The sequence below is a fragment of the Alternaria hordeiaustralica genome (genome assembly GCF_023758085.1).
Source record: "Alternaria hordeiaustralica strain BMP 2776 chromosome Unknown scaffold_24, whole genome shotgun sequence".
Classification (NCBI taxonomy): Eukaryota; Fungi; Ascomycota; class Dothideomycetes; order Pleosporales; family Pleosporaceae; genus Alternaria; species Alternaria hordeiaustralica.
In genome coordinates, this window is record NW_026056796.1 from 396,185 (window position 1) to 514,880 (window position 118,696).

A 118,696-nucleotide genomic window follows, 5' to 3' on the forward strand; every position below is an offset into this window, starting at 1 on the left:
GCCTTTTAACTATACTATTTAGTATCTTCTTAACTATAGAATTATCTATAGCTATATTACGTAGTGTTAGCTTATAAAGTCTTCTACTTCTATAGTTTCTCTATAGTTATCTAAGATTTTATAATATTACTACCTAAGTTAACTAATATATACGCGATAAATTATATTACTACTAGGTAGATATAATATACGTAAGGTTATACCTAGGTATTCTCTTATATAATCTTAGAATAGAGTATAAGGTTTTTTAAATACTATTCTATAGTAGTGTATTAGTTAGCTCTAGTATACCTAGTTACTAAGTTAGCGTTTAGCTCTAGTTAGTAAAACTTTAGTAAAGCTCTAGCACTAAGTTAAGTTAGCGTTTAAGATTAGAAAGCTCTAGTATTAGAAATATAGAGTTCTAAAAGTATAAGTTTAAATTACACTATCTACTATATACTAAAAAAATAGATTTTTTTAATTACTTTATTACTAATTATAAGTATAAAGTAAAGTACTAATTATTACTTAAAATATAGAATTATAATAGAATAGTAATATACTCTAATAAGTAAAAGCTTAAAACTCTAAATAAATAAAAAAAATAAAAAAATAAAAAAAAATAATACTATCTTAAAGAAAAGATTAAGATAGTATACTAAATAGAGTATTTTAGACCTACTTCTACTTTTTCTTACTATTTCTATACTAGAAAGTATAGTTTTCTTTAAGGTAGAAAATCTTAAAGAAGATAGAATCTTATAATTATTTATTAGTAATAGTATAGGTTAAATATAGCTAAAAATTAATAGATCTAGACTAACTTTATATATATAGATACTACTACTAATAAGAATTACCTAAAGCTTCTAACTCTATAATAGGCTACTATAATACGCAAATCTTTATAGTAATTAAACGCTTTTCTTATAACTAGTAAAATTATCTAGAAAGATATAAATAATATTAATAAATAGTAGTAGTAATCTACTAACTATAGTTTTTATAAATAATTTAGTTTTACTTATAGATAACTATTCTAATAGCTACCTAACTTTATAATATAAGCTTCTAGTATTCTTTTATAGTAGCTTCTATAGGCTATAAGTATTATTAATATCTAGGCTTATAACTAGTAGTAGATATTTATTATTTAATATTAAATTATCTACCTATACTTATATAATACTACGTAATCTTAAGTAGCTATACTCTAGTAATAGTATTTATTATATAGCTTTACTCTTATACTTACTAATTAGTAAGATAGTAGAAGAAAACTAGGTATAAGGCTTATAAAGATTAGTAGTAACCTACTATAAGCTACTTCTATACGCTAAGAACTAATTAGTTTCTATTTAGAAACTATATAGCTAGTCTAGATTAGTACGTAGTAGTATAGGTATCTAAGGTAAATAGAGAAAAACTACTTATATATATAAACTTATTACTATCTCTATAAGTACTTTATAAAATAAGTATATTTCTATAAAGCTTATTTTTAAGGTAGCACTAGATATAATACTATATTTATTTATAGACTAAACTCTTACTATATTCTAAAGACTTATATAAGTATAAGTAGTAAGTTTAAAAAGTATTAATACTACCTTAGAACTACCTAAATAAAAGTACTAAATCTATACTATAGTATATTAAATATAGAACTTAATAATTACATTAGTTACTATATCTTAGATTTAGAATATAACTTACCTACTTTAGTTAATTTTTCTATATACTATAACTATTTAACTAGAGTAGGTATTTCTTCTAATATATTATATACTATAGAACATTCTCTAAAACTTAGTCTTCTAAGTACTATTAAGTTACTATGCTTTTATAGAAAATTTTAGTTAGAGACTATAAAGTAAGATAAATTACAAAGTTAGAATAATTAGTAGCTTGTTAATCTCTATAGTTTAGGTAAGAGCTCTATCTTTGTATCTAAAGTTAGCTGCTAAACAGCACACAGACCTACCTATAAATACGCTAGTTTAGATTTGTTAATTCTATAGGCGACATGCGTCTCTGTGTAATAGGGAGAAGTTCCTTCACATTTAATTTTACGAACGCGAGATACTATTTTCCTCTCCTTCGCCCTGCCAAGATGATGACACGCTGCACTCCCCTGATTCAGTCCGCCGAATCGAAGGCGGCGGTGAGCCCCAGACCCCGTCGCACGCAAAGCCGCACAACCCACAATGACCAAACTTGAACTCGAGCAACTGCACTGGGACGTTCGGCAACGCGCGGATCATCAGGAAAGAAGCGTGTTAATGGCGGGTGTTGTTACACTGGAGCCCACGGTGCTCGGAGGGCAGTATGTCCCATACGGACTTTCAACAGCGACAGCGCAGTGGTCGAAAATATCCACTTCGTTCTCGCGTCTAAGCAGTCTCAAGATCTGTTGATCCTAAAGCAGGAACGTAGTCACCCTAAGACGATGCAATGCGAGGCTGGCAGATACAGGCTTCCATGACTCATGTTGACAAGAAGTAGAATGGGTGACTACATAACTGCTGTGTTGAACAGAGACGCTCTCATAAAATTAGCCAGAGGTCCTCCATGCCACATGGATACGTGGTCTCTAAGCTCTTTTACATTTCACCACGCCCTTCGAAAGATCTCCGATACAATACTTAGCGTCGCCTGAGAGCTAAGCAGTGAGCTTCACTGCTCTCTTCTTCTTCGGCGATCCATTCCCGGCGTCGCATGAGTTCCTGTTCGTGTGGCCAGGATTGCAATACCAATGCCAGTTGTCATCCTCATAATTGATCGTTCCGTAATCGTCCCAGAATCCGCCAAGCTGGTTGGTATGTTGGTACGGAAGCTGATCGCAGTGACCACCAGCAATGATTGCAGTGCCACCTACGGTGTTGCTGGCTTTGGAGAGGGCTTCTGCTTCAGTATTGCCCTTACCGACTTGGCAATACGGGGAACTAAATATCGCAGTGCCGACAGCTGAGCCGTAATCCATGTTTACGGCAGCTAGCCAGAGGGCTTGGGTACCAGTCGTGGCGTAGATGGCTAGGAGGAGTGATTTGACCATGTTGGGTATGCTAGGATAGGTATCAGTACATATTGATCCCAGGCTGTCCTTTTGACTCACTTGAACAAGGCACTCGGATATGCGACAGCGATGGAGGGTAGTGGAACAACCGTATCGAATGTTGAGGACTTTGATAAGCTTGGGGACAGAGACTTAGTGGGCTTATATATGCTTTTGCATCGCCTTCTAACAGTTGTCTTACAGATATACGAGATCCCGGCAAAGGACCGATTGCATCCTGCTTCTTACGCCTCGCGTCTGATGATGCTCCATCGTAATGTTTGGTCCGATCAACTGCTCAAGCACCAGAGCAGCTCTTGTTCTCTGCCACATCAATGGGCGTCAAGCGGCCCGGTGTCACTGCCTGCATACGTTGCCTGTACACAGCCTCGTGCTGAGTTCGTTGACCGCCACTATTATACTATGACATCGCACTGTTATACCATGGCCCAAAGCGTGCAACTTAGACATGACGCGTCAGTCATGAGCCTAAGTACGTCCGTGCAGCTGTCATGGACTGGCCTGTCAGATATTAGAGCAGCTTATCCGACTGTATCCCTAAAATAGGCTGATATGATAACATTGCCTCTTGCACGACCATGACTGCCCCGGTTTTGCGGACGCTGATGTCGCAGCGGTCTTTCATCATCATGTCATTATGTGAACAAGTGGAAGCACGTAGCTTTCTTAATTCCATTGCAATTCGACCTTCTCACTTCGATTGAATTCATGAAAGTGCCATAGACGACAGCCGCTAAAGAGATGAAGAGTTTTATCTGTCACCGCCCTCGTATTTTCAATATTCACTATACACTGATACTTGCTTGAAAGGGCAGCACACTGTGTCGGTCCGGCGTACTCATATCTAGTTCATAGATCTAATGAACCCTAAGGGTTACCGCTTTTCATGTCACACCGATCATCTGCGCTAGATCCAAGAGGCGAGTTTGGTTTTGATCACCTCAGACTTTCAGGCAGATAATGCGTTCGTGTGTATTCGCATGTTTCTACCAAGAAACATTAGAGGCTTCTGATGCTAAGCTTTTCGGTGTCCTTCGCAGATATTCATGAGCTCAGCGACATCTCCATAGCATGCAGCCGTCTTTCTTCGCACGTAGATTGTGGCTGTAGTAGCAAGCTCCTCATGTTTCATCAGGAATGAAGTCACCCAATCGAAGTTGCTCGTATTCTCGAACTCGGGTCTTGTTGATCACGATCTCGGAGCGTCCGACTACTAACGTCCGGTTCGGCCCGATTTGGACAAGTGAAGGTTTGATCTACTGCAAGAAGCCGCGTGAGGCACGCTTCAACCCACAATTTTGCAGCCATGCCTCGGCACATGTGTATACGTAATGTGTTGGCAAGAAAATTATGGAAGATCGTTTATTCCTTGTGGTGATCTAACAGAAGGTTGAACCATGTACGGCATGCACTTCTAGCGCATGAATTCGGTGTCGGGGCTTCAAATAGCCCCGGCTAGGCCCAGGAAGGAAAACAGATGCGTCTCGATTGTTTGATCGTCATTGCCGCTGTATGTTTGGATGCCACTGTAGGCAAATACACAGGACGCCTAGTCTAACATCCGTTCTATCGATTTCCCGCTAGCACGGACTCTTCATTCCGTTATGAATCGAGTTAGGCTGCAGTTGCAGGACTACTATGCAGTGACCTCCGATGTTCAAGCTTCAGCTTAAGCCTCGTGTAGCTTAGTGCACCTCATATGCTCAGTTAGTGCCTACATCGATCGAGCACCAGGAGAAGGTACAGAGTATCGAGGTCACTGCGGGAATAGTCACGTCGACGTCTGCGTTGTATAAAGACAGGCTGGAGCGCTGCAGACAGAATCATCAACATTCACAAGCTTCAACAAACAGTTCCAAGCGAATCCAACATGCCATCACCTGCTTATCCCATCGCTCTTGCGGCTCTCATTGGGTCCGCGCTCGCAGACATCCACAATGTCAATCTTCCCTCGAACTTCTTCGATGGTCCACAGAGCGGTATTGGATCATGGTACCGTGCCTCTGCCGGCCAAGACTCGACAAACGGCAAGAGTTGGTGTGCGTACACGTACTATAACAGCGATCCTGTCTTTGCTGTGGTAGGTAACAACCCTTTTCAAGATCTCTGGAATTGTCACTAACGAGAACGATGCTCAGTCCCTAAAAGCGATGGGCGGCAAGACCTACAATTCGGACCCAGCGGGTTGGAAGGCAGCAACGCAAAAGTACTGTGGTCTCGAGGCGACTGTTAAGGATCCCAAAACTGGCAAGCAAATGCTTATGTACATTGGCGACGCATTTGATGATAAATATGTCCTTGTAAGTAATCTCCTCGAGTACTATTTCGCAAGATCACTTAGTAACACGGTTCATCAGTCGCCGGGGTCTATCGACATCATGATCGACGCCTTCTCGAACATCCACGGGAACCCCAACGGTAACAAGAACGACGTCATCAAGGGTGTGGAGTGGCAGCTTACAGGACGCGTCAACACGAAGTATGCTGCGGATGGCGCCGTATGGCCAACAAAAGCTGGAGCAGCACCAACGACTCCTGCTCCTACAAAGATGCAGACTTCTGCTTCACCAAAACCGTCTGCCTCTCCACCTGGTGGTGGCGAAGGTGCGAAGTGCAGTGACTCGACGAACTGTAATTCTGGCATGACATGCTTAGCACCTGATGGTGTCTGCAGCACAGCCGCTTGTAATTGGGGGTTAGATCCTCCTTCCTTTGGCTTTTGAGACTTACTAACCAAAATTTTCAGATGTACCGGATGGACCTGTAGTGCTTCGTCGCCGTGCCAGAAACCAAACACGTGTGTAAACGGCGCCTGCGCAGCTCCGACCACCGGCGCCGTAGGTGCGAAATGCAGTAATACGACAGATTGCAACTCTGGCTTGACATGTTTGAGCCCCGATGGCGTTTGCAGCAGCGCGCAGTGCAACTGGGGGTGAGCGATCTTTACGTGTGCGACGAGTCGTGGAAAACTACCGTACCGCGCAGGGGGGGTTTCAGGAAGCAATTCTATGCTAATATTGGGCTGTAAAAGCTGTCAGGGGTATTTTGGTGAACGTTGACATCGCTCTAACAGCATTTAGCAGGTAAGATCCTTCGTGTTTTAACTAATTTTGCACCTAAAAAAGCCTATTATTCTAAACATAATCTTGTTAGCAATGTAGAGGCTAAAATACATTAAGTTCCTAAGTGATATTAACAAGATAAGTGCTATTAGAGGCTAGCATAAGGCGTAGGTAGCGCTGTAGCTAGTGTAGTAAATAGTCTAGTCTTAGTAGACCTCGGATAAGTCTCTACATTCTAACGCTTAACACTAAAGGCCTATACGCATCTCTATTGTGTGCAGCGCGAAGACAATAGGTTAGAAGCTGCCTATTTAACGCCTGTACACTTCTTTACTACATATTACCTATGCTGTTATCGCGGCGCAGCTAGAAATCTAGAGGCTAATAGTAGAGATTATCTTAGAGGTAAAATTATCTTAATATTAGCCTAAAATTAGCTTAAGAGACGTTAGAGGTATAATTTATATTATATACGTTATAGTAATAGATAAGCTTTATTTTTTTAGTTACATTTTAAATAACTTAAGATAATACAGGTGCTAAAATTATGTTATTTAGGTAATAGAATGCCTTCTTAAAACCTCTCTCGGCTCGTACAATAACTTAGATCTATAGATACACTAGATAGATCTATAATACCTTAACGCTATATTAGAAGCCGAACACTTACGTAAGTAGTAGCTACACTGCAGCTTAAACAATACTTATAACGTAATCTAGCCTACCTAGATAAACTTTATATAATTAGAGCTGCTATATAAAGGTACTCTATATAAATAGATATAGTTCTTTTAGAATATTATAGAGATAGAAAGACATAGTAGAGTTAAAATAGTAGTACGTCTAGCTATTATTTGCAGGTTGCTATTCTATTAAGAGATATATTAAGAATATACAAATACTTAGATATATATAGAATACTACTACTATATCTTATTTATAATAATATATATAGACACTTACTATATCTTAAGTATTATAATATAAATATATATTAAATTTACCTTAAAAAAGTCTTAACTTTAGAATATCTAAATAAAGAAGGTTAAAGATATAGGTCTATCTATATAACTAATTAGGTGTAGTAAGCTTTAGAAACTAAGAATAGAGAGACCTACTTATAGTCTATTTACAAAAGAATTTTTATAAAACGTACTATTTATCTAAAGTATACTTATATAGCTCTCTAGTGCCTAGAGATATTTTTCTATATAGCTATAGAAATAAGATAGTTTATCTTATATATATTTTAATACACCTTAGTTATAATAACCTAAATTAATTAACTATGCGTTTCTTCTTTCTTACGTATATATATTATATACGCTCTAAACGCTTTATCTATAATATAAATATTTATATATTTTATTATTTATTATCTATCTAATATTTTATATCTTCTTTAGTATTATTATTTAAGTAGCTTATACATTTATTTATAGTAGTACTTCTATATTATATAAAGTAAGTATAGTATTTATTTTATTAAAGTATTTTTTATTACTACTAAGATAGTTCTAATATATAAGTAGCTACTCTTTATAAGTAAGCTAGTATACTAAGTATTTTATCTAAGTTAATAGTTTATATACTATTATCTACTTATTTTAGATAAAAGTTTAAACTATTAGTATAAAGTCTAAAATATTAGTATAACTTATAAAGAATATAGTAGTATTACTTACTTAATAAAGTATTTAAGTAGTAGCTATATATTCTTAAGCTATATAACTCTTTAGTATATATACTTATATAAAGAAAATACTAAAAAGCTTATAAAATTACTAAAAGCTTAAGAGCTTATTTTCTAGTTAGAAAGGCTATAATAATAATATTAGAAAGAATAAAAGTAGTAATAATAATAATAGAGTTATTTAGATTTTATATAAAAGTAATAATAAACTAAAGTAGAAAGTATACTATATTATATATAAAAGAGAAAGAAGTATTATAAAGATAAAGCTTTTATACTCTCTTTTAACTTATATAGTATATATAAAAATCTTAAACTCTAGTTCTATTCTATCTTATTTTATAGTACTATAATAACTTATTAATAATAAGCTACTTATAACTTTTATAATATATATAAAATATATAATAACTAAATCTATCTATTAAATATAAAAGAGATGTTAGAAACCTATACTCTAGATAGTTAGACAACGTTATATAACTTAACCTAGCGTAAGTATAAGTAGATCTAGAAAATTATTACCTAGAAAGTAATAATTTATCTATTCTTACTAGATAATATACTATTACTTTGCTATCTCTTGTATTCTATATTAATTAGTAGTTACTTGTCTAATATTTAAATTATTTATCTTATAATATATCTATATTATATAATATCTACTTACAATACTTATAGTAATAGTTATATACTAATAAATATTAATAATAATATAAAACTATCTAACGTAGTAGTATTAGCTATAAGTTTATTAGTACTAACTTTTATTAAGAAGAAAATGTATAAGCTAATACCTTCTATGTCTAAGATAGATAATAACGTTAGTAATAGCCTAATTCTACTACTATTACTATAGAATTATATTTTTACTTCTAATAAAACTTAGAATATTCTAGAAGAGGCTATTCTAGACTAGAAGCTATAACGCCTTTACACTTAGAGAACTCTTTAACTAAAGCGTATTAAGCTAGCTAAGTTATAGAACTTTTATACTAAAGTTACTATAGATAATCTAACTACTTTTAAGAAGAATATAAAAGCGCTATCTATAACTTACTTAAAGAATACTCTCTTTATTAGAGGTTTTTTAAAATTTAAACTTCTATAGTTATTTTTAAAGACTAACTAAGCGTAATATAATTACTAAAAGTAAGATTATAAGTTATACTTTCTTTATATACTATAAAGCTTTATAATAAAGATATAAAGAGTAGATTTTAGTACTATATATATCTCTAAGCTATTAAAGACTTTATAGTATACTTATTAGATATTAAAGAAGTACTAAAACTCTACCTAAACACTATTATAAGTAGACTTTAAGTATATTATATTAAACTTACTTAGTTCTTTATAAGAGTGTAAATAATACACTTATAATTACCTTAAGCGTACTATATAGTATAGTAATTAGAATTCTATAAACTTTTTAGATTATATAAGACTATTATAGAAAGAACTTAGATTAGACTAAATACTAGATATATAAGTACTAAAGTATACTATAGCCTTATAGAATAATATTAAAAAGAGCTTACTTTTACTTTTTATAGACTAATATTCTACACTTCTATAAGTAAAAGAATATACTAACTTTATTTTCTAATAAAAGTTTTATATTATAGAAAATAAGCTATAACTACTTAAGAAGAATAAGCCTTAATTTACTTAAGATTAATCTAATATTTAGAGTACTAGTAGACTTCTAAAAAACGCTAAGCGCGCTAAATTAGCTTAGAATAAGTTAAAGAGAAGTAGTTTAAGTAATAATAATATATCTAAAAAGTAAATTATATACTATAAATATAGTAAAGTTAGTTATTATAAGAATAAATATTTAAAGGCTAATAAGTCTAATACTATAGATAAGTCTACTAATAAGTCTAAGTTAGAAAAAGACTAGAGGTAGAAGAATTAATCTTTTATCTTACTACCTATATCTCTCTAAATAAGAAGAATAAGAATATAAAAACACTACGTAAGGCTTTATAGTCTACTCTATTCTAACTCTTAATAGTAAAGTTTACTCTTAAGATATTTAAGCTTAAAAAGGTAATAATTAATAGTAGTTTATAACTAAACCTTATCTCTACTATATTAGTAAAGAAGTAAGAATTAGTTATTAATTCTTTATCTAACTTTCTTATAAAAGAGGTTAATAGTAGAAAGCTTACTATCTATAAAATAACTAAAGTAAATATTACTATTACTAATTTATAGAGCTATATAAAGACGTAGTATATTCTATTTATAGTATCTAACTTAAATAGGTACACTATATATTTAGAATTACTATAGATTAATTACTATAACTTTAAGTTAAACTACGCTTTATAGCGTATACTCTTTAGAGGTAATAAAACTAAAGAGATTAGCTCTTTTTAAAAGATTATAGTAGAAGATATCTAATTATTTAAAAAGAGTATATATAATTCTAGTATAGACGTATATACCTATCTAGTAGGCGTAGTAGGTTAGAATAACCTATTCTTAGCTTAAATAAGTAATATACCTTTACTATATATAGAGTTTATTAATATTTATTCTAAGAAGAACTTAGTAATTATTACTAAGTATAGCCTATAAGACCTAGCTCTAAACTTAAAACCTAGAATAAATCTACTATATATACTATTATAAAATCTTTCTTAAACTAAGTTAAAGCTTTTTAGAAAGTATCTAGAAGAGTATATAGTATAAAAGTAGATAAGACGCTTAAAGTTACTAGCTAGCGTACTTATTCTCTTTATTAAGAAGAAGAATAGCTCTATAAGACTATATATTAACTATTATAGCTTAAATAAGATTATAATTAAGAATAGATACTTACTATCTCTAATTATAGAGTCTTTAGACTACTTAGCGTAAGCTAAGTACTATACTAAGCTAAATATATAAAAGGCTTACTATAGAATTTATATCTAGAAAGAAGATAAGTAGAAAACTATATTTTATATCTAATATAGTTATTTTAAGTACACTATAATACCTTTTAGCCTTATAAATATACCTACTTAGTTTTAGACTTATATTAACTAGACTTTTATTAGTCTAATTAATATATTATATATTATCTATCTAGATAATATTCTTATCTTCTTAAATACTCTTAAAGAATATAAAGTATATATTAAGAAAGTCTTATAAAGACTACGTAAGGCTAAGCTTTATTTAAAGCTTAGTAAGTATAAGTAGTATATCTAATATACTAAGTACCTTAGTTATATTATTATATCTAATAGAATTAAAATTAACTAAGACTATATTAAGACTATCTAGAATTAGTTTAAGGTACGTATAGTTTATAATATTTAGATATTTATTAGCTTTATAAACTACTATTACTAATTTATTACTAGTTTTTCTAAATTAGCTCTACTATTAACTATTTTAACCTAGAAAAGTCTAGGTATAGCTAGAGGTAGCTACGCTATATAGAGAGAGAAGAGCTAGTTTCTAGATATTAGTAAAGCTACTAGAAAGGCTTTCTATAAGCTTAAGAACTCTTTCTTAAAGAAACTAATCTTAGCTTACTTTAAAAGAGATTACAAGATAAAGGTTAAAGTTAATATATCTAGAAGTATAATATTAGATATTCTAAGCTAATATATTATAGAATTACCTAAGCTAGATAACTAGTACCTAGTTAACTTCTATTTACGTAAGCTTATTATAGTAGAGTATAATTATAATATATATAACTAAGAACTATTAGCTATTATTAAAAGTTTAGAATATTAGTAATATTATTTTAAGAGTATCTATTTTAAGATCTTTACTAATTATATAAACCTTAAGTAGTTTATAGAAACTAAGGCTTTTAACTATTATTAAGTTTAGTCTTATCTAGTACTTATATAATATAATTTTAACTTAATTTATTATTTTAAAAGTACTAATCTAGTAGATAGTCTATTACGCTACTCTAATTATATAGCTAAGTTATAGAAGCTAGCCTAGAAGTATAATAAAGCCTTTATACAGCCTATAAGAGATATTATTCTTAATAAAAGTAAGAAGGCCTTCTTAGCTATAGCTGCGCTAATAAGGTCTAGTTCTAGATTAGAACTACTAAATAAATTAAGTAAAGCGCTTAATAAGTTTAAGTAAGTTAATTAAACTAAACTAAGAGAGTAAAAGTTTATAGAAGATTAGAATACTTCTAATAAGGCTAGTAAATTCTTCTTAGAAGAATTAGACTTAGATATAGAATAGATAGATTTATTAAAATCTATTATAGATTATAGTTACCTTTAAAAGCTTACTAATATAAAAAGTAAGTTAAAGGTACTTACAAAGTACTATAATAACTTACTAGTAGAATATTTTAGAGTAAAATATATATTAGAAAAGCTCTAATATTAATATACCTAGAAGAGTATAAGAAAGAATATTACTAAGTATTACTATAATTACTTAGCCTACTATAAGGCAACGCTAGCTTACTATAAACTATATAGTTTACTAAAATCTTTACTTTCTCTAGATTAACTCTAGAAGAAAGCTACTATAGATTTTATTATAAAGCTTCTCTCTAGTACTATATAAGGCTAAGTCTATAACGTAATACTAGTTATTATATATAAACTTACTAAGATAGCCTATTATATTTTAGTAAGAGATAATTAGAATAGCTTAGATCTTATCTAGACTTAGATACGTAAGGTTATCTACTTATATAGTATTCTAAAGTAGATTATCTTAGATAGAAGTCTACTAATAAACGTAAAGTATTAAAATACCTTTTAATACTATTTAAACTCTAAAAGAGTTCTTACGTTTATATTCTATCTCTAGATAGATAGTTAAACTAAGTAGTAAAACTAAATACTAGAATAGTACCTATAGTATTACTATACACTAGAATAAAATAACTAGGCTCTATAGATGTTTATTAGAGAATTTGCGTATAATAATAGTATTTACGTAACTACTAGTATAACTCTCTTTTAAGCCTATTATAGTATAGACTTAAAAGAGGTAAACTAGCCTAGTATAGTCTAGAGTAATAGAGAAAGCTCTATAAAGCTCTCTACTACTATAAAAGTACTTAGCTTATAAGCTAAGTGTAAAAAAAGAATTATTATAGCTAATATCTATTAGAAAGTATATACTAATAAGAAGAGAATACTTCTTCTATTTAAAGTAGAGAATTAAGTTTTAATCTCTAATTAGTATATACGTTCTACTAGACTAAATAAGAAGCTAGATTAGAAGTATATAGGCTCTAGGCGTATAATAGCCTAGATTAGCTTATCTACATTTAAGATTAATATATCTAAACTAAAAGTAGTCTATCTAGTCTTTTATATATTACTTCTAGAACTATATAAGCTAACTAAATAACTATTATATCTACTAATATAAAGTATTAATACTATATATAGATTTAGTAATAACGTATATAATATTAACTAAATCTTAGATTAAAGGCGTAATAAAAATAATTAGTAGAAGTATCTTATTAAATAGTAAGGCTACTCTAATAAGAAGAACTCTTAGAAACTAAAACTAGAGATTAGCGTAGAGGCGCTATAGAAGTTTTAGAATAATAAGAGTATATAGCTTTAATATTAGTCTAAAAAGAAAAAACCTAAGTAAAGCTATAGATAGCTTTTTAAAAAAAAAAGAAATAAGTTAAGATAATACTTAGAGAACAAAACTAAGTATACCTTTACTAGTTTTTTTCTAATTTAGATTTTTTAATATAGTATTTAATAGTACTATAGCCTAATAGCCTACTTTAGCTATTCTTATAATAATTATATACTACTTATTATAGATTATTATAACCTATTTTATATTATAAAGCTTTACTTCTATTAGTTTTCTATAGATCTTAGACTTTAAGATAAAATATTATATTTCTATAAGTTACTTAGAAGATAGATTTTATAAGACTTTAGTAATTCTTACTAAGCTAGGTATACGCTAAAGAATAAGCTATTAAAGTTTATTATAGGTTAGAATAATCTAAGATAAGCTAAGAGTTCTAAATATTATACTTAAAGGCTACTTTTCTACTAGATTTACTACTAAATACTTAAACTAGTACCTAATACTCTAAAATTAAGCTATATACTACTATAATAACCTAGAATAGTCTATTATAGAGTATTCTACCTATTCTTAGTATTATTATAGATTATATTAGCTACCTTAATTTTCTTAGTAAAGATACTTTTCTAACCTTAGATAGTATTAACTTTACTATTCTTAAGAGTATAGATTTTAGTAGCTTTATCTAATATAATTTTCTTAAGCTAAACTTTCTTAAAATTAATAACTATATACTATTATAAGTTAGAATAGCCTATAATAGCCTAGTATAGAGAAAACTTATCTTTTTAGAACTATTCTCTATTATATTATTAAAGGTACGCTTTTACTTAGCTACGCAAACTTAATTAAAGGCTAAAACTAACTTTTTAGAGTAACTAGAAGTAAAGAGGTAAACTAAAGACATAGTAGACTAATAATAATAAGTTTTACTATTATAAAGAAAGAGCTTTTCTATATAAAGTTAATATTATCTATTATAAGTTAGAATAGTCTATAATAGCTTAGAATAGCTACTTACTTTTTAATAATCTTCTTAAAGGTTATAGCTATCTTTAAAAGTTTATTAGTAAAGCTTTAAATTTCTTAAGTAGTATAATTATAAATAGATTTAATTTACTAAGCTAGAGCTAGAACTTTAGTGCTATTAGTATTAGTAGAAGATATAATCTAGACGCTTTAATTATTAACTTAATAGAGTAAGTTATAGTTATAGATAGTAATAGTATCTTAATTAATCTTTATAAAAGATTACTAATAGTATAATTAAAGTAACTATTATCTAATTTAACTTAAGAGAACTATATAATAGGTTAGTATAAGTTATAATAGCCTATTATAAAGTATTATAACTTACTATATAGTAATTCTAGTTAAGAATCTAGTATCTAAGGTACTTAGACTAATAGTAGATCTTACTATTTATAACGTAGAACTAACTACTTAGAAGACTAATATACTTAGCGTGTTCTAAAGTTTTCTTTTTATTAAGTAGGTAGATAAAGAAATAGCTAACTTTTCTAAAGTACTTAACGCTGCTAGTAAAAAAGAATATAATATAGCAATAATAAGAGTTTATAGCCTACTTACTATATTTTATAAAGATATTTAAAATATTAGTAGAGTCTATAGTAGGCTATTCTAGGCTATAATAGTCTTAGATAGATCTTCTAGAGGCTAGATAAGGTAGAGTTATTAAGAGTAAGCGTAAACGTAAGTAGAATAAATAGTATAATATAGATAGTTATCTACTAGTATTATATTAGCTTAGTTATATTTTAGTAACTTATAATACTCTATAATAGTCTAGAATAGGCTATTATAGGCTATCTAGGCTACTAGTAGAAAATATTAAAATTAAAAGTACTTATCTAATTATTATTAGTTAGTGTAGAAGTAATAGTTAAGAAATTTAAAAGATCTTAATATAATACTACTAAGACGCTAGCTACTAGTATAGATAGTAGTATTTACTATAATATTTTATTATTACCTATTTTAGTAGTAAGTAAGAAAATTACTAAGTAAAGGTAAAAGTAAGTCTAAAAAATAACTTCTTTATAATATAGCGTATTTTATATCTACTAACGTACGCCTTAATTACTAAATAATAATAATCTATAAAATAGCCTATTTTAGCCTAGAATAACTTATTCTACTTAACTCTAGAGAATTAGAGCTAAGAAAAGAGATATTATTAGAAACTTATACTCTAGATAGTTAGACAACGTTATATAATCTAACCTAGCGTAAGTATAAGTAGATCTAGAGAATTATTACCTAGAAAGTAATAATTTGTCTATTCTTACTAGATAATATACTATTACTTTACTATCTCTTATATTCTATATTAATTAGTAGTTACTTATCTAATAAGAGATATAAAAGAAGTTCTTTCTTATACTTACACTTACTAGCTTAGCTACTATAATAGTTATAGAGAGTAAATATAACTACCTTAATCTTATAGATATATACTAGAACGTAAGTATTTCTATATAGTCTAGTTACCTAGACTATAGTATTTATAACTTTAATACTACTTTCTATTTATTAATTACTAATATTATTAAAAGAAAGTGTTACTATAGCTTTATACTATAAGAAACTAGTATATCTACTAAGATAAATATATATAGTATAGAATTAAAGTATAAATAGAACTATAAGTTATCTTAATTATTCTATCTACTAGATATCTACGTTTGTAAAGCTTAGTGTAAGAGACTAATTTTAGTGTAATAGATATAAATGTTACGTTTCTAGAGTAAACGCTTATTATAGATAATAATAATTTTTAGATTTATAGACTATTAAATAAGATAGAGATAACTTATAGAAGTAATAGTATAAGTAGTATAACTAAGAGTAATAGTAAGGTAGATATTAGCTATTATTATATTAAATCTAGATTAAGAATCTATAGTAGATATAGATACGCTAATAGCTATATATCTATAAAATATAATAATAAGAAAATAGGTACTACTTAGGTATAGACTAAATAACCTAAGTTAGTAAAAAAAGTATTATTTCTATAGAAGTAGTTTTTTATTATAGAGTATAAAAGATTTAATATAGACTAACCTTTAAGTAACTATATAGAATTCTTATCGCAGAACGCACCTTTAGATACTTCTTAAGAGCATAGCACGTAATTATACTAGTATAGATTAAGATAAGCTTTTAGAAGCTTTGCTACTTAAGAGAGCTTTCTAAGTAAGCTTATAATACAATAATTTATCTTCTATTTATTTCTATACTTCTAAATGTAATAGTTATAAGCCTAGCGCTTTAAGAAAATAATACAGTTTTATATTTATATACTTAAAACGTAAGGCGTTTAATAGAGTATAGTAATACTAATTCTATTACTAATTTTTACACTTCTATAAAAGCACTACTCTATTACTTATAATAAGTAACTCTATAATAATCTCTATAAAAGCTTTTACGCTTACTAACTTAGCGTATTAGCTTAAGTAGTTTACTTAGTTTAAATTCTATACTCTAAGCAGAGAAATTTAGGCTAATATTAACTCTAACACTAAAATAGCTACTTCTATCTAGATAAGCATTCTAACTACTCTAGAGCTAGTAGTAATTATATAGAATACTTTAGTTAATAAGCTCTACGCTAATAAGTATAACTTATTTATTATAAAGTATAAAGTATAAGTAATAGAATAGTAGTTAAAGAGCACTTGTATTAGGTATCTTTAGAACTAGGTTAATTAGACTATTAGCCTAAAGCTTCTAGCTTCTACTATACTCTCTATCTCTATAGAGAAAGAGGCTATATTATAAGTACTTATTAAATACCTTAAGTCTGCGCTTTCTCTAGAGAAGAACTACACTAAGAATCTTATACGCTTATAGTATAGAGCATACCTCTAGAAAGTATAATAAGAACGTGTTAACGCTAAGCGCTAGTAATAGAAATACCTCTATATTCTAGCCTAAGCTAAAGCGTATAAACTTACTAAAGTTAATAATACGCTTACTATCTAGAACTATTTAGAAGTAATTAGCGTTAAACTTACTCTAGAATAGAAGTACTCTATACAGTAGAACTTTATTAAAGCTCTTACTATTAGTAGAACTTAGGTTACTCTTAAATAAGTATTAAAGATTTTTACTACGCTAATCTAAGAGTATACTACTTACTCTACTAGTAGAGGTAGTATATTTACTATTATAGAAGCACTATAATAAGCTTCTAATAATAATAACTTATTCTAAAAGTCTAAGAAGAATTACCTATATAGATAGTACTATAAGTAGTCTACTACTATATATAAGCGTTTAGAAACAGCGCTTATAAGTAAACCTCTAAAGCTTTCTAATAAAGCTAAAGCTAAGATTACTACTAAGCTTAGAGACTTAAAGTATAATAGCCTATAAAGAGCTCTTAATAAGAAGAGATAGACTACTTTATAGTAAGTATAGATTAAGAGCCTAAACTCTATCTACCTAGAGTTAATTTAGATAATGCTTATTAACTCTACTCTTATTATAAGTTAGCTAAGTATTAGTAGTATATACTCTACTATAGATTTTAACATCTACCTACTTTTTATAAGCACTATCTTAGATAATAGAGTAGTAGTATATCTTATTAATAATATATTTCTACTTAAGCTAAAGACCTTTATAAAAGTATATAAATTCCGCACTATAGAAGTAGAAAGCTTCTTCTTCTAAGTACTTAGATATAGTATACAAAGAATTAGAAACGCTTTAACTAGAAAAAGAGAACTATATATAGAAGATCTTATTCTAATAAGCGTAGCGCTTATAGAAGGTTTCTATATTAATATTATCTTAGAAGCAGCTCTTAATAAAGCTAGACTATAGTACCTAGAGTTAGACTTAACGCTTTGTATAGAAACGCTTACTAATAACTTTATACTAGTAAAGCTTAAGAGAAAGTATAAGCTTACGTTTATTAAATATAATTCTTTAAAGTTTTACCTAACTATAATAAGTGTAACTAATAACTAGCGCTTATAATAATTCTAGAGAAGCTTTTCTTAGTCTAATTTAGAGAAGCTTTAGTATGTAAGAGTAGGCTACCTAGATCTAGAAGCGCTCTAAACTCTTATTAAGAATACGCGTAATATACGTATTAAGAGAATAAGCTAAAGTAAGTGTAAGTATTACGCTATTACTTATGTAAGGTAGCGTATCTCTAGGTAACTACGTAAGAAAGCTCTAAGACCTTATTAGAGAATTTTATAGAATCTTTTTAACTTTTCTACTAGTTATAATAAAGAGCTCTAGATTATAGTACTTAAAGATAATTATAGTAGAAAGATCTATTAATATACTCTCTAAGCTAAGACGCTTATAGAGATTATAAAAGTCTTTTATAACTTTATAAGCTTTCTTATAGCTTAGTATAAGCTTAATATCTACGTTATTATCTAAGATAATAATATTATAATGCTACCTTAGAGAGGCAAGTTACGCTTTAAGATATAGGCTAAAGAGCAGAGCATTATTATAGAGCGCACTTTTATCTATACCTATAAACTAAATAGAGAAGTAGAAAGAGTAAGTTAGAAGATAATTACTAAGTTTATTAAGATAAGAGTTAGTATAAATCTTTTTAAAAAGCTCTAGCTAGATATTATAGAAGTAGCAACCTAGCTATATAATATAAGCTTATTATATACTTATAATCTTTTAGCACCTAATACTATACTTAACGCATAGTGTATAGAGTATAGTAAGAAGGTCTATGCTATTATAGCTAACCTTTACCTAGATTAGAGCACTATCTACGCCTATAGCTATAGAGCTTATCTACTTAATAGAGAGTAAGTAGCTAGATAAGATAAGCGTAACTTTAAAGTTATACTAAGAAGCTATATTAGATACCTAGTAAAATATAAAGTGTCTAATATTTATAGAATATAAGTTCTAAAGCTTAATTAAATAATTATAATAAGAAATATAAGCTTTAATAAAGAGCTTTTCTATAAAAGCAGCGCTAAAGGTAGCTAGAAGTACTTAGTAGAAGAGCTTACGCATATTATTAATCTTCTATATAAGAATAAGCTATATAACGTAGAAGAAGTGTATAAAGATATCTTTAACTAGCTCTGCGCTGTAGTAGGTAAAATATAAGACTAGTACGCTTTTAAAAACTCTATCTAAAAGCTAAGAGATAGTGTATTATAGCTTACTATTAAATAGGCTAGCTAGTTTAATTAATAAGTAGTATATAATATATCTTCTATATAGGTAGAAAGCTTAGCTAGCTAACTACTAGAAATCTATACAAACTCTTAAGAGTATACTAGTCTATTTACTCTAGAGTAAATACTAGAGCCTAGAGCGTACTAGACTATAAGAACTAGTTAGAAGTATAATAGTAACGTCTAGAAAGTACACTAAACTAGAGAAGAGCGCTTACTAGTACTAAGTAATAAATAGCTTTCTAATATAGAGAGCTTTTATTAAAATAAAGTATATAGTACTTATTAGAATAGAGTGCCTTTAAGTACACTATATTTCTACGTATACTCTACGTTTAGAACTTCTCTAGAATAAGGTAAAATAGAACTACTACTTACTTCTAGACTAATACGCTAAAGGCGTAATTATAGAGAACTAACATAATTAAGCTCTAGAATTAAAAAGTAATGTAAAGGCCTAGAAGTAGAAGAACTAGAAGTTTATGCGCTGTATAATCTATAAAATAGTATATAAGATAATAACCTTCTAAATAGTCTTCTCTAATACTTATATAGAGTAGAAGAAGACTAAAAAGAGCTTATAATAGTCTACTTAATAATAGTAGCTATAATCTTAAGTAATATACTTCTATAGAAGTATAAGCTATCTAAACGCGTATACTATAATTAACTACTACAGCTTCTAAAGAAGTATAAGAATCTTAGTAATTATCTATATAGTAAGCTCTTCTATAAAGCCTATAAGAAAGAAATTAATATACTTTATAGAGTAGGTATCTAGAAGAAAATTAAGCGCTTCTTAGTATAAGAGCGCCTACTTCTACTAAAGTAGGTATTTATATATAAGGTTAATTAGAATAGCTACTTTATTAAGTATAAAGCTTACGTAGTAGTAAAAGAAGATCTATAAGTAATTAATTCTATATACTCTATGTATGTAGTAACACTTACTTTACGCTCTTTTAAAATAGTAATAGTAATAGTAGCTAAGTTTAACCTAAAGATTCTCTAGTTTAATATTATAAAAGCATTTCTTTATACCTACTAAGAGCACTAGCTAGTTATAGTATATAATATGCTAAATAGCTTTAAAAAGTCTAGTAAGTATATAAAGCTTAAGCGTGCTCTCTATAGACTAAAGAACTCTCTACTACTCTAGTATAAAGAGCTCTTACGTATAGTAAAGAAAGTAGATCTTATTACTTCTAAAGAAGAGCTCTATCTCTTCTTTAATAAATAAAGAAAAATCTTTCTACTCTTCTACGTTAATAATATACTACTTATATATTACTACACTACTTATTAAGAAGCTTTATAAGTTGCTAATATAATAAAAGCAGCATATAATCTAAAAGAGAAAGGCCTAGTTAAATAGTTCTTAGAAGTAAGAGTATTGCGTAATTACGCTACTTATACTATAACGCTTATATATAATAAGTACTTAGATAAGCTTACTAAGAAGTTTAACTTAGAAAGTACTTCTTTAAGCTCTACTATACTACTTCTAAGCTAAGAGCTTATAAAGTTAATAGGTAAAGTAGATAAGAAAGTAGTTAAAGACTACTAAGAGCGTGTTAGATTACTACTCTATATAGCTATTATACTATAGTCTAATATAGCATACGCTGCCTTAAAGCTTTTACACTTTCTTATAAACCTAAGTAAAGAGTATATTAAAGTAGTTAACTAAGTAATTATATACTTATATAAGACTTACTATTAGGCTATCTACTATAAAGCGCACTTTAGAGCAAAGCTTATAATTTATAGCAACGCTTCTTTTATAGATAATCTAAAGACTAGGCGCTCTTTATAGAGCTACTTTATTATACTTTTTAGAGGTACTATTATTTAGAAAGTAGTATAATAAGTAACTATAATAACTTTAACTATAGAAGTAGAGCTTCTTACTTTTAAGTATATTAGTAAAGAAGTAATAGCTCTTAAGAGGCTATTTTAGAAGCTTATACTTACCTTAGAAGTAGCGTAGATAATTTTCTATAATAACTAGTAGACTATACGCTTAGTAGTTAGCGCTAATAAGTGTATAACAACACGCTTTAGATATATTAATATTTAAAATATATAGCTAAGATAAGAGTATACTAAAAGGTCTTTTAGAGTTAAGTACCTAGAGACTAAGAGTATGCTAGCTAATAGACTTACTAAAAATCTATTAGTTTAGTAATTTACCTACTTTAAGAAGTAGTTAAATATAAAGAATATTAAATTATTAGTAGTATTACAAAGCTTATAAGGTATAAAAGAGTTTTTAGCTACTCTTTTTAGAGAGTAGTAGAAAGTATATTTTAAGCGTAGCTCTTCTTATAAGCTTATAGAAAACTACTTATTAGAAAAGGCTTTTATTAAAGTATACGCTTTAAAGAGCGTAGTAAGATAAAAAAGTATATACCTAGAACTATAATTAGAGTAACGCTTTTTTAGTTATCTAAGCGTAAAGTTAGAGAAGCACTACTAGTTATTAGTAGTATTCTTATAAGCTTAAAGATACTTAAACTCTAAGGTAAAAAACTAAGAAAGTATAACTTTCTCTATAGACGTAAATACGTAACTAAGTTTAGTAGTAATACTCTTATAGGTAACTATAATAGTATTATTAGTAATAGTCTTAGAAGATACTCTTCTATTGCTATTATTAGAGAGCGCTATACTATTATCTATAGTCTTATTATAGTTAACCTACTTAACTACTAGATAAAGTTCTATAAAGCTTATTAGTACTAAGAAGTTAGAGTACTAGAATAAAACTTACTAGAAGAGCACTACTTAGAAGTAGAAGTATTATTAGTCTTATTATTAAGGTTAGATTAAGACTACTTAATACTAGAAGTATTCTTAGACTTATTAGCGTTATACTCTACTTTTAAAGTGTTAAAGCTTTACTTCTTACTACGCCTCTAGATTATATAGCTATACTTAAGGCACTACTTAAAAGTAGTGTTATAGTTATAAATAAGCTTATAAAAGTAAAAGTTCTTAATATTAAGTAGATAACTAGTCTTTAAGTTCTACTCTATAGTGTAAAACTAATTAACTATACACTTAGTAACTTTCTCTATATACTTAGATCTAAAAAAGAGTTAGTAAAGCTTCTTAAGCTTAAAAAAAAGTATACATATACGTTATTATATCTATAATTACTAATAGTACTAGTAAGATAGTGCTTAGACTTCTTACTTTTATTAATACTTACGTAGTTTTTATAGAGAGAGTTAGTAGCCTTTCTAGTACTTATAGACTAGAAGTATTAAAGGCATACTATCTTGTAAAGCTTACTAGTAGTAATAAAAATAGGCTTTTTAGAGCTACGCTTGCGTATAGACTTAGTTACTAAAGCTCTATTATCTTTATTATTAGAATCTTTATTAAGCGTATGCTTTTTGCTATTATACTTCTTATTATTATACTTATTAGAAGAATTAGTAATGTTTAAACTATTAGACTAGATAAAGAGCTCTAGATTAAAGAGAGAGCTTTTTATACTACTTATAATAATAAAAGAACGCCTTTTCTTAGAAGTAAGGCTAGAGAAAGGTAAAGCGTTATAAACTATACTACTCTCTTAAGAAATAAAGAGCTTACTTAAGGCTTTAGTAGAAAGCTTAGAAGCGTTAGAAGAGATAGTAATAGAATTCTTAGAAGTAGAGCTCTTAGAACTAAAAGAACCTAAAAAGAGAATATTAGAATAAGTATTACTAGTAGCTAAAGAACTAGAAACTATAATAGTAACTTTAGTAGAATACTTATAAGAATTACTAGAAAGCTTCTAAGAGAGCGCAGTAACGTTAGAATTATAGTTAGTATACTCTTTCTAGACAGCCTTACTAGTCTACTTATTATAGTACTTTTCTATTACGCTAATAAAATTAGTAGACTACTACGCTTAGTAAATTACTTTCTCTAGAACTATCTCTTAACAGAGCTTAATAGCCTTTAGAAGTAGAATCTTAAGATATTTTTACTTAGTACGCTGCTTATTAATAAAGCGCTTATTTTTAGACTTAATACGCTTAGTTTTAGCGTTAGCCTTAGCTTTAGAATTCTTATTACTACGCTCTAAGTTACGCTTAACCTACTTATTACACTTACAACGTAAACGCTACTTATTTTCTATAGCTTAACTAGTAATATAATACTTATAAGTAATTTACTTATAACGCTCTTACTTTACCTTATTCTTAGCTTTAAGATTATAAGCGTACTACTTATTAGCGTACTTCTAGACAGCACGCTTATTATAATATAAAATATTATTAGCCTACTTTTAAGTAACTATATTACTATACTTAGTAAATAGATTAGACTTCTTAAAAGCGTAAGTTAGAGTAGTAAATAGGTTGTAAGTAGAAGCAAAAGTACTTATAGAACTAGAGCTCTACTTCTTACTAGAAGAACTATACTTAGAAGAGCTTCTAGAAATACTATAGAGCTTATTTAAGCGCTTATAATTATTTACCTTAAAGAAAGTAGCTAAGTACTTAAAGAAGTTAGAGGTGTTAGAGCTTAATAGCTTAGCCTTTAACGCGCTTATATAACTAAAACTTAAAAAAGTTACCTTAGAGGCGCTTATAAAGCTAGAACTAGACTACTTATTCTTAGAAGAGTAGCTATTCTTATACTTATACTTATTTCTCTTTAATATAATACTAAAGAGCTTAGAGATAGATATAAAGAGGTATACTTAGTTTAATTAGTATAATAGAGTATACTACTAGAGTTAGTAAGCGTACTAATAAAAATTAAAGATACTTACTCTTATTTTAGATAAGAGGTAGAGAGCGTTTAGCTAATTAAATAATTTTAGTAATATTATAATTAGCGCGCATACGCTAAGTAAGCTCTTAGCGCTGCGTACGCTCTAATAAGTACATAATTAGCGTTCTTAGCTATAATAAGAGAGCTTATTATAACTATATAGCCTACTCTTATAGGCTACTTAGAGAGTATATTATAGAACGCACTTCTAGATACTTCTTAAGAGCATAGTACGTAATTATACTAGTATAGATTAAGATAAGCTCTTAGAAGCTTTACTACTTAAGAGAGCTTTCTAAGTAAGCTTATAATATAATAATTTATCTTCTATTTATTCTTATACTTCTAGACGCAATAATTCTACTATATTTTAAAATTAGTGTAGGTTCTATACCTCTATTCTTATCTTTCTTTTCTCTTCTTACTATAACACTCTCTACTCTATTTTTACCTCTTCTATCTTCTCTACTATCTTTCTACTACCTTACTACGTGCTATAAAGCTCTCTACGCTCTTTTCTATAATATTAATATCTATTATCTATCTCTAAGTTTATTAGATTTATAACTTTTACTATTAAATTCTATTAAATATAGTTTATATATCTATAAATTTTAGTACTAGTCTTATAGCTTAAGCTAACTCTAGAAGCTTACTTAATAGCTTAAGCTAACTTTAACTAATATAAGATAATAGACTATATATAATCTATACTTAATTAGATATTATATTAGAGTTTACTAACTAAGAAGAAAAATCTAGAAAGTATAATCTTATAATAGAGTTAGCTAGTAGAGAAGATAGATATACGTAATTAGTGTATTTACTATATATTACTAATAGTCTAGAGTTAGACTAAGATAAGAATGTAGCTTAAGAAGTATATAATAAACGTAATTATATAAGAATTTTAGTAGTTATAGAGCTACTTACTTAGTAGCTTAGCGCTATTTAACTAGCTATCTAAACTAGCGCTATAATAGTACTTCTCTCTTTAGATAGAGCTCTAATAATATAATTAATAATACTAATATATAATAGCTTTAAAATAGTAAATTTAGTAAGTAAATTTTTTTTTTATATTTAATCTAGTTTAACTTTAAAAGTTTTAACTTTACTTTAGCTATATTAAAGTAGTTATTACTTACTTTACTATTAAGCTTACTTATAGCTTATATAGTACTTAAAATAATACTAATACTTTTTAGTATATATAGGTAATAGCCCCGCACTAAAACCGCGCTAGCTCTTCCCGCAGACTCTGCATATCTCGCGCAAACCTATTCATCACCCGCACTTTTACGACGTTACATCAAAATCTAAGCACGCATTTGCATCTAGACAGCATGGCGTTTAGATTTACGCCCTTCATTTAATCTACTTGCCCATATGCAGCTTCTGCCACGCGTGCCCCGAGTTCGGTGGCATCGCCATGGGTCAAGCCCCTTTCCTACACCCACACGATGCCCGGCGTTGAGGCCACACTACCGGGGGTAAGCACTTGTTACACGCCCGTCACATCTTTGGCACCATGACAAGAACACCCTGGGCTCTGGACTACTACAGGCTGTTATCATTTTCCACATTGGCCTGCAGCCGAATGGTTCCTTCACGGCGGCATGCTGTATGTGGGTATGAGCCATGTATGCTCTTTAGAGTACCTGTACTTTCATGTCGGGCTGTGTCAAATCACTGGCTGATACACGCCTTGATGATCGGGAACTCGGCTGACATTGGACTGCAGATGATGCATGTGGCAAACGAATGATATTGTGCGCTATCATCAATCCGAAAACTGAAGCGAAATAGTGGTAATAGTACTACCACGCTAGGGCGAAACGTCTGAACCCGTTGAGTCCTCCATGAAGGTCTCCACATTGCTCTCCCAGACAGTGGATCCGATCTGCTCCACGACCTCGATCAGCTCTTCCACCTTCTGGATGCCAGTTCCCCTGCTGACAACTGGTCGCAAGAACGCGCCACGGGTATCTCCGCCAGCGTAATCCACCATGAACCCCCGATGCACGAGCTGCGCCGCTATTTGCTTCGTAACTTCCTCATTGCGACCAGCATCCTCGCTCAACCGTCCTCCTTCTGCATAGTAGAAGCACACTTGGCAGCAAGGTGGCGGGTTTGGGCTAATCAAAACGAGATTTGGATGATCTTCCACGAGCCTTGCAAGATATGCAGCGGTACTGAAGACTGCGTCAACCTGCTTGGCATAGCCCTCGTAGCCATGATACATCCAACTCAGGTACATCTTCAATGCATCGCCACGACGTCCGCACTGCATGGTGAGATCAGCCAAGTCAAACACTTCCTCCGAGCTATCAGCACTGTGGAAAAGATAGCTCGCGGGTAATGTGTTGCTGGTGTGGAATTGACGTATATCCGCGCTGAGCACGAAGGAACAAGTTGCGGGTACGCCCATCATCTTGTGTGGATTGATGGTGATGGAGTTGGCCAGATGACTTCCGTCAAGTTTGTACTTGTGCTTTGCACTGAAAACAGCGGGCCCACCCAGAGAGGCATCAACATGGAGCCACATGCCGAAGTCCTTGCAGATAGCATGGAGTGGGCGAAGATTGTCGTAAGCGCCGAAAACGGTTGTTCCGGCAGTGGCGTTCAAGAAGAAGGGTGTGAATCCTTCAGAGATGGCATTCTCAATACAGGACCGAAGCGCCGCCGGATCCATGCTACGAGTCGTTGGATCGGCAGGGACCGCAAACACCGACGACATGCCGAGACCAAGCATCAACCCAGCCTTTTCGATGCTGTAATGACCATTGGCTGAAGTGAAAGCGGCCAGTCGAAGCCCACCAGCACTGTTGCCCAGCTGCTTCGTCTCGGGGAACAGAGTATGACGTGCTACTAGCATAGCAGTTGCATTGGAGCCTGATCCTCCTGAGGTGGTTACGCCGCCTGCGAAAGCCCCATTCAGTCCGAACAGGTTCGCGAGAGCGCGTGCGGTGAACTTCTCAATGACGGCTAGTGCAGGCGACACCTGAAAGGTGTGGACCTGGGTGTTGAGAGAGGCCAACACTAGTTCAGCTGCTAGACCTGGTGCGTCGGTGGAGCCGTAGAGCTTGCTCATGAAACCTGCATCCCAGGTGTTCACAGAGTAGCGAAGGACTTTCTCGACTTCCTCCAAGAAGCCCTCCTCAAGAAGCCCAGCAGTGGGAAAGCTCAATGCCATAAGCCTTTGCAGCTCCCTCGGGTCATGCTGCTCGACCAATGCCTTGCGCAACCCCTTCTTGTTCACTCCGTTGGAGTGACCATTCGGAAGGTCATTGGGAGACTTGTGGTTGTCTGCTGAGTGGATGAAAGGGATGATCAGATCTTGGACTTGGCCCAGCAACTACAAATGTCAGTGAAATCTCCCCTACACAGGTGCAGATCGGCATCCTAACCTTCTCGACCTCTTCAGAACGCGAGGTCAAAATATGGGCATCTGCGGTAGGGTCGGTGACGTGGGTAATGGCAGGACTCATGATGAAGTATTGCTGTGTCGAGCTTTTGAGTCGCCGAAGGTTGAAGAGACCTCCCTTTTAAGTCTTTTCGAAAACATTCCCCGGCTACTATGAAGCTCCTCTCGATGCATAGAACGGACATGATCGTCAGCACAATGCGGTAGGTGCTGATGATACTCCTCGCCTATGCAAAGATGGCGTTCAATCAGTTGAACGTACGCTACGCTTCACTGTCAAGCGATCTGACAGCTCGGAACTAACCATCCCGGTGAGACTGCGGTTCACGGTCGAAAGTAGTTGTGCGACGGTGATCGTACTTGCATGTGGCTAGGAGAAGCGTGATCATTGGTAACATGCACATTGCTCTCGAAACGCATCTTCCTGAAAGCCAAGCTATGGCGTCTGTGCAAGCTTCATGCGGTGCGGCCCGGGGTCAGCGGAAGCCGTGCAGAGATGTCGCAAGCACGTCAAGCAAGCTAAGCAGTTTGTGTTTCGCATGCCTTTGCCCTGATCAAGCTAGTATTTGACCAGAAGAAGAATGGTCGCGAAATGGCTGGCCAAGCCAGCTTGCTCGTTGCTGTTTCTAACTTCGCCCCGCATGCTGCATGTCAGAACTTTCCAAGGATTACGCGACCGACACAAAGGAACTCTAGACTCGTGGCCAGAAGTTCATGTAACACAGTAAGGCCCACCACTAGCGTCGCGTCCTTGTCTTACTTCCCTTCTCGCCATATGCAACTACATTGGTACCAGATGGGGTATCGTCGACTGTCTGCGCGCCAGGCTAGGTTGCAGCAATCAGACCAGTCATCTGGGACGAAGCTCCGGTCCGAACCTCCATTGCATGAGCAGGTACTACGACAACGCATGTAGTACAACGCGATGTCTCAGCCACCACTATCAACAGTCTGCTTTCGCGTACGCGTACGTCCACCAACGCTTGTCAGAGCCCCATTGTTGAGCCTGATCGATATTTCGCGAGAAGCGCACATCTCCATCGTTCAGAGTTACGACAGAACTCCAGAAGCTTACATTGAGTCAAGCGCTCAAAGTCAGTCTGATATGGGAAACCTCGGATCATTCATCGTCGTTTACGCTTGCCTTGGAAGCCTCTAAATGGCATTCATCGAAGCCTCGGTTCGCGCTTTAGGCCGCACCTGCATATCTCATGGCGGGTTGACGCTTCAGCATATGCATGGCCTAATTCGATTTACAGCATGACCACCTCACGGAGGTCGCTCCTAGATTGGACCCGAGAAACATTTAGGCTAGACCAGCGGGTGGTCTTTGTGCAAAACCTTCCGCATGGGACGCCTAAAGCTAAGGTAGCAGTCATTTCATCTCGCATAATGCTAACAACAAGACAGTACTCTTGAGTACCAAGGTATTCCATGCGGCAGCTACGGAGCCATCGCTCAGAACGGATAATGATCAGAGTCAACCAAGACGCGTCACTACCACCATGGATCACGAGCAAATGAGGACCGTTTGCATTGTGGTAGTGAAAGAATGTATAGGTCAGTCTACTAAATTCAAAAGAACCAGGGTAACTGCATGCCCGGGCTTGATTCATCTCCACAATCTAGACCGAAGAGGCATACCTCAGCGATCTTTCTACGAGCTTCAATGCGCACTCTCAATTCCCGATGTCTTCCTGGCCACCCTGGAAAAGCTTGACGAGCTCACGCAGCTGCTGCATGGGCATATGGCACAGCCAATCACCATCAATATGCCCCTTGAGCATATTGACGCACAACGCCCGGTATCGGTCATGAACGACATTCTCAGGCACCGTCTGGCCAACACCCGTACGCGGCGTGGTCAGAACCTTTTCTCGGCCATGCATGAGCCGGAAGTTGTCCCAGACGTACAGGTCTCCCGGCTTCAACACAATCTTGAGTTGGTGGCTTGGACGCCTCATGATCTCCTCAAACTTCTGATGCGCGAGCCGATGGGCTTTGTAGTCGGCATACGGGCTGCACAGGTAGCCAGTCAAGTTCGGATGCCAGCGCACGCGCTTCACGCGATCTGGATAGCCTGGGTGCATGGTGACAGCCGTGTCAGTGGTGGCTTGATACAGCGGCTCGCCGTAGAATTTGGACACACGCCCGAACGCTACGGGAGCGTTGCATAGGTGGCGATAAGACTCTGGGTCCTCGCTGCGCAGCGTCTCGAGCGCTTGAAGGGACGAGATCCACGTGTTCTCACTGGTACCTTCGAGGCCGTAGAATCCCTGGACTTGGATGGGGTTGTCGTAGAAGGCATGGTCAGTGTGCGGCAGAAGAATTTGGGTGGTGTCGTAATTGGGTAGTCCAATCTTGCGATTGGCATCGCCGGAGTGGCTCGATACGTTGAAAGTCTGATCGGCACCGCGAATTGGGTGGACGAAGACAGCACCAAAAAGACGTTTGAGGACTTGGGTGTTGATGTTTTTCTTGTGGCTGTGCTCTTCTTCCATGTTCGGAGCGGGAAGATCCACGATCTTCACAATACCGGGCGCGGAGGAGCCCAGAATTCGGTCGATGATGGAAAGAATGGTTTCCTCAAGATCCTTGGGCTCGAGCTCTCCAGCGAACAGTTTCGAGTAGGATACCTCTGGGATATGCAGACTGTCAACTGTCCAACCTTTGACTTCGGCTTGGGCTGGCGAAGCGGTAAGGTCGTCGGCTGGAGCAGCTACCAGAGGCGCCATGACACGAAGCCAAGGAAGCGGGATCTGAGTATTGACTCCATCCTTCCAGCTGATGTCAAGCGTTTCCTTGAGACCATAGCTTGAAGTGCGAACCTTCTCGACTTGGGCGAGTTGGAGCGGCTGCTGGCACATTGCTGTCTCGGCATTCCGGGCTGCACCGTTGTCGAAACGAGCATCACGGAGCCACTGAGAGTGGAAGGTGAAGCTCCCATCTGGAAAGTCGATAGTGACTTTGTTGCCATTGGTGCATTTCTTACACATGGTGGCCCTCGTGACAGAGGACTCCAATGTGTCGATTGAACCCATGGTTGGAGGAAGTGAATGATGGGTGATGGTTAGATCAAAATTATGTTATGATTGAAGACTGAAGTCGGTGAAGCTTCTTGATCATGGATGGAGAAGCACATCTGATGGACTCCTGTTTAAATGAGTTCAATGGCGCAGTATGGAATCACTGATCAACCTCCCCACTGATTGAAAGTAGTGGCCTAATCTAGCGATGATAGCGATGCAGGTGAGATTCTCCGCACTTGTCGTGAGGTTTGACGCCAGAGACGCTTGTGTAACGTGAACCCACCGGTTGTGGTGAAACCTTGGAAGACGGAACGCCAAAATGTCGACCTAGTACCGCCATAAGCACTTGAATCCGGGCCTTGCATGTCAGCATTACGGCTGGCTTGCATTGCACCAAATATCTCAAAGGACTATAGCTGCTGCATGAGCGACTCGGCCGCCCCGTAGAATCTGGTGTAACCGCCGAGTCAACCAAACAGTGGCCAACGTGCACCTCGTGATGCTGGCGTGCTTGCCAGGATTAGCATAAATTAATTGATCTCGCATACAGGAAGATGAACCATGGTCGGGCGTATCCGCAGTAATCTAGCGTGCGGCTGCCGCATGCATCTTTCGTACATCCATGGATTCGTTCCCCATGGGGACGTCGGTTGGGAGAAGGTACGTAGCGCCTTTCGGTGGCATCGAGCATGATGAGCAGATCGGTTACACGATTATCGACTCCTCATCAGCACTCGACGCGTATGCATCTCCTTTGGTTTGACATGGCACCGGGTGATACTGTGGATCGTCGATACCATGCATCATCAGCGTCTCGCGCAATCATCACCCAAACTGCCTCATCATGCCTACATGCTATTGGAAGCATGAGATTGAGGCGCTTCCACCCTTTATTTCGGTAACACATGCATGCCGAATTCGCACTGCCTAGCTCTAGCATACGTCGAGACTGCTTCACTGGTGCAGAATGACGTGGAAGTGAGACACATGAGCTTCATACGGCTTGCAACGATCCGGTTTGGAATACGCTGGCGCAGATTGTACTGGTATTGACTTACTATTGACGTCACCGTCATGTCTGAGCTTTCATATAACATGAATGATCCATAGGAAAACATAAGGTGTATCTGTGTATCAGAAACAAGCTTTGACGTACTTCATTCAATCTCCACTTCTACACTCCATTCACATCTCCAATCAACATGGCCAACACTCAAGTTCTGACCTCATCGGCTGAGCCAACAGCTCAGGGCGTCATCAAAACATGGGCAAACAAGCCTGATCCTGGCCTCATCAAGACCATCGACTTCAGTGACTTCTTGTCGGGAGACGAGAAGCGTGTGAAGTTCTGCCTCAGCGAGCTTCATGAGGCCTGTGTTGAGCATGGGTTCTTCCAGATCATCAACCACCCGGTATCTCTCGAGACTCAGAAGGCCATTTTGAAGGCTTCTGCCGACTTCTTCGCACTTCCACGAGAGGAGAAGGGTAAAGTAGCCGCCACAAGTAGCTCTTAAGATATCTTGCTAACTTATTACTAGTATGTAGCCTTCTTGCTATGCTTTGCTAACGCAGTTCTAAGACATCTTATTATTCGTGCTAACAGCTTGATAGGCAAAGCTAGATCAGCGCCAGAACGATCACAACCGGGGCTACCAGACTCTTCTTTCGCAAAAGTACAAGGAAGAAGATACGGCGCCAGATCTCAAGGAGGGCTACTACGTTGGTCCTGAGCTATCTTGGGACCACCCGCAAGTTGTGGCTGGGAAGTTCGCCCACGGGCCGAACTACTGGCCCGAAAGCCTGGGACAAGGTTTCCAGGATGTCTGCATGGACTACCTTGAGCAACTCAACTTCCTCAGTGTTGAAGTGCTGCGAGCTGTCTCCATGTCGGTAGACGGCAATGTCGAAGAGACCAATGAGTTCATCAAGCACTTCACTGAAGGGCCCATCACCTACTTCAAGATGAACCATTACCCGAAGCCACCCCGGATGGACGACATCGGCCAGAAGGGCCACGGCGAGCACAAAGACTTCGGCTTTGTCACTCTCCTCCTGCAAGACGGCAACCCCGGTCTCGAAGTCTGGGACGCGCCGTCTGAGTCCTGGATCGACGTGCCGCCTACGGAAGGCGCCTTTGTTGTCAACCTTGGCAATCTGCTCGAACGCTGGACCAACCGCAAGTACCTTTCGAACGTACATCGGGTACTCAACTTCTCTGGTACTGACCGCCACTCTATTGCGCACTTGTACCACGTAAGTTCAACTACCAAGATTCAGGAAGTGAGGCAGCCGCTAACGATTCGTAGGGCAACCCTGACTACATGATTGAGGCTAAGAAGTCGTGCTACGACCCCGCCGTAGGTCCAGAATTTGGGCCCATCAGGATTGAGGACTTCGTCAGGGGTAAGTACGATGAAGTGTACGCAAGAGCGGGTGTCATTCCAACGGATCATAAGGCGCATTAGGCGGAGAAGTGTTCAGTGGCTGAGCGGGTCGTTTCCTTGTCTTTCTTTGTTTACTCTCACTCGCTAAGATTGCTTCGGCCCACCAGGAAGTCATGTTTTCCTTGGCTTTTCTTTGCATGTAGACGGCAAAGGTAGCATACCAATAAACATGTGTTTACGTCAAAGAAGTTGTCTTATCACACCACATCATGCACTATCAAGCCCTCTGCCATTAAATCCGTATCATCAATAAACACGTATGTCGGGATACATCTAGAACTAGTTGTGGGGTGAAATTGGACCTTGAAAGCTACATCAGCTTGGGCAGCGAGTAAACCCCGACTGTTTCCATTGTGTATACTCCAAAACGAGAACCACTTTTAGTTTATGACGCTACTGGCCTCAAACTTGGGTCGAAGAATGTGGGGATGAACGCCCGGGTACGGACAGAAACCGGTGATTGCATGCTAAACCTGTATGTCCTGCCATGTCTTTTTGACGCCCCTGACGCCTATCTGTAAGACAATCTGTTTCCCCGCATGACGAACTTCGCAATTAGCCTGCAGCTCATCGAGGATTCTGGTTCGATCGACTGCAGGACATGTAAGCTTCCAACTTTCACTCAATGTATCAGACCCATGCTGATCGCTTGGTGTGACCCCTACACGTACCCATGTATCACGACCTGCATAGCTTGGCTCATCATGAACGGCCGAGTATCTCGTAATGGAGACTTCGACGGTTTCGGCTGCAATTCCGTCAGCCGAGCGTGCGTTTAGGCGGTCCGTTATTGGTCTTGTGCATTTGTATGCGTACACCGCGGCATGGAGGTTCGTATCACCACAGCTTGTAGTGTCAGCTCTAGCATCGATCGCAGCCGATGCCTGCGATCTCCGTGAAGGTAAAGCATCATATCAGTGCGCTGAGTAGTTGGTATGATGTCACGTCGAGGGGATTCTTGACGTGCAACATCCTGGACATCGCTCATCTTCAGTAGGATCGAGGTTTTCGTAACGGCGATCTTGATGAACGAACTTTGCATGCTAATGTGTGTGCCAATGTTCACTCAATAGCATTTTTATGATGTCATTGACCAGAGCATCCGTGCTATGAGATTGTCACCCTCAATGACACTCCTGGACGACGTATAAGAAAGCGAAACAGCATCTTATCAATCTCTTCCTACGGCTTGAGTATCTTCAAAGAGTCTTAAGTATCATCCACGATGCCGTCTTTACTTCCCCTCCTCATCACCCCAGTCACGCAAAAGGTCGCACCGATTGAGAGTCTTTTGACAAGTCTTTTGCCGAAAGTGGCCAGTGGCCCACCACCACTGTTCGAGCCGACCACCCCGGCAAAAGACGGGCCGGAGTGCATTCAGGACTGTTCATCATGTGACATCACATACCCGGAGAAGTTCAAGATCAATGAGACCGAGAATTTGTACGGTACTGTCATGCCTTGGGAGAGACATCTCCTCGTTGCGACTGGCAAAGCCAATTGGATCAGCAATTTCATGAGTGAGGAAGGCAGCATCGGAGAAGCCATAGCCAAGACACATGGACATATGGTCGAGAAGGTAAAATAAACCCCTCCACATCAAAAGCGATGATGCCTAACAAGAGCCTCTAGAAGTTCATGCTTTCCGCATCCAACATCCCCGTACCGGACTACAGCGTCAACAAGAATCCCGACGACGAACCAATCTCTTCTGTCCTCCTTCTCCCAGCTTTCGTCATCGTTGATTGCGTCACACCATCCCGGACACCAGATCTCATATCACACCTCGTCAACCGCAGCCCATGCAATACCTCGTCATTGCTTCCGCTCAACTCGCTTAGCGTGCCGTCAGAATCCGGACTGAAGATACGCTCATGCCCACACGACTACCTCATCTTACTGTGCAGTCACCGGACCCGCGATGCCCGGTGCGGTCAATCTGCACCACTCCTGAAGAAAGAATTCGAACGCCATCTCCGGCAACGAGATTTGTATCGCGACTCGCTTGACGAGAGACCCGGGGGTGTGGGTGTTCACTTCGTCAGTCATTTTGGTGGGCACAAGTTTGCCGCAAATGTCATTGTGTATCGTCGGACACCGTTGCCATTTCATGGAGCAAAGGAGAGTACGGATGGCGCTGCATCACTTCCACTGAGAGAAGCAAAGCAGTGTATATGGTTGGCGAGAGTTCGGCCTGAAGATTGCGAGAACATCGTTCGGTACACCATTCTGCAAGGAAAAGTTGTCAAGCCTGATCGGCAGTTGCGTGGTGGGTTCGACAGGGAGCGTTGCGTTACGAGCTGGTGATGATTTGGGTTTCTTAGTATCGCGATTTGTCAATCATTGCAAGCGCCTTTCACCCATAGTTCTAGTAATGAATGATATGATATCGTAATACTGTTGTAGTCACCCATGTTTGAATGCCTTGTACTTTGACTCACCACCAATCTCCTTGGGCATGCATCGCATCCGCCAGCTTGACAAACCCGGCAATATTGCTTCCCACAAAAAGGCTGGGTAAGTCTTCCGCGCGCATATCCGTGTAGTTTTTGGCGGCTTCAATACCGCTGTGAAAGCATGATTCGACAATGCGATACAGTTCAGCCTCGACCTGTGCGGCCGGCCAAGCGATGCGCTGGCTGTTTTGCACCATTTCGAGCCCTGACACTGCCGAGCCGCCAATGTTGGCACCCTTACCTATGGATTGGATCAGCGAGTTGATGAGACTTAGAGTGGTGTTGCCAAAGTACCTGGAGCAAACCACACACGTCCGTTCGGATTATCTGCCCTGCGCGATTCGAAGAGTTGGATAGCGTCTTGTGCGCAGCCCATGTTGCTGCCTTCGGCGATGAAGCGACAGCCAGCAGATATCAGTGCTTCTGCTTCGTCTTTGGACATTTCGTTCTGCGTGGCGGAGGGTAACGCAATATCGACTTCCTTCACATGCTTCCAGGGTCTTTCGCCTTCGAGATGCTCGAACCTTTGACCCTGCTCCATTGCCATGATGTCAGAAAGTGGAAGGCGTTTCTTCTTGATAGAGGCGATGAGGGCGATGTCGTCTTTTGTGAAGCCTTCCACAGAGATAGCTTTGAGCGTCCCCTTACTGTCGGACAGAGTAAGGACGACAGCACCCGCATCAATGGCTTTGATAGCGGCATACTGTGCGACATTTCCAGAGCCTGAAATCGCGACCTTCTTGCCACGCGTAGACTCAGCGCCATCGGAAGCGTATTCGATCATCAAAGAGACGTACTGTGATTGTACTGTTAGCGAGTAAATCAGGCCTTTTCGGTGCTTGACGTACATGAACCAGCCCAAAGCCAGTTGCCTCAAGCTTCATCAGACTTCCACCAAACGCATCTCCTTTGTTTGTGATGCAACCTTCCCACCTCGTAGTCGCCGCCTTGAATGCGCCAAACATCCATCCCACTTCGCGCCGTGTACAGCCAACATCACCAGCAGGCACGTCCGTATCAGCTCCAATGTACTTGCTCAGTTCGCGCATGAAAGACACGCAAAAGCGACGAATCTCGTGATCAGATTTGCCTTTGGGGTCAAAGTCTGACCCTCCCTTTGCACCACCAAGATTCACTATTGCGATGGTCAGAAAGATCTGGACATTGACTGACTGGAGATGTAAGACTTACAGCCTGTCAAAGCATTTTTTAGGGTTTGCTCGAGCGAGAGAAACTTCAGCACCGAGAGGTTGACGGACGGATGAAACCTCAGTCCGCCTTTGTACGGCCCCAGTGCTGAGTTGAATTGTACACGATAGCCGCGGTTGACTTGCACGCAGTTCCTGTCATCCTCCCAGATCACACGAAATTGAATGACGCGTTCGGGAACAGCAAAGACTTTAAGAGCATCTCTGTACTCTGGATGCTGTTTAAGCACCGTGGAGCCATCGAGCGATGACGCAAGGTCTGAGATGCGCGTTAGCAAGTTACGCACATCGACGATGGATATGAAGGTTCAGTACGCACCATTGTAGGCTTGATCAAACTCCGGTTCGAAGGAAGCCATGTTGCAGATACCGAAGACAGGATGGATGGAAGGCTAAAAGCGAGGGTTGCGCACTCAATTATGTACAATGAGCCGGCGACCTACGCGTATTTGTATACTCAAAACGTTTGTTCAGAACGAGCATAGCGCGCTATTACGCTATCGACCATGGCTGTCTGCAACATGCAACAGTGAATGCTGACTGCAGCATGTTGTACCATGCGAATCAGCGCTGTCCAGTAGGCACATGGGCGTTGCATCCCTCGGGTCCAGATGTTGGCAGGGATGTGTTGGCATCTTCATCATTAGCGAGGTCATCACCCAGTCGGCGTGTATGTTGATAAGAGAGATCATTAAAGGCGTCTAGGAGGGAAAAGGGCATGAGGAGTTGTGGCTGTTGAGCACGACCCCACTCTGCAGTGGCTAATGCCGAGGTATCCCAATCGGGTTAGCGTCTGTTGTCATCCCCTTTGTCGCCCTGGCCCCGATCCCCAAGTGTCATCGCTCACCACCGTACCATAAACGTACGTAGCAACAACGCATCTCGACTTTAATCGTTCCGAGTCTGACTTAATATTCCTCACAAGAAGATGCCGCAAGACCCTGAGCCAAGTTGGGTTGACTGTCTCGATCATGGAGACGCAATCGTCATAGCTTCGACCTGGCATGCTCTTCCCACAGCGGACGGAACGAATCTTCGAGTGGGCTATCGCGCATCTCAACCCTTCCTTTTGCCGTCTTGAATAACCGCGGTAGCCCGGTCTTCTCGAAAGGTACTCCATCTCGCACCATAGCAGCCAGACCCTTACTCGACAACAGTATCTGCGGCATTCCGTGACCATTGAACCCCGCGATGATGAATTGTCCTGGTTTATTTGGAACTGGACTAATGTGCGGCATGAAGTCTGCACTATAGCCCATGACTGTTCAATGCGTTAGTTGCGCATGGGCAGGAGACTACGATACTTGCTTCCAGTCCACACCTTCTTTGTCTGCGCTTGCGTATCCTCCCATCCGCGGAAGTGGCGCTGCATGTACCCGTCGAAGTAGGTCGTTGCTTCATCAACAAGCTCGTCATCGCGCACGGTGTCGAACCAGCGCTCAGGCTTGTGCCAGAACCGCTGCCTTGCGCCTCCAACGATGATGCTTCCGTCTGCTCGGGGAATGAGATAGTCGTAATTTCGGCCGTCGAAACGAAGGGCGTAAGTGTTGTTGAGATGTGGTGCGTGTTGCTTCAATGCGCTGTCGATATGGCTGCAGACGCCGCGGATCGGAGTTATGCTTCGCGTGTATTCGGGCAGAACTTGGCTCGCGTAGCCGTTGGTGGCGTGGATGACCTTTGTGGCTTTGATAGTGCCGCGCGATGTTTCTATTATCCATCTTCCTGCCTCGTCCGTCGTGTCGGATACAGACGTCACTGGTGTATTTGCTTGAACATTGAGCTTATGGTCTTGCTCGAGTAGCTTCGCTAGCAATTGATGCACCATCTTTCGTGGCCACAAGTGCGCTGCAGTAAAGCTGACAGCCAGCTGAGCGCCCTTGACTCCCGATACCTTCGGAAGAACAATTAGCCTTACGATTCATACGTCTTTATGAAAGACAAGCGTGCTCACCCTCTCTGCATCTTCTTTAGAGACACAAGCTACGTCTCTTAGTTCGACAATATTATCCCTCCTTAGCATCTCCCACGCCGCCTCCGTCTGCCTGGCATGATCGGCATCCAGATACACATCGATCGCTCTCGTAAGATGTAAGTCACAGTCCAACTTCTCAGCCTCAACAAGCTCTTTGACTGCGTACACATTCGCCGCTTCAAAATTTGTAACTTCCGCTGCAGCGCTCGCACCATCCATGGATACATATTTCGAGACGTTGAAGTAAAGGTCTGGCTTTACGTGCCCGCCATTGCGACCAGTGGCACCAAAACAAATCTTGCGAGCATCTAGAATGAGGACAGATTGCTTCGGGGACGACGAGGATGATGTGAGAATATTATAAGCTGTCGCCTAGTAGATTGCAATCAGCACATATGCGTTCGGAAATCAACTCGTGATGTAGACGTACAACCCCGGCAAATCCCGCACCGATGATTACAATGTCTGCCTCAGTGGAAAGGTCATCCGTACTCAGTAGGTCATCAAGAGGATTGGATACAGAAGTCCAGAATGAGTGTACGGGATCTGCTACCGGTGTGCGGTCGCTCTTCATGTTGCGATATCGATGTGTGCTGCATAAACGTACTTGTACCGGATCGCAGAAGACTGCCTATCAAAACCAAGGCCACAAATATTTTGCCCAAACGACGGTCTGACATGGTTACAAGAAGATAACAGAGCGTTTCCGACAACGGTACACGGGTATGCACATGATGAGGCACGGAGATGGCCGCGGCGCAAAGCGCGCTGGTGGTTCCCCCACTTCCTGAACATCTCAACGGCTGGAGTTCTCCAGGGTGCTTAGCGAGTTCTGCTCCATGATTCATTCTTATCGATGATAGAGTGGGGGATGCACTCGATAACGAGGACGGAGAACATTTGCCGAAACGTAGATCGGCAAGGGTGATTACTCGCTTGACTGAGGAGGTCATGCATATATCATCCCATCAAGTACACGAAGATGTTTAGCGGCGTTCTGAGCAATCCTTCTGCACGACGTTGACTTGGCATGACTGTTCAGCACTCTGAGTTTCTGCAGCTGACCAGATCGCGCGAGATGTTCTGACATCGCTATGTTTCGAAACGCAAACGGCTTAATTTGAGTCGGCATCAGATGCAGCTATGATACCACGAGCCATCTCGGGAAAGGAGTCCGCAGTCACATCCATCTCGCCGAAGAGATTGTCGCAACGAATCTTCTCCCATATCGTGCAATACGCAGCCTTGAATCTGTTGAATGGTTAATGGAGCTGCGCAGGTAGACGGGTAGTGCCAACTCACCCGTGAATCTTAGCAGCCGCAACATCCCAGTTATGCGCAGCTGCAAACCATTTCTCATCACTGCCCAGCTTCTCCATCATCATTTGGTACACTTTTGGATCCGGTTTACCAATCTTGGCCGTGTCGCATGAGATGAAGTTCTCCTTGGGCATATGGATACCATTGTGCGTGAAGTAGCCTCCAACACGCTCAACATCCCCAGCCGTCAACGCCCACACCGTGAAGCCAGCATCCCGGAGCAATTGGAAACACTCCGCGACACCAGGCCGCGCTTCAAGCTTCTTGTACTGCTCTAGGATGTATTGCAAATCCTTGTCGCTAGCGAAAGTTTGGGGTTCCTCGATGCCGGACATGTATAGCATTCGGTAAAAGAGGCTGCTGAAGACGTCGCGGAAAGCCATGTAGCGACCATTCATGCTGAGATAAGTGTACTCTCTTTCGGTGACTTCAATCCAGAGGTAGCCAAATAGTCGTGGCTTGATGCCTTCAGCACGCATCTTGTCGCCTAAGCAGTGCTCCAGAGCATCGAATATGGCATCATAGGAGACGCAGGTGCCGACAATATCGAACACTACATGTTTGCTGGATTTAGACATGACGGAAGTATTGTGTCTCGAGGAATCGGCTTTCCGTCGCGGTTTATGAGGCCTTGGAGTAGGTGGTGGTAGAGGGTGACAGCAGACCGTGCTTGTTGGTCAAGTTCGCATTCTTCGGATGGCTATGAAGAAGTACAGTATGTCATGGTAATTTCGGGGACAGAGTCGAGCGAATTGTCGGGTATGATAAGCGCTGCTCCACTTGCATCTTGGCCAGGTAGGGGCCTTGTCTTGGCGAACTCCGCATGATCATGATGCCAGCATTGCTTTGGGACACGCCCACTCACAATCCTGTTGGGTTTTACTAAGCTGATAGAGATAGATAGGAAGCGGGGTCATGGTTTCGCAACAGTGGCGGTCTGATTACGTCGTGAGTAGGATTGCGATAACATCGAGCTGTCAACGGGTGCCATACAGATAGATGGCGGGAAGGTTGCAGCCGTTCGACGTAGCACTAATGTATATGCTGTGAATCTGCTGTTTCTGTCAGTTGCCTGGCTTCACTATTCTCGTGTTGTTCCTCGGGCGCCCTGTCCCCCCTGCAAGCCTCAACGATCGAAGATCATGACTTCCAAAGATGGTGAAGCACCGGATCTGGCACAACGAGTTGCCTCTGATCCAAGCGATGAGAAAACCCCGAAAATACAATATGGAGAGGCCGAAGATGCGGCAATCATAGCAGCACTGCAAGGCTATGTGCCAGATACTGTGGAAGAAAAACGCTTGGTCCGAAAGATTGACTTCATCTTGCTACCAATCCTTTGGTGGATGTACATACTTGCCCATCTCGACAGGAGCAACATTGCCAACGCCAACGCGGCGGGCATGAGTGAGGAACTTGGCCTGTCGGATAATCGTACGTTTGCCAATACAGACCACACAATAGTGTCCGAGGTGAGGTAGCTGACGGTGTGTAGAATACGCAATGCTCGTATCTCTCTTCTTTGTGGCCTACGTTATCTTCGAGGTTCCTTCGAACATGATCCTCATGAAGGTAAAACCGTCGATCTATTTGTGTAAGCGTACCCAGTCAGCCGAACGATGCTGAGTCAATACTCATAAATGTCGGTTTAGCCACGATTGTGTGGGTCTGGGGATGCGTAGTCCTCGGAATGTCGCAGACAAAGAGCGCAACAGGACTCCTCATTGGACGTTTCTTTCTGGGCGCAATCGAGGCCGGACTGTATCCAGGCGCGTTATTCATCCTGACCTGCTGGTACACGAAGAAAGAAGTTGGTGAGTACCTAGCCAGCCTCTTCGGAATCTGACATGTGGCTAACGTAATCCTCCAGGCAAGCGCTTTTGCATCTTCTACACCTCCGGCTGCGTATCTCCAGCGCTGGGTGGTATCATGGCAGGTGCCATAATTTCCAGCCTGGACGGTGCTCGTGGTATTCCGGGCTGGCGATGGCTGCTCATAATCGAGAGCATCATTACCATTGCTTGTGGCTTTGGGCGTAAGTAATCTACATATGCCGAAGGTGCGAACACTGCTAATATGTCCCGTCCCACTTGCCAGTGTATTTCATCCTTCCCAATTGGCCAATTGAATCCAAGATGCTTTCTCCGGAGCAACGCCTTCTTGCTCACGTCCGTATCCTTCGCGATCGAGATCAGTCCTGGCACATCGATGAGGCAGCTCTCACCCCATTCCAAGCATTCCTTGCAGTGATCAGAGATGGACGGACATATCTCTTTATGGTCATCTACACCTCGAACTGCCTGGCCTTGACCGTTTCATATTTCATTCCGACCATGCTTCGAGGAATGGGATATACGAGCACCAGTGCCCAATGGATGACGGTACCCATCTGGAGTTGTGGTGCCGTGTTTCAGCTGTTCTGGTAAGTAAACCCTTGTAAAGGCACGGCAAGAGACATCCACTAATCGTACACCGATTGTTAGGTCCTGGACTTCTGACAAGACCGAAGACCGAAGATGGCACAACGCTGGTCTTCTCGCTTTCGCCGGAGTTGCTACTTTAGTAGCTCTTCTTGTCAGCAATAGCGCAGTCAAATATGCCATGCTATGCCTGCAGACTGGTGCGATGTACACAACGGTTCCTCTGATTCTCAACTGGACAAGCGAGGTCATGTCCCAACCAGCACGCAAGCGATCGATAGCCATCGCGCTGGTCAACTCCTTTGGTCACACGAGTTTCATATATGGCAGCTTTCTGTGGCCCAGCGCTGAGGGACCACGCAACTTGAAGGGATTTGCCGTATCGACTGCCGTTCTATGGCTTGGCGTGTTGATCGCTGCATTGATGCCAGTGGTTGCGAACTATTTGCCGAAGCCGCGATCTGATGGGGTGTTGCGCGGACATGAGGTCCACCTTGCTGACAACGACTCGGAGCAACTCAAGAAACGGGATGAATAATCTGGGACGGACCGAAAGGCAGACGGGAAGATGCGTTCGATGGGAAAATGAAGCGAGGTCTGGTAGCGAAGATGGGAAGGAGAGATTCGAGGACCGGGGTCAGTGACGTCAAATGGTCTATGCTTATCATAAGCTTGCGGAACGCGTGTCGGAACGCCCGAAACGGTAAAGCGTGCCCTGTTCTCTCGCTCTCGCGTGCCCAGCCTTCCGACCTTCCTAGTCAGCTCAACAACGACCGTGAGCGCCATGTCAAAGCTCGTCTCCAGATTCCACACATACAGTTGTCTCCAAGTCATCGAAGCCTCCTGCCGATCTCCTGTTCATGCGCATCGCGGATATACGCCCTGGTAAGCGCCCGTGGACGCGCCGAACGGGCAGCGTGATCCCTACAGCACAGAACGTTCGCCTGCACGACGTACAACAGTACTGATGAAACCGTCTTACTCCAACGTCCCTATTTGCTCCTAGACGTCATGTGGTAGCGCAACGCAAAATTGTTGCCCAAGGCAAACAAACCTGATTGTGCGTTCGTCGCTTCAATATTGGCTTTCACCAACAGTCCCCATGTGCACAATTTTAGACTTCTCTAACAGAAATAGAACTCTCTTGGGAAATTGACCAACCCTGCACCGTATAGTTTACATGACCACAACTTTAATAACCCCACGATGTCATTAACGACGCCCTTCGATACCGTCAACGCTGAAGCACTCGCTTCTTGAAGCAGCAGCATGAGCTTCGTATTGTGCGCCACTTCGGTCGAATAATTATGGGCCCACATTGGGCACAAATGCTATCTTTCATGTGAAATGAGTGCTCGTGGATGGGCGCCTCCAACTTCGCCAGGTCCTACACACCCTCGAGGTTCGGCGAGGTCAGTACGATGTCTACGCGTCGGAGTCAGCGATCACCACGACATGCGCCCTTTGCGAACATGAGTAATTCTAACTACGCTGACTTCGCAACTCGTTCTCCACCGCGTTATCGGGCATTAATCAACCTGAGGTCATCAACGGCATACCCTACGCTCTTGGGGTATAACGGCGCTCTGCTGCCCAGCTTTCCAGTAGCCTTATTGGTGCTTTAACTCTCACGTTGTTGGCTACGCTTCAGAACACGGGCGCTTGTTCAATAGCAAAAGCCTTTGGGAGATCGATCAACACCTAACTAGGTACCCAAGGCGAACATACAACAGTGCTTCGGTACTTCATCGCGACACGTCGGGCCTTCTGTGTGCTCTCCACATGATTGACATTGCCACTTGCCTCGGCTGCGAACATTCCTTTTTCTCAACTGCTGTCCATCACCATAGGGCTGTGCGAGCTGCGGAGGAACCATCAGGTCATCGTACGCAGTTCGCAAAACGCAGAAGTTACCAGGGCTGCCTCAAGATTTCGGTCACCTGGTAGTATACTTCCATCAGCCAGTAGACTTCTAGTGCACAGTTACTCTCCGCGTCTTTGTGACATCAACTACCGAAACCCTTTTTTGTATAAGGTTTGAGATAGGTCCGAACCTTGAGGCTCCAGGGTCTGCGGGGATCAGGGTCCTTCGGGTACCGGGCTGGTAGGATTGACTTCGATCGCACATGGCTCCCAGTCGAGGCAAAAGGTAATGTGAGTAACGGCGATACAGGTTCGATTCTCAGAGAAAAGTATATAATGCCGTCCCGTGCTTATCCATCTGTACTTCATTGTCTGAAGACCATTCTTTGCCTTCTTCATCATGTTGAACGAAACTATTCACGACCTGCTGGTCACTGACAAGCCCAGCCTTGTTCAAGGCGCAATGTCAAATGCCTACGTGCTTCGCTGGAAGCTCGTCGGGGCCATTGTGGTCCTCATGGCTGTTACCCAGATCACCAAAATGATCTACCGGGCCCACATCGACCCTCTGCGGGCCATACCCGGACCTTGGATCAGTTCAGCAACATCAGCCTGGATCCGCTGGCAACGTTGGCATGGCAGACTGTCCTTTGAGGCAGACAAGCTCATGACAAAGTACGGACCCATCGTCAGGATCGCACCGAATCTCGTCATTCTCAACGACTCCGAGTCAGTGGAGAAGATCTTCGTCAGGAAAGATCTCGACACTTCGCCAAAATCTATTCGAGCCCTTCGTGTCGGCGGCCATGACTGGACTGTCACGTACCCTCAACATCCCATCGCGCGGCAAAGACGTCACCCCGTCATGATTGCTACTACGACAAAGAACATGAAGTTCTGGCACGATACCTTCGTGACCAACATCGAAGCCATGGTCCGTGATCTCGGAAAGACAGAGGGTCAAAAGTCGGAAGACATTGTCTACCACCTCCGCATCTGCACCCTCAAGAACTCGCAAGTCGTTATGGGCGGTACAGGTGTCGACCTCGAGTCCAGCGAATTCCCACACGTTGTCGGCGAGTACAACTTTCTCGTCGTTTGGCGTCTGTGTCTCCCAGAATGGCTATTCGCATGGCTCCAGTACAGCCCGTTCGCCCATGCGCGCTTCCGCGTACGATCCAGTGACAAGCTCTTTGACCTAGGCGCAGCGCTGTGCAAGCAGGCCAAGGAAATGGCCGAGGACTCAACCGCCAACGTCTTCAAGCTCTTCACTGACCCAGACGCAAAGTACCCCCTCGAAGATTCATGGACGGACCCGGAAATCGGCGCGGAAATGGCAGGCCAGGTACTCGCTGCTACTGAGACGACCTCATCAGCCCTCGCATTCATCTACTACGAGCTAGCAAAGAACCCAAGTCTTCAAGAAGAACTGTACGAGGAGGTTGCCGCCCACGAGGGTTACGAAGAGCTTGACTCGTTGAAGCTCCTTTGTGCATGCGTTAACGAAGGTCTGCGTTTCCGCCCACCAGTCGCTCTAACAGGTTCCCGCCTCGTACCAGAGGGTGGCATCAATGTCCTCGGCTACCACCTCCCCGCCGGCACGGTCGTCACCACACAGTCCCTCAGCATGTCTCGCCAGCGTCCCGACCTCTTCCCCGACTTCGATACCTACAACCCGCGACGCTGGCTCGTCGAGGATGAATACAGTGCTGAGCGAAAGAAGCATCTTGTTCCTTTTGGTGTAGGAGCGAGACGCTGTCCAGGAGGCAACATGGCGACGTACCAGATGCGAGTCATCTTGGCGGCTACATTCAGGGCGTTCAAGGTTGAACTTGCGCCGGAGACAACGCCAGAGGCGATGGCGCCTTTTGAGGCGAATGGATACAGGAGCAGGCACGATCGATGTGACCTGATCTTCAAGCCCAGGACCGCGTGATGTTAGGTGTTGAGGCTTTCAATACTCTATTTTCTTTTCTCTTGTCTCCTCTAGTACTTATGTCACTCCCTTGGGCAAAGCGTGCCGAGTGTATGGATGACTTTGATGAATTGGAACATATCTCATCATCTCCAATGAGCAGGATGTTCGTCTCTCATTCAAATTGCTACAGGATATACCCAAGTAGTGCTTCTGCAAGCACAGGAAGTTTGTAGAATAACGTCAAAATCAAGCGTCGCGTTACTCACATTATGGCATGACCAGATTCGCGATCCGATCCGTACAAACAATGCGTGCATCAGGTATATGATCGAAGAGATACCAGCCCCCAGCGAGGAGGAGCATTGCCGTGGTGGCTGGCGACAAGAAGATGCCTGCTAACACCGGAACAGGTAGGTGCGAGCGATGACGCGTATCCAATGACGTCATTACGTGTCTCCCGAAACACCACCACGCCAAGGTACGCACAAAGCTTCACGATGACCAGCCAAAGTCAAGACATGTCACAAACCAGGAACCTCTCTCTTGTCCTACGCTGTAACAAAGCGCACACGGCGCATGTAGGAGTACGTGGTCACATTCCAGCATCGCGGGCGATCCACAACGCGGGGACAAAGAGCTGTATGTTGCGGGGCTTCCGATAGGGCCTCGACTCGCATCTTGAAGCAGGCTTCCCATTACTCTCGGAGCAATCAGATCACTTTACAAACTCACAGATCACTCATCCAATGTCATTCGCATGGACGACTACGTCGACACCTCGGCCGCAGCCGCAGCTGCCTTTGTACCTGTCATGCCATCCGGGTCCTTATCAGCGCAAACGCCACAGCCGTACTCCCATCGCGCATCATCGTGCGTGTGATCTGCGTATGCGTTGTTTCAGACGCACCATATGCGGCACGCGGAGCTTAACGAAAGCTTGATAAAAGCTTGGAAAGCTTGGTCGCATGCTTGTAGGCCCATGATCGCGGCTGCGACAATCCGGCCGGTGTGACCGCCTGTTCCTGGTCGAGCGCTGGTGATTGGAGCGTTTGCAGTTGGGCAGGTAGGTTTGCTTCTTTGGAGGTGGGCGTGATGCATGCGTTGGTTGGAAGGCACGAAGGTATTTATGCTGCCGAGTCGTCGTTGCTTCGAGGGAAGTAATTCTTTCTCAACTTTATCTATCTTGTTGCATCAGTGTTGTAACAAGAGTCTCGTCACCAACGTCCACAATATCATCAAATTCGATAACCCAACATCATCATGGCATCTCTACAACGCCTTGCGATCCAGCGTAGCCCAGCCTACAAGCCCGCTGGAGTCAAGAGCTACGTCTACGCCATGACAAAGTGTCCGTCACCTATTCCCTACATGTTTCTCCTTCACGACTCAACTGACACGCGTAGATGGCTTCCACCCTACAAAACCCGGCCCATACTTCCAAGCCAAGGTCATGTCGCAGCAAGGCAAGTTCGGCCGAATCGGCGGCCGCATGCGATCACGCTACGTTCTCAAGAAGCGCAACGAAGCATCGGCACCAGGTGGTGCGCAAAGCAAAGTCGCAGCCCCAAGCGACGGCACTCCAACTGAAGGTGAAGTACCGGCCGAAGACATCCAGAACGACTCTTTGTATCTCTGCGAAGTCGGCGTTGGAACACCCGAACAGAAGATCTACCTCGATTTCGATACTGGATCTTCGGATCTTTGGGTATGTTGTGTTCGTTGACGAGTTGATCACATTACTAAGATATACAGGTCTGGTCCACCGAACTTCCCAAGAACATCCTCAGTTCAGCAGATGCGTCGAAGCAGCAGGTCGCTTTCGACCCCTCAAAGTCAAGCACATTCAAGAAACTCGACGGCGAGACATGGAAGATCTCGTACGGAGACTCTTCTTCCGCAAGCGGTGACGTCGGTACTGATGTCGTAAACCTGGGTGGTCTCAAAGTTGAAAACCAAGCTGTAGAGCTCGCAAAGGAGCTTTCCCAGCAATTTGCCGAAGGCAATGGAAGTGGACTCCTTGGTCTGGCCTTCAGTTCCATCAACACTGTTTCCCCAACCCCGCAGAAGACGCCCGTCGACAATATCATCGCACAGAAGAGCGCTAAGGAGCAGCTTTTCACCGCGTACCTTGGTAGCTGGCGCGACACGAACGAGGCTGATAAAGGAGAAGTAAGTATCTCATACCCTATGCTCTCACTCAGTTCTAACACAACCCCAGAGTTTCTACACCTTCGGTTTCATCGACCAAGACGTCATGACCGCCTCCGGTGCGTCCGAGCCCAACTATGCCGATGTCGATAACAGCCAAGGTTTCTGGCAGATCAAATCCACATCCGCCACCATCAACGGACAAACTGTCTCCCGCTCCAACAACACCTCCATCATGGACACCGGCACCACCCTCTGCCTCGTCTCCGACGCCCTCGTCGACGCCGTCTACAAAGCCATCCCAGGCGCCAAATACGACCAGAGCAACCAGGGTTATGTCTTCCCCACGTCCACCTCCGCGGACGACTTGCCTGATATCAAGCTCGCCATTGGAGATACCCTGGTGACATTCCAGAAAGAGGACTTGGGCTTCGCTGATGCTGGAAACGGTATGGTGTATGGAAGTATCCAGAGTAGGGGGTCTATGGATATGGATATTTATGGTGATGCTGTGCTGAAGGCTATGTATGCTGTAAGTTGTCAGGTTTCATCTGAGTTTTGATTGTGGGATTGTGACTAATGTGGTATTCTAGATTTTCGATATGAACAATGGGAGCCCGAGGTTTGGGTGGGTGCAGAGGAAGGAGAAGACTCAGAACACGGATGCGCCGCCTTCGTAGGGGACTGCGAGGTGCGCTTTTCGGAGAAGATGAGCTCGGATCCCTGGCTCGCGATGAGCAGGTCGTTACCTAGTGCATGATGTAGCAAATAGCTTCACGGTATAGCATGAATGCTTCTATAACCAATGAACATACGCTGCTCATCTTCTGTCTCTTACGTCACACGTTGACCTATCATAATGACTACAACATAGTCCACGAAGGTCCTTTATAGTGCAACAAAGTACGCTTCCATATACATCAGATTCCAATTCTGGGAAAGAGAAGCGCCAACTTTTGTCTCGCAGTAGAAGAGGTTCCAATGGACACTGAACACACTACCCTCATGTTCTCATCCCAGCTACACAGTCACGCACCAGACGGTACCAGACTACATCATACACCCATTCGACTTACTAGAATGCAAATCCGAAACATCCAAGCGTATCCTCCTTCCCTCAACCGTGAGGTAGCTCTCAACCAGCCACTCGTACCAAACCTTGCGATCATCCGTCTGCCTCCAGAAACTGACTTCGACCTCTGAGTTGGCGGGTAACTGCATGGGAGTCTGCGTATCAAATTAGCCACCATCCTTATTTCCTATAATCAGTGAATAACATACCTTGAGTGGGAACAAGATGGGAAACCAAGAAATCATGTCCTTGCTCTTCGCCTCCATAGTGACTGGATTCGTGCTCAACTCCACCGGTCCTTCTGATCCACTGTACAGAACGGTTTCGAAGTATGCGCCGAGACCGTGGCATACACCTGGTTCCTGGATAGGGAAGGCGATACGGCAGTAGCGCAGGTTATGTTCATTTGCGCCGTCGCCGCCGCTGAAGCCACCACCGCCACCTATCGCCGAACCGCCTTTCCTGAGCGAAGACTGTGCTAGAACGGAGGGAGGAAGGGGATGAGTAAAATCCCAGGCTGTTTCAACCTTGGGTGTGAGAGGGGCCTCGAGGTTGAAATGCTGCATCCTAGTGCCGTTGCTGAGTTGTTTGGATGCGACGGTTTCTTCGGACGAGGTGGAGAGGTAGTCGAATTGCGTTAGCATGACGACCCACGGGATATCGAAAGCGTTGGGATCGACGCTGGTACTTCTAGTATACAGGTCGGACCAGAGCTTTGGCGTGGAGATGGGGGTGAAGTGCGCGGTGTAGCTGGAAGGTATCGATATGCCATGGGTAGGGTTCAGGACGTGTTGCACACCATCGAGACACTCGGGCGATAGCTCGTTGTCGGCAAAAGAGCCAAGAAGCTCGCTGACGAGTATGTCTACTTTGCCGAATGTGCCGTCGGCGAGGGTTGGACCTTTCCAGGCGCGCATGTCGGTCTTAACGACTGTGACGCGTCCGCCCCAGGTTTCGATGTTGTGACGTTGAAGCAGTACGTATGCGTTGGGGTTTTTCTCGATGGCGTAGACTTGTACGGGTACACCGGAGCTTGCGCTGGCATTTAGCGCACGCGTCACAAGCGGACCTCGACCGGATCCTACGACTGCAATAACGACAGCACCGTTGCTAGAACTGGTCGATTTGCTCTCGGCATGCCAGTCTTTCAGCGCCTGAGCGATGGCGCGCTCGTACCACGCGTACTTGATTGGATCCTTTTCGAACACCTCGTATGTAATAGATTCAAGGTTGTCCGTCAGGGGTTGCAGTGGACTCTGGAGATAGTCCTGGAATCCACCACCGAACCGTTCAATCTGGCTCTTAGGAGGCTGATTGCGCTGCAAGTATCGCATGTAGCTCAAGTGAGGTGTTGGGTCGTTGTTGCTACTGCTCTTCTTAGGCAACTTCTTTGCGATCTCGGCTGCTTCAGCTGGGGTTGGTGCGACTGTTCCCGATGATCCTGGACTCGGTGCATCTTCTACAGTACGAGGGGATAGATGACCCGTGGAGTATGACATTATCATATCCGGGTCATCAATACCTGGTAGTTGGCCAACATCCGAGATGAGTAGCCAAGGCCCGCGCTGCAGGCGCATGCAACGGAAGATGAAAACCTGGTGTGCTTTGGACAGGACGTAAGATTGACGAGCGTTGACTAGAAAAGAGGAAGCGTGCAAGTTGAGAAGTCGTACAGGCTCAGAGAACCAACGTGACTGGACAGCCAAGGATGGCAGGCGACGCGGCATATCGAGCATGACTGCTAACCTGTTATGGTACTTGCAAATCGATCGAATGGTGTTCCACGCATCCCATGAGCTCCAAGAATCGACGTTCTTCGACTGGCTACTGGCCTCGAACTCAGGTCTTGCGAATCGCGCTAGGTCTCCCATGTCGTCCTTGCTGGAGTCTGACTGCGTTCCATCCATGGGTAGTTGGACATGCAGCTGGATGTAAGATCCAGTGACAAGCGCCTCCTTAACAGAACGAGCATACTGAGATACGCCGGTCTGGCCGTGAGCGAGTCTTGGTCCAGGGATGACCAGATTCGTAACGCCACAGAAAGCTGCATAGGCAACCTCAAGGTGAAAGACTTGGCGCGACAAATGGGAGATGATCGGGTCTGGCGAAGACAAATCGATCCACGAGCTGGTGAATGCTACCAGTTGACTAATGATCTCATTCGGGCTAAGTGGTGTATCGAAATTGTCCAAGGCAGGTATCAAGGGCAGCGGTTGGGATTGCGACTCAGCGAGGGCTTGGGTGTAGGAGTTGAGCAGACTCAAGACGCGGTTCTGGAAGTGGTCGTTGGTGATGGTGCTAGTGAGCATATCATACTGGAGGTCGTCAGTAGAGTTCCTGCTAGTCTTGGAGGTACTTACTCCGAGATCTTGGGCATGCTGCACCAACTCGGGCGCGACGTCCAGGGTACGCTTCGACTCATGTTGGCCAATATAGAATACGGGCGCATGTTCGCCCATGCCTTCTGAGTAGTCCATAACAGTATCGGGGTTAGTCAGGCCAAGATGAGAAAAAGTGTTAGTGGAAGAAAAGTTGGTGAATGTTGCGGACTACCGCGGGGTCAGCAAAGTCGCGGATGCAATGCTGCGGCGCGCGACCAGGGATGCGGAGCGGGATCACAGCGGCAGGGGCGTGAATTAGAGAGAAGGAGCCACCAGGGGTGGAGAAGGTATATTTACTACATGGCGGCGTGTGGATATTGCTGTGGTGCCTTGCAGCCTGTCGTCGATTGCGCCAAGCGCGAGCAGTCGCGGTAAGTGGAGCTAAGGGCCCGTCGCATAACTTTTTCTGGGACGGCGAGTGCAGGCGACACCGACACGCGCAAACGCCCCAGCACCACAATGACTGCCATGACGAAGCGCGAATACGGCGACGACGACAGTGCCCGCGTCAAGCGCGTCAAGACCGAGTCCAACGGAGAGGGCAAGATGGACGCGGCGGCGAATCCCTACCTGGCGCACTGGAACGACGACAAGCCCGTCAAGAGCGAGTACAGCGGCAGCGGCACCGGCCTCCAGGGCTTCAAGAAGCATGCGACGACGACGGCGCAGGCCAACGCCGCCGAAGACGGCCCCAACAACGCCTTCACCGGCCGCCCGCTCTCGAGCAAGTACATGAGCATCCTCAAGAAGAGGCGAGACCTGCCCGTCCACCAGCAGCGCGACGAGTTCCTCAAGCTGTACCAGGAGTCGCAGATCCTCGTCTTCGTCGGTGAGACGGGTTCCGGAAAGACGACGCAGATCCCGCAGTTCGTCCTTTTTGACGACCTGCCCCAGCAGAATGCCAAGATGGTCGCCTGCACCCAGCCGCGCCGTGTCGCTGCCATGTCCGTCGCCCAGCGTGTGGCCGAGGAAATGGACGTCGAGCTGGGCGAGGAGGTCGGATACAGCATCCGTTTCGAGGACAAGACGGGGCCCAACACCATCCTCAAGTACATGACGGACGGAATGTTGCTGCGCGAGGCCATGAACGACCACAACCTCACGCGCTACAGCACCATCATCCTCGACGAGGCTCACGAGAGAACCCTGGCTACCGATATCCTCATGGGTCTGCTGAAGGAGGTCGTCCTGAGGCGGCCGGACCTCAAGCTCATCATCATGAGTGCTACGCTCGATGCGACCAAGTTCCAGAAGTACTTCCACAACGCGCCCCTGCTCGCCGTACCTGGACGAACCCACCCCGTCGAGGTCTTCTACACGCCTGCCCCCGAGCGAGACTACGTCGAAGCCGCCCTGCGCACCGTCCTCCAGATCCACGCCACCGAGCCCGAAGGCGATATTCTGCTGTTCTTGACTGGTGAGGAGGAGATTGAGGATGCGTGCAGGAAGATAAACCTCGAGGCCCAGGACCTTTCTCGTGAAGGTGGTGCTGGACCATTGGTCGTATACCCGCTGTACGGAACTTTGCCGCCTGCACAGCAGCAGAAGATCTTCAACCCTGCGCCTCCGCCCGCAACACACGGCGGCCGCCCCGGACGCAAGTGCATCGTTTCTACCAACATTGCTGAGACATCTCTCACTATTGACGGTATCGTCTACGTCGTGGACCCCGGTTTCAGCAAGCAAAAAGTCTACAACCCCCGTATCCGTGTCGAATCCCTCCTCGTTTCGCCCATCTCCAAGGCCTCAGCACAACAGCGAGCTGGTCGTGCCGGACGTACGCGTCCCGGTAAATGCTTCCGCCTGTACACCGAGCAAGCCTTTAAGAAGGAGCTCATCGAGCAGACCTACCCTGAAATTCTCAGGTCAAATTTGGCTAGCACCGTTCTTGAGTTGAAGAAGCTTGGAGTCGACGATCTGGTACACTTCGATCTGATGGACCCGCCTGCGCCTGAGACCCTGATGCGTGCGTTGGAGGAGCTCAACTACCTGGCATGTCTTGATGACGAGGGTGAGCTGACCACACTCGGAGGACTCGCCTCGCAGTTCCCTCTGGATCCCGCATTGGCAGTCATGCTCATCACATCGCCCGAGTTCTACTGCTCAAACGAGATCCTATCGCTTACTGCGCTCCTCTCTGTACCCCAAATCTTCGTCCGTCCAGCCAACAACCGAAAGCGCGCAGACGAGATGAAGGAGCTGTTCGCACACCCCAAGGGCGACCAGCTTACCATGCTCAACGTCTACCATGCATTCAAGAGCGAGGAGGCGCAAGCAAACCCGAAGCAGTGGTGCCACGACCATTTCCTCTCTTACCGAGCGCTTCAGCAAGCTGACAACGTCCGTCTTCAACTCAAGCGCATAATGGAGCGCGAGGAACTTGAACTTATGTCAACGCCGTTTGAGAACAAGAAGTACTACGAGAACATTCAGCGTGCGCTTGTTGCCGGTTTCTTTATGCAAGTTGCCAAGCGCGATGGTAACGGCAAGAGCTACATCACCGTCAAGGACGAGCAGAATGTTCTCTTGCACCCAAGCACTGTTCTTGCAGAGGACAGTGAATGGGTCATCTACAACGAGTTCGTCTTGACAACCAAGAACTACATCCGAACAGTGACATCTGTGAAGCCGGAGTGGCTTATGGTGAGTGCATCCTTTCTTGCTTTGATAAACGTTTTACTAACCTCTGCCAGGATATCTCACCGAACTACTACGATTTGTCACAGTTTAAGAAGGGTGAGATCAAGACCGCCTTGCAGCGAGTGGTTACCAAGCTCCAGCGAAAGGAAGTGGAGAAGGGAGGACGGAGATGATTGACTCCGGGTGCACTGTGAAAGCGAATGTAAAACAGAATTCGAGGGCGAGCTGAACATTGGCAGCATCATAAACGTCCTATAGACGGCGCTTGTATCTGGTGTTATGCCGCTTGGCGTTAGGCTTGCTTGTGCATCGGATGACATGATTGAAGATAAGGACGCCGCTATGAGCGTCATTCTAATTGAATCCTTATGCATCTTCATCTTTCACCCTGACTTGCGGTATTGGCTAACCGCATACACGCTAGCGTTGACCCCCACATGTCGGTATCTGCGCATGCCGACATCTCCAACTTTTTCTCAGCTCACATTTCCGCGACAACGCGATCGCAAACCACATTACGCGACGGAACAGGCTTGGTCTCTCTTGGAAATGGCCCCAGTACAAAGTGAAGACGCGTCTTTGTTTCACATCGAGCGCATATCGCAATACGTCTGCATCCCACCCTCGTGTCTCGCGGATCCCTTCTCAGCAGTATGCGCAACAGTACTATCACCACTACTCCTCACGTACTTCCCACCTGCGAAAGGCGTAGTACTCGCATACGAAGATGTAGACCTGCAAAGTACACCACCCGCCGGACCGGATCCGAAGTCCAAGAACAGATCACAGTCACAACAACGAAGCGAATCCAGTTCCAACGACAATGCGCCCGCTGAGCCACTGCTACTCAGGCACGTCGATGAATACGCAGCGCCGTTCCTTTGGGTGACCGCCTCTTTCATCGTATGGCGCCCAGCCCGAAATGCATACCTCACCGCGCACATCACCGACCAAGCGAAGACGCATCTCACACTTACACACCTCAACACCTTCCCCGTAAGCATACTCAAGGAATGTCTACCCTCAGACTGGTCGTGGCATTCGGAAGAATCCGGTCAAACGAAGCAGGGATACGATGGCAAATTGTCGGACGAGGGAGGCTGGTGGGAGAACGGCGACGGTGAAAAGGTGGAGGGAGAGCTGCGAGTGAGGATACGAGACGTTGAGGGCAGAATGGATGGAAAAGGAAAGGGCAAGGGTTTCTTGCGCATTGACGGAGCGCTGGTGTCTGAAGAGGAGATCAAAGCCGCACAACAGAAGGCTGGTAAAGGGAAGAGGAAAGCGACTACGAGTGCGATGAAGGCACTGCCACAGAAGCAGGCGGAGGGAGAAGTCATGGAGATCGACTCGGACTAGGTCGTGGGTAAAGGGCACTGCACGGGTCTATTTGGTCGCAAAATTCGCGAGATGCGCAACATCCTTGGATATCATTCGCATCAAAACGGCGTTAAGGCGTTTAAAACAAAGCAAGATGCAATCTCCAGCATCTACGATACCACACATAAATATAACAACCTTCATCAAAACGCTCCACTTCCCGTCCCTCGTGAGCACAGACCAATCAGACAACGCACACCTCCGTCTCCCGCCGCAGCAAACCGCGGCACGCATCCCCCATCAAACCCATCCCACCACTACCTTCCCACCTTCCCACCTCCCTCCCCAACCCCCCAATCCAACCACCCACACTCTTTCACCCCACCCACCCACTCACCATATTATGTCTTCATCCAAGAAATCCTCGTCCTCATCCTCCCGCAAATCACGCAGCCACGACCCCATCTACGAATCTGGATATAGCAGCAGCAGCAGCAGATCTTACGGCACGACGTATAGCAGCATGTCGCCTTTCTGGACGATTGGCACGCTGCTGGGGGCGAGCAGTGTGGCGTTGGGTGCGTTTGGGGCGCATGGGTTGAAGACGCGGATTAGGGATCCGGGGGCGTTGGCGAGTTGGGGGACTGCGGCGAATTATCAGGTATGTGTGACTTCTCTGCTACCACTGCCTCTATTCGGATAAGGATGTATGCTGACTACAGAAATAACAGCTCGTTCACTCCGTCGTCCTAACCATGACATCCGTTGTCGCGCCGCAAAACAAAATCGCCATGGCCCTCTTCACCGCCGGCATGACCATGTTCTCTGGAAGCATATACCTGCTTGTGCTGGATGCGAAGAAGTACAAGCAACTAGGGCCTGTCACGCCAATTGGCGGCGCTTGCCTTATTGCTGGTTGGCTGGCGCTGGCCGCGAGGGGAAAGATGGTCAGACTACCTAGGAGCGCGTGATGGGTGAAGACATAGGATTGATGGACCGGGAAATGGACAGTTGTACAGTCGAACACCGCCTGCAGGTCTGGCATATCATGGGATGCATGAGATACTTGGTTATGAGCATGATGAATGACAACAAATTGCTATTGGCAAATTCTACAACCGAGTCAATTCCTCCACCGTGCAACAAACTCTTCCCAAACACATCCTGAGATGAAAATAGCTACACCGGTCCTTACGCGCCACCGCGCCCACTCGCGGATGACTAGTTTCCGATCAAGATCTTTGGCTCCCATGACTCGAGACGAGCCGCACCCCACATTCGCAAGCCTAGAACCTCATCTTCAACGTCCATCCCAACCAGCTGTGTGCTGGCGTCCCGCTCAAACACGTCCTTTCACGTGTCGCATATCCAAAACTCTGGTTCGGGACCAAATGACCGTTATGGCCCCCAAACATGTCCCATTATGACACGCTCCGGCACTTACCCCCCACTTAGACATGTAGCGTGTGCCGCAGGAAGCGGCTGCATGGAATAGCGGCTTTCTACCTTGTAAGAGAAGAGAACCCTGGAACTAGGGTAAAAGCAATGTCTTTCCATGCGAAAGTATCGTCTCTTTCCTCACATTGTTACGCAGCATGGATTCAACGAGTATTGAGACACCATCAACAACGTGGCTGCCATCAACGCGCCATATCCTGGGTCTCGCGGGCCTCTGGCTAGTATTTAAAGTGCTAGAAGCTATCTACAACATCTCGCCGCTCCACCCGCTGAGTTCAATCCCTGGACCAAGACTGGCGGCTGCGACGTACTGGCCGGAATTCTACCACGATGTTGTCAAATTCGGTTGTTATACGAAGGAGATCAGCAAAATGCATAGGGTTTATGGTGAGCTCATCACTAGCTATCTTATACCAGCCCGCAAGCTAATCAATGACATCTCAACCAGGACCCATCGTGCGAATTAATCCCAACGAAGTCCACTGCGACGACATCCGCTTCGCAGATGAGATATACGCAACCGGTAGCCGAAAACGTGACAAGCCAAAGCACCAAGTCAACGGATCTTCGTAAGTCACTAATTCCACACATACATGCCAGCCATGCAATCCCCCTAACCATTCCCAGTATCTCATTATCCGGCTTCGGCACCATCGACCACGACCTCCACCGCCTCCGGCGCGTCCCCCTAGCAAAATTCTTCTCCCGAGCCATGATCACACGACTCGAACCCGAAATCCACAGCCTAGTCCAACAGCTCTGCGACAAACTACTGCGGCAATCCGGCAGTGACAACGAACCCTTCGACATCGCCATGGCATACAGCTGCTTCACTTCCGACGCCATTTCCAGCTACAGTTTCGGCGAAAGCTTTGGGTTTCTCGACCAAGAAGGGTGGTACCCGAATTTCCGAGAGCCCACAGCCGCAGTCCTTAGACCTGTTTTCGTGTTTCGATTTTTTCCTTGGACGAGTAAGAGTGCGGCGCTTGCGACGACTTTTATCGATTATCTGCCCAAAGACATCGCGTTGATGGTAAAGACTTTGCAGGTTGATTTGCCGAATAGAGTGCTTAAGGCGAAGGCGGATCTTGACGCGGGGATCACGTACGACCGACCGACGATCTTTGCTTCACTTTTGCAGTCCGATCTTGGTGCCGGGGATAAGGGCGTGGTGCGCTTAGTCCACGAGGCACAAGCTGTATTGGGTGCTGGCACAGAGACCACAAGCTGGGCTCTGGCCGTGATGACATACCACCTCCTAACCAACCCCCAAATCCTGGCTAAGCTTACCCAAGAACTGCAAACCGTTGTAGAAGACCCGCTAAACCTCCCTGGATGGACCGTCCTAGAAACACTACCATATCTCGGCGCTGTCATTCAAGAAGGACTGAGACTATCCTACGGCGTGTCTAGCCGTACAGCCCGTATCCCGACGGAGGAAACGCTGCTGTACCGTGGCGAATGGAATAAGAAGCCTGTTGAATACGTTCTTCCTAAGGGCTATGCGATCGGCATGTCGTCGTACGTTACACATCACGATGAACGCGCTTTCCCTGACTCTTATGCTTTTGTGCCGGAGCGGTGGTTGGATGAGAGTAATCAGAGGAGGAAAGAGCCGGAGCGTAGTATACTTTCTTGGTCGAAAGGGAGTCGCTCTTGCTTGGGGAAGAAGTAAGTGGATTGTGTTTATTTTGAGTTGGAGATGGATGGCTAACATTGATCTTGTAGTTTGGCTTTGTGCGAGCTCAATCTGTGTCTCGCTGCGACGGTGCTGCGTGTGATACCGAAGATGCGATTGTTTGATACGACGGAAGAGGATGTGGTATATGATCATGACATGTTTGTGCCGATGACGAAGGATCATAAAGGTGTCAGGGTTACAATCGAATAGTGTGATAAAGTGTCACTCTACAATTTGAATGAGTTAAAACGGTCGACGCATGCGGCGAAAGTCCCTGTTCTTTGTTCATCATCAGATTCCGGATATCGCTTTTGATTTGTGGTATCTCATACTGAAAATAATCCTTTGCGCCATATATGCGTTCTCCTCTTCTTTTTTCCACACAAAACACGCGCTCTGACTCTCTCCGATGCCCTCTACAAATACTCCTTCTTCCTTCCCGTCCTAGTGTACTGGTTGAGATGCCACTCAACATCCCCCTCCTTATTATCCAGCGTCCCCGCCCTGATCTCAAACAACCTCATGCTCATCCTGGGCCCCACCTCCGCCAGCTCCACAGACTGGTACCCCGTTTTGACAAAAACATGGTGCCGGACCTCAATCGTGTCCTCGATATTCTTGAACGTGACGACGCGGTTGCCAACTTTGGCGGTGGCTTCGCGGGGCGGGAAGAGGTGTTTTAGGATTTGGACGCAGCGTTCTCCTAGTTTGGTAGAGAAGCCTTCGAAGATTAGGTGCGGGTAGGATTCGGAGACTGTGCCGCGAGAGGCGTTGGGGATGTCGGCGCGGAGGACGACGTTGCTGGATTGGGTGAGTAGGTGTGGAACGAAGGGGTAGGATATGGCTTACTGTAATGAGAAGCTAGCGGTTGGGCCATGGGGGAAATGCGATACTGTCAAGGCGGTGGGTGTTCCTCTGTGCTCGTGAAGAAGGACAATGTCGCTTAGGCCGCCTGACTTTGCGCTCTCGACGAGGTTTGGCAGGACCATGTTTCCGCGGTTCAATCGTATCGACGTGGGTAGCAGTAATCTGATTTCCTTGGCGAATGTCCCCAATCTACTTGATGGATCTATACCAGCATCAGCATATCGCTCTGTCTTCCCAACTGTGTTAGGTTTATGTACCTCTCGAAGTTGTGACCAATATCCTGGGATCTACCACACCCGACAGCTGCGCATATTCGTCGTCGAGTCCTAGCTCCTCCTCTGCGGTTCTATCCGCTCTGCTCTCATCGTACTTGAAATCCTGTCGTAGGTTCTGGTCGTTGGCGACATCCTTGGATAATGGCTTGCCGCTGGCGAGCGAAGCTTTCAGCGCTGCTCTTTTCGAAGCGAGTTCGGCGTCGCGGAGGGTAAGCGCGCGGCGGTAAAGGTAGTCGCGACGTTCTCGGGCTTGTTTGCGGATCATGTTGGCGGTGTGTGGTGTGAATCGAAAGGGTTACTTGGGGCGCATGTAGGAAGTTGTAAAGTTCGCGACCGAGCGACGAAAAGAAAAGCGGGTCGCAAAGTTTATCGATAAGATCACGCCAATACGAATACCTCGGACTCCCGATTTCACTGAACAGAAATCATCAAGATATACAATATCATCAGTAGCGCGTACCTCGAACACATGGCTCAATTATGTACAAGAATTTTAACTCTCATGTCGCCTCCTCCCGGTCCGGACCCACGATTCCGCTCTCCATCTTAATAAACCTCAAGCAGTCCACGGGTACTACCTAGGTAGACATATTCTGGCCAAAGAGATAGATACTCATAGACCCAATGTCGAAATCAAACATCCACTTCGGATCTCACGCAATCATCCACCACAAAGCCCGGGGTCAAATCGCTAAGGCTACGTCCACTACAGCAGGTGTGGTCAGCAAGCTGCAGCATCAAGCCCGTTCCTGGACCACACGTACCGTTGGAAGATCCACATACCATTAATCATCGAATTTGATCAGCTTAGGCTCTGAAGCTCTGCCCTCTCCGCCTAGTCAGAGACTCAATTTCCGACTCCACATCCCAGCACTCGTAAAACGCAGCCCAGTCACCCACAAAGTCTCCGTCTACGGGGCCATAGTATTTGCCGATGGGATACCCAACGCCGCGGGTTGATTCGCTGTAGAAATTGCACGTGCTGCCTGAGTCTACGTGGTAGCTGACAGGCTGGATGTAGTAGCCGTCTGCTCTGTCCTGAGTGATGACGCGGACGTTGTTTTGGCCGGTGGTGTCGAGCATGTAGGTTTTGCCGTTACAGTCGGTAACGTGGGCGACGGGGCTGAGGGAAGTTTAGTCTGCAAGGTTGAGGTTGAGCTGAGCTGAGGTTTGGGACTTACGGAAGGGCTTCAGCAGCGATAGCGATGGAAGAGGTGAGCACGGAAGCGAAGATGAATAGGGTGGAGAACATCGTGGGGAACTGCATGGTAGACGTGTGGTTCTTGGGTCTTCACTGCAGAAGAAGTATGCAGGTGGTGAATGTAAAGAGGTTTATAACCAGATGCGTCAGGAAGACGATTGCCGTTGTACTACTACTACAGCGTTGCACAAAGTTCTCGACCGTGATAGCGCCTTCCCAACACGACCCCGTTACCGTGGAACGCGAGATAAAGCAAACAAAAAAAAACAAAGAAAGCATCTTAGCGTGCTCTGGAAGCTACAACGCGTCCTCCAAGTAGCTAGTTCGCTGCATGGACTGTATGTATTCGGCAAGCTTGAGAAGTTCCCAGCGCTACATACCCCAACACATATAGCATGCGCGCGCTAGCTTTCAGCCCTTCAGCCTTGAGTGAGGGGTCCAGGCGAGCAGCTGTAGTAGTTGGGCGCTTTCTTCCAACGCCGCTCTTCCTTCGTCAGAAGTCCGCTGCAGCGCGAGAACTGGTCGATGTGTTCGTCTCCGCCGTTGTTGCATGTACCCGAGTCGACAGCGCTAAAGAGGAATCAGTAAGTACCCATTCTTTGCTCACATCGCTGAATAACTCACTAGTACAAGTAACAGTCGCAGTTGAAGGCCTTGAATCCGGTAATCTCCTTGTAGTCTTTGACGGGAATACAGCCACCCCATTCAAGACGCTGGTGTACTTTGTTACCAATCCAGGTCTCGGCGCAGATATCTCCTTGAGCGTGACATTCGTCACGTGCGGCGAAGACGCTTGGTGCTTGTGGAGACCAAGGGGCGGCAAGAGTGAGTGAGAGGAAGCCGAATAGGCTGAGGAAAGAGTAAAAGTGATACATGTTGTCGAGGCTGTCAGGTGTTGGTTGTCAGGAAGTAGTGAGTTGTGTCAGCAGGAGCAAGAGTCGATCCGCGACTTCTTATATCAACATCCGGGAATGCGCCAAGCCGGCGTGTGAATCACTCGAGGAATGCGCGAACGTACCCGGTGAAGGCCCGGGCCGCGCCTCCCACGCCGTGGGTCCAAAATGTGCGGGGAACTACAGATTCTCTCTTGTGAAGGGTTGATCAACGCTCGCGTAGATGCGTGTATATTGCCAGTGCATCAATTAATGCACATGTGTGGCGTATCTGGGGGCCGACTCACCTCTTCGAACGTCAGCTCCAACCACTTCAGACCCCACTCGTATCGGGGTCTTTGAGAATACCGTGCCGCGACGATGGATGTTCGCCGGCGCCTGAATGGAGCGTGAATGGGTTCGCAGTCTGTTCTCTTGTTGCGCGTGCGGATGACAACACGATGAAGGTGCCAGGCTGCCGCATTACGAGTTGATTGTAAGCGATCCAGGCTGATGTATCAGTCACGCGAATACATGGAGCCAGAGACAATGACGAAAGAGATGTTTTGTTTTGCTGGGTGAAACATGATTTGGCCTACCAACGCCGTAAACATACATTATCGCTAAGAAGCCACCACTAATGTCAGCACTGACATGCTGATACGATCCCCAAAGATGTGACGAGGGCCATTGACTCTGACCATGTCCGAGTCTGCTATGATGCAATTAACCCAAGGTCGCACACTTGTACCATTTGGGGTTGGGATCCTCGAAGCAGGGTTCTTCACCAGGCTCTCCAGTCGGTCCCTCATACATCGGTGGATCGGTAGCTCCTTTGCAGTCTTCCTCGCTCCTACGAGGTAGTTGTCAGCCACTGTTATCGTCCTGCAGATACACGAGTCCAAACAGTATGTAGTTGCCAGATAGTATTATGGTCTCACGTACGCAGCGTGTCGAACGATACGTATCTCTCAAAGTGTGTTGTACTTACAAGTGAAATGAGCATTCACAGCCCCCAAACAAGCTATAGGCATACGCGTCTTGGTATCCTGGAATTGTGTCGTTGTAGTAGATCGCTGTACACTCGGCTTGGGCTGGAGGGTATGCGGAGATACCGGCATACGCGCTGCTGTTCCGAATGGTAAGAACGTAACCGCAGTTGTATGGCTCGCCGTAGAGTTCTGGAGTGGTCGCTAAAGGAGCTGAAAGTGTTATAGGCAAGCTAGTGAGCAAGCTTGTGAGGAAGGTGGCAAGATACATCTTGGCTTTTGGTGAGTTTCGCTTGGAAGAAGACAATGTATAGAGTTGTTGTTGTTTTGAAGGCGGTTTGATGTGTAGAGTGACAAAGGCTTGAAAGATAAGTGTAAAAGGACTTGAAGATATTTTTGATGTTTGTGTCGGATGTGCTTGCGTTTACTGATGCCTGTAGTAAGAGGATGTGAAGCAGGTCTAAATACCACATGTGAATCGCGATGAGCTCATCTCACCATCTTCGCCAGTGGTAACCGAGCTGTCAAAATGCAAGATCCCGTCATCAGCATGGCTTTGGTACTCCCTCTCTTGCCTATCACGGACGTTGAGCGTCGCACACATATACCGATTCCATGTCACCTTCGCCTTCTTGACGAATGCGCCCACGATGGTGCCCTATCAAGCACGGTAAACACGATCAGGAGCCATATGCGCAATATGTCGGTCAAGCCGAGTTGACGTGTTCGGAAGTAGGAGCAGCCTGACCGCCGAACCGCGCCTCTACGGTGCGACGCTGGAATGTATTCGAGACAGTAGTAGCAGTAGTATGGCGCAATATCTGTGTCGATAACATAGCTTTGGTGTGCTTGGCGCAGTTTGCTACTTCATCTCTGCGAAAGCGCGATCACCGATTGGATATCGGCAGCGGTGAGTATAGCTAGAGGTGTTACTGCAACGGTATGACGAAAGAAAACGACGAGAAGTAGCGCTTGATGCAGTCGTACCAATCCTCTATACGGATGTATTACGAACAAGTTTAGCAGCATCAGTACCGATACAGCTGGAAACGAAAAGCAGTATGTTACAGTGTATGCCGTGTTCTAAATATCCAGGATATGGCGTCGAGAAGAGTGGACATGTGCCATCGCGCATGAACCATGAGCTCGTCGCCAGCAGGTAACATCCCGAGATAGTCCTGTATTTTATCATCTTTGTGGTAACTCGCGCCGATCGATGTCAATAATGCAAGATAGTGCATACCTGTACGGCGGTACAGGCCACGAATGGAGAGCTTGTTTGTATCAGGCTTCGGACGACAACTTGATGCCGAGGAGATCGATGTGGCGTGACGCGCGGATTTGACGGCATAGTAGAGGTGGTCAGGAGACGTGGAAGGAAGACGCATCAATGTTGGGAGACCCTAAAGAGGGGCGACCTTAGCGTCCACGTGACAGCGCGAGATCTCGACGACGCGCCGACCTTGAACATGGCGACAAAGGACCAACATTCCGAGTCCACATCCAACCTAACTTCGACAGCTGCGAGAATGAGCAGAGCAAGCATTGAACAAGCGCTCACGGGGTTAATACCCACATTGAGCGGCCCTCTGCCACCCGAACTGATAGAATTGGCGCTGTCCTTACTCACGCGTTCGCGAAGCGTCGCGACATCCATGAAGCCAGATGAGGAGATCGCACGACCATACGCATGTGCGCAATTAGCATGCGAAAGGTACAAAAACCAGAACTTCATACGCGCATCAGATGCTGACCTCCAAAGGCTAAAGAAACGTCTCAACCTCCCTACCATCGCATCACGACCGCCCTGTCCCCCGCGGATATACAAGAAACTATACAACTACCTCAGCAGCGCACTCCCCGACAGCACAACCCCTCGCGAACCAACAACACCGAGCAAACCAAAAGCCTCAGCCCCCGCATCAGCACGCAACACACCAAAAACGCCGTTGAGCGCGAGGAAAACACCGAGAACCGCAAGGAGGCTTGACGACAACAATGGCGAAGCGCCAGAATGGGTGATGCCTACGATACGCTCCCTGGCTAAAACGTTCGAATACACAAGTTTGATACCGCACGTATACACGGGCGTAGAATCCATCTACCCCCTCCTATCCCGCATGTCCGCCGCCGCCGCCGAGACACCCAGCAAGCGACCGAAACGAACCGCAGCCACGACTTCGTCGTCGGGAGAAGTCAGCGATACCCGGGTACTCAGCTTGATAGTCGTGGTGTTTCTCCTCGTATACTCGCGCATGAAAGACATCGACGTTTCCATACAACAATACAACGAATGGCTGGCCAAAGCAGTGAAGGCCGTTCTGGTCCTCCCCGCTACAAAGGATGTCGAGGATGGCGAGCTACAAGCCAAGATCGAAGAGACGATGAAGATGGCGAAGGAAGAGGGGTGGCTGCAAATGCAGTGGTTCGATAGCGTGAAGCCGCAGGGCGATGGGGAGGAGATGGAAGGTGTAGAGATGGGCGATGGTGCTGCCGCGGCCAAGGCGAATGGTATGGGGCTGAGATCTGGTGGGAGTGATTACATTGGGTTGGGGACGATGATGCAGGACGCTACTGACTATTTGGGAGAGCGCCAGCAGGAGGATTATATGAGTTGGAAGGAGGATATACTAGCAAGGGTGCGGGAACTCGAGGGAGCTGCATAGTTGCAGGATCCGTATTGCAGAATACACCTCACTAAATGTTGATAAGTGTATACTTCCAAAGACGATGCATCCATCCGCCCTACTTATAATTTTGCCGAATACGATACAGATTGGAGCCTTTCCAGGATGCTAGTGTCATACCGCAAGAGATTGGAGCAAGTGCTATTAGATTCTGGGGATATCCGCACCATGTTCTACGTACATGTCTACTCACGCAAAGCCCTCCCTCCCCCTCCAGCCACGCCCGTCCTTCCACACGCCACACCCAGCTCTAGGCCATCATGCTATGTAAGCGAATCAAACTTGTCCCGTTATCCCTGACGCTGACGAGCTTGGAGTCGATATGTCCTGTCTCTCTCTTGACGGCAGCGTCGTCTCCACCAGGCTTTGTCACCTGGTCCTGCGGTACATCTTCAATGGCGAAGAAGATGTGCATATCGAACGCGAGCCTCCGGTTTCTGCTGGGAGACTTCACATTGGTCACAACGGTCACCTTAGAGATACGTTTGATGCCGAGTTCGGCTTTGTGGGTCGTCAGGAAGTATGCTGCCGTCGCGCCGATGGGTGAGGCTGGAGGTAGTCAGTATGATTTCAGGTCGCAGCAGCGACCTGATAATTAGGCCAGGAGGTCGTCAATGGGTTTCCGGACGTTGGACCAACGTTACAAAGAGCAACGTAATCTGCAAAGGGGAGTACGTGGGTGAGGTTACTTACCAATGAGCGCAGTGTATTCCTCAGTCCCAATTGGGAATACAGCACCCGGCCAGGGCGATAACTTTTTAATGCCTTTGTTCTTCATCGCCCGAGCGACCAGGAGACAGGTATCAGGATTGATGACATGGTGAGCGGCGTACATGCGGAAGTTCTTGACATTGGGGTTGTCGCGAACCCAATAGCCCCAGAAGATGTCGGACGCGGTACGAAGTTCGGGCAGCTCTCCGGGGTTTGCTGGCCGACCCCATCCCATGTTACCAAGAACAGCATGGCCTGGACTCTCGATGTTCGTTGCCATGATGCCTCCACCGTTTGCACCGATGTTGACAGTGAACTCGTAGTAACCGCAAGTTGACTGGACTGTGTCAGCTACGTGCTTTCAAAATCAAACAATGCTTGTTCCATCGAATTCTGTGACAGCTATAGGTGCTGTTGGATCGAGTATGACATACCAAGTATTTTTTGCCCGCAACGTAATAATCCTGGTCTTTGCAAGCCATCATACCCCCAAATTGGGGGCGTGGGTCCGGTTCCCGTTCTTCGTCATAGTGTGTAATCTTGAAGCATTCATTGTCCCCACCCAGCCGCTCGCCTTCGTCGTCAAACTTCGGTTGCGAGTTGAGACCGTGGCCTTCAAACGCCGTTTTGAGCCCCTTGGCTTCGAAATCGCCATCCCAGCCCGTGTCAACATCCCCTTCGTGCCAGTACCACAATGGAATCTCAGCTCTGAGCTCGCCGGTCCATTTGCTCGCTGCGGAAGGCGGTTGTCTTGTATCTTTCGAGAGCCATCCGGCGCCTCTGTCGGTGGCGTCCATGAGACACGTCAAGTGATGTCCCTTGTCCAGGTACTTTTGCCATTTAGTGTCATCGGCCCAGTTGCCTGGATTGAAGTCGCCGCCATCGGCACGGGGAGCGAGAGCAGGAGGAGCGAATTCCGGAGCATTGAACTCTGGAGGGCTGAACTGGGGAGGAGCGTCCGAGGAGTCGATACCGAAAGTTCTGGTAATCACGGGACTGTCGATATGTCTACCGATGACCAAGGCGACGAGCGCGATAGCGACGCCTAGAGTACTCCGGGGCCTCATAACTGAAAGTTTTGAGGTGGGTTGTGGGATGTTGCCGAATACCGATGGTGCGCGGTAGACAAGGAAAGAGCGTTTGTCGCCCCGTATACGCTAACCGCACCCAGCGGTGAAGTGAGTGAATCATAGGCAGGCGAGAGAACAGACAGTATTGCTAGCGCGCGCGAACCCCATGCTCCGACGAGACATGATCTAATCCCCAGATCAATGCTCCAGGACGCCTACATCACAACAAAATCCTCCGGAACTACACCCACGAACCTAATGTCGCCGCCACGCATCACTCCTTATACAACTCCGCCGTCCTCACTCTCCCCTCCTCTAGCACCGCCTTCACCATCTCCCCATCCCTCGGAACAAGTCTGACCCCAAAATCCCGCGGAATAGCCACCAGCGCACTCTTAATAGCATTGTAATCCACATAATCCGTATTCGGCGGATTCTGCACACTAGCCTCAATCTTGTACAGACTAAGCAAACGAAACAGCGCGGCGTAGATGAGTTTGCTTGCTATCAAAGCACCGGGGCAAGATCGGGAGCCAGCGCCGAAGGAGAGGTGAGGGAGGTTCGCGTGGGGAGTCGGTGTGTGGAGGGATGATGGGGAGGTCGGGGGTGTGAGCCAGCGTTCGGGGTTGAAGGTTGCGGCGGTGGGACCGAAGTAGTCTGTGTCTACGGACTGTTAGGTCTCTACTCATGTCCTGGAAATGAGCACCATCTTACCATGATTCCCAGCTTGAGCGTTGATCAACACCATCGTCCCCTTCGGTATAACCGCATCGCCCCACCTGACCTCGCTCATCGTCTTACGCGGTAGACTCATGTTACTGACTGTATAGTACCTTCCCGCTTCCTTCACAATCGCGTTCAGATAGGGCACAGTTTCCTTCTCAAAGTCTGCTGCCCACGCTTCCCTCAACGCTGCGTCGTCCGGATACATTTTGCGAATCTCTGCATACGCGCGTTCTTGGTAGATCTGGCCTTCGGGTGTAGACAAAGAACCAATGCAGGATACCAATGTACCGGGTATCGTTTCAAAGCCACCGGAGACGAGGGACAGACAGATGGAGCTCACTTCGACACCTGTAAGGCGGGTCTCTTCGTCTTTGAGGATGGCGGCGCTGATACATGGTTTCTCAGTGCCGTTCTTGATCATCTCGCGGACCTTGTCTAGAAGCTCGTTGAGGTACTTGTCTCGCCGCTCGCGTAGTTCTTTCGAGCGCCGGTTCTTTTCGTTGTTGGGGAGGTATCGCAGGATAGGGACATAATCTTGGTAGTTCTCTGAGGCGGAGCGTAGAAGCGAGATAGCTGAGCCAACTTCAAGGATCTCGCGGAGAAGATCGTCGTATACTGCGTCCATGCGGATGCCATAGCATAATGTGAGGGTGGTGTTGAGGGCGTAGCGCTGAATGTAGGGTCGGATGCTGACTTCGACCTCCCCACTCTTGCTGTCACGACAAAGATCTCGGGCTATGCAGTAGGATTCCAGGTCGAACATGTCGTAGTAATTCTTCATCATACCCTTACTCAAGGTGGTCGATGCAGCCTTGCGTTTGTTCCGACAGCTCTCGTCCCATGGCGAACTTCCGATAGTGAATCCCTGTGTCGATGAGATCAAGCCATGGAAGGTATACAGTTTCGGCCGATCAATCAGTCCCTGCGAGTTTGATACCAGAATCTTCTTGCAATCTTCAAAGGAGTTGACAATCACAGCGCGCGTGTTGCCAAGTCGAATCTGGAAGACCGAGTTGCCATACTGCCGCCACCACTTTTCGCACACTGTCGCATGGTCATCGCCGAGCTGGGTGAGGTGACCTGTAATTGGAAGAGCACCTGGTATCTCTGGTATACCGCGTATGTATGGGATGTCGGTGCCAGTCAGTACCTATGTACCTGTCAACATTGCTGATCATAGCTAAACTCAAATGAAACAAATACCTTGTACGCTACAAATGCAACAGCTGCGATGATTGATGCAACTACTATATGACCAGACGGCATATACCTAGCATGGGGTACGATATCCGGCAGATGCTCCATATTAGAAGTTGGTGCCACGAATCCTTGAAATCAACAGCAAGAGAAGAATTTGTTAGCAAAGCAACGAAACAGTTACTTATAGATGCAATCTTCCAGGTGTGCGAGGGCACTACCGGCATCCAATGCTTTCATGCATGATCGCGAGGGGTGCATTCGGAACCATTCCGAAGATAACGGGCTGCTTATCAGTACAGCTCCCACCTTTGAGTTCATTGGAGACCGCGCAACGCGCCGAAATCGCCTCTTAGCCAATGCAGGAGAAGCCATTATGAGCTCGATATCTCTTTCGCGTACACTTGCCGGATAAAGCTGGTGGATCGATGCAATCCTAGGAGACGCTAACTGGCACCCTCGACTAAGAATGTGCCCAGGGATTCTACGCGATAAGTTTCGACTCAGCCAGAACAAGCAGAGACGTGTGCCTTCAGAATATCATCGATAGTATCACTCATAAGAAATGAGCTGCTTCATACGCGTGTGTGTCGTGGTAGTCAATGACGCGAGTCGAGGACGCCAAAGTCGCGTTGGCCGCTGACTAAGCCAGCTCAGGCATCCTGCCGTTGCGTCATGCAACACGCTCCTACGCGATTCCTCCAACTCCGCGTAACCGTCCTTCTGCCTGAACTCGATTACGCAGCCATGTCTGCCTTACACTCGCAGCACCCCTCTCATCAATGCTATAAAGACGCGCAATCTCGCTTTGATCACCTACTAACACCGCATTAACCCACTCACCACAGCAATAGTTCCATTCCAAACATCCCATCCACCACCACCCAAAATGCCCATCACCGAACTCGCCCTCCTCCACCTCACCCCCGGCACCACGCCCGAATCACCCACCCTCCGCACCAACCTCTCCCACGCGAAAACCGTCCTACAGAACTACACAAACCGCGCTTTCTACTACATGCAGCAAATCTCCGATCCGAGCTGCATCTACGTAGTGGGAGAATGGGACTCGCTAGACCAGCACTTGAACGACTTCATCCCCAGCGCCGAAAACCAAGCACTGCTCGAGAGCCTCAAAGACTACATAACCGTGGATTCCAACCTTGAACATCTCGATGTGCCGAATGCGGAGCTGCCATTGCCGAGAGGGGGGAGGGAGATGGAGAGGGCGAGGAGGGGGGAAGTGGTGTGGAGTATTACTCACTATACTATCAAATCTGGAAACAGAGAGGCTTTCGAAGTTGAGTTCAGGGAGATGAAGGAGAAGTTGGATAGGTTTGCTGGAGAAGGCGGGGTTGGGGGTGGATGGTGTGTTGGGAAGAAGGAGGGAGAAGATGATGTGTTTGTGACGATGTTTTCGTGGAGGAGTGTGGCGGAATATGAACGATTTGGGAAGGGGAAGGAGGGGAGGGTGTCTGCGGTTACGGGGGAGTGTGTTGAGAAGATGGATGTTAGGCATGTCAGGCTGGTGGATATATAAGTAGGTTTGTATGATAAGGGGATGGAAGCGTGGAGATGCCAGGTTGAAGAAGAATCAATATTGGGAATCTTATGAACGGCTTTACTGAACTCAGAGCGAATCTCTTTACTCAAGGAAGGGTACAACCCGTGAACTATACGCGTCTTCTTTACTGAGAAACTATGCATGCGATTCATTCCAATTCATCGCACCTCCTCATTCCATTGCATCGCATCCTCATCAAACATTTTTGTCTACTGCCCCAACAATATCTTCATAGTCTCGACCCCCACCCCCAGCACCTCCTGACTCCTACTCTCCTGCAACACACCTTTCAATTCTTCCACCACACCCCTCTGCTTACAAACGTCCACCCCCTCCTTAACATCCACCACACTCCTCAGACAAACAATCCCGCGGTACCTAATCCCCTCGTCCTCATCGTTGCACAGCCCCACCAACCATTCCACACTCTTATCCTGCTTGAGAAACTCCAGCACCGCAAGATCCACACTCAGCAACATCGCCAGCGCGCCTCCAGCCGCCGATCGTGTCGCAGCATCATCGACATCCGTCATAGCGAGCAGAAGATGGAGTCGGTGTTTCGCCCGCGGTGAGCCGTCTGCGAAGTTTGAAATGCAAACCGGTGAGGCCATGAGGTTACATAGGAGCTCCGTAGCCGCACGCCGGATCATGGTGTTGGAACTAAGCAACAAGTCGTCAACGACTGTGTCGAAAGACTGGCGGATGATATGGTCCTGGGTATTCCGGTCCAGAGAAGCGAGGTTCGTGAGTGCGAGGAGCGCTTCAAAGGCATGCAGTTGCCAGGTTGAAGACTCTGTTCGTGTGAGTTGGCTGAGGAGGGGGCGGATTGCTGATGCGCTGGGGAGTGCGGCGTTGAAAGCGTGAGATGGGTTTATGCTGATGAGGAGCCGGGAGAGGGCTTGCGCTGTTGTGGGGAGGGCGGCGGGAGGGAAGGGCGTGGTGCCGGTTGTTGAGAGGTCGTTGGTCGAGGAGATGTGGTCGTAGATCTGGATGAGAAGTTTTACCGCGCCTTGTTGGGCCATGGTGCCGCGGGACTTTGTGTCTTTGGAGAGGGAGAGCAGGATTAGACTGCTTTGCGTGAGGATGGATGGGGAGCCTTTTTTGCAGACTTGCACCAGCAGGGGGACGACGCCGGCGTCTAGTACGCGTTTGCAGCGTATGGCGACGTCTTCGTCGTTGAGGAGGACGTGGGGGGCCGATGGCTTTTGCACGTTCGCGTAGGCTTTGAGTTGTGCCATGCGCTTTTCCTCCTCGGATTGCAGGGGCAGGTATTGTGTGATGTTGACGAAGATGGTCAGGCCGCCGAATACAATGTTCTTGGGTGAGGAGGGATCACTCATGGTTTCGATGAGGCGTTTGAGGAACTTCGGCGACTTGGAGAGATCTTCTCGTACTTTGGGTTGAAGCGAGGCGTAGGCGAGTCCTTCGACTGAGTCTTGCTTTGAGGATGTGTCACCGCCTATGACCATGGACTTGAAGCTGGCGATTAGGTCGCTTTGGTCTACCTTTTCTGCCCTCACGATTCTTGGTGCATCCTCTGACGGTTGCTCTTCGCCTAGCTTGACGAGGACAAGCGCGGCTAAGTTGGCACGCTTCTTGTTCTGGCTTTCTGCGACCACGTCCTCCAGCCATTCTCGGCAGTTTTTGCTGATCGCCTCTCGACAGTTCTTGTCGACACAGGCAGCGCTGATTAACTCTAGAGTGGCCTGCTCAAGGTTGTGCGACTTCTTGCTCTGGACTCTTGACACCAACGTGCTGACAAAGCCATCTGTGAGAAAGAGCGCAGCAGCAGCTGTGACAGCGACGGGAAAGATGGCCGCAGCCGCCGAAAAGGCGATAACCAGATCGTTCGCTTCCCCCTTCTTCGTCCTGTGCGTAACAAACTTCGAGATCAACTCGCTAGCAGTCTCAGGCGCAAGCTCAAACAACTTGATACTCGCAAGAGTAGCCTGACTACGCAGACTAGCAGGAAGTCGAATATCGAGCGAAGTGAGGATAACATCGAAACTGTCCGCATCAATAATTCCCTTGAGATGCTCCGCGTAATGAGCAAGCAGCTGCGCGATCCCCTTCATCGCACGCTCAGGATGCTCAAGCGCCTCCTCCATCATCATCGCCAAACTGAGCATGAAGATATATCTATGCCCCGTCTTGAAAGATTCGTCGTCGGGCCAAACCGCCCGGTTGAGACAGACTTTGAGTAAGCCGTCGATGGAGTCGTCGCCCCGCTCGAACATCTCGTAGTAGATGCGTGTCGGCTGCTCGCGGATGGCTTTGGCGACCCACATCTGGGCTCCGGGGTTCTGGAGTAGTTCGCCTGAGACCTGGTCGAGGATGTCGTCTTCGCCTTTGAAGTCGAAGAGGATGGCCATTGCTTGTTCTGCTTCGTCCTGCTTCAGGCCATGGGTCCGGATTGCTTTAAGCGCCTTTTCGCCATCGTGTTCGTCTTTGCTGCGGACCCAGGCTCGACAGTGGCTCAGTAGTTCGCTCTTTCCCTCCTCTTCTTTCAGTGCAAGCCATGCCTCTTTGATCCGCGGATGCTCGGGTGCGATCGTACTAGCTTCACGCAGGTACCGAGCTGCGACGGTTAAATCGCCTAATTTGGTGCTCTCACTTGCCTTCTCGGCAAGTTGCACCGCTCTGTCTTCGTCGGATGTGGAAGACATCGTTGATTGTATGATGGAAGAAGGTCACTCTAACGTGGTGACCTTTGGAGTTCAGGGATGCCCACGTGTCACGGGGCCTGGATCGATTTGATGGAAGACGCACGGGCCTCTGCGGAGCTGTTTTGTGGAGCGCGGGGAGGTTGATCATTCCTACAGCAGGAGCAACCTTGAAACTTCCCTTTTGATAGCACACCAGCTCTATGTGCTTATAGATCCTAGATGTGCTCTGTATGCAAACCTGATGTTACCAAATTCAGCCCTGGAGCTTCCAACAGCTATGTCAAATTATCTTCTTCTTGTATTCGCACTCGTGTCGTAACGATTCGCTCGCAATGATGACTGTGAGTCGTACTTTGGGCCATGGACGTCAAGGTATCGTCACTGCATCAAAATGCGTCCAGAAGGTAGTATGCAAAGACTATTCTTGATTACCAAATGCACCTCATCCCGTCATTAAAAGATCTAATCCTCGCTTTCCCGCAGTGAAGCGTGCGAGGTCCAACAATATATACCTACGCCTAGAAGATGCTCAAGTATAAATGCTTCGCGAACGGGAAACAATGAGACCGACCACTCCGAAATGATCATACAAAAACGCCATGCCAAAACGCTATGCAAAACGTGCGCCAATTCCAAGACCTCCCTTCCATGTCCCCGCAACTCCATGCTCACATGTTCTAATGCACCACCACCCTACTTCCCCTCATCAACCGCCGTATCCGCCCTCTTCCTCTGAATAACGCCCAAAAACAACAACCTCTCCCAAACATCATCCTTAACCAGCACCCTCGTCTTATCAAACGGCAGCCCATCCAGCTCCCTCAGACTCCTACAAAGATTCGCCAACATCATCTCAGTAACTCGACGCCTAATCCGGGTCTCATAGTCCAATCGCTGCAGGTGCTGGACATCGGCTTCGACTTCGCCCTCAGGCAGTACAAAGCGGTTGGTGAGTTGCTCGTCGGAGGGTTTCTGCCGGAGAGACAGGATGCGGTTTTCGCACGTGGGGGCGTAGAAGCGGAGGGTGAGGGGGTTGTCGCGCCAGTCGAGGGTGGAGAGCGTGGGGAGCTTGCCGAGGACCATGGCGTTGGCGCGGAGGCGCTCGAGTTTGTTGCCGGCGAGGAGGAGGGTGCTGAGGCGCTTGATGTTGAGGAGGGGGCGGAGGTCGGTGAGTGAGTTGAAGTTGAGGTTTATGGAGCGGATGTTGGGGGTTAGCTGTCCGAAGTTGTCGGGGAGTTCTTTGAGGCCCATGGAGGCGAGTTCTAGGCGTTGGAGACTTAGTAGGTGTGAAGATATCTGTAGGCCGTAGGTTGGGTTGAGGGAGAGATAGAGGTTGCGGACTTCGGTGTTTCGGACTAGGTTGCTTGCGCACATCTCCATGTCGGATTCCGAGTTTAGGATTTGTTCGCGGGCGGAGAAGGTACGGAGGTGGCGGAGATGTTCTAGTCCAGATACTTGCGTCAGGCAGTTGCCGTCGACGTAGAGAGATTCAAGTTTGGGGAAGTACTGGTCGACGTCAAGGAGTGTTGTTCCGTTTCGGCACATACGGATCGAGCGCAGGAATCTGCATGGCTTCAGAGGCCCATCAAGAAGGGGGAACTCCTCGATTTCGTTGTCATCTTCTGAGAGTCAGTATTGGTCGAATGGTATAGCAAGGAAAGACATACCAAGGTTGAGATGCTGAAGCTGAGGTAGGCAATGCAGATTCCGCACTTCAACTAAACGATTCTTGCGCATATCCAGGTCTGTGAGGGATTTGCTATCGCACGGATCAGCAGGGAACAAGGCATGTTCAAGTTCATATACTTACAGATCCGTTCGGGTGAAGTCAACCATGTCGATCTCGTTACCACGAACACTCAACTCCATCAGACCATCGAGGTGTAGGATGCCTTGGAGTGATTTAATCTTGTTGTTATCGGCCTTGAGTATGCGGAGATGCACAAGCTCAGCGAGACCATCAAGCCTATCGATGTCGTTGCCGGAGATGTCAAGGTGCTGAAGGTTGACGAGGGTCGTCCAGGAAGTAAGTCCGTTCAGGCAGTTGTTTTGTACTTGTAGTCGCCGCATGGTGTAGGGGATGCCCTCAACCTGATTGATCTTGTTGTCAGAAATATCAAGTTCTTCGAGTGAGTAGCAGAGCTCATCAAGGCGGTGTACGCTATTGAGATCCTTCTTCCGGAGGTTGACGCTGCGAAGATCCTCCCAGTACGGCTCATCAGGCTCAACATCTTGCAGCGCCTTGACGAGCTCCGCAGTACCCTGTGCATAGCGGTCTTCCAGAGCCTTGGAAAACCGACTTCCGTTGTGCTTTACGACGACTCGATCCGGAAGGTCAAACTCGTCGATCTGGTTGAGGGTGAATTCGGGGAGATCGCTGAGCATGAATGTAACATCCTTGACAGGTGATGACGGTGCGGCCACAAGTGTGTCTCGTCGTTCGTGTCTGAGCGGAGGCGCGACGTTCATTGATAGCTGCATTCGATAGTTCTTTGATGGGGCATCGTCCAGAATTGACAGATCGCCATCTCCGTTGAAAACTGGCAAACGACTGGGCCGCCCATGCGACACAGTCCGGGTACCGTTCGTCTGTTCCCAAGCAGATTGTTTCCTTTCTGACTTCTGCTGCGCACTTGATGGTCCCCATTTGTTTTGGCGGCGCTGTGGTGGTGCGCTTTCGGAATGCTGGTCCCGCGTAGGAGCCTCGTGCTCAGCGATCGAAATAGTAACATTGCGCACTCGCGGACGTTGCACACTTGCAGGAGCATGATCTCTTCCTTCAAAGTACTGGATCTCGTGTTCGATACCATCTTCCTCTGACTCCGGTATGGCATACGTTGTAGGCGCATGGGGCATCTTGTGTGTACTGTAGTTTCGAGGAGCTTGCGTGCTCCAAGAAGTGGCCCGTGTGTCAGTCTTGGGGAAGCTCCACCCGAAGTTGGAGGCCTTGGAAGGCGCCGAGCTTGTATCTGTGTAAGCGACACCTTTGCCTTCACGGGTCACAGGGCGTGACTCTTCTTCGGCTCCAGGTCTTTCCGTGTCCTCAAGTATGGTTTCTGCCGTAGGTTGAAGGCGAACTGGAGAGCCTGCTTTGTTGTCCTGCTCATGGGTGTCTTCCACTGTCAGATCGGGAATGTTGCCAAATGGATCGTCTTCGCTTGCGTTCATACCACTTGGCTCATCCTCTAGTAGGTGCTTTTGTCTGGAAGGGCTCTTCTGACGGACCCATATATTCTTGTCGCGATCAAAGCTCATTCCGGCTACCTGCTGAGGGATCAAATGCGCGACCGCTTCGGGTGCAAGGGTCGCGACACACTCGGAACGGCGTGATGCATTTGTGACAATTGTGTTTCCAAACGACGAAGCTGTGGATAGAAGCGTGTTATTCCCGCGAGGCTGGGAGCTGGGTCGCTCGTCGCTATCGGCCCGGTGCCTATTGGGATTGTCGGTGATCCGGATATCATCTTGCTCAACCACTACACTTTCGTCTTCCGGTGTCGCAGATCCTCTCAAACGTGATACTCGTATGGAATTGACTGAAGAGTTCAGGAATGTGTCGTTCTCGTGTTCTTGATATTTGCGGAGGTGGTCCATGATATCAGCATCCATGTGTTGCGTTCTTTGGTCCTGCCAGGAAGACTGCCGACCCTCTTTGCTTGGGGGCCTTTCAAATGTCAACATACTAGAAGGATCATCGTTGACCTCCTCGAGCAGTTGCGTCTCGGCTTCCGTCTCCTCAAGGCTTCCCAGACCGCTAGTTGGTCTGCCCTTGGTACGGATGAAGTCCATAATCTTGAGCGCTTCGTCGAGGAAATCCTGTGTTGTGACAGATCGTTTGCGGTTTTTATCGCGTATGTTGGGCTTTCTCTTCAAGGTAAAAGCGGCAATCTGATTGGCAACCGCCTTTGCTCGGTCTCGCTCCGAGTCAGTATCTGACATGATTGACGAGTCTAGGTGTTCGCGGATGGTGTTGAGCTTCGGCGACGAGAGGATGAATGCTTCAGTAGCTTCCATAATCTCTGCTTGTATCTCCTCTCTCCTGCGTTGACTAGGCGTAGGGTTCCGAGGTCTCAAAATGTGTCTGCGGGCCAGTGTTTCGGAATCGGCAATCTTCTTCGAAGGGTCTTGGCCAGCTTCCTGTCGTGTACGTCCAACAACGGCTTGTATGGCTGCGTGCGAGCGTTGTACTGTGCCCTGCTCAGTATCACTAGCCGCGTTCTCGTCGTCTTCATCCTCATCCACCGCGGTTATCGTCCTTCTACGCTTCGGCGTCGGGTTCTTGAAAGGGGATGTCGGACCTCTCTTCCCATCTGCGTACTCGTGCACGATTTCCGAGAAAGATTCCGGCTCTGTCTCAGAGACCTTTCGATGTGGTACGAATTTTGGCCGGCTAGCACTAACATTCCTAGAAGAATTCCTTGTATGGCTAGACAGGTGCCTCTTAGCCTTTGAAGGTTCCACTTTGCCTGGTGATTCGTCGAGCTGGAACTTGAAGGGTGGACGACTGCCAGGGGGTGCGATGTCTGAAGAAGGCGAAGCGTCGGGTGCGCTATCGTCGTGTGCATCGTAGTCATCGTCGGAACATATCGCCGAATAATCGCCGGAGTACTCGTATTGGTTCAGTTGACCCTGACCGAAAGACACAACTCTGGAGGGTAGCTGTGACTTATCCTGGTCGGGGTTCTGGAAGCTTTTCTCTTCTACCGAAGTCAATCTCGATTTGTTCGACGCCGCCTTGGTTGACTCTATCGTGCCCTCCTTGACACTTGAGGCTTTCACGCTGGAAGCCTTCTCGGACTTGTACTCCAACTGACTAAGTCGTCGCTGTATCCGGTTGCTTGTGAATGTGTCGTGGGCGTCGAAAAGTTTCAGAGGACTTCCAGAGCCCTTTGCGCGATCCGGGCTGAGGAACTGTTCGCGCCGACGATGTGGAGTCGTTGGGTTGTTGGTCTTCAATGCTGGGGGAGGAGTAGGGTGCTTCGCGGTGGTACTAGACTGGGCTGTGCCAGCACGGCTGCTAGACGGTCGCGCCCCAGCTATTCTTTCCGGCGATGGGCTGAGTGGTTTCCGGTGGAATGATCCGTCTCTAGAGTATCCGCCTCTTCGGAGCTCCACATTGCGATGGACCTCGCCCATGTCTGGGGTACCGGCGGGGAGGCCTTCGGGTAGCGACTCGTCCTGTAGCCTGGCGAAGGATGAATCCTCGCGACTGTGTCCCAGAGCACTCTCCTCGTGCTCAGTCTCGTACTGTTCTGGCGGCGGCGATCCAATCTGGCGTAGGCGGTTGGCAAGCTCGGATCCTCGAAAGTTGGGAGCAGGCTTGGCGGCCTGGCTGACCTTCATGTTGGCGGTCATGGTGAGATAGACCGGACTGAAGTTCTCGTTCTCGTATTCTATCTGGCCGCTGACGGTTCGAACAGGATCGCTGGGTGGTGGCATGAGGTTTGTGGTGCATTCTGACGATCCCTCTTCGTGTACTGTTCCGTCCTGAGAAGGTCCCTCTTGGTCTATTTGTTGTTGTTGGTCGTCTTGTTCCGTCTGTTGCGCGTTGGGTCGCGATTTGGGCCATGGCGGCGGGCTCGACGGCAGCGGCACGGCACTGAGGCCCTTCAGCAGCCCGAGCCTGCGCTTTGGCTGGGCAGAGTCGTCTGATGCGCCTGCAGCCGGCCGCTGGAAGATGTTCTCGAGGCCTGTGGGGCCGAACAGGTCGGTCTGGTTGCCGTAGCCGACTTCGCCGTTGACGAGCCTGCGTCTCCACTCGGGCGTGTCCTGGGATCCTGGCTCTTTCGTGGGTGATCTCGCGACCGTGTGATGCGCTACTGTTCCGAATTGCATGCCGGAGCCTTGCGACATGGAAAAGGACGAATACGAGGCGCGACGCGGGGGCTCGACGTGTGACGCGTTGGGCGACGACGGGGCGGGGGGCACGTTGATGTCGCTGAGGCTGCGCTCGAGGAGGGCATTACGCTGCTTGGGCGGGCGCAGCTCTTTCGCGATGCTGCGCACCTGGATCTCGGAGAAGGAGCCTGACGACTGCCGCATGCGGGGAAGGCGGCTGCGGGCTTTGGCCGACGCGCTCTGGGGCGTTTTCGTCGCGGGCGGGCTCTGGGCATTGTGGGCGCCTGTGTCGGGCGAGGGCTGGTCAACCCACTCCTCAGACAGGCCCTCGAGGTAGGCGAGGGTGTTGGCCATGGTGGTGGTGGTGGATGTCTCGCGTAGGCCGGGTGGCCGTGATGTCTCGGGAGGGCGACGCTGAAGATGCGGTGAGAGGGAAACTTGTTGGCGAGTCCCCATGCGCGTCGAAAGAATGCTATGCTAGCGCAAACGGCATTGCTTCTGCAGCAGCGGCTTCAATGGCGCAAGAGTGGTGCTGCAACGCGTCGCCGAGTCGTGCTGACTTGTTTATCGATATCCTCCAGGGCTAGCATCTACTATGACATCTCGTCCCGACTGCACGGCCATAATGAGTGCGCTAACTCGTCATCACCACGGCAACCACATCGATCTCCCGCCTCGCGACAATGCGCCGACGAGGCCTATCCCGATAATCCAGAGCACTAGGCCACCCCAAAAAACGGCTATTCCTGCTCGGCGGCGTAGCAGATCCTCCACAGCTGTCTTGGCGATGTCCTTCGCTTGACACCCGAGCTCCTCCAGGCCTTGTTCTATTTACGCCGCGTGGCAGCCACGATACACACACGCCGCCCGAACATGCGATCCGACCTGGCCCCACCTATTTCTACCACATCGTCACCACTACGCATATAATACTGTCACATGTTGGGACTATAGTTGAAGAGGCTGCATGAACAAAAGAGGGCCCTTGGATCGTGCCCTTCAGAGCGATGCCGCCGAGCTTGCATCCTCACTTGAAGCGGGGACTGGACTTTGACGCCTTCCATGTCGACCCCGAAGACCTCATCGAAGAACCACCGGCGGAGTACGAAGACCCTGCGCATAGGGCAGCAAAGCGACGCAGAATCGAGGCCATTGCATCCCGATACCTACGCGGCCGACCGCCCGTCATAATCACAGCCGCGCTGAGAGGGCCCTTCGACAATGGCTGGAAGAACCCGTGGACGAAGCCCATAGTAGAGAAGCGGAGGGTATCGGGCAAGAATAATGCAGTAGCGTGCACAAAGAACGCCAATAGCAAGAAGGTCGCGGTCGGTCGCAACACCACCAAACGTAGGAGCAGCTCAAGGCTGAATGGAGGCAACGGCCAGGACGTCGTGGAAGATGTTGCGCCCCGGCTGGCGTCACCGGAAACGTCTAGAGCTGCCAGGGATGAGTTGAACCACCGCGAACACGACGATAGCCTCGACGAAATCGAAGTCCCGCCCGCGACAGCACCCTTACCCGACGATGATGACGCACCCGGTACCGCAGAGCCCTTCAGTACAAACACGAACAATTGCGTACAAAATCGCTCCCCCATGACCAACCCGTTCTGGTTGCGCCGCCCTGAGTCAGCACGAGTCGACATGCGCAAGGCTTCGAATAGGAACACGGACACGTCTCCATCGCGGTCGCGGTCGCGGAATGTCACCTCACAAACACAAACACAAACGTTGTCAGAACTGCGACTCAGCCTGCCAAAAGCGCCCATCCAGGCTCAGAGGTCAGCTCCCGAGACTTCAGCTCAGGAGGAGTGGAGATCAAGTGCCTCAGCTTCGATGGTCATCTCATCGCCGGCCAAGAATGCTGATACACCTGGTCGAGCTCAGTCTGAACCAACTGCAAGCCCACCACGGTCGCAGCGGACCATACCGATCGTCACTTCTTCAATGGACAGTCAAGGAAGGCCGACAAGACAAGACGTACAACAGTCTGCAGAACTTCTTGGCCGCCAAGCACCTGCATCGATATCAAAAGGACAGCCACGGCGCTCCAGTCGTCGAAATACGCAAGATGCGCCCACGCCTACAGATGCACAGCATGGTCCCGTGAACTCGCCTTTGCCGGCTTCTTCAACTGGCAAACCCCGTAAAAAGGCCAAGCTGAAGCCGAGAGTAGTGAATTTCGACTCATCGCCAGAGAAGATTCCTTCTGCCAAGAAGTCATGTGCAGAATACGTCATCCACAACGAGGCCGACGATGAGCTGCAGGTGGATCCAACAGAGGCAGTTGTGGTCGATGTACAAGCGTCTCCACAAGTCGAAGGAGATGCCAGTGTGATCCAGAATGAAAACTCTGAACTGTGCACGAGTCGGTCTAGTCGAGACTCTGACTGGTCTACACAAGCCGCCATGATGCGAGCTCAGCTTGAGTTCCAGCAAAGCACCTTCCCCATGATGTCCCCGGAGGTTCTCCAATTGGACTCGCAAACCTCACTTCTTGATACACCCCGTCCCATACTAGCCGCAGCCAGTGCAGCCGTTACACCTCTTTCTGCCTTCACTGTCCAGCGAGACGAGCCACTTGCACCCGAGACTATTCTCCAAGCTCCACCGATCAGCACGCAAGACCTCTTCGGCGCAGTGTCTCCGTTCGCATTTAGTACCGTGAAAAAGAAGCCGGAAGAAACGCAAAGAAGCAACTTGAGGTTCGCTTTCAGCCCTAGTGATGGGGTACTGAGAGCTGACGCGGTCGCTAAGAGCCCCACTCCTACTGCTGAGCGGGTCCCGCTGAAGAACAAGGACAACATCACGTCGTTTTGGAGCTTCACCACGGACAAAGCTTCCCAAATATCTCACGGATCCTTTGGTGACAGGTCGAAAGGGGGATTGAATGAGGTCGGATTTCCAGCGCTGAACATCGACACGTCACTTGGCGACTTCGGCCCTACCGGTAGTCTGGATTTCACAGATCGCTTTCTTCGCAATATAAACGACACTTGAATACTATGACAAAGAACCAAGATCATTTCTGCACGCAGCGCACTCCTGGTAGGAGCACCGCGGAAGCATCGGCATAGCTACGTGCTACGAGTGGCTCTGAGCGCCGTGGCACTTGAATATTGCCAGAGAGAAGCATTCTGTACCGGTATCACAGCGACGTGCAGCGATAGTCACGTAAGGATGCAGCAGGCGGTGAGAGGCCACGTTCTCGAGTGATTGGCCGTCGACACCTGTCGCCCATGCACAGTCGATGCAAGCAGCAGACCTTGGGGGAGCACGGATTGATATCGGCGAAAGGGGGTGAGGCAATCGCGATGGGACGGTATAGCCGGTACCGCATAGTTTGGATACGGGCCTTTGCACGGCCACGCTGGGGAGGGCGCGGAGGCGGGAGGAAGTCTAGCTTGTGTCACGGTGCTTGGGAAATTGACAGTGGTGTCCAAATAACGTGCAAAGTGAAGCGGTAGCGAACCTCTGCGCCCTATCGTGACAGCATGTGTCGTGGGTTGTAGCGTCAACGTTGTGCTGCTAGTGCTGTCCGTGAACCGATATCGTCTGCGTGCACAGACGCTCCTTCCTCGTCTTCACCAGACAGGAACCCATGACAAGAGCTGCCAGCATTGCGTGCGCAGTTGCCGCCAAGCCCGATTGCCTCTGTCGCTATCAATCAACAAGCCACCTGTTCACTGCCTCCGTACTGCAGCAGAACAAACTCGCGTCCACTCACTGCACTCGGCGTCGCGAAACAACCACCACCACTCGGACCACCTGCACTGACGCGCTTTGTTACGCGGTAGCAGTCAGGCAGACGTCATTGGGCCGCTCGCTTGGGATAATCTTTGCGCCACTCTGGACTGGACGCCAAACCACACAGAATTAGAACGTGGACCTCTCGCCCTTCTCACTGGTCTCGTCGCTCGCTAGCACCCTGGAACACCGCCTGCAGCCCTCGCATCCGCCAGCGCCTGCTCTGCACGCTAATCTAGAAGATCCGCCCCTGCTGGCCCTCCGCTGTGTCTCCGCCGCGCCCAAACGACCGCATCCTGGCCAACGTCCTGAGCGCCCGCCCGGCAATATCTGCCACCCATCCCGCCACGAGGTGCCTTCCTGACGGTCGAATCAATGTCGAGCCCATGTCACCCCAGCCGGACGCCCAAGGAAATACCTCACCCCCCGCATCGGTGAGGTCGAATGCCAGCCATGGACTGCCCACGCCCGACGCCGAGCACGACCAAGTGACGCCCAAGAGCCTCGCGCAGACGGGCCGTTCACGCACCGCGCCCATTGTCAACGAGAGCAACCTCTGGAAGTCGTCAATTGACCGCCCCCAGCTCGACGAGCGCGACAGCATCTTCGCAACCACGTATCTCGTCTCCGACAGCCCCATCTCCTCCCCGCGGGCCAGCGCACGCAATGTAGATTCTGCCAACGATGCTCCCGAACACAGTCTGGCTGAGATGGCAGCGCCAGCACCTCCCCAGAGGCGATTGATGGATCCGCCCATCATACGCAGGAAGCATTCCACCCTTCCTCCGCCTTCTTCCATCGACCACCAAGCCGTCCTGACTACCCCCTTTAACCCCCGCGCAGCCATTGCAGCCGGCATGACGTTCGACGCCATCCATCACAGTCCTCCGCCCTACATGAGCCCAGTCGACTCGCCCGTACAACATCCCACCACCCCGCCACGTCCCGAGCTTCAATACGAGGCTCTGCTGGAGAGCGAGGAGAGGCGCAGGAACAGGGAGTGGCGCGAAGGGAAGCCTGTACCATTCAAGGGCAACATGATCTTGGATCAGCCCGTCATGGACGTGGAAATGGAGAAGAAGATTGAAGCAACGCTTGCCAAGACCGAACAACCCACTTCCGCACGCAGTCGAAAAGCAAGTCACTATCTGCGTGTATTCAAGGATGGCGATCCTACCGAAGAGCCGAAAAAGAAGGACAACAAGACAAAAGAGCGTCCTTCTGCTGAGAGGACCCTGTCCGCACTTTCAGAAGAAGGCTCAACCGAGACTATCGGCCTCATTGACCAGCTGCGCCGCGCATCACTAGCTTCCTCCGTCGTGCAATCACCTCTAGGCGGTCCGACTGATTCATACTTCGATGCGAAAGCGGCGCCCCGCACCGAGTCAGGCGTTGCCTCTCCGCCTCCCAACGGAAGCACGCGACCAGACGCAAGTTCTCAGGACAAGCACAAATTTCCAAGGCGTCTTCTCGAGGACATTCGCGGCTTCGGCAACCTGACTCCTGGTGCGGACCCACGGTCTTCGTTCTCTCGCAGTCTACCCACATCAGCTGTCGAAAAGGTTCACGCGCATGCACCAACGAACGGAGCGACACCTTATGACGAGCCGTCCGATTATTTTCAGGTTAAAGACGGAGGCGATAAAGAACGTACGCCAGGCTCGGAGGAAGATGAAGAATCGGAAAAAGAACAGATCTCTTCGGCTCTCTACTTTCCCCATCGCCGGCTTAAGACAAGTGAGCAGGTGCCTACAGAACCACAGAACCGAGATAGAGAGGTGAATGCTGTCGATAAGCGGGCTTCAACTCACGAGGTTGCGGGGCCGAAAGGGTGGGCCACAGAGAAGGATGTTCAAACTCCACAAGAAGTAGAAATTTCTCTAAAGGCCCAAGATACCAATCAATGCCTTCATGGTGATATCTCCACGGCGACTTCCTTGAAGAAAGATAAAGAGCAGCCGCTGACCGCTCCCGATGCGCTCTCAGCTGAATCTGAGTCTGAGTCGCACGCCGAGTCTACTCAATCAAATCTTGGTTATGAATCCAGTGCGACTGATGAACTAGGAACGACGCCCACTGCGACTTCGCACAAACAGGAACCTAAGGCTGCTGCGCCTCAGGTGGCTCAGCCGCCGGCCCCACTGGGTGCTGTGGAGCTGAAGCCATACGATCACCAAGTTGGCGGTCATTCTACTGTTTACCGTTTCTCTAGGCGAGCAGTATGCAAACAGCTAAACAATCGAGAGAATGAGTTTTACGAAACAGTGGAGCGGCAGCATCCTGAGCTGTTGGAATTCTTGCCAAGGTACGAAATCTCCCCCCGCTATTGATCGAGGCTGAGACATCAGCGAAGATCATTGCCTTCGCCTCGGTTCCTGATTAGGATATTTGCTAACATTGACATCTAGATACATCGGCGTGTTGAACGTGACCTACCGAAAAGCCCCCAAGAAGAAGAAGGTTGCCAAAGACAAAGCGAAATCGGATGCTGCTCCCACTGCTTCAGCGACGCAGTCGGAAAGCGCGTCAAGACAGGCTTCAAAGGCTCCCGAAGACCGGGGCAATGCGGAACAACCTCGAGTGGTCAGCCACTCGCAGCAGATTATGCCCATCCCCCAGGTCATCTTTGAGAACAACCGGCACATAATCCCAGACAATCTGTTCCGTGTGCCACCGCGCTCCACCACCCCAGATCCATGGATGCGCAATGCTTCCTTGTTGCAACAACAACATCGACGAAACCAAAGTGACTATGGTCACATTTCTACGAGTCCAAGTCGGCCCCCACTGCAGCATGCTAGCAGCTGGGGTGTGACGACGATCAACAGAAAGCTACAGGAGGAGGTACTCCGGCAGGTTTTTGCGCCGCCGACTATTCATCATCGGCCACGCCACCATCATCACGGGATCTCAGCTCGTAAGACAGGAGGAGACGTTCCGCAGAACGTGGCTGGCTCTGCGCCTACGATAAGGAGGAACAGCACAGATGTAGCTGGATTGCATCCACCACTCACAGAAGAGTCTACACGGAAACAAGTTCTCAAAGCTGAAGCGCACCGCTTCGCCTCGGAAAGGAGCGCTGATGCTGCCGTTTCCAGCTCCCTTGGCCAGCCAGACACCACCGCCGATGCCCTGAAGCCGCCATCGAACAATCTTCCTCGCCGTCGTCATTCTGGCAGCGGACTGACTAGAAGGCCCTTGGGAATAGATACTGTCCAGAGACACAACCTGGAATACTACGAAGAGGATGGCTACGGTGGTGACGCAGAGGAAGAAGTATTTGCTATGGACGAGGATCGCAATGCCATGTCAGACGCAAAAGATCAGCACCGAGGCCGATCTGTGCAGACATCTGGCGCAACAAATGGGTTCCATTCCCAGAATCCACCAGAGGGCACTATGCTACCAGCCCCTGCCGCACCAAATGGCAACGGCGCCCCACTGGGCGAGGAGCCTTCTAATCCCGAAGAAGCGCAGCAACAACCTGACGAGCGCGTTCAGCACTTCATCCTTCTGGAAGACCTTACCGCAGGCATGTCTAGGCCTTGTGTCTTGGACCTGAAAATGGGCACGCGGCAGTATGGAGTGGAAGCCGATGAGAAGAAACAAAAGTCTCAAAGACGCAAGTGTAAGATGACAACGAGTGCCCAGCTCGGCGTACGTGTCTGTGGCATGCAGATCTGGAACGCCAAAACCCAAAGCTACATCTTTGAAGACAAGTACTTTGGCCGCGACTTGAAGGCTGGCAGAGAGTTCCAGGATGCGCTGAAGCGCTTTTTCTGGGATGGGACAAGTTACAAAGCAGCGACAAGACATATTCCTGTCATACTGGAGAAGATCAGTCAGCTGGAGCGCATGATACGGAACCTTCCAGGCTACCGATTCTACGCAAGCAGCTTGCTGATGCTCTACGATCGTGGGGATGGAGAGTCAAAGGAAAAAGACGCGCAACCCTCTCTGCCCAATGGTCTGTCGAACCCGAGCAGCGAAGATGTCTCAGTAATACCGTCTGGACCCACATCACCAGGGCCAACATCCGCCACCAAACCGACACCTAAGAATCTCCCAGAGATTAAGCTCAAGATTGTCGATTTCGCCAACTGCGTCACCGCAGAAGACCCGCTACCTGACGACTTACCTTGCCCACCCCAGAACCCGGATGGCATTGATAGAGGCTACCTTCGTGGTCTACGGTCGCTGCGCCTCTACTTCCAGCGCATCTGGCACGACATCAACGAAGAGTGGGTCGAACGAGGCGAGGGTGAGGGTATGGCACGCAACCATCACCACGGCCCTGGCCTAGGTGAAGTCGGCGCGGGCTGGATGGACGATGCCGGTGGCGAAGATACGGGCTATGCCAGCTTCTAAGGAAGAAGTCGAGCGAAGTCAGCAGAGCAGAAGTTGGTCCCCCAGACACGTCTTTTCTCTAATTCCTTTTTGAACTGGCGTTTTGAATTTTCATCGGCTTCAGGGACGCAAGCATGGCGTTTGGGCGCAATCACGGAAAGACAAAGGTAATGAAATTGGCAACTACTCTGGCATGCATCGGCGCATAGCATTTATGGGCGGCAAATCCTTTGCATTGCTTTCCTTTTTTTCATTCTGGGGTTTACTGGGATGGGGGGTAGGGTTTGTGTCTTGGAGTCCGGTTGGAATTTCTTGTACATTATCATCGAAAGAGTAGGGTAGCGCTAGCCTCATTAATGCAGCATTTTGAACATGATCACGTTATTCTCTCATTAACAATGATCACCTCGTGATTGCATAGCAGAACTCACAGCTCTACATGCCTTCCTCAACAATCTGCCCAAAAACAGCCACACCCTTCCTCCCCAACGCCGTCCCCACACCCACAGCCCCCGCCCCTACACTCCTCATCCTCTCAAACCCAGCCTTATCCTCCACACCACCCACACCTATAACCACAATCCCCTTCACCTCCTCAGAGCCAGACTGATCCAGCAACCGCCGCAACGTAGCCACATTACCCAACGCAAGGGGATGCAGCGGCGCGCCTGCCAGCCCGCCTATTCCGGTGCCGCTTGCAGAGTTCAAAGCCGGTGTTGCACTTTCTCCATCTGAGAGGAGTAAACTCGAACCCAGTGTGTTTACGGCTGTGATGAAAGATATCGGTGTGGGTAGGTAAACGGGTTTCATGCTGTTCTGCCCACTTTCCACTAACACACCAACCAACCCCTCGAACTGCTCGCTGTACGTGTACGGCGGGATCTTGATGCCAACGGGAATTTGCGTTACGCCCCCGCTTTTCGTCAGGCCTACATCAATCGCCACCTTGAGCGCGGCCAGATACTCGCGGAGAGCAGCAGTGTTGTACGCTGGCGGCGTTTTTCCGGGGATGTTGGGGCAGGAGAGATTGATTTCCATGGCTAGCGGCATCTTGACATCGGACTGCGTGGTGCAGATGAGGCTGTAGCATTGTGCTATCTCTTCTGCAGAGCCGGTTACGGAGATAATTATCGGCTTGAAACTTTCCCGCCCGTTTGAAGGTACGTCGCTCATCCTCCTACTAATCGTCTTCACATATTCTAGATACTCGGCCAGTGGAATGGGTGAGTACCCCAACGTGTTCAAACTCCCTGTCGTGCTGGCATCGCCGCCGAGGTCTTTGTTCGGCGTGCTGGTTGCGTGCGTTGAGGGGTTGAAGAAGGTGAATTGATGGTGGGCAGGATCGTGTGGGAAACCGCCGAGGAGGGATGTGCGCGTTGTGATGGCGCCTGTGTGTGGACTGTCGTAGAGTTCCTGGAGTTGTTCAAGGGTTGTGCACCATGGGTTTGCGGAGTTGAGGAGGGGTGGGGTGATGGGTGGGAGAGGCATTTTTGGGAGCGTTGAGAAGGTGATAAACTCTAGAGGAGCATATGGGTGGTGGGTGGTGGTGCATGGAAAACGGGAGATGTGTCGTCTTGGATGTTTTGGCGTGGAAGTGGGGTGGGATGATAAGCTTTCTCTTGTCTCGGGACTTTTGTAGCTCTAGATAGATAGGGCAGGTGGTACGTGACTCATTTAGAAGGTAAGGCAATCTAAAGAGGTTGCCTAGATAGGTAGGTCGATATCATCGGAAACGTATCAAATGCGAGCAGATCACACATTAGAAAGCTTGTTGTGGTTCTTTACATTCATTCATTCAGATTCTCCATGATTACTTGAATTATACACAGTACTCACTCGAATCCATCTCCACCTACTTAACCGAACAGTACATCACCAAGACGAATGGAAACAGTCTTAGTCTGAATGTAGTTGTCCAGCGCCGCCTCACCCAACTCGCGGCCAATACCAGACTCCTTGTAACCACCTGTAGAGAAGTCAGTAATGTCTCACATGCATTTCGTACAACCAGAACTTACCGAATGGCAGCTGCCAGTGAAGAGTGTTGTAAGAGTTGACCCAGACAGTTCCGGCACGGAGCGCGTTGGCAACCTCGATGGCAGTGGTGAGGTTGGAGGTGTGGACTGCGGCAGCAAGACCGTAGGTGGTATTGTTGCCGATCTTGATGACGTCGGCCTTTGTCTTGAACTTGGAGATTGTGCAGACGGGGCCGAAGATTTCTTCTTGTTGGATCTTCATGTCTTCGGTTACGTTGGAGAAGATGGTGGGCTCGATGAAGTAGCCCTTGTCGCCGTGGCGGTTGCCGCCGGTCTCGACGGTTGCGCCCGACTTCTTGCCCTCCTCGATGTAGCTAGAATTTGTATTAGTATTGGTCTTAGTTTCGGAAGGACATGACATTGCTTACCCCATGATACGGTCGAATTGGAGCTTCGAGACCTGAGGTCCCTGGAAAGTGTCCTTGGCGAATGGGTCACCGACGGCGTTCTGGGCGGCTCTCTCCTTGAAGCGAGCGATGAACTTGTCGTAGATTTCTTCTTGGACGTAGATACGCGATCCAGCGCAGCAAGCCTGTCCGTGGTTGAAGTAGATACCGAAGTTGACCCAGTGGATGGCCTCGTCGAGATCGGCATCGGCGAAAACAATGTTGGGGCTCTTGCCTCCAAGCTCGAGAGTGACCTTCTTCAAGTTGGAGCCAGCAGCGGCCTTCATAATTTGACGGCCGACGACGGTTGAACCAGTGAAAGCAACCTTGTCGACATCCATGTGGGCGGAGATGGCGGCACCGGCGACCTTTCCGAAACCAGTAATGACGTTGATGACACCTGGTGGGAAACCGGCCTCTTGGATGAGCTTGCAGGCTACGTATGCGGAGAGAGGAGTCTGCTCAGCTGTCTTGATGACAACGGTGTTACCAGTGGCGATGGCAGGACCAATCTTCCATGACCACATGAGAATGGGGAAGTTCCATGGGATAATTTGTCCGCAAACACCAATCTGGAATTGTTAGTCACGGGACTTTGACTTGGAACAGTGTGCAACTTACGGGCTCCTTGCGAATGTAGTTGAAGCTGTCGGGCGCTGTGTCGACGACCTTGCCCTCAATCTTGTCGGCCCATCCTCCGTAGTACCTCAAGCAACCAGCAGCGGCAGGGATATCGACGTTCCTGGCCATGCTGAAAGCCTTACCGTTGTCGAGAGCCTCGACTGAGGCGAGAAGATCGGCATTCTTCTCAAAGAGGTCGGCGAGCTTGACAAGCAACTTTCCTCGGTTCTCTGGTGTCTCCTTCCGCCATGGGCCGTTGAAGGCCTTGCGTGCGGCAGCGACAGCAATGTCAACATCCTTCTCGGTGGCCTCGGCAACATTGCAGATAACCTCCTCGGTAGATGGGTTGATGACCTCGAAGGTCTTGCCGTCAACGGCCTTTACGAACTCATTGTTAATGAAGCTGGTTGATGTCAGTATTGACGTTGCCGAAGCATTACAAACTCTCCGAAGAATATCGGAAACTGGATATCTGACTTACAGTCCGGTGGGCTGCTCGTACTCGCCCGTTTGGGGGGTTGTTAGCTTTACGGATGTCATTGCGAAAGCGAATTGGGGTATATGGACAAAACAAAGCTGTGAAGTGAAGGAGGGGTAGAGGCACAAGCAAATCCTTAAGTACTTTCAGGAGCTCCGCATGACGACACTAGAGGTTATCTCCACTCGAGACAGGACAACAGTACGATCGCCCAGACAGCCTCGGCCATCAGGAGCCAGTCTCAGGAAAGCGCTGCAGCCTATTGCGTGTCTCGACGATGCATGGCCGGGTGGCGCTTGATGCAACGGCGGAAGCTCTTGCCCCGCTTTCGTAGCCAGTGGTAAGCTACCCCTCCCCCGCAGTTCTGCTCTGGAAGTCGTCGAAGCCGCAGCTAACCCTGCTACACGCGGTACTGGATTCTCCAATTTGGAATAGACACCTATTGGCAACTGATGCGCATCCGCAAAAGGCATTTCTCCACTTGCGGCGCGTGGTCATCTCGATACAGCATCTTTCTGTAACGCATACCGCAGGACTAAGCTCGGAGCTCTAGACACGTATTCAAGCAAAACATACCCACCATCGGAGCCACTACGCTAAAGCCGAAGGGGCAGCCCTACGGACCATATCGTCGTACCCCCAGCTAGCTCGGCCCTTTTTCGAGCGAGCACCGGTATGGCGAGGATAACACTGATCCACAACCCCGAGCTAGAGTAATCGCTGTATGCACGTGGGCGACCTGGATTGCAAACATTGAGAGCGCAAGATACTCAGCTCATCCGGTCCGTCAGCTGCATCGGATGAACGCTCCTTTCACCCAGCCAAATCCTAGTCAGAGGCTAGAGTCCTGGTAGCCGCGGGCCTCCACACCACCTAGTAAATCGCGGGGAAGGTGCGACAAAATTTGAACTAATGACGTTGGCGTGAGAACTTCGCACGAAGGGGTACTGCGGCGCGAATAGGAGCATGCAAGGACCGAATAGCTGTCAACCGGAGAGCACTACACATGAGCAGATAGTGGTGTGATCCGGGCTGCTGGGAAGCGCCAACCCGGTCACCACGAGTAGAGTTCACATTTTGTTGTTGCGGAGTCCTCCGGGGAGAAAAGCACGGAGCGATTCCGCTGTACCGAGTCGTACTGTCTAGCAAGCTTTCTAAGCCTCGCTGATCTTCTATATGATCGTCTCTCTGCAGCATGTCATTGCCGTCTTGGGTTCGTGCAAGCCTCAGTATTGCCATGTTGCCACGCTCTAGGAATGTGGCAGCTCTCCATTTCGGTGTGTTTCAACCAACACGCTGGCCGGGTTCCGTCCACAGTATCAAGAGAGCCGGGAGGTCGGTGTATGTGAACAATCGAATGAGGGTACTTCACAATGGATGAGTCGACGAGATAAGTTTTCATGATCATGTTTCGATTCATAGCCATTCTGATTGAAGCTACCAAATACCCGGCGTGCAATTTAGAAGCCGTGAATAAACGTCCATGAATAGTGTACAAGAGCCGAATTGTGTCCGATGCTGACGTTCCGTTGGCAGCAGTAGACGTTCGTGATAACGCAGTTTCCGAAAAGATGACGCCTCCAAGAAAAGAAAGATTGAAGCAGACCAACTAGCAAAAGGTCGAACCGATTCCGTTGGATGTTGGATTAAACCGTGACAAGTGAAGTGAGTGGAAAGCATCTCAAAGCGAAAGAAGCTCAGAGCATCTCGTCGTCCATAGCAGTGTCACCGCCGGCGGTGATTTGTGCAACCTCGGCGCCACCGGCAGCAGCAGTGGTTTCGCTACCAGGGAAGTAGTCGGCCATCTCGGCATCGAGCTCCTCGACGGTCTTCTTCTTGGGGCGGGCTTCGCGACCACCACGGCCCTTTCCTTTGCCACGGGTCTGGCCACGTCCACGAGCGGCACCGGGAGCAGCCTTCTCAGCGGTGGCCGGCTTCGGCTTGTCCTTCTTCGGCTGACTGAAAGCTTGTTAGTTGCTGGTTACACTGCAAGGAATCTTTGGTACGTACGTTACACGATCAGCGAGCGAAGATGGGCGAGTGGCGGCGGGAAGGGCGGCGGCGCTGACGAGCATCTCGACGCGAACAGGGCGGCCGTCAATCTTGACGCCATTGAGGTGGGAGGTGGCCTTGGCGGCTTGGTCATGCTTGGTGAAGATGACGGTAGCGCTGCCAACGCTGCGGCCCTGGGCATCGTACTGGAGAAGAACCTTCTTCGGGCGACCTACACCAACAGCATTCACAAAGTAGTCCTATGAGGCGTATTAGTCGTCGTACCAGGGTAGTTTTCACGCGCGTAAAGCAAGATCGACAATGAGGTTCCGGCGTCGGCGGTGGGTCGTCGTCGATTCCATATACTCGGTCAGAAGGTACCGCTCAGAAAGTGGGTGTCCTGGTCAGATTTCAATGACCTTAAGTTCTGAGACGAAGCAAACTCAGCGCGAGAGCAGTTGTTGCGAGTAACGTATTGAAACGCTGCGAACCAATCTTTTAGTGTCTGCCCACACCCATCTGTAAGCCAAAAGGCTATCCGAACGGATTGGTTTCGCATCTCGCTGCTCTGTATCGGGCTAGAGTTGCTGCAAGGCTACCGGGAATATCACCGGTGCGCTGCCGTCTGTGCTGACACAGTGAAGTGGAGCATGTTGACTTGGATCACCCACTTTCGTCGCGGCGGTACCTCGGAATGTTCGCATGCTGCTAGTCTTCTTCCTGTCTTGTGTGCCCAACACAGATCTTGGAGTGACTTTGGGCAAGCTATGGCTCAACATCCATACCGGTGCGGAGGAGGAAGTCTCGTTTCGTCGGATCGAGGTCGTTCATGCTTGCAAAAGCGAAGCTGCAGTAGGCTCAAAGACCTGCATCGGTCTTACATACCTGAAGTTGGGAGTTGTCAATGTCCCGTGGCTGCGACATGTTAGTGATGGTTTGGGTGTGGTTGTGAGGCTGAACATACCAAGTTGGATACCATGATCTTGGTCTCGCCGCCGCCGAAAGAAGCGGCGGGAGCAGTGGGCGCAGGCTTCGATTGCTTGTTGCCTTGCTTGGTCGACTTGGCGACACCGCCTACAGGGGCGGCAGCAGCGGCCGGTCGTCCAGCGCCAGAGCGGCGAGCGCCACGGCCACGGCGGGAGGTCTTGGAAGCCTTGAGGATGTCGTCGAGGCTCTGCTCCATCTTGTTTGAAGACATGATGAGTGGTTGAGGGATGGTGATACTTGGGTAAGCGGGCGTTGATGGAAAGGCGCGCTCGTGTCGAGTGGGCGACGTAGATGCAGACAAGTAGCGAAGGCTGAAAGTCTCTTTTATGGAGGCGCGACTGAACCGGTGAGGCCTGAAGACAAAGGGGCGCGCTGTTCGATGACAGGGCGCGTCGCAGGAGGTGAGACTCGTGAAAGGAGAGTCAAAGTGGGCTTGCGCGAATGTAGAGTGAGTTGCGCGGGTTGTGGTAGCTGCTGTTGATGAAGAGCAGATGGGTGTGGGAGTATTATGTGGGAGGAGTGTGAGAGTGAGATGAAGAAAAGGGAGAGCGCGAGGCAGCACTCAAGAACAGAGGGACGCGCCAAGACCCGACACTGCCACGCACTGCCGCCTGGTGATTGGCGGACCGTGCACGGACGCACCTGCCCGCAGCTTCCATGGGAGTCGCGAATGGCGATAGCTCCTGCCATTCAGGCAGTAGGCGATGACAATGGAGCAATAGCAGTATGGCAGTCACTCCGGTGCGTATTGGCTCACCCTCAGTCCGCTTCACAACATGTCCAGGCTAATGCGCGAACAGTGGCAGTTCAAGTTCTTCGACGTCTCGCAAGTCAAGCTCCCCGACGACGAGAGCTCCTTCCTGTCCGAGGTATGACGATACCTCCTCCGCGCATGCACAGTCTCATAAATGCCATTAGATCGGGAACATCACGTGCATAGTATCTGGGTCAGAGAGCATCTTCCTCGGCAGCGCAGATGGCATCGTCCGCATCGTGTCGCAGGCCTTCAAGGTCGTGCGCGCATTCAAGGCCCATGACGCAGGCGCAATCACCCACATGAAGCAGGTCGAAGGCACCTCACTGCTCGTCACCATTGCTGAAGACCTTTCTGGGGAGCCAGTACTGAAAGTATGGGCTTTGGACAAGCTGGAAAAGAAGACGGGCATTCCGCGATGTCAGAGCACCCTCACCGTCCACAACGGGCGCAAGCAGTTCCCCATATCCGCTTTCGCAGCCCTCGACGATCTATCGCAACTCGCAGTTGGATTCGCCAACGGTGCCGTCACTGTCGTTCGAGGTGACCTCATACACGACCGCGGCGCGCGACAACGGACGGTATTCGAGTCGGAAGAGCCCATCACAGGCATCGAGTTCAGAGAAGGGAGCATCACGACCTTGTATATCGCAACGACCGGACGTATAATGACACTTGTAATATCTGGAAGGGGGCAAGGACAGCCGGCCAAGTCGCTTGACGAGTATGGCTGCGGTGTGGGTTGCATGGCGGTGGATAAGGCGTCGCGGGACGTTGTCGTCGCACGAAACGATGCCATATACTACTACGGTCAGCACGGCCGCGGACCACCGTACACATATGAGGGGGAGAAGAAGATGATCTCCGTATTCAAGGACTATGTCGCGATAGTCGCACCCCCCAAATCAAATGCGATGCCTCGGTCGAACCCTCTCCGTGCTTTCGGCGTCGGTGCCGCCGACGACGTCTTCAACACTTCGAGCTTCACCCTGCTCAACACAGAGCTGAGGTTTGTCGCACATCAGGAGCAGCTGACTTCGCAAGTGAAGGCCGTCATTTCCGAATGGGGCGACCTGTTCGTCTTCACGATCGACGGCAAGATCTTCAGATACCATGAGAAGCCTTTCGCTCAAAAACTCGACATACTTTACCAGCGCAATCTATACGTTTTGGCCATCAATCTGGCCCAGAAGGCCGGACTAGACTCGTCACAACAGAACATCATCCTCCGAAAGTTTGGTGACTACTTGTATTCGAAGCAAGACTACGATACAGCTATGCAGCAGTATCTGAAGGCTATCGATAACACAGAACCATCTCAGGTCATCCGCAAGGTATGCAATGATGCCATCGCGGTACGATTAATGCTAACATCACGCAGTTTCTAGATACTCAACGCATACATAACTTGATTGAGTACCTCGAGGAGCTCCACGACCACCACAAAGCTACATCAGATCATACAACGCTCCTGTTAAACTGCTATGCCAAGTTGAAGGATGTGGAGAAGCTTGAAGAGTTTATCAAGTCACCGGACGATCTGAAGTTCGACCTCGATACAGCCATTTTAATGTGTCGACAGGGGGGTTACTATGACCAAGCGGCCTTCCTTGCTCGGAAACACGGCGAGCACGAGTTAGTCGTCGATGTACTGATCGAAGATTCGAAACGATACGCTGAAGCTCTAGCCTACATATGGCGATTGGAGCCCGAGGTGGCCTATTACAACCTCATGAAGTACGCGACAGTACTGCTGCAGCATCTCCCCAAGGATACGACGCAGTTATTTATCGACTATTACACTGGAACATTCCGACCCAAGCAGGACGCAATCGTCATACCCAATACGCCTGCGACAGGAGGAGGCGGTGGTATGAGTATGGGTCTAGGAGTAGCTTCTAGCGCTGTACAGAACCTTGCTGCACTACTTCCGCTGCCATACATGAACACCAACGCGTTGGCATCGCCTCCCAGTGGGGAACAGAAGAGTACCATGAGCCAAGCCCAGATCGTCGAGACGACCTCAGATGAGCCCGCTCCAGAGTACAAAGTACCGAAACCGCGAACTGCGTTCTCCGCATTCGTTGATCACCCCCAAGAACTCATAGTCTTCCTCGAGGCCTGCATCGCATCGGATGATCTACGCGAAGATGACAAGGTCGATCTTTACACCACCCTGTTCGAGATGTACCTCCACACTGCATCATCGAAGAAGGATGGCGAGCGACAAGAGTGGGAGAACAAGGCCAAAAAGCTTGTCGAAGGCAAGGACATACCTATAGACACGTCCAACGTACTCCTGCTCTCCCATCTGTCCAACTTCCGCGACGGTGCGATTCTTGTCCGCGAACAGCAAGGCCTTCACTTCGACATCTTCCGCTCCTACACGGCAGCCAACGACACGCAAGGCGCCATCCGCGCACTTCGAAAGTACGGTCCTCTGGAACCAGCACTTTATCCCGCGGCGCTTGCCTACTTCACCTCCACGCCCTCCATCCTTGCCGAAGCCGGCGACGAGCTCGACTCCGTCTTGAAGAAGATCGACGAAGACGGCCTCATGGCGCCCCTCCAAGTAATCCAAACTCTCTCCACCAACGGCGTAGCAACCATGGGCATGATAAAAGCCTACCTCAGCACTACCATCGAGCGCGAGCGCGCCGAAATCGCGTCCAACCGACGCAACATCGAGACCTTCCGCGCCGACACCGCAACCAAGAAGACCGAGCTCGAAAACCTCAACACCAAGCCCGCAGTGTTCCAAAACTCACGTTGCCAAGTCTGCATGAAGAGTCTCGAGTTGCCTGTTGTGCACTTCTTGTGCAAGCACAGTTATCATCAGAGTTGTTTGAGTACGGATGAGGATGTTCATGATGCGGAGGTGGAGTGTCCGATTTGTAGTTCGAGTAATGCGACAGTCAAGGCGATTAGGAGGGCGCAGGTGGAGAGTGCGGAGAGACATGATCTCTTTCAGGATGCGCTTAAGAGGGGGAGGGATGGGTTTGCAGTTATTAGTGAGTGGTTTGGGAGGGGCGTTATGGGTGTTGGTGGTGCGGACTAGGAGAATAGGGTATATATAGGTACAGTGGGCGTTGTCATAGAGTTGCAGAAGACACAAATGGAAGACATTGTAATTTATTGGCGTGTCTTCGTTTATGCGTCCGTCGCATCGCATCACATCCCTCATCATGTGGCTGTTTTGAACAGAAAATCCTTCAGCTCACGCGCCACTTCGTATCAACGAATATAGCGTTCGACTCAAAAGGCCTTACGCTATCCTCGCTACTCTTACCCTCCACCGGCGTCCCAGGCGACCCCGAAGAAACCTCAACTGAATTTCCGACCCCCTTATACGTTTCCAATGGCACCTCGTCGTCATCCGCCAACTTGTTTCCTCTAATCGAATACCGTATTTTACTCTGGCGTTGAAGTCCCGAGTTCCCCGTTGCACCTCTCGTACCGTTATTGAGGACGTGTTTGAACAGTGGTTTGAGCGAAGGCAACGACGCGACGATGATGCCAACGTAGTATTCGATGGATCGCCACATCGTGAAGGTATCGAGGACGTAGACGTCTGGGTCCATGAGAGCGGTCTTCTGCTTTTCGGATTTGATGATGGCGGCGACGCCGGCGAAGAGACCGAGGGCTAGGATGCAGACCAAGGTGATTTTTGTACGGCCATTGAGTTGGAGTTGCCATACGAGCGGGATTGGGAGGAGGGCTAGGAGGAAGTCTGTGCTGATTGTGACGGCTAGATGGGGTGAGTAGACGGTGCTGGAAGGACGAGCTTGACTCACCTGTGTTCATCATTCCTATGGAGGTGAAGGTTGCCCTACTGAAGCATACGGCTGTACCTGTGCCAAATGGAGGTGGGCGAAGTCGCAAATCCCATGCAGCCGCCACGGGGATGCACTGCCAGATCTAGGAAGGGTCAGTTGAGGCCTCGAATGATCGTCGCCACATTTGCTGGGGGCATAGGGAGAGCTCACTGTGAGATCGTTAGTAATGGGCCGATTGTCATCGTCTCGCAACCACATACCTAGTGTTCCAATACACGCCGTGGTAAACAAGGCCATGAAAACAATGAACCCCCGTAGAAACCATATGTACGCCTTCCTCGTTACTAAACGCAACAAGAAGCAGGCGATAGAAATCTTGACCAGACCAACTCCAATTCCAACGAGAATCGATTGCACTTGGCGCAGTCTGAGCAGCTGCCGTTCACCGTCTGCGTCCATCCGCAACACTGAGACGTGTTTTCCTAAGCCCACTTTAGTCTGCTCAGCATACACGACAAACTCTGCTATCGCGAAAGCAAAAGCAAGTAGCATGATCCAGTCGTCTTTGCCGAAGCTTCTCAGCATTACAACTCGAACGTAGCATCTTAGCAAGACCACTAGGGCCGTGACTCCAAATAGGATGCCGGCTTGAAGTAGTAGAGTGGGAGCGTTGGTGAAAGCAAGGTAATCAGGATTGTGTAAGTCGGGGTTTGCATCCGCCGGATTTGTACCTGACATGATGGCCGTATGAAGAACAATAGCAAGGCGGTAGAGAAGAAGACGAACGACAATTATGCAATATGCAATGCGTTGCGAGGAGTTTTGTATTCATCCCGCTCTCATTGTAAAACGCCATCATATTGCGGCACGGCACCAAACAAGAGACTCATCAATCTCTCTTGCTGAAACCTGACAGTGTAGCAAATCCCTCGGTCTCCTTCTGTCTCTACAGCCGTGCCGGTAGACTTGGCTTCGAGGATGAGCTCGCGTGGAGGGATTCGAAGCGACATACCCAGATTTCAGGGAAGTGTGATTCTTAGGAATATCAGGTCCCTGTCGCGTTGAAATCACTAATGTGCTGATGTGATTATGCATGGGCTGTTGCATGCCTCGACTCGACTATTGGAGAGATAACTCGATCCTGCCAGATCCTAAAAACGACGGACCAGGCTCTTGGGAAGCATCGTTTGATGTAAGCAACGAACACGGTTCGGAGCGAGTTGTTCCACCGCGAATCTTCCACGTTACATTCTAGACCTCCAGTCGCGTGCAGCAGGATTGCGGCGTGGTTGAAAGCGAAACTATCAGCTGTTCCGCGTTAACATACCAAACAAAAAGAATTCAAGGCAAGCAATAGACAAGAGAAGACAGTTGAAGTAACTTCAAGGCCCACTGATGGTGTACGGAATGAGAGACTACGCAGGAAACCCTGTACTTGACGGGCATGGTATTTGAGGCTGGTAGGCTGATGGTTGTGTTGGATGTAGTACGAGCAGATGAGGCGAGATCCTGCGAGGATTTGTGATCAAGCGCGAATGGAAGCGAGGTAATGGAACGTTCAGCGGTGAAAGGAGGTGCGGAGACGAACATGCGGCTCGCTGCCCCGAGCCGCCGTGGCGTGCTTGGCAATGCCCGCAGGCGGGGCACGGACGCGGATGCGGGTCGAAGTAGTCGCCCCCGCGGACTCTCCCATCTCTCATCAACTTCCATATGACAGTTGATCGCGGTATTGTAAACTATCATCCCGCCTTCTTCGACTTTATCGCTTTATATTCCGTACTGCATAAAAAAAAAACCGTGATCGCCGAGCGGACCTCGTCTGCGCAACACCCATGGATCTCAGGCGTCACATCAATACCACAAATGGTACTTGCGGGTACATCAAGTTAGCGGCAGAAAAAGAAGGTGCCCCACCGGAAGATTGATTTGATCCTGCGCAAGGGATGAAGAAGGGTCGCTCACGTTGCTCAACCGGTTTGCCGGATGTTGGAGAAATCCGACTGCGTCTCGTTGAGTTAATGTACCGAGATTCCATCCACTCATCTGCAAAGTCTCGCGCCACTGATCCTACGAGGCTTCATCTAAGCATCTAGATTGTTAGATTGCGGCGCAGTATGGTAAAGAAAATCCCGCCATGTCAGGTCCTGCATCGGCACTGCGTCTTGCTCGCTTCGCGAACACGTTGACTTGCAGGGGATGTAAAAGCCGAGAGCACCGATATGCAGCGAGCGGCAGCTATATATGGAGACAAACATTGTCCGAAAGGCTTTAGACGCACCAGGATAATTCTCTTCTTAAGCCTATCGTCAATCGATATCTCAGCCGCCGACAGAAGCACAAGTGCGCGGTCAACACCAGTCTTTTTACCAAGATGCGTCTATTCGATTTCGCGGCTCTAGCGCTTGTCAGCGGTGCCGGTGCGTTCAAAGTCACAGAGCACGACAAATTGGCAGCTCTTGGGCTTGCCAACGTTGGAATCGATGTAGCAAAGAATGGCTACCCGAATCCTGGCCAGTGCACACTGAAGAACGTAGCTGTTCGACGCGAGTGGTACGTACCTATCCAATGCTGTACCCAATACTACATTCGATTGACAAGTAGCTCTTTAGGTCAATGCTTTCGAAGCCCGAGAGGCGGAACTACATTGATGCCATCAAGTGTTTACACTCAAAGCCTTCTCTTACCCCTGCTTCCGTCGCTCCTGGAGCAAGGAGCCGCTTCGACGACTTTGTTGTGACACATGTCTTGCAGACATACTCTGTACATGCAACTGTATGTCTTCATAGCGACGCATCTCAATGATTTCAACAAATGAGGTCGATTAACGAGACGCCACATCAGCGCCCGAGGCGACATGAGCTAACTTTGTCAGGCAAACTTCCTATCATGGCACCGATATTACATTTATGCCTATGAGCAATTGCTGCGCAACGAATGTGGTTACAAGGGCTACCTACCATACTACAACTGGGCATGGTGGCACGAAGACCCAGCATCATCTCCCCTTTTCGACGGCAGTGATACCAGTATATCTGATGCTGGAGCCTACATCCCCGACAGGAACTACACATGCATTCCATCTGAAGCACAGGGATGTCCTATCAAGCTCCCGCCCGGAAGTGGCGGTGGCTGCGTCTCCGGGCCGCTGGCGAACTGGACCATGTCTCTCGGGCCCATCGATAGCAAAGTTAAAGATCTCAAGCCGAACCCGCAAGCTGACGGTCTGGGCTACAACCCAAGATGTTTAAGCCGGGATGTGAACAAGCATTCTGCTTACGAGTCGAGAGATGAAGTCATCACCGAGCTCATCAAGAACAGCAAAGATATCCTCACCTTCCAAAACCGCATGCAGGGCGATTACCCCAACAAGTACATGGGTGTTCACACCGCTGGTCACTACACCGTCGGAGGAGATGCTGGCTCCGACTTTTTCAACTCGCCGTCCGACCCTGTACGTATTCCGTTACACTGCTGACTTATCTAGAGTGCGCGCTGACTCCGTCGCTAGGCCTTCTACTTCCATCATGCACAAATCGATCGCACGTGGTGGATCTGGCAGAACCAAGACCTCAAGAACAGGAGAAATGCGATTGATGGCACCATCACGTTCTTGAACAGCCCACCGAGTCGCAACGGCACACTGAACGATACGTTGACCCTGGGTCCGATGCTTCAGGATACGTTCGAGAATATCACGATCAAGGATGCGATGAGCACACTCGGTGGGCCGTTCTGCTATATCTATGTGTAGATAGATGCAGCGAGGATGTATGGAAATTAATGAACGTATCGTAATGCTCTGCCACAAAATATTGTGATGTAATGGTCTGGAGTTGCCGCTGTGGCGGCTTTCAATGTTTGGGCTCACCATATAGGCACCACTGGGCGCTAAGCCCGCTTCTTACCATATCTTTAGATCTGTCGTACTATTCGAACAAGCTACTCGCGTCGCGCAGCTACAAGAAGTTTTATCGTCTTCACTCGCACATACTGGACAGCGAAACATGCTATGTTGGTCGCTTGTATTGCGACGGCTGTGAGTGGCTCGTCATCTAAGGGTTCTCACCGACGCGTAACATGGTCGCTTCTAGTGTCCAGTCAGGCTTGCTCTGCGAACCAGATTTCTTCTTCGCAGGTTGCGCCTATGTGACTCATGGTCTGATGTTACCACCTTGGATTTCTTTTGAGCTGTTCTAACGCACATTCCATTGAATACCTCTCGCCGATATACTTCTCTAGCTCTACCCGCCATCAAACTCCCCATGATGGCCCACCAACGAGAGCCCAGAATGGCAAAGATAAACAAGAAACAGAAGCAGCGGCTTCAGGCGCAAGAAAAAGAGCTAAGTCTCGAGACGGAACAAGAAGCGAAAGCGCAAGAGACACAGCATTACAACTCAGCAAGCGACTCAGGTTCATCACAAACGGTCAGGTATGCGCCTACCAGCATTCTGAAGCATGAGGAATTTGCGTCTCCAGCTGCCACCAAGCTCCGAAGGAAGATGTGGCTATCTTTGACTGCTCATGTCGAGCTTAGCAAGTTACTAGAGGCTGCAAAGAGCTCGAGCGATCATCATTTCGATACATGGTCAAATCCGAAGACTTTGAGAAGAGACCCGGAAATGACACAAGACGAATGGGAGAAAGTAATCGAGCAACAGTGCCAAACCTGGTACGACGATACTGTCAAAAAGCTGAGCGCAGAAGTCGACGCGCATTCTTACACCATCCGCCAATGGCAGATAATCGAGGAACATGGAGACATGTCAAAGTCAGAAACACTACCTTTGATAGTGCAGGCTGAGACAACTACTGCCGGTCTGAGAAAGCTCCTCATCATATTGCGAGACTTCAGGAACCAAATGAAAGGAGAATACATTGATGCGCATCAGCATGCCGACGCCACCAATATGGCGTATATCAACTCCATGATCCAGCGCTTGATAAAGCCCTACCAGTCACCCCAGGTCCACAAAACATGGTACAAAGGCCCCGACGGACGCGACCTCGACGCGCCCCAGAGGTTTGACAAAGATGCCAGTGACTACTATGGCGGCAGCAGCTTCACTGACAATATCCGCTTATGGCTTCACGTCTGGTGCCCTATCGCGTGGCAACGCACAGGTGTACACCCGTGGCCACATGACACCGGGGCTATCCACCTAGTGCACTACAACACGGGCGACCATGCTTGTGACTACCTTTTTGGCAAAACAGACAGTACACGCGGCCACTTGATGGACCCATCAAACGGCCTCTTTCTTGGCTTCGAGTTCAAGCGTATGCTCAACACAGCTCAGATCATCATCGTGCCAGCCTGTGTGGGTGATACCGACCCCGAGACCGGCAAAACAGTACAAGAAACGGATAAGGAGCCGTATAAGATACGAGTGCTGGACCCAAAGGTGAGAAATGGGGTTGGCGACTGGAAATATCGAACTCGGCCTGTTGCCCCTGCACAGCTCGACGGAAGAATTCTAGAGTTTGCAAACGACAACCGGCCGAAGAAGATGTACCTGTGGTATCGCGCCGTCTTGAACATCGCGGTGCGACATAGGCTCCAGGCGCCCGGCTGGGAGGAAGACATAGAAGCCCTAGGACAGGACTTATGGTGCGCACCCGGTGAATCGCTCCGGCGATCTACTATGACTGCGATTCTAAAGCACGTTGGCTTCATCGATGACCCCGAGCCTATCTTCGCGCTAGGACCCACATTGAAGGGACCCTCCGAGGAAGGTACAAACGATAGGTTCATTGCCGATCGAGTGGCCATGGTACTGGATACAACGCATACAAATTGGCTTAAATCGCATCGCAGTGCTTTCGCAAGTATGCATGCAGGGAAAGAGGTGGAGATTGATTGGGAAGACGAGGCGCAGGAGCAACACCATAAATTTGCGTCGCGCAAGTTGTGTTTAGAAGCGGGTTTTGTGTGAGAAGACGTTGTGGGACTGTGGGATGCTAGATAGCTTTAATCTGAATTAAACGAATACTACTTCAAACTCCTGCCAAATTGCGTAAAAAACGGGGTATAACTTCTAAAAGATGCCAACAAACACAAACTCCGATACGATAATGCCATCAGCTCCCATCATCACAGCCACTACGTCGCACCCCCAACAGCAATCTTCTTCTTCTGCGCCCTCATCTCCCTAACCGTGCCCTCCTTCCCCAGCCCCCTCCCCACCTCAACAACAATCATCCTAACAAAATCTTTACTAAGCCAATAACTACTATGCGCGCCCAGCATAGTCAGATACTGTATCTCCAGCGGCCCACCACCATACTTCATATAGTAGTCAATCTGGCCATTATCATTAAGCAGATACGCTCTCTTCTCCGCAATCTCCTCGCGCGTGAAGTTGTGCGTTTCGAGCTCGACGTTGCTGGGTAGACGAATAGTGGTGGGTCTGTCGTTTGCGGCGTTGTTGGCGGAGGAGGTGGACGAGCGGAAGGGGTTGAGCGAGGCGAAATAGGATGTCGAGGCTGAGGGGATGGTGGTTTGTTTGAGCATTGAGGCGTAGACGACGTCGACGGTGGGGTTTATGCGGCAGGCGACGGGGTCGTAGGGGTTGATGATGTTGTAGATGTTGTCCACGGCTAGGCAGCCATATGTGCCTTGCTCGCCGGCGATACCGGGGGCAGCGTAGGAATCGGCGCCGGGCTTCTCTTTGTCGCGACGGGGGAGTAGGTTTGCGTTTTTCATGAGGAGGAAGAGGCCGACGGGGCTGCCGCAGACGAAGAGGTCGGTTGTGTTGAATATGAACTGGTCTTGGGGTAGGTCGGCTTCGGGGAAGGATGGGTCGGTGAATTGCGGATCGACATAGGTTGGTTGTTGGCTGAGGATGTCGATGGCCATCACCGAGCCGAGCGAATGGGCGATCAAGTGCACTCGGCCGTACTCTGCGAATCCGGGGTTGTTGTGGCACCACAGGCGGTAGATGCGGTTCGCCTCTGTTATGCAAGCTGATATCATCTTGGGGTTGTGCATCGGCGAGAGGTAGTATGGGATGTCGAGCATGACATCGCTAACGATACCACGTACGGACGGCAGCGTGTCGGGTGTGATGTCTTTGAGGGTGTATTTGTTCGCAGATGGGTCTTCAAGCTCGGGAGCCTCGGTGTTATCGACGTCGAGGGATACGCGGTGTCGCCAATTGACCTGCCTCATGTTAGTATATTGATCGAGAATCACTGCGATAATGACTTACTGGCAGACACATGACACCTCCCATGTCCTTTCGCAGGTGCCGCTTGACATCCGGAGTCCCAAGCTCGACGTTCATCTCTCTTCGAAAAGCGTTCATCGCGTGCGTGAAATGAAACGTCTCCATTCGTTCTGACAGCTTCTGCCCAATACCATGTATGACCAACACCAGGTCTGACACCTTCGGTCGTTCTGATTGCGCGAGGTCAGGGTCCGACTTCTGCCTTCGATACTGTGGCGCGCCACCTTGCGATGACGAGACACCTTCGCGTGCTGCTTGTGCCTTTGGCGAATTCTTGTTCGGATGTAGCTTGTCCCAGACGGCCTGGTCGAAACCGCGCACTACGTGCACGCCGATCGCTCTGCCCTTGCGGATGTAGTTCGCCAATGGTCGTCGCCCGTAGTAATCCGATGGCTGGAGGGCTGGCTTGAGGATGAAAGCTTCCTTGTCGTTAGAGTATATAACACCCGCTTTTAGGTACAGGCGCTTCCTTCCGTCGGCACCGTACTCCAGATCACCCGCTGCTTTGTGATCTGGACCCTCTGGACCTGTGGAGATGTCGATCAAGTCGCAGGCATTCTCCACGGTTTCTTTGCGCTCCTTCTCCGGGTCATCATCCTCCTCGGGTAGGGTGCTCTGAACGAGACCCGCTGTTTGCATCATCTGTTGCGAAGTCGACGGTCTGCTCTCTGCTCTCTTCGGTCGTTCGGGCCAGAGGTGATGGAGTATCTTCATCTCACCAAATGCACCGACTTCAACAGCACTGTTCAGCTCGTCTGTCCACGTCTGCGTCCAGGGTCTGAGTTCGATGTATCCAGCTTCGAGCATGTTGGCGACTTCGACCTCGACAGGCATCATGCTGTCCTTGTAGAACCACGTTCCTCGCACTATCTGGGCGACATCGCTAAGCGGCGACCAGTATATAGGCTCCATTCGTATCGACTCTGTGTCCATGACTACGTGATGCAGTCTTGAGACCCCCACGGGCACCTTCGCGGATGGCCCCGGTTTCGGCTTGGAGGATCTTCGCGCGGGCGCCTTGTCTTTGGCCGTCGACAGAGCAGGTTCCATGTCGTCGTCCCACTTGTAGCTGTCAACTTCGTGTATAGTCGGCCGATGGCCTCCCTCCATAGGCGCCGGCTTCCACGACTTGGCCAGATTCCCTCTCGATGGGGCTCGGATGAACGGGGTGCCGGTCGTCGCAGGCTCGAGGGGCGATATTGGGCCGGGGTCATAGGCCTTCAGCGAGCCAGACATGGACTGGCCATAGCTGCCACCACCGGAGCCGGGTGTCTTCTTGTCCACCAGCTCGGCAGACCTCGAGTACTGCCCTCTGCTTGATGACCTCCCAGACGGAATGTCTCGTCCTTGGATCGAGCCTTCCTCGCTCGAAGCACTAGCGCCTCTCTTCCTCTTCAGGCGCTCCACCGCCGGGTTGGTCGGCGTACCGCGTCCCGTCGCATCTTTCTCTCCAAACTCCTCGGTGTGCTTCAGGATCTTCTTCCGCAGCTCCAGCCACGACTCCTGGATGGCTTCGTTGTCGTATTCGGAGAAGGGCCGCGGTGGCACTCTCTTCGCAGTCGACGTGCCCGTGGGCGGCGGCGGGAGCGGAGACAGCGGGTCGTCTATAGCGAGCGGCGACGTGTAGAAGTAGCGGACGGGGATCGTGGGTGGGGCTTCGGTGTTGTGCAGGACCTCACGAACGTATTGGTTCGCGCGAGACGATAGTGTGGGCTCGTTGCCTGCCATGACGTCTGGCGTGGTTTGGTGTGGGCGTGAGCTGCAACTTTCAAGAGAAGCAGTCGTGGAAGAATCGCATCATATCATGGTGCTAGCGTGTGTTATTTTCCTCACGTGTTCATGTGAAGAAGACAGCTGGCGTGGACGCGGTGGCAGCCTGAGGATGGATGTTGTTCCTTGTTGTTCTAGGGCGGTATATTTCCGATCAGCTTTCGGAGCACTGACGCAACCGCCGCGCTAAAACCGACGCGTGCCTCGACATGTGAACAACCCTCCGTCAGCCGCCTCACCCACCGAACCTATACACAGAACATCCACGTTTGCGCGAAATTGCGCCGAACCATCCGAAGTGGCATGTGCTATAAGTTGTGCACGCAAAGTCTATACCGTTATTTCACAATGCCAACGATTCATAGTCATCGACCTGCACCACACATCGTGACCTTACTGGATATTAGACATGGCACCACATAAGTATTTTCAAGCAAACATTCTCACTAACTCTCTAAGCAAACCGTTACATTCACAGCAGCCCAATACACGATTCACACTACACCACCACCATGTCATCAACCACCACCATGACCATATCATCAAGAAAGATACGTAACCAGCGTAACACGCTGTGCGTGTATACCCCCAAATCGTTACCATCTCCTCAACCCTTCGCGACCACCTTCGAGGATTCACCAAGAAAGCTGGGCAACACGCCGTGCGTGTCCACTCCCAAATCGCTACCATCTCCCCATCCCTTGGTAAGCGCCTTCGACGAACCACCAAGAAAGCTGGGCACGTCTGCTCCAAAACCACCACCGCCACCATCTCCCGGACCTCTCATAGGCGCCCTCGACGAGCTCACCGAATACTACGATGGCGAACTTGCGGCGTGGGAAGCGAAATGTAATGAACAGAAAGCCTGGCTGGACCACGCTTCCAAACTTATCGCCGAGTATGAAGAAGAAAGGATTGCTGGGATGGAGCATATCAACTTCCTGACCAAGTGTCTGAACGCGAACGAAAGAGCCCTGACGCAGTGTTTGTACGCTATGACGCTAATAGTAACGGTACTGCTGGTACGCTGAGACTACCAAGTAGAGGGAATGTCTGAAAGGAAATGATGTTCAAAGATACTACTGCTGTTACCGTTAGGCAAAACCTCATGCCGAGACGAGGCATAACAATGAAACAGCACGTTGACGGTTAGCAAGGAACTGCCTATACCACGCTACCGGAGATGATGCGCTTGCCCTCTCTGGCACCGCCAAAGGAGACAAGCATTGCGAAACCGCGCATACAGCAGAGGAACAGCACGGTCACCGGGTTGTGGATGAGCTGAGATCATGACAGGTTCGTGACCAGCTCTGAGACATGTATATCGCGATCTCTGGTAATGAAGCTATAAAGGGAAAGAGGTGATTGAAGAGAAGACGAGGAGACGAGGTCTCGGGTGAAAGAAATCCAGTCTGGTGGTACATGGGCAGGCCCATGTATGTAACACTCTGGAGACTAAATTAAAGGCTGGCCCCGAGGAAAGTAAGAGGTTGTCGTCGAAATCGAATAAAATATAACCTAACTTGCATTCATGCGAAGGAAATGAATATAACTCTGTTCATGATGATATAAATTATGGGTATCTTTGTTACTCGCACACGTACTTTTGCCTCCAACTCCCAAACAAATAGAAAAAGAACATTTCACCTCCTCATCTGATTCCGCCACCCCAGCCCCGCCGCCCCCCTCGCAGCCAACCACTCATTCCCCGTCTTCCCACCCCGTCTCCCAAGCAACGCCCCAACATCAACCTCCAACTCCCTCCAAAGCGCCTGCTCCACTTGCACCCTAAACTCCTTATCTTGACCATGACTCCCCAACAGCACAATCCTGCCCGGCGGCATCCCCAACCCAGCCACAGCATGAACAACAGCTTCCTGCAGCTTCGCCCAGAACTTTGCGCGGGGGGCTTCGTACACGGGGAGACTCCACCAGCCGAGATCGTTTCGCGCGACGTAGTTGATCATGCGGGAGTGGGGGGTTGGTGGTTTGGTTTTGGAGGGGGAGCAGCTGGTTTCGTGCATGCTTGCGCTGAAGGAGCTGGAGTCGAATGCTAAGACGAGGATGTGTTGGTGTTGGTGGGGGAGTGTCGCGGAAACGCACGAAGCGTGTTCTAATCCGGCATGTGTGGCGTATGCTTCCGAGTATATCGAAGGGGTATCCTCCGATAGAGCGAGGCCGGCCGCTAATAAAGCAGTTTCAAAGTCCTTCTCATGGGATCCGTAGAAGGGGAATGTGACAGCCGATGTGATATTTGTGATTGGGTGTCCGAGTTCATTTTCGAGGGTTGCGTGGACTTGTGATAGGAATTCTGTGAGGATTCTGCTGTCGTTTGGAGAGTTTGATGTCGTTTGTGGTGTCATCCACCGCGACATTAGGTCTATGTATTCGGCGTCTCCGGGAATTTGGGCCACGTCGATTGTTGTGCCGTTTGGGTACCGCGCAGCTGCTACTGCTTGTGATGTTGTGAAATGGACGCCGATGCTGGGAGGCGCATCAAGTGCTTCCGCGGTAGTGTGTTTGTCGAGGGGTTCTTCGACAATGGGTATTTGGTGGTGGTATTGTACAGCTCGTGCACTAGCCAAAGGCACAAGCAGAAGAAGACCGAAGAGTTTCATTTTTGAAGTCGTGAGATGATGATTGTTACAAAGAAAGAAGAGAGAGCGTAAGGAACCGACTACAACAAAGAGCGGACCCGAGTATTCGTAGGATCAGGTGCAGAAAGAAAGGATGGCACTGCGTGAAAGAGCGACGGTGGTGAGTAAGGAGTAGTGGGTGGAAGAAGCGGCAACGACAACGGCGGTACGCTCGTCGTCCCCTCACTCCATCAACGGGGCGACTCCCGACGCCTTATAGGAGTCGTCCAAAGACATCCGATCGTACCGTCAAGGCAAAGAGGATCCGAGGTTCTGGTCAGGGACTTGTGGATCCGCCCACTGTTCCGTGGGCACTAGGGGTATACGAGCTAGCCCGGCGTGCGATCGGTCCAACCTTGTGGCTTCAAAGAACCCCTCTCCGGGTCCCATGCAGGACAAAAAACGCGTTCCTGGGTCTCGGTGACCGTGTCTTGGAACCCTCCGTTGGCACTCAACATCCCGGACAGCGAGCGAACGTGGGCGCGTAACATATGTTGTGAAGCTGTTGGAAGCGCGCTGTGGCCCAGGTGTCAGTCGGCAAGGGACCGAAAATAGAAACTCGCCCAGACCCGGCACGCTCGGCACTACTAGAAGCTTGTCCTACCCCTCTCTCGTACTTTTCGCTCCTAGCTATGGCAGAACAAGACTCGGGCGAGCCTTGGCACATGTATTGATTGCTCATATCTTCTCCGCAAACGGTTCGAGGTCGAGTCAACTACCTGCCGTCTCATCGCGTGCGCGATTGCGATACGAAGGGGCGCTAGAGGACCCTGACATGCGCGTGATACTCGCGTTATACGGAGCAAATACGCTGCATCAAGATTTCTGTATAACATTAGGTGCAGGTATCGTGAGTCCAGGTGCCTTTTTATGAGTAAAAGAGAGCCGCGTGGTAAGGCCCAACGTCTGCTCGAGCATGCGCATGAAAGGTTCTTTGCAACTATCGATAGGCGTCCTGCCGTTGCTGCCACCATTGTGTGGCGCATGTTAAAGCCGACAGCGGGACGCGTTCCGTTAGCTGCTCTCACGCGTCGTTCAAAGCAGAAGGTACAAAGGAGCTCATTCCGTCTGAGCCGTACTGACTATTGAAAGCGCGAAAAGGATGCGATCGGTAAACTTCATGCAATGTGCGGAGTACATACTTCAACATTGACACGCCTTGAGCATGTGTTCACGTTGGCCTAACACTACACAGAGCGCTCATCCCCAGAGGTTCGTGGCTGGAGAGCTCTCTCCTTCGAACCGGCCCAATGGCCTTAGAAATACACATCAGCAAAGCGCATGGATATTTCTTCCTCAAGATCCTCGCAAGCGAAGATACCCAATGAAAAAAAAAAGAGTCGCGCCAGCCAGAAGTAGTGCGAGATACTGGCGGCACCGTGGCCTCGAGGTATGAGCGAGCTCAGGGACCCGAGGTCGAACTACAAAAATAAGAGTAATGGATGAACCGCCGGTAGCGGTATCATAGCTATTACACTATGAAGAACAGATACTACACTTTGATCTAAGCCAGATTGGCAAAGAGAGCTGGTGAGCAGATGAGGGACGGGGGATGGGGGGGTTTATATAGATGATGAGGGTGGGGCCGTGCGGCGTTAGGCGGGCGCACGTGAGACTGCTGCCTGGCCAGGGGGTTGCACTGCTGCGCACGTGTTGCGCTGTTGCCTACACCTCGAAGATCACGGCTGAGCGTGTCGCTTGCTTGTTGCCGTCTTTGCTGGTACACGAAAAAGATGTGACCGTAAGTCTGGATGGAATCTCTCATATATATTCGATGGGAAAGCAACAGACATCGAAGCACCTCAAAGCTACCACGATCATTCCGCATCTCAAAGTAACATCGATGATCAGCCCGAACTACGGCCAGGCTCCACCCTGAGTCAAAGGCTCATCCTCTTCTTCGTTAGCAAAGGGCCTAGGCAGAGATCAATCTCTACCCAAGTAGTTCGATACGTCATTCACGGTCGGCATGCTTCCGCAGCTCTTCTCACTACCGTCATAATCATGTACACCCCGGCATGCCCCACTGTCTACACGTCCGATTTCCGCGTCTACATTCCCATCCTCTAACAGAGTGATCGGGTACTCGTCATGCTCATCTCCAATCTTGTGCCTGAGCTTAGAGCCCCCGCCGATAGTTGCAGGATGGCTCACTTCATCCGCGGGGCTGACTCTGTTGGAAGTCCACAGACGGGTAGGGGACATGAGTCTGAGGAGCGGGCGGAGAGTCATGATGCAGCAGTTGATGATGGCTACAGCAGGCTCGGCGACAGACCAGAAAGCCGCGTCGGTCATTGCGTAGGGCAGATTTTTAGTGTTGCCTGCGGTATGAAGGAGGTCGAAGATAACAACGATACGAAGGATGGAAATGGCCGTAACACTACGCTTTAGATCAGCTGACATATACCGAGCAAGCGACTCCCAGAGTTTCGTACAGTAGACCTATTGCAAAGATCGCCACCAAGCCAATCTTGGCACCACGAGTCATTTGTAGTTTTCGGATGAATGGTATGGGCAACAGGATGATAATCAGATCGGTTATCATGTTGAAGATGCCAGTCGCAACGAATGCCGTGCTGTGTTTGTGATCCGGGCAGTACTTTTTGGCCAAAAGAGGGTTCCAGTTCGCCTCGAGAGGCGTGCACAAAAGAAAAGTCGCAAGCATGCTACCGAGCCAGTACGCTACGACCAAGCCCATGCATATCCAAACCCAGATACGATGTTCCTTGAGTGTGAAAAAGCGTAAGTAGAACAAGAGGTAGGATAGCTTGACGCTGGAGACGGCGGCGTAGTACACAGCTTGGTAAGCTATGAGCAGCTTAGCTAGAAAGATGCTGTTGGCAATGGGTAGTTCTTTGGTTTGGTATCCCATCCCGTAATTCGCATCTGTGATGTGCATTGCGAGCATGCCTGCGTTGCTGGTTAGTGTCCCGGTCCAACGGTATGGTATCGCATCGTATGGGCGATGCGCCCTGACCGGCTTGTACGTACCGATAGTGAAGATCAGTGAAACCACTGCGGCAAAGTCATCCCACCTACAGCTTTGTCAGATCATGTGACCTTTGGCAGTCATTGTGAGTCTTCACATACCATATCTTAGTCCTGCAGATTCGTCTCGTGATGAACCGCAACACAACGAGTATGGTAGCAAAACCGACGAGGGAGATGTTCGCAGCCAAGTGCCTTGTGACGAGATCGGAGTGGAAGATGTTCGTTTTCGTCAATGGATCAAAGGGTAGCATGTTTGCAAATGGATATAGTGTTCTAGACAGCCTTGGAAAGATATGGGACGAGATACCGGCATTTGAGGACTGATTGTTGTTTGATATAGCAGAATCATCTCGCCCCCGCATGCGTTCAATAACCCGACAAAGTAGATGGTGTGGTTGGAAAACGCCATGGCATTGGCTCAAACCACTCGCAATTTGGCGAGCGTAATGGCATACTACCTTATACGGCCCCGAGGGGCTATGCGCAAGGCAGAGAATATGTTGCTGCGCAGTGCATGCGACACATCCCCCTGCTTATGCCAAACGACAAAATCTTCTACGAAGGTGGATGCACGTCAGGATTCAATAAGCAGGTGTATTTTGCTGAAAGACAAGAGACGAATCGCTATCGAGCTACGATAGCGATTGTCGGGTGTATATGCCTAGGTCGAGTCAGCTCGGGCTTGTTTAAGCTAGGGTAGAAAGCTTGTCCTGAGAGGACTGCATTTCGCATATTAGTTGACAGCCCCATTCAGCTGGCAATCTCATGTCAGCTTATAGTTTCAAGCTTGCCTACTCCATGCTTTCATGACGTCTTTCCCTGCGGAGCGGTCTGTTCAGCGAATTGTACGATCAATAATAATAGGACGGGCATTCTGCAGAGAGTTGTGTCACCAAAGGCCACCGGAATTGCACCAAGCACTGTTGTCGAAAAGGCTGTGAAGGGTGCGTTGCGGCATTGGTTGAAGACCATGCCCCGCAGTCGCGCACGCGAGCGGTACCGTAACATTCGTCGGATCTTGCGTGCAACCTTGAAGCTTCGTCAAAGAAAGTCGTGCGGGTCTTTATTGTGCGGATGTAATTACATTGTGTTGCCAGGTAGATGCAGCGGTACCTAGATGCGTGGAATGAAAAGTGAGCCGCTTGCTATCGCGTCGACTAAACACGAGAACATAGTAACTGGAGCACTTCTGCTTTGGCTAGAGACGTTTTGAGGCTGCAGTGGAGCGCGGGCGGGACCGGGTGCTGAGCCTGCAAAGCTTTCCGGCTCCGCGCCCTCACCTGGAGGGATACTAGCCGCGTCTTTCGCGCTCTGTCTGCTATTATCAAGCAAGCAGGTGGATATTTTGCGAGTTCGCAACAAGATAGGCGCTCGGCATACCGTTGAGGACCCGCATACCCCGGCCCGCAGCCTTAGTGCCCCCCAATCATCGCTTGCCGTCTGCCGAGGGAGCAGCCGCCCGTTGCGTGTTGAGACCACGATGAATCCAGATCAATAGTCCTTTCTCTTTTGAGAAGGTCGTCAGTCCTATGGCGGGACAGTCGCTTAGGCTTTCGCTTTGTACTGCGATGGTCGCACAGCGTCTCCCTTGTGCCACCATAAGCACACAGATTTACCAATCGACAGCATGCACATCGGTTGCGTTACATCTATTGATGCGCTTTCCACGAGAGCGCCCGACTTCATCATCATTGGCGGCGGTATCGGCGGGTTGGTGGTTGCCAATCGTCTGAGCGAGGATGCGGACAAGAGCGTGCTATTGATCGAAGCTGGCGCCAACCGACAAGGAGACCCCAAGATCGACATTGTTGGTATGCTATCAACGCTTTATGGAGATCCTAATTATGATTGGGACTTCATGTCTGAGCCTCAGGTCAGTCCAGCGGCACGATGTCACGTTGCCAATAGAGAAAACACCGAACTCAACTGACATTCGTGCTCAAAAGACACATGTTAATGGTCGGCAAATCCCGCATCCCCGAGGAAAGGTTCTTGGTGGATCTTCAGCCATCAACTTTGGCGCGATTGTGTATCCTTCAATGGCCAACTTTGAAGCCTGGAGGGCACTGGGCAATGAGGGTTGGGACGCTGCCGGGATCGCGCCATACCTTCGCAAGTTCAGTCGGTTCACCCCACCAAGTGCGGAAACGAAGGAGCTTCTCAACATAAACTACATCAACGAGGAGCTGCATGGAAAAGACGGCCCTGTTCCTGTAACGATTCCGGACGTATATGGCCCATTCCAGGCGTCGTGGGCCAAGACCCTGGATAAAATGGGTTGGTGCAACACAGATGATCCTATCGAAGGCGAGAAGCTAGGTACTTTTGCGTGCGGACTATCCTTCGATGCGAAGACGAAGACACGAGGCTATGCTGCGTCAGCCTACTACACTCCAGAGGTTGCGAAGAGATCGAATCTTGAAGTCTTGACAGAAGCGTTCGTCGAAAAGATACTGACGAAGGGCTCTGACAGCTCCGTAGAGGCAATCGGTGTAAGTGTGCGAACAAAAGATGGATTGAACCATGAGATCACAGCGAAGAAAGAGATCATTCTCTCCGCCGGAGCCATCCAGTCACCGCAAATCCTTGAGCTTTCCGGAATCGGCCAGAAGAAACTCCTTGAGAGGCATGGTATATCGGTAGTTCTCGATAGCCCTGGTGTGGGTGAGAACCTCCAAGACCACGCCATCTCTGCACCTTCTTTCGAGATCGCCGACGACCAATTCTCTGGCGACATCATGCGCGATCCGACTATCGTCCAGGCCGTGCTCCAACAATACATGACTACCAAGACCGGCCCACTCGTCGGTATCCCGATCAGCATGACCATGCTTCCACTCGTCGACTCCGATGGTCGCATCAGCCACGAAGAGATTGCGAAATTGACAAAGGAATACATCAGCGACAAGGGACTGCCACTCTGGAAGAAAAAGCAGTACGAGCAGCTCGAGAAGCAAATCCTAGGCCCGAAAGAAGCAGCAGGATACGCGATGATGCTGCCACTGCAGTTGAACATCTCTTCTGGTGCTACGCAGATGAACGCATTGCTTGCGCCAACTCACCCCAACAACTTCATCACAATAATGGCAGTCAACAATCATCCCTTCTCACGCGGCTTCTGCCACATCCGATCAGCAGATCCGAAGGAAAAGCCCATTCTAGACCCTCAGTATCTTTCTCATCCGCTGGATTTAGAGATCCTTGCCCGGTATACGCAATACATCGAGACCATCGTCAAGACCGAGCCGTTCGCTTCTCTTCTCAAGCCAAGTGGAAGGTTGCCGGAGGGCAAGGAAGCCAAGGATTTGAATACTGCGAAGGAGATCGTCAAGGAGCGATTGTTGAGCACTTTCCATCCCACGGGCACATGTGCCATGGTGCCTAGAGAATTAAATGGAGTCGTTGACAGCAGATTGAAGGTATACGGAACAAAGAACCTTAGGGTCGTCGACGCGTCGATCTTCCCGATGGAGACGTTGGGTAATATACAGGCGACGGTGTATGCGGTGGCGGAGAAGGCAGCCGACATCATCAAAGAGGACTGGAAGATGTGATAGCGATATGCGAGTACTTCCGTATGAACATCAGGAATCGAGATCAGCCTATTCTAGCACTAGCATCACATGCCCACGAAGCGCGAAAATAGCGTCTGAACATTGTTAGAGAAAGACATACAGGCGATTTTCGAATTGACTTGATCGACTTGATTGTTTTCAGCTCCGCCTACCACGTCGACCAACCACGCTCAACCGCTTGTTGATACGGCTCGAGCGTGATGTTTTGCGTGTCGCCGTTGGAAAGGTAATACATATCCTCGCCCGCATGCTGGTGGCCAACACCATATTCTTCACCCGTTTGAAGTGCTCGTAGATCGACTCGATTTGGCGGAAGTACACCATCAACCGCACATTCTTCCATTACTTCCTCGGCCAATACATGAAGCTGTTCTTCAGGGAGAGGATCGAAGCTTATACCGCGTGCAGGCTGCTTGTCCGTGCTCCAGTTGGCTCCTTGGTAGCTGTAGAGACGCCCTTGTAGCCAATCGCAGTTTTCGTATTGTATGTAACTCGGTACGAAGCCAGGTAGACTACCGCTGGGAATGATGGATGTCTCAAAGTGTATGATCTGGCTCGTATAGTCGCCTCGGTGGCGTTTCTCTTCGAGATAATGGGCGATGCAGGGTTTGTCGCATTCTTCAACCGTTGCACCAGGCATAGGCAGGAAATGTAACTCCAGACGGTAGGGACATCCATAGGCAAAGTACGGGGTGTCTCGAATGAGAGCTTCGAGAAGTTCGACCGGCTGGACATTGCCTGGATTGACGTCTTGATGGGTGAAATAGACGTGGAAACTGTAGAGCGGTGGAAGTGGACATGTTTGTCTGCCTCTGAACACCATGAGCGCCTCTTTGCCAGCATGGTCGGTAAATGGAAGAACATGTATCTTAACGCGATATATGCGACCCATTTTCCCCAGCCCTCCGCTCATGGTCGCGCTGTCTCTCTTTAGGATCGAGCGGGTTGTTGCAGGCTGAGGAGACTGATTCACGGACGGGATGGGAAGGCGCGTTGGTGCCTAGTCGCGGAGACGCCAGCGCGCGTGCAGGACCAAGGCTAGCCGGATCCATCAGCCAAGCTGGCTGAAGGCATCCCAAACTATGTCTGATCGCGTCACGATTGTACGTGAGTGTGTTCGAGTGTGATGTGCGCGACCTTCCGCACTTTTCCAGCAGTTACGCGGTTTGCCTGTGGAGAGGACGCTTCTTGTTGGGCGGCTTTCGTCGTGATTCCGCACGTACACGGAAGGGACTGCAGATACTGTATCGAGACATGGCTGATAGTGCTCTGTTTGAACTGCGCGGGGCCAGCGGGACGGTAGGGAAATGGACGATGTAAACGATGAGGAACAGTACCCGGTTTCTGGTGTCGTGATGGCAGCGACGCGTCGATGCGAGTCGAGCCGATGACGTGTTAGGTCCGTGCTTGCGGGGACGCGCCGTGGAACACCAAACAGGCAGCATCACGTGTTGCTGGAGCCTTGGAAGGGGTCTCGACTTTTGGTTCGCAGCGAAAACTCGAATATTTGACCAACGTATATAAGGTAGCAGTGGGGGGGGGGGGGGGGGGGGGGGGGGGGGGGGGGGGGGGGGGGGGGGGGGGGGGGGGGGGGGGGG

The 118,696-nt window shown here is 47.9% G+C and overlaps 36 protein-coding genes across 36 annotated transcripts; 17 read left to right on the forward strand and 19 right to left on the reverse strand.

Annotated features, from left to right (window-relative positions):
* Positions 1–2,644: 2,644 nt before the first annotated feature.
* J4E84_008900 (uncharacterized protein) lies at positions 2,645–3,037 on the reverse strand (the record flags this gene model as incomplete). Its single annotated transcript, XM_049391467.1, has 1 exon — positions 2,645–3,037. The coding sequence occupies one exon, from the start codon at positions 3,035–3,037 to the stop codon at positions 2,645–2,647; it is 393 nt and encodes a 130-aa protein (XP_049240871.1).
* Positions 3,038–4,928: 1,891 nt separating this feature from the next.
* J4E84_008901 (uncharacterized protein) lies at positions 4,929–5,863 on the forward strand (the record flags this gene model as incomplete). Its single annotated transcript, XM_049391468.1, has 4 exons — positions 4,929–5,138; positions 5,197–5,358; positions 5,416–5,743; positions 5,805–5,863. 4 exons carry the CDS (start codon positions 4,929–4,931, stop codon positions 5,861–5,863), a joined length of 759 nt encoding a protein of 252 aa, XP_049240872.1.
* Positions 5,864–26,182: 20,319 nt separating this feature from the next.
* On the reverse strand, positions 26,183–27,845 carry J4E84_008902 (uncharacterized protein; the record flags this gene model as incomplete). Its single annotated transcript, XM_049391469.1, has 2 exons — positions 26,183–27,712; positions 27,765–27,845. 2 exons carry the CDS (start codon positions 27,843–27,845, stop codon positions 26,183–26,185), a joined length of 1,611 nt encoding a protein of 536 aa, XP_049240873.1.
* Positions 27,846–29,460: 1,615 nt separating this feature from the next.
* J4E84_008903 (uncharacterized protein) lies at positions 29,461–30,822 on the reverse strand (the record flags this gene model as incomplete). The annotated part of the gene is made up of 1 exon (XM_049391470.1): positions 29,461–30,822. The coding sequence occupies one exon, from the start codon at positions 30,820–30,822 to the stop codon at positions 29,461–29,463; it is 1,362 nt and encodes a 453-aa protein (XP_049240874.1).
* Positions 30,823–32,012: 1,190 nt separating this feature from the next.
* Positions 32,013–33,275, forward strand: J4E84_008904 (uncharacterized protein; the record flags this gene model as incomplete). Its single annotated transcript, XM_049391471.1, has 3 exons — positions 32,013–32,300; positions 32,422–33,063; positions 33,117–33,275. 3 exons carry the CDS (start codon positions 32,013–32,015, stop codon positions 33,273–33,275), a joined length of 1,089 nt encoding a protein of 362 aa, XP_049240875.1.
* A 1,204-nt stretch (positions 33,276–34,479) lies between these two features.
* On the forward strand, positions 34,480–35,095 carry J4E84_008905 (uncharacterized protein; the record flags this gene model as incomplete). Its single annotated transcript, XM_049391472.1, has 3 exons — positions 34,480–34,833; positions 34,887–35,003; positions 35,054–35,095. 3 exons carry the CDS (start codon positions 34,480–34,482, stop codon positions 35,093–35,095), a joined length of 513 nt encoding a protein of 170 aa, XP_049240876.1.
* A 596-nt stretch (positions 35,096–35,691) lies between these two features.
* Positions 35,692–37,277, reverse strand: J4E84_008906 (uncharacterized protein; the record flags this gene model as incomplete). The annotated part of the gene is made up of 5 exons (XM_049391473.1): positions 35,692–35,951; positions 36,005–36,506; positions 36,559–36,845; positions 36,902–37,177; positions 37,238–37,277. The coding sequence occupies 5 exons, from the start codon at positions 37,275–37,277 to the stop codon at positions 35,692–35,694; spliced, it is 1,365 nt and encodes a 454-aa protein (XP_049240877.1).
* Positions 37,278–38,191: 914 nt separating this feature from the next.
* J4E84_008907 (uncharacterized protein) lies at positions 38,192–39,464 on the reverse strand (the record flags this gene model as incomplete). The annotated part of the gene is made up of 3 exons (XM_049391474.1): positions 38,192–38,809; positions 38,870–39,262; positions 39,321–39,464. 3 exons carry the CDS (start codon positions 39,462–39,464, stop codon positions 38,192–38,194), a joined length of 1,155 nt encoding a protein of 384 aa, XP_049240878.1.
* Positions 39,465–40,005: 541 nt separating this feature from the next.
* Positions 40,006–40,788, reverse strand: J4E84_008908 (uncharacterized protein; the record flags this gene model as incomplete). The annotated part of the gene is made up of 2 exons (XM_049391475.1): positions 40,006–40,141; positions 40,193–40,788. 2 exons carry the CDS (start codon positions 40,786–40,788, stop codon positions 40,006–40,008), a joined length of 732 nt encoding a protein of 243 aa, XP_049240879.1.
* Positions 40,789–41,352: 564 nt separating this feature from the next.
* Positions 41,353–43,168, forward strand: J4E84_008909 (uncharacterized protein; the record flags this gene model as incomplete). Its single annotated transcript, XM_049391476.1, has 6 exons — positions 41,353–41,644; positions 41,706–41,804; positions 41,863–42,024; positions 42,081–42,245; positions 42,308–42,632; positions 42,694–43,168. The coding sequence occupies 6 exons, from the start codon at positions 41,353–41,355 to the stop codon at positions 43,166–43,168; spliced, it is 1,518 nt and encodes a 505-aa protein (XP_049240880.1).
* Positions 43,169–44,893: 1,725 nt separating this feature from the next.
* J4E84_008910 (uncharacterized protein) lies at positions 44,894–46,429 on the forward strand (the record flags this gene model as incomplete). The annotated part of the gene is made up of 1 exon (XM_049391477.1): positions 44,894–46,429. One exon carries the CDS (start codon positions 44,894–44,896, stop codon positions 46,427–46,429), a length of 1,536 nt encoding a protein of 511 aa, XP_049240881.1.
* A 1,242-nt stretch (positions 46,430–47,671) lies between these two features.
* J4E84_008911 (uncharacterized protein) lies at positions 47,672–49,239 on the forward strand (the record flags this gene model as incomplete). The annotated part of the gene is made up of 5 exons (XM_049391478.1): positions 47,672–47,759; positions 47,815–48,116; positions 48,164–48,580; positions 48,630–49,091; positions 49,153–49,239. The coding sequence occupies 5 exons, from the start codon at positions 47,672–47,674 to the stop codon at positions 49,237–49,239; spliced, it is 1,356 nt and encodes a 451-aa protein (XP_049240882.1).
* Positions 49,240–49,609: 370 nt separating this feature from the next.
* On the reverse strand, positions 49,610–52,108 carry J4E84_008912 (uncharacterized protein; the record flags this gene model as incomplete). The annotated part of the gene is made up of 3 exons (XM_049391479.1): positions 49,610–49,786; positions 49,841–51,946; positions 51,992–52,108. The coding sequence occupies 3 exons, from the start codon at positions 52,106–52,108 to the stop codon at positions 49,610–49,612; spliced, it is 2,400 nt and encodes a 799-aa protein (XP_049240883.1).
* A 363-nt stretch (positions 52,109–52,471) lies between these two features.
* PRP43 (DEAH-box ATP-dependent RNA helicase prp43) lies at positions 52,472–54,825 on the forward strand (the record flags this gene model as incomplete). Its single annotated transcript, XM_049391480.1, has 2 exons — positions 52,472–54,655; positions 54,706–54,825. The coding sequence occupies 2 exons, from the start codon at positions 52,472–52,474 to the stop codon at positions 54,823–54,825; spliced, it is 2,304 nt and encodes a 767-aa protein (XP_049240884.1).
* Positions 54,826–55,201: 376 nt separating this feature from the next.
* Positions 55,202–56,008, forward strand: J4E84_008914 (uncharacterized protein; the record flags this gene model as incomplete). Its single annotated transcript, XM_049391481.1, has 1 exon — positions 55,202–56,008. One exon carries the CDS (start codon positions 55,202–55,204, stop codon positions 56,006–56,008), a length of 807 nt encoding a protein of 268 aa, XP_049240885.1.
* Positions 56,009–57,859: 1,851 nt separating this feature from the next.
* J4E84_008915 (uncharacterized protein) lies at positions 57,860–59,102 on the forward strand (the record flags this gene model as incomplete). The annotated part of the gene is made up of 2 exons (XM_049391482.1): positions 57,860–57,996; positions 58,055–59,102. 2 exons carry the CDS (start codon positions 57,860–57,862, stop codon positions 59,100–59,102), a joined length of 1,185 nt encoding a protein of 394 aa, XP_049240886.1.
* Positions 59,103–59,524: 422 nt separating this feature from the next.
* On the reverse strand, positions 59,525–60,515 carry J4E84_008916 (uncharacterized protein; the record flags this gene model as incomplete). Its single annotated transcript, XM_049391483.1, has 3 exons — positions 59,525–59,909; positions 59,958–60,177; positions 60,233–60,515. 3 exons carry the CDS (start codon positions 60,513–60,515, stop codon positions 59,525–59,527), a joined length of 888 nt encoding a protein of 295 aa, XP_049240887.1.
* A 542-nt stretch (positions 60,516–61,057) lies between these two features.
* J4E84_008917 (uncharacterized protein) lies at positions 61,058–61,517 on the reverse strand (the record flags this gene model as incomplete). The annotated part of the gene is made up of 2 exons (XM_049391484.1): positions 61,058–61,373; positions 61,432–61,517. 2 exons carry the CDS (start codon positions 61,515–61,517, stop codon positions 61,058–61,060), a joined length of 402 nt encoding a protein of 133 aa, XP_049240888.1.
* A 3,450-nt stretch (positions 61,518–64,967) lies between these two features.
* On the forward strand, positions 64,968–65,978 carry J4E84_008918 (uncharacterized protein; the record flags this gene model as incomplete). The annotated part of the gene is made up of 1 exon (XM_049391485.1): positions 64,968–65,978. The coding sequence occupies one exon, from the start codon at positions 64,968–64,970 to the stop codon at positions 65,976–65,978; it is 1,011 nt and encodes a 336-aa protein (XP_049240889.1).
* A 271-nt stretch (positions 65,979–66,249) lies between these two features.
* J4E84_008919 (uncharacterized protein) lies at positions 66,250–67,777 on the reverse strand (the record flags this gene model as incomplete). The annotated part of the gene is made up of 3 exons (XM_049391486.1): positions 66,250–66,548; positions 66,693–67,047; positions 67,145–67,777. The coding sequence occupies 3 exons, from the start codon at positions 67,775–67,777 to the stop codon at positions 66,250–66,252; spliced, it is 1,287 nt and encodes a 428-aa protein (XP_049240890.1).
* A 277-nt stretch (positions 67,778–68,054) lies between these two features.
* J4E84_008920 (uncharacterized protein) lies at positions 68,055–69,811 on the reverse strand (the record flags this gene model as incomplete). Its single annotated transcript, XM_049391487.1, has 3 exons — positions 68,055–68,443; positions 68,495–69,656; positions 69,710–69,811. 3 exons carry the CDS (start codon positions 69,809–69,811, stop codon positions 68,055–68,057), a joined length of 1,653 nt encoding a protein of 550 aa, XP_049240891.1.
* A 781-nt stretch (positions 69,812–70,592) lies between these two features.
* J4E84_008921 (uncharacterized protein) lies at positions 70,593–71,243 on the forward strand (the record flags this gene model as incomplete). The annotated part of the gene is made up of 1 exon (XM_049391488.1): positions 70,593–71,243. The coding sequence occupies one exon, from the start codon at positions 70,593–70,595 to the stop codon at positions 71,241–71,243; it is 651 nt and encodes a 216-aa protein (XP_049240892.1).
* Positions 71,244–71,476: 233 nt separating this feature from the next.
* Positions 71,477–73,933, reverse strand: J4E84_008922 (uncharacterized protein; the record flags this gene model as incomplete). Its single annotated transcript, XM_049391489.1, has 1 exon — positions 71,477–73,933. One exon carries the CDS (start codon positions 73,931–73,933, stop codon positions 71,477–71,479), a length of 2,457 nt encoding a protein of 818 aa, XP_049240893.1.
* Positions 73,934–74,626: 693 nt separating this feature from the next.
* Positions 74,627–80,125, reverse strand: J4E84_008923 (uncharacterized protein; the record flags this gene model as incomplete). Its single annotated transcript, XM_049391490.1, has 3 exons — positions 74,627–75,552; positions 75,601–75,692; positions 75,744–80,125. The coding sequence occupies 3 exons, from the start codon at positions 80,123–80,125 to the stop codon at positions 74,627–74,629; spliced, it is 5,400 nt and encodes a 1,799-aa protein (XP_049240894.1).
* A 653-nt stretch (positions 80,126–80,778) lies between these two features.
* Positions 80,779–82,773, forward strand: J4E84_008924 (uncharacterized protein; the record flags this gene model as incomplete). The annotated part of the gene is made up of 1 exon (XM_049391491.1): positions 80,779–82,773. One exon carries the CDS (start codon positions 80,779–80,781, stop codon positions 82,771–82,773), a length of 1,995 nt encoding a protein of 664 aa, XP_049240895.1.
* Positions 82,774–83,906: 1,133 nt separating this feature from the next.
* On the forward strand, positions 83,907–87,888 carry J4E84_008925 (uncharacterized protein; the record flags this gene model as incomplete). The annotated part of the gene is made up of 3 exons (XM_049391492.1): positions 83,907–85,825; positions 85,929–86,185; positions 86,447–87,888. 3 exons carry the CDS (start codon positions 83,907–83,909, stop codon positions 87,886–87,888), a joined length of 3,618 nt encoding a protein of 1,205 aa, XP_049240896.1.
* A 414-nt stretch (positions 87,889–88,302) lies between these two features.
* Positions 88,303–89,355, reverse strand: J4E84_008926 (uncharacterized protein; the record flags this gene model as incomplete). Its single annotated transcript, XM_049391493.1, has 1 exon — positions 88,303–89,355. One exon carries the CDS (start codon positions 89,353–89,355, stop codon positions 88,303–88,305), a length of 1,053 nt encoding a protein of 350 aa, XP_049240897.1.
* A 368-nt stretch (positions 89,356–89,723) lies between these two features.
* ALTA10 (Aldehyde dehydrogenase) lies at positions 89,724–91,450 on the reverse strand (the record flags this gene model as incomplete). Its single annotated transcript, XM_049391494.1, has 5 exons — positions 89,724–89,833; positions 89,886–90,217; positions 90,272–90,861; positions 90,911–91,313; positions 91,392–91,450. 5 exons carry the CDS (start codon positions 91,448–91,450, stop codon positions 89,724–89,726), a joined length of 1,494 nt encoding a protein of 497 aa, XP_049240898.1.
* Positions 91,451–93,085: 1,635 nt separating this feature from the next.
* Positions 93,086–94,578, reverse strand: J4E84_008928 (uncharacterized protein; the record flags this gene model as incomplete). The annotated part of the gene is made up of 4 exons (XM_049391495.1): positions 93,086–93,347; positions 93,399–93,640; positions 94,266–94,295; positions 94,345–94,578. The coding sequence occupies 4 exons, from the start codon at positions 94,576–94,578 to the stop codon at positions 93,086–93,088; spliced, it is 768 nt and encodes a 255-aa protein (XP_049240899.1).
* A 515-nt stretch (positions 94,579–95,093) lies between these two features.
* On the forward strand, positions 95,094–98,179 carry J4E84_008929 (uncharacterized protein; the record flags this gene model as incomplete). Its single annotated transcript, XM_049391496.1, has 4 exons — positions 95,094–95,108; positions 95,168–95,236; positions 95,286–96,455; positions 96,503–98,179. The coding sequence occupies 4 exons, from the start codon at positions 95,094–95,096 to the stop codon at positions 98,177–98,179; spliced, it is 2,931 nt and encodes a 976-aa protein (XP_049240900.1).
* A 154-nt stretch (positions 98,180–98,333) lies between these two features.
* J4E84_008930 (uncharacterized protein) lies at positions 98,334–98,925 on the reverse strand (the record flags this gene model as incomplete). Its single annotated transcript, XM_049391497.1, has 2 exons — positions 98,334–98,869; positions 98,916–98,925. 2 exons carry the CDS (start codon positions 98,923–98,925, stop codon positions 98,334–98,336), a joined length of 546 nt encoding a protein of 181 aa, XP_049240901.1.
* Positions 98,926–101,268: 2,343 nt separating this feature from the next.
* J4E84_008931 (uncharacterized protein) lies at positions 101,269–102,648 on the forward strand (the record flags this gene model as incomplete). The annotated part of the gene is made up of 4 exons (XM_049391498.1): positions 101,269–101,447; positions 101,507–101,669; positions 101,770–102,348; positions 102,406–102,648. The coding sequence occupies 4 exons, from the start codon at positions 101,269–101,271 to the stop codon at positions 102,646–102,648; spliced, it is 1,164 nt and encodes a 387-aa protein (XP_049240902.1).
* A 514-nt stretch (positions 102,649–103,162) lies between these two features.
* J4E84_008932 (uncharacterized protein) lies at positions 103,163–104,833 on the forward strand (the record flags this gene model as incomplete). The annotated part of the gene is made up of 1 exon (XM_049391499.1): positions 103,163–104,833. One exon carries the CDS (start codon positions 103,163–103,165, stop codon positions 104,831–104,833), a length of 1,671 nt encoding a protein of 556 aa, XP_049240903.1.
* Positions 104,834–105,000: 167 nt separating this feature from the next.
* J4E84_008933 (uncharacterized protein) lies at positions 105,001–107,854 on the reverse strand (the record flags this gene model as incomplete). The annotated part of the gene is made up of 2 exons (XM_049391500.1): positions 105,001–106,059; positions 106,109–107,854. The coding sequence occupies 2 exons, from the start codon at positions 107,852–107,854 to the stop codon at positions 105,001–105,003; spliced, it is 2,805 nt and encodes a 934-aa protein (XP_049240904.1).
* A 5,070-nt stretch (positions 107,855–112,924) lies between these two features.
* J4E84_008934 (uncharacterized protein) lies at positions 112,925–113,774 on the reverse strand (the record flags this gene model as incomplete). The annotated part of the gene is made up of 3 exons (XM_049391501.1): positions 112,925–113,442; positions 113,524–113,567; positions 113,623–113,774. 3 exons carry the CDS (start codon positions 113,772–113,774, stop codon positions 112,925–112,927), a joined length of 714 nt encoding a protein of 237 aa, XP_049240905.1.
* Positions 113,775–115,150: 1,376 nt separating this feature from the next.
* Positions 115,151–117,077, forward strand: J4E84_008935 (uncharacterized protein; the record flags this gene model as incomplete). Its single annotated transcript, XM_049391502.1, has 2 exons — positions 115,151–115,396; positions 115,470–117,077. 2 exons carry the CDS (start codon positions 115,151–115,153, stop codon positions 117,075–117,077), a joined length of 1,854 nt encoding a protein of 617 aa, XP_049240906.1.
* Positions 117,078–118,696: the final 1,619 nt, after the last annotated feature.